The sequence below is a fragment of the Prosopis cineraria genome, unplaced genomic scaffold (genome assembly GCF_029017545.1).
Source record: "Prosopis cineraria cultivar Desert tree isolate PC_DT_omini unplaced genomic scaffold, ASM2901754v1 PC1, whole genome shotgun sequence".
Taxonomy (NCBI): domain Eukaryota; kingdom Viridiplantae; phylum Streptophyta; class Magnoliopsida; order Fabales; family Fabaceae; genus Prosopis; species Prosopis cineraria.
Window position 1 is genome coordinate 48,963,734 of NW_026555332.1, and position 129,603 is coordinate 49,093,336.

Sequence of the window (129,603 nt, forward strand, 5' to 3'; positions counted from 1 at the left end):
TCTCAAAATTTCAACATCAATCAAGTTCAACTCATTAAACCTCAACAACAACAAAAATCAAATCAAATTCCTTAACATTATAAAAATTTTTGTAATATAATCCTAAGTTATTTCTAAACAAATAACAATTCTTCTCAAATTTCAAACAATTTCCAAACTTACGTAATCTTATCAATTTATAAACACACAACAATTCAAAAGAAAGAAACACAATATAAATTTAAGAATTGTCAATAGTTAAATTATAGAATAAAATAGTCTCCTTAGTTGAAGTATATTATTTCTTAATTTGTAAAGTAGGAGATCTCAAAATTTCAACAATCACAATATGAAAACCATAACAAAATTCACTTAACAACAATCATATTTAGTTTTTTATTTGTACAAATTAAAAAAAAAATTGGCAGAGTTCCTCCTTAAATTATGACACCACAAAATTTCAACAATCACGAAATGAAACCATGACAAAATTAAATTAGCTACAATCACAACATTAGAGATATAATAATTTTTCTACTCTTAACAACTTAATGAAAAAAATAAAAGAATTAATGAATATCCTAAACTCTAAACTATTACTTGAATAGCATCATAAATTTTAAACTTTTAAAATAAGTAAAAACTTTTTTAAATTTGTAAATTTCAAACAAATTAACCCCCATATGCAAGTTGTGTTTTTCACATTGATTTTCACAGAAACGACGTGAAAAATCATTACTGGTTTCTTTAAAAAATTTTATCAATCCAAGTTGATTTTTCATCACACCAATGTGGATTGCTTTTTGATGTCGGTTTTGAAAGAAACTAATGTGGACAATTGCTGGCTGGTTTTATTTTTATTTTTTTAAAATAACCTTTCAACTTTCCATTTGGTTGCCTTAAAAACAGACATGGAAACTTTTATTCATGTCGGTCAGGTACAAAATCGACGTGGAAAGTGTTTCATAAAATTACAACCATGCTATTACCTTTTTTTTTACATTGATCTTTTGGATAACTGACGTTAAAAGGCTTTGCTAATTCTTATTTGTGCAGTAGTGAAAATTCAATATATACACATACGTATACATACATACATATATCACTAACAATAACAATTTCAATATGTGAATTGAGCTTATAAACTTTACGTTGCATTAATATACATGCTCAAATTTTAAACCCATTAATTAACTACGCCAGAGTAGGTGGAAAAAAATGAAGTGGCTTATGGGTATAATTAAAGGTTCAAACTCTCTTGATATGATATAAAAACTTGCTTTGTTTAGTTCAATACTTTACTCAAATAAATTTTCATAACACTAATTAATATGCAACTTTGACATCAACCCTTATATATATTAACTTAGTTGGAAGTAGAGGTGGCAATAGGCCAAGCCTATAACAGAGGCTTACAGCCTGACCTACCTTAGGCTTAACTTAGCTTACTTATTAAATAGGCTTAAGTCAAGTTTAAACTTTTTATTTAACCTATTTAGTTAAATAGGCCAGGCCTATTTTTTTACTGTCTAGCCCATGAGCCCAACGGGCCGGCCTATTTATATATATATATATATATATTATGTAATATATCACAAACACATCAGTTTCACCATTTAATTTTTAATCAATTTATTTTTTTGTTACTTTTAGTTATCTATTTAATCATATTTGACTTATATATTAATTTTAATGTTATCACTTTATTTGTTATATTGTATTATAGTTGGGAAGTCCTTTCAATTATTATATATTATAATTGATAAATCAAATTATATATTGTATATTATAATAGTCGTAAAGAATATTTGAGATGTTTAAAGCTAAAATAAGAGCCTATTTAAAATGTTTACTTTTAAACAAGCTTTTAGACTATGCCAGGCTCAGACTTGAGTTGTAAAAAAAATCTCATACAGGCTTCAGGCCAAGCTCAGGCATTTAATTTATTATACAAACTTAGGCCTATTTGGCTAAAGTCTAACTTAACCCAACTTATTTTCACCCCTAATTGGGAGGGGTCTATTTTTTGTTCTTAATACTTTTGAGGAGAAAATTTCCTACTGTTGGCAGGATTTACTTTTTGGAATAATAAATCAGCTGAATATACTCTCCATACTTATAAAAAAATTTATGGTTGAATGGCAGGATATATGTAAAAATCATATGAAATAAAATCTTTAATTGTATGGGTGCGTGAAATTCCGAACAGTATTATTGGTATATGTTTTGTATATTTCTGTTTAAAAAATGCAAGGAAGATTAAAAAAATTGCTGTGAATATAAAATATAATATCATTCCCTAAATGAAAGATGTCAAGTTAGGTTAAGGCCGCAGTTTATGCTAAATGGGCCTTACGGTGGGGCCGAGTTAATAGTGGGCCGATTATTTTATGTTTGGGTCATTCCTCCTTGCTTTGAGCATCTCAAGAAGAAGTCGTCAGAAAATTGTGCGCCTTTATGGCGGGTATTGTCTAATTCTAAGCTGGTTCCAGGTAAAGAATTGTTCCGCAGGTACATACATACATACATACATATGATCATGGTGAATATTTTACGCCGTTTATGTGTATATATACGTACCCCACCAAATTAAAGGACTTTCTTTTACGCCAAGTTACCGAAAGATTATTTCTTTTTCGATTTTCCATTTTCACAGATTTTAGTTAATCATTTTGTTCTCAGCAGTGTTCTCTCTGTAAGGAGAATGGGGGGATGACAATTTGAGACCAGAACATGCATTTAATTTCAATTTAAGATCAACAGATTTTGAAACTTCAGTAAGGCACTAAATGTTGTTAATTTTAACACGAATATTCCAAAATTTGGTATTAGGACTTTAAAATTCAACAATGATATTTTAAAAGTTGTGTTATTGTCAAATTTTAGAATATTAATGTTAAATTTCATAATATCAATGATATTTTAAAATTTTATAAATATCTTTGCTGGAAATATTTTTGTCAAAATTTAACAAAAGTACATCTTTCGTGAATGCGTGCTAAATTTTGAATAATAATGTCAAGTTTTAACTCATCAATGTCGAATTATGAAATATTAGTATAAAATTAATTACATATTTAATTTGGTTCTTAATTGAAATATTGTAATCTTCTGGTTTCAGAGTAAAATTAGATCTATCTTTTGGTTTTGACCAGTCATTCTCCCCGGCAAGTACCCTCATCAAGATTCATGTTGGTGTGTGTATGAGGTCGATCCGGTAAGTGAAGGAAGACCCAAGAAAGAAGTAATTACTTGTAAGGTTAATATGTAATTTAAATTTTGAATTATAGATTTAAAGATGATTTAAATTTTAAATTTTAAAAAGATATATTATGAATCCTACATAATTAAAGTTGGAGCAATTTTATTTCTATGATTAACTTTTAATAAATATTTATCAAATTTATTTTAAAAAAATTACACTTTAAGCCTCAATTTAAAAGTTAAAGTTTAAAATTCAAATTGTATTTTTTTAAAAGTTTAAGGTTTAAATTACCCCTGAATTTATAATTCAAGGTTTAAATTATACATTAACCCTTTTATATTTTAAAAAATGTACTCTAATCAATAATAATTCAATGGTAATGAAAAAAAAAGTATATTTTGCATATTATATCAATTTTGAAGGAGTATGTAAGTTTCTTGGTTTGAATTGATTGATGAAGGTGAACATTTATACAATAAAACTAAATGCTTTTATGATAAATAAAAAGACAAAAAAAAAGTATGTGAAGAGAACTTTACTCTGAATTTTTCAATGATAATGCTTTTTTTCATTGATATTATTATGAGGTTTTAATACGCTCAAGAACCAAAAAAAAAAATGAAAGTGTACTCATAGCGAAAGATTATGTTACACTCATATTACTGCCACTAATAGCTTATTAAAATCCTGTCTAATAAGAACAAAAATAGTCAACTCTACACTATCTCATTTATATTCACCATAATCTCTACCAAAAATAGCTTTACTCATTATTACAATCTATAGTCTTCTTTTATATAATTTCATCATCATTTACCTTTTTTATTTTTTCTTCTCGTATTCTGAGAAATTTGTAACATTATCACTTATTAATATGCAATTTGAATTTTAAATTATAGATCCAAAGGCGATTTGAACCCTAAACTTTTATAAAAGTGCATTTTGAACATAAATAATTAAAGTCAGGGTAATTTCATCTTTACTGTTAACTTTCAACAAATATATATCAAATTGAGGCCTAAAGTATAATTTTTTTTCAAATGAATTTGACGGACGTTTGTTAAAAGTTAATGATGGGACCAAAATTGCTTCAACTTTAATTATTTAGAATTTAAAATGTACCTTTTTAAATTTTAGGATTCAAATCATCTCTACAACTATAATTTAAAATTTAAATTACATATTAACCCTTACTTGTACTGGCCAATGTATATACACTTCCAACCTTAACCTCAAATTTTTAATGTTTATTAAAAAACTTTAAACATAAAACAATCGCCCCACCATAAGGCCCATTTAGCATAAACTGCGGCCTTATCCGACTATACCCACCATAAAGGCGCACAATTTTCTGACGACTTCTTCTTGAGATGTTCAAAACAAGGAGGAATGACCCATTTCAATCTCTTCCCAGCTCTGAAATTTGCTTCAGACGGCGTTTATAGTGTCAAGCATTGATAGAACATGTGTAGTTAGTTTAATTTTCTTGACGTCTTATAAAAACGTAGTAAAACTTTTTTTTTTTTGGGCCACAGTAGACTGTTATTAATTTTCTGTATACACTTTGAAAATTCAAATTACCATTGAATATCCGACGATAAAAGTCAAATCAAATAAAACTACTAGCTACTACTTTACAAGTTAACCCGAATTGTAGTACTAACCATAATAAGTTGATCGCAAAAATTGAAGTTGATGAAGTCTTTTGGTGGGCCTTCAATTAAACGATCAAGGTGTACAGATTAAATCCTATAAAATAAAATAACTGTCCCAGAATGTTGTTTATTGGCATATCGTGGGGTGGCTTTTGAGTTAAAAATTGAGTCTTTGACCTCGCGAACATTCTTTTGTTACTGGTCTTCTTCTTCTTGGCCTGACTTTCCACTTTCTCTTACAGTTCAAAGTAAAACAACTCCACGAGTTTTAATTGTTCCTCGTAATCTCTCCTTAAAACAAATTTGAATCGCTCTAAATTGTACGCTTCCAGGCCCTTCCCTTTTGCTATCGATCACTTTACAAAGTTGGTAACTTTTTTGTTTTTAATAACCACCTCCATCTGTTATCGGCACTGTGAAATAATTTGAATTCAAAGCTAAAAATTTTTATTAAGGAGGGCAGAGATGACAAAGTATACATGATAATTAAAAAAAATAAAATATGTATGTATGTATGTTACCGACGTAATATAAACATTTTAATATATATATTTATATTTTAAATTTTGTTTATTAATTTTTTATGGTATAAAAATTATTAGTTATTATCTCTATGATAAATATTTTAGTAATTTTTTTCAATATAAATTATCATTAAATTGGTGAAAATTTTATCACCTCTATAAACACTAAATGATTTGAATATATCATTAAAATATAAAGTTTTATTCAATGTAATAAGCACTATTACTTGCTTATTGAAGTTATTATTTAATTTTTTTAATTGACAATCATAGTAAATAAATGTGTCAACACATTAATAATACTCAGTTGATATCAATGAGATCTAATTATATCAGAATAAAAATCATTCATGTCATAAGTTTCACTAGCTTGATTATTTAAAAAAAAGTATTTTTTTTTTAGAAGAACATCTTCAACAAACCTCTTAACTTTTGGACAAATAATTTTATAATATATATCAAATACATAACATTCAATATATCTTAAAATTTTTATTGCAATGCTTAACAAAGTTTGTCAATAATAATTCTCATAATTTCTTTCATTAAACATAAAATGAAAGCAAAATAAAATGATGTCAATATTTTAAGAGTATGTATAGCATTATCTTAAAAATAAATAGACCCGATAACAATCATATTTTCAAACTACTAAAATCGTTGCTCTATACATATGTAAAAAATTACACATAAAATTAAAATAAAAATTTCATCTAGTGTTTTATAATTTCTATAATGTGCCAACTTAGAGAAGCCGAAAATATATAACTTTTATATTTTACTGAAAAAGATAAAAAGTTAGGGGGAAACATGATCAATCCTGATCCCCCCTCTCTTCTCCCCTGTACATATTTAGTTTGGGATGAAAGAAAAGATCTCTCAATAATCGGGTACGTGAAACTTTTTTTTTTTTGTACGGTAGTTGAATTGGAACTCTCTTGTAAGGAACATTGAATTAATCACTTCTTAATTAATTGTCACCAACTAGCCCTTGTTAACATTATTTTATGACCTTTACTTGAGAAGGCCCTTTTTGACTCGGTAGGGATACTGTTGATCTTTTATTTTTGGGAAAATATCAAGGATCATTAGAGAAAATTTATACAAGTTAAGAATCATTTGTTGTCAAAATTAAAATGAATACTTATTAATTCAAGTTAGTATTTTATCAATAATTATCTATTTGGGTTTTAACAACAATTCATTCTAAATTAACAACAATTTATTCAGTTTTTTTTTCATTTAATTTTTTATAATAACTAGTCATTGACTGGTATAAATTTCTTTTAATGATCATTCATTGCTATTTTTTCTTTATTTTTTGACGAAATGCTGTGTAAAATTAGAAGATAATAGTTTTAAAACTTATGGTAGTTTAACTTGTAATATTCGAACAAAAAAAGGAACTGAATAAACTATCTGGTTTATAAACCTGCGAATGTGTATTTTGTTCCCATGTAAATATCCCCTGTGATTCCTTTTTTTTTTTTCTTTTGCCAACAATATCGCCTGTGATTCACATTATGTGAATGTAATTGTTGGAAGCAGCCTAATTATTCATTCAGCATATGCCAGTTGCTGGAGGCATAATCAATCACATCTAAAGCAAGTCAATAATACTTTAATCTCATTAGTTTCTGACGTAATTATCACATGGATTTCATGTTACCGTTGGGAAGACGATTGACTTGGTAAACCCACTATAAGCGCTCGATGCCACTAATTAATAGGTGAGATTCAAAATTTAATATTATATACGGCTTAGCAAAGAGTTTAATATTATATCAAACTTTCAATCGTCAAGTATGAAAAACTCAACATATCAATATTTATTTGTTAATATAGGACGACTTCTGGTATCAAAATAAAAACTTCTAGACAGCATGAGATTAGAAACGTCAAAAGCTATTTCTATCATTCAAAGTTCAAAATATAGAAGATCTTTTTTTCCCCTCTTATCTTTACATCAAGAGGGTTAGAACCTCGATGTCTACTCATTCTTCGGTTTAAGCTAATCACCTAGACTAAATTTAGGTGATGAAAATCACCGGTTTTATTTATTCACCCTCATCCTTTAATTTGTTTAGCAAACAATATTAATATTCAGACATCATTAATTATTATAAGATTATTTGTTCCCACCGTTCTTATTTTCTAAATGTCCTTTGTTTTAATATTTTCTACCATCTTCAATAACTAGTCACATCCATTGATGTTGGTTAATGGTTATTTTTTCATTCTCTAGCCAAAAAAAGACAACATTGTTTGATTAATGAATTTTCTCATGGGTTAAGTGGCAATTTGAACCTTAAATTATAAACCTAAAGGCGATTTGAATCCTGAACAATTAAACTTAGGACAATTCCACCTCCACAGTTAAATTGCACTAGACATCTGTTACTTTAAATATAGTGAGGCCCACATTTTCTTTGCCTACACCCTCTCTCTCAATCTAGCTCTCTCCTCCCTCTCTCCCCTCTCTCTCTTCTCTCACTCTAAGACCCTCGCCTGTCCAACTAAGTGTTAAGAGAGGAAGCCATCTTATAATTTGTCCAAGAAGCATCTTAAGAAGCATACACGTTGGTGTACCGATAAAAAACACATCTCACATGTACACACTGCATTCTCTTCAATGGTCTCATATATTTCAATTTTCAACATCCCTCATTGAAGTTGCCAAGTGCAAAGCAATGTTGCTTTTGTTATTCTTAGCCCTAAGCACCTCTTTCATGTCATGACTTAATCCATCTTCAAGCTTGTCTTTCAATGCCATATGGAATCACCACTAATATCATTGTCCTAAGGTTCGCCGAAGTCATAAGCTACAATATCAATAGTTGATTGTTTCATGTTAGAAAACATGTGAGGTCCTCCAACAGTTGTTCTAGAAAGATTCTTAGGATCCACATCTTAAGCCATCATCCTTGACTGAGGATCCATCGGAGTCGAAAAAGGCTGTTGAAACTCAACCATGAGTGTACCTAGGTCACTATGCCTCATGTTTTGGCATAGGCATATCCATCGTTGATAACACTTGCTAAGCTTATGGAGCCACTAACGATGACCTGTGATAACATGACCATGGCTACTGCAATCCACTTCTTGAGTAAAGGGCTGAGGCGTAGAGTCAGAGATAACTCAAAGAGACACAGCAAGCTTGATCAGTGAAGCACATGCCATACTTGCTCAGAATGCCAATACCCAAGTAGCTAAAACGCTTCTGACTCGACAACAACACCGATCATTACCTATAAAGATGTCCAACTTGAAATTCAATTGCATACTACATCGCAAGTGTTCATGAGAAAAGAGGGGTTGAGAGAGAAAGGGGAAAGGGAAGGTAGATTTCAGAATGGGCTCAATACTCAAATGTACGTTTAGTGCAATTTAACGTTAGGGGTGAGATTGCTCAAATTTAATTGTTTAAAGTTCAAAATGTATCATATATGAGTTTAGGATTAAAATCGTCCTTAGATTTATGTTTAAAATTTAAATTTCCATTTAACCCTTTTATTATTGAGGAAAATTTTAATATTTAAATATCGATCATTGATTAAGTTTAATTGGATTTCTTAAATCATATAGAAAGTTAATAGGTTATTATAATGGGATTAAAGGGAGTAGTTTTTAGTTAGTTTATGATGAAATTAAAGAAACAATAATCTTCAATTTTCCTTGCTTTAATTAATATATCTTACGCGGCTACTATATTGGAAAAAGAGGAGGCAATTGCCCTCGTGAAATAAGTAAAAATTACACTTTTTTTTAATTGCACTTACCATAAAAATTCAATTGCCCTAAGGTGGATGTAATATCACCTAATTTACTATACAAAACTTAACCACAATTCTATATATTACCATGATAATTAGGGAATGTCCAATTCAACCTAGCCATTTAGTTTGATGGCTTAGTCTAAAGTCCAATCCAGCTTGGCCATTTAGTTTGGTCTGGTTAGTCTTGCCTTTTGCACAACTTACTTTTAAGTAAGCTTTTAAATAGGTTTATTGGTTGGGTTAGGTTTTAAGTAGGTTTAAGTTTAAATTATTAAAAAAGTTTTATATAAACTTTAGATAATGTTCAGGCTTTTGACTTACCACATAGTTCAGGTTCATCTAGTCAAAGTCTAGAGGGCCTAGCCTATTTTTCCACCCCTAAACCCCATACTCTTGTTAAAATTATCAAGCATAAAAATATATCAAATACAAGTTTATAATTCAAATTACTCTAGAACTTATAGTTTAGGATTCAAATTGCATATTAATCTTAAACAACATCATATTGTTTAGTCTTGTGTTGTTATAAAAATGAGTTTATGATGCACATAAAATTAAGATATATTTTTAAACTTCACATATAATTTATTTGCATATTAATTTAATTAATATTCAGAATTATATTTTTTTAAAAAATATTAATATTTATATATGGTATAAATATTGCCTCCACTACAAAGTTTTTCCTGGGTCCATAATTGATCTTATTCCGTTAAATCACAATCAGCTATTATATATAGCTCGTGTTCCATGGCTCTTTCATAGCTGTGACTTTTCCAGGTACGCCAATCCAGACGGTGTTGGTTAGGCCAGGGTTGGCCGAGGACCATACTTGCCTTCACAAGCTCCTTACTTTTAGTATGCCAGGGGCCCATTTGGTTTTCAATTTTTTTAACATTTGAAAAGTCCTTTTACAAATCCAAAAATAACTCAATCCCCTTTGATTCATTTTCAAGAATTTTAAAAGTGATTTTGTTAGATGTGTCCTGCGTCTGAAAAATAAGCTTTTCATATTTGTACAGTGCTCTTGAAAATTTTCAAATGTCAAATTTTTTTGGTTTTGTTTAAAAATTTCAAAGTCCTTTGAAAAAGTTATGAAATGCATTTTTGAAGAACTTATTAGTTTTCAGTTGCTTTCTCATTTACGTTTTTCATTTTAAAAGTGAAGTAACGGTAATGCCCTTGTAGCTTATTTTCTGATCATACTTATATATTTCAAACAAAATTATTCAATTATATTTATTTAATTTTTCTAAAATCATTTTTCCTCTTGTTTGATATTTCTTATATTATTTTTATATATTTTTAATGAAATGATATTAATTTTTATTTTCTTTGTATACTTTTTTTGAGTGAAATCATTTATTTTTAAAATGTATTTGTTTATAAATTATTTAAATTTAAATAAATCAATATACTTGTAATTTTTTTGGAAGAGTGTGTTATTTATAAATTTTTTGTAAATCAATTTTTTTCAATATATCAAGATTTGCATAACGAAAATCTACCCTCTATTGTAATTAACGTCAGATAGTTAGTGTAGTTCTATAGTAACCATCTGATCTCTTTTTTTTAATATTAATTTTTTAATTATTATATAGTAAATAAAAAATAAAAGATTATAAAAATTTTATAATATAAAAAGGTTGATATGGGACTCACAGGGAAAATGACTTGTGAATATGAAACTAATACTTAAAAAAAAACCCCCTTGGCCAGGGCAAAGCTAGAAAATTTAATGAGGGGGCCAAGATATATATTAATTGAAAAAAATGTTAAATCTATGCATATTACTAACATAACATAATATATATATTTATATTTGATTTTAAAAATTTATAACAAAAATAAATATATACATATTCATTTTTTAAGTTTTGTTTATTGATTTTCCATGGCATAAAAATAATTAATTATTATGTCCACCATAAACTTTCAGCAATTTCCTTCTCAATATAAACTATCATTAAATTGGTAAAAAATTTATCTTTTTCATGAGTATTAAATGATTTAAATGCATCTTTAGGATCTAAAATTTTGTTTAATTTAAGAAGTTCTATTACTTGCTTACTAAATTTATTATTTAATTTTTTTAATTCATAATTGTAGTAAATAAATATATCAACATGGTAATAATATTCAATTATCACAAATTCTTTATGTCAACAAAATCTAATTATATCATAGTAAAAATTATTCATATAATAAATTTTAATAGTTTGGCTATTATAAAAAAACATAAATTTTTTTTTATAGAAGAACATATCTTAACGATAACCTCTTAATTTTTAGATAAGTAATTTGATGATAAATATCAAACACATAGCATTCAATATATCTTGATATTTTTTATTGCAATGTTTGACAAAGTTTGTTAGTAATAATTCTCAAAAAAAATTTCATCAAGTGAAAGCAAAATTAAATAGCATCAATGTTTTAAGAGCAAGCATAACATTATCTTGTTAAAAATAATAAGTAGATCCTATGGTAATTATATTTTTAAACTATTGGAACAGTTGAACTATATATGCATAAAAGACTTTTATAATGTGCTAACTTGATGTGGTTGAAAATATATAACCCCTTACATTTTACTTAAAGTAATTATCGATGCCCTATATTATGGTCCATAGGGAGTAATGTATAAGATATATTTTTACAAAATTATGTATAATAATAAATTTGATTAAATATACTTTACAATTTTATTGTTTTAAAGAAAAAATATAAATTTTAAAAAATCATTAATTTAATATAGTTTTATTTGTGAAACATAAATAGAGAATGAAATATAATAAAAAAATAAAGGTAATATTGAACAAGTATAATCAATAAAACATTAAAGTATTTTATATTTTGGGAGACTAAATTATCTCCAAATGTGTTTTACAAATTAGGATGGAGGGAGTATATATACCACAACTTACTTTTTCTTTTTTATTTTTATACAAAAAAGAAATACTTAATGAAAATTAAAAGATCTCAATTTCAAAGATTTTTTTTTAAAAGATGGTGAATATGAAACTTATAATAAAAAAATGTGCGAAACATGCAACAAAAATCAAATGAAAATTAGATAAATTGTAAAATGGTAGGCATGCAATTATACAACATAATAATAAATTCTATAAAAATAATTTGATGCTTATTTTCAACATGTAAAAGGTAATAAATTGTAAAATAAAATAAATCTGTCTCACTTTGTAAAGGAAATATATCATAAAAAATAAGTTTCTAATTGAAATAACTTCTAATATATATAATCTAAAAACAGGTGGACCTAGTTCTTATGGGCTCATGCTCCTAAAATCTCTCACCGTAAAATTAGCCATTTTGTGAAACCAATATTTATCATACGGGTTTAGGGCCTAGCCTAGAAATTTATTTTTAAAATTTTTATACATTAAGTTTGACTTTGTAATGTTATATATTCATTATTTAAAATATAAATTGTAATGCTTTAAAAACCAAAATAAGTAATATAAATTATCATTTTGAAGTTCAACTCCTTATTCTAATGTTACTCGAGCTTAAACCTATTTTTCCATTACAACTGACAATTGAGAGTTAATATCTCCTGCATTGCATGAGTATAGAAATCCAATTACTTATGATAAGACTCATTCTTTTTAGTAATTACACATCTAGAAAGTACTTTCATTATATATTATTTAAATAACCTTCAGTTTATCAAATTAATTTTTAAAAAGATATATCAAAAAATAAATTTTATTACAATAATTGATTTTTATCAAATTAATTTTTATCAAATAAAAGTTTGATAAGTGAACTTTTGAAAAATGAAAAACCAAACAAGCTCAAAGTATGTAAAGATATTGTATATATGTTGACCCAAATAAAAATATTTAAGTTTAATTTGAGCCAGATTCTGTTTATATACAGGTCCACGCCCATAATGGACAAAAGGCATTGAAATAATTTGATTCCATTCTCCTGAGCAAAAAATTTCTCAAGGAACTGAAACTAAAAATTCATGTGAAGTTTAAATGGCCCTCGAATCTTGAATGTACATTTGATTATTCAATTTTTCTTCGTTCAGCGGTATAAATAATAATATAATAATTTTGATATAACTCGTAGTTACCTTATTCAGAAATTATCATCATTTTTTTAAATTCATGGTTTCTTTAGAGTTTTATGCTATAATTTTCCCTTAATTTCAAAAATACTCCATCTAATTCTAATTCTAAATATATAAACTGATAGTTTACAGGTTTGTATTTTGGTTACAAACATAATCTATCCATATTAATTGGACAGATTACACGCGCGCAATCACCATAATTAGTTTTTAATGTAAATGAATAAAATGAAATATTTTTTGGAAACTAGTGCATATTTATTACAAATAAATAACTTATTAATTACCATCTCGTTGGGAACGTGCAATATTTGCCTGAAATTTTTATATATAAATATTGTATAGCAAGTGGAGCTTATTTATATTTATTGGTTGAGGTAAAAAGGGAGAATTTCAAGGGTTGGAAATGAAAAAGATGGCCCAGGTGAGATGGTGAGATGAGATGAGATGCCCGCGAGAGATGCAGCGCCCACTTGCCTATGGTGTGCTATCCATGCAGCTGCGGCATTTTGAATAATATGCCCACAGATACTGATATTTCGTGACTAATTTATGAATAGTCAGTTATTTCTACATAAAAACCCTAGAACGTTAATTGAAATGACTTTTTAATAGGTCCTTTTTTTCCATGCTTATCCTCCGATCTTACCACTCATACGTGTGTTGTGTAAATATGGGCCTTTTGGTTAATCGACCCTCTTTTCCCTCTTTTTTAACGCTAATAGGAAATAAGTATTCTTATTTAATACTCCCTCCATCTTTATATATAAAAAATCTTATATAATCTTTTTTATCTTTAAATATAAAAAATTATTAGTATTTTTTAATAAATGAATCATTAAAATTTTATTAAACAGGAAATAAAAAAAAATATTCTCATTAATTTACCTTAAAAAAATTTTATTTTTATTTATAATAATTAAAGATAAAATTACAATATTATTATATTTTTAATTAAATAATTAAATTTTATTAATTTGTATGATTCAATTAAAAATATTTTATATATAAGGACGGAAAGAGTAATATTAAATTAAAAAAAATCCTTAAATACCATAATTTTTTAATTGATCTCAAGTTGTTACTGATCGATGAAATGAACATACACCGTTAGATTAATTTAAATGCTTCGTGTTTGAATTATATATAGGAATCAAGGTCAACAAAATATAGCATTGATGAGAGGATGCGGAGTGTTGACTGCGCGTAGGGTCAGGCACGTGAAAGTGATCACGGCCGACATTCCAGTCACATCATTATCATCAATCACCATATATTTATTTTCCTGCCTTCGTCGACACAGATCTCTGTCTCCTTCCTATCTCGTTCCTTCTTTTTCTCGCCTCCCCAGTCCTCCCCTCGTAATTTGTCTTTATTTTGTTTTTCATTTTTCGGGAAAAGGCTTGTTGTCATTGGTCCTTCCTCGCTCATTCAGAATCAGGGGGTACTGGGGTAGCCGTATCAATTATCCACACAACACGCACAACACACCGCCCAACCAGCTCCTGATCATCGCCTCCCCCTGTGTCTGCTTGTCCGATCTTAACTTCTCACACGCGCACTCCGCGTCACGTACGTGCCATCTTATTTGAACGGCTTACAAATTAAATCCAACCAAGCGAAAATTAAAAAGAAGAGGAGGAGGAGGAAAAGAGATATTTAATGTGGTTAATAATTATTATATTCCTACAACATATTATATAATATTTTTAATTAAATTACGTAAATTAATAAAAATTAATTATTTAATTAAAAGTATAGTAACATTTTAATTTTACTTTTAATTATTGTAAAAAAAATTAAACATATTTTTTCAAAGTAAATTAATAAGAATATTAATTTTTTTCTTTCTAATTTAATAAGAGTATAATAGTTCATGCATTAAAAAATATACTAACAACTCCTTATATTTAATGATAAAAAAAATTTTAAAAATTTTTTATATACAGAGACAGAGAAAGTAACATTTTATCTGGACAAAAAGGATTTGGATTCTATATGTGATCAGGTGTCCCAAATCAACTTTGACTCATGTGGTTGTGGGATTTTATTAACAATTAAAAATTTATGCTTGACCGAAAATAGATTTAGATTCGAATTCTATCTACCGCCTGTTCCTCTTTTTTTTTTTTTTTTTTTTTTGTAATCTGGAGCTCGTCTCTATCTTCTCCTGGAGAGTTATCTATCCTCCATAGTCACCATCTGCTTCTCCCTTTTCACCACTTTTCTCTCTAGCATTGACCTTTTTTTCCTTATATCGTGCCGCCTTCTTTTTTTATTGCCTTTTTCCCTTTTTTATTACCGTGTGATCCACTCAAAAATCAATAGCCAACGGTTGGCAAATGTAGCTAAATGTAAATTAAAGTCGATCTCATAAAAAATTACGTACAATGGTGAAGAGGCATATCTCAATTTCATTTAAGTCAAGCAAATTATAATTGAAAGTTTATAAATTTAAAAGGTTAATAATTAAAATGCAAAGGCAACTAATTTCACCAAATAATAATATCATTAAAGGGATGACCCAAGCTGCTACTCCCTGTATTAATTCTTAGACTTTATCTTCATTGAATCACTTATGATTAATATTAATTGGTTAATCTAGAGTCTATGTAGTTGAAATTGTCTTCCAAATCAGTTACAACCTTTTCTTAAAAAAGAATGCTAATTAATTTTAGTATAATTATCAAGGAGGCATAAAAGTTCAATAACACTAATATGATTATATAGTTCCAAGAGGTATATTCATATCCTAATGGCAAATTAGAATATTCTAATCCCATATTACCTAATCTCAAGGTCCATCTAAGATTTTTTTTTTCAAGATAAACTCTAAACACCCAAATCTCAACTCAATGGTGGCCAATCATCAAGCACAACAAAATAAATGAGATTAAATAATGTAAAACTAACATTAATTATAAAGTAATTGGAGAAACTATAGTATATCTAATACATAAACAAGTTTATAGTTGCTTAAGTCATGAATAAAATATAACTATACATTCATAATATCAATCCAATAGTAGCAAAATGAAAGAGCCAAATCAGGAACATTGGAGGAGCAAAAGAAGAGAAGAAGAAGAAGATTAAATTATAAAATCATGAAAAATAGAAGAATTCTCTTCCTCTAAGCTCTTAAATTGGTGCCCAACCTTTCAAATCGCTTCTTATAGTCTAGAATGCTTCCCAAAAAAGTTGAACTATCTGAAACTCCTTGTCCTCTCATGTTTTCTGTATGAAAAATTAAAACTATGCATTTTAGGCTTAAAATTAGCTATGGCCAGCTTTGCTTTTAGTTTAGAATTTGATTTCTTCTTTGAAATCGTCATAATTTTCTTCCTCCACATCTTTCAAACTTTTACAAGGGTTTCTAAAATTATAATGACACAAATTAACAATGAAAATTACTCTAAAAGAAATCAAAACAAAATATTTACGAAACAAGTTAACTAACATCAAAATAAATACTAAACATGAGAAATGTAACCAAAATTGATTAGATGAATCTTTAATTGACCAATGAAACTCCTCAAAATGCATACAAATATGGAGAGTCATCACCATGTTCGGTTTCTTCCTTGCCTCTGCTCTCTTCTCGTCCCCTTTAATTTTCTTTTCCTTTCCTTCTCCTCTATTTTTGGATTCTCAAGAGTTTTATAATTTGGGGTTTATTGCTTGTCGCAATCCTTTTCTCCCTTTGTTTGATAGTTCCTTATGTCTCTCTCCTTTCATCACATCTAGAAAATGGGCAGTGTTATAAATGTGGTTTCCTTGATCCTATAGGCTACTATGCTTATCTAGTTTGTTTACTTCATTTTCATAGTTTTTGGTGTTGGTTGCCCAGAGTAGCTTGCTTCTTGTTTTCTTTGTGTCAAAGATGTTGGCTCCTATGGGGTTCTAGCATATCACTAACTGCTCATTGGCCTCTATGGCTCTCTATTGGAAACCTTTGGTTCTCTTGTTTGTCTTTTTGGCACCAAATCATGTGGAGATGAAGTTATTAGCTACTTGTGTAAGCAGTTGTTGCATTGTTGGATTAAGGATCTCTGTATCATCGTCCATCAAGACAGTAGTGAGTTTCTTCAATCAGTTGGCAATTTAGATTTGTATTTGGATTTTTTTATTTATGTTTTTATGTTCCCTTTGGTATTGTTTGTTTTTGTTTGTGGCCTTATCTGGTTTAGGAATGGATCTTTGTTTGTAAGGGACTAATGGCTGTTAATGAATTGCCCATTTCAAAAAAAGAAAAAAAAGAAGGACAATAATATGATGACGCATTTCAATCATTTTTCTGCAGTCAGATGAACTGTTGGACTAAAGTATGTATATAGCAGAGCAAAAGGTATAGTTATGTGATTTGATCTTTTTTCTGTATCTTGTACTTACATTCTGATCTAACAGCCATACAATTGAATCGACAATCTCTATAACACCATGTAAGACATTTACTAGGTGAAAGGATTTGTAATACTCACTGAATCTATCCCAAAAAATGGGGATAAAAAAAAAAGGGCATAATTATAAGGGACACAAATAAAGGCTATTAGTTTTGAGTTTCTCCATCGCCTTTTAATTTCTTCTCGACTGAAATGTTACCAAGATGTTCTACGACCGTAAGCACGGGTATACTCATCAATAAAATTTAGAGGGGCATTTTCTACATGCATACATAAAATGAAGTCTACTTTGTGTCTGTGTGTCTATATATACCTGATCAGTTAACAGTTCTTTAATGTTACATTCAAAGAAGATTTTACATAATTTACAATTACAAGTATCCAAGTCATGTTTTATTATTATGATATTCTATGAGGGATCACACCGTCGGATTGCTTGTCGTACATTAACCCTCTGCGTGCGTATGTCGGGAAAGTGTAAATGCAGCCCAAGATAACATTTTATATACGACGTGCATAACGTGCACACATTTTCTTTCCGCGCTTTTTTTTTTTTTCGCCGGCTGGAATAAAAATTATAGAATCATAAATTGTTTATCGAGGAACCTGTGGTGCTTTTATTATCATAATTAAGTTTCATTTTCAAATTAGACCTGTCACCGCTTATGTGTATTTTTTTTATCAAGTGACATTATATATTCCTTACACATTACAATATAAGTTATTATTAATTAATTTATATTTATAAAAAGACGGTTAAAATCTATATGTTTTAAAAAAATTTTACATCTTTCTAATCATGTTCTTAATGTAATAAATATAACATTTGAGTTATTGACAGACACCGAAAAATTTGTTAGTGGGGCCAACATTTATACTAAATATAAACATTATAATATTACAAATATTAATTAAATTAAAGTAATATACAAAAAAATTATATGAGAAGTTTAAAGATATATATTAATTTTATTTTCATCATAAATTTACTTTTATAATAAATAAAAGAGTAAATTGCTAGTATTTTTAAACATTCATGTTTGATAATTATAAACAGAGTATGGGGCCATTGATTGTTTTTTTGTGGGATGCAATTGCAATTTTTAAGGAAGGCAAGTGTAATTTTAACAAGAAAGTATGCCAAATTTTTGTTAAATTTAGTAGGTGCAACCGTGGTTATTTGATTTTTTTCAAAACATTTTCATTAATTACTTAATAAAGTAAAGATATAATTGAAAAAAATACAAAACTTACCCAATACCCTATATTTTATATTAAGTAAGGCTGAGCAAGATTTATGTACTTAGCCTTATATATTTAATATACTTTGGTCCAATCAAATCAAGACATGTGAATTTTTATGTATTAATCATATTAATAACAAAAAAATTATAGAATAAATAATCCATAAAAGATACATATGTCATGAGTTAATAAAAAATAAGCACCTTAAATAAATAAGATTAAATATATAATTTTTTTTCTAAAAAATGCTTTATATTATATGACAAGGGCGCATGGTTTTTTTTTTTTTTGGCCAAAACCTAAGGGAGTATGGTATTGAAACACTGAAGTGTTCAACAATCACGGAAGCCTATAATTTAATTGTTCAAGTCATATCTCATGCTTGGCTCAAAAAAAAAAAAAGTCATATCTCATGCATATATATATATATCTATATATATATCTATATATATAATTTACACACTCACACACCCAGGAGATATACATCCCCGCTCCGCAATTGGCTGTTCTTATCTTGATTTTCGGGTTTGAATATTTATGCCTGGTCCTGGAACAAAGATAATATCCCCGAAATCCTCCTAAATCCTAATATGAACAAAAATATAAAACAAGGAATCACATTATTAATCAAGCTTGCGAGATGCTCTTACCATGTTCCCTATTTATTTATTTCACATATAAGTCGAAGTCTATCCCCCACTCATTTATAAAAGCCATTTAAGAATACATAAACAATCATAAAGTCAACTTCGCCAAAATATTATTTTACATTGTTTGATTTGAAGTCTATTGCATCAGAAATTTTAGTATTCCATGCTGTATTATATGCAAATAATGCATACATATTGTAAGAAAACAGCTAGACAAATCTCTCCGTATTTTGCTTGAAAATTTAAGATGAATCAAATTATTTATGATAAATTCAAATGAATTTTAGGGAAGATGAAAATTATAAAAACATTAATGGTAATTGAAGATCTTGAATTGTTAAAGTAACATAGAAGTGACTGTAATTTTTATTTGTAATTAAAATACTTCTTATTAAGAATGGGAAACAATCGCATGAAAGTGAGGGATAGCACGAACAGGTAAGAGTGATAGTGAAAAGACACTACATTTTGACTCAAAATCTTATATAACTAGTTTGGTATAATGGAAGAGTTTTTATTAGAATCAAAATCAGAATTAGAATAAAATTAGATTTAAAAATATGTTTAATTAGTATGAAACTAGAATCCTAATATAATTTTAATTAGTATATGTATTTTAACCCTACTGTCATTTTCTCATAATTAAAATTGGATGTGAGATGAAGGGCAAATTGGTACAATGAAAATAATTTCAAGGAGTTGTACCAATTCCATCGTCACTTTGGTGGAGTCCTATTCAAGTAAATTTTCTTGAATCTAGATTATTGAAAATCAAAACTCAAGAGTGCCAAACATGTTTTATCAAATAATCTATTTTCAATTCTAATTCCTTCATCACAATCCTCACATGCCAAACAAGGTCTTAAGATTTAAGCTTATGGATTATTTATGTTTATTTTATATTAGTTATTAAATCTAACTTTACTTAATATAGGACTTTTCACTTTAGCTCAAATCCACTCACACTTGAATAAGATAACTTTTATAATTGAAATAGCTAATAAAAGGTCACTCATAAATTTAAGGAATATCACTTTTAAATTTGTGGAAAGTCAATCATGAATGAATAGATAGTTTCGCTAATCTATACATCATTGATTGAAATTTTAGAAACAATGATTTATGAATTTTAGAAAATGTATTTGTGAATTTATGAAATTTATAAATGATAATTTAGAAATAAGAGAGGGTCCAAATTATTAATTTACAATTAAGACTATTCATATTTACAATTAATGTTTTATATATTTATAAGTGACATTTTTTACATTTACAAATGACAATCTCTAGCTAAATTATTCATTCTATCTTCAAATATAAGACCAACTACTATGTATCTCCTTGTTTTTTATTTACAAGCAAAATTATAAATTTCAAGAAGTATTTATCACATTTTTTTCAAATTGTCCCTTATAAAGTTAATATTTATTTTTACTGAACAAATTTATTTCATTTATTATAAGGATAATTTAGTCTTAATTTTTTAATTTCAAACATAATTATTATACCTAACTAACTTTATTAAATTGTGTAAATTGATTATTTCCACAAAACTATGTATTTTTTTGTAATTGAATTTTTATAAACTCATTAGTAATTTTTCTAAAATTGATAAGTGACCGTTTAAATTCACAAGTGATAATATGTATAATTTCATAAAAATATTTATTGATTTATAACTAACTTTTTATTGATTCACAAGCAATATTTACTAAATATGCAACTAGTTTTTCTTAAACTCATGAGTCACAATTAATCAATTATTTTATTAATTATTTATTTTTAATTGTAATTAAATAAGATCATGGTTCTTTCATGACATTTAATAATTATTTATACTCCCTCATGTAAAAAAATATAAGGCATTTTTTAAGGAATTAGATATTAAAAAATCTAAGGCATTTTTAATCTTTTAGAATATAATTATTACCTTTTTTTAAAAAAGTGCCCTTATTGAATAAATCATTGTATATTTATTTTAGGGTGAAATACCTTATTAAATAAAGGTAAATATAAAAATATATAGTTAGTTTAAAAATAAGTAATAAATTTATTAGGGTGAGATTTAATTAAAAATACTTTGTATTTTTAAATGAAGAAAATATTAATTAATAAATACCTTTACTAAGATTCCTAATTGTCTTCTTTCCTGAATTTGTTCTATATATATTAATATTGATAATAAATACACGTCATCACAACTTGCTCCCTTTGCACTATAATATAAAACATATTTTAAAAGTTTTGTTTGACTTAGAATATATGATATTAGATAATTTTTATAATTATTTTTCAACTATATTACTACTTTATTTATTATCCTTTTAAAAAAAATGATGCATTACAATTTTAACTATTAATATCAAAGCCTTTATATAGGATATTTAATAAAAATAAACTTGAAAAAATGTAAATTTTTTTAAAAAATTAAAGTTTCAATTAATTTTTTTAAAAATAATTAATTAATTATTAATACCTTATATTTTAACCTCAAGAGAGTATTTAGCATTGATCGACGGCATCATACATGTATTTTTGTTTTTGCAAAAGTACAAAATATATAAAACGTGAAAACAAATGGCAAAGAAGATAAATTGGACCAATATAAATTGAATCTGAAACGTACGTTACAAATGCATAAAGAAGAGATGCGGAGAAAGGAAACAATTTACGTGTTTGCAAAACAAACAAAAAAATTGAAAACAAGCATGTCGGTAAAGAGCAACGGCGACGAGCAACAATTCGAGCCCCAAAAAAAAAAAAAAGGGTTACGGTGGCAAGCAATGAGGATGGAAACTGGAAGTGAGGTGGAAGGAGTGTGGAGCCAGGAAGAGAGGGACTCTGACTCTGAACAATGAAATTGCGATGTGTGTTTGGTTGGTCAAAACCTGACACGATACGAACTCCGATTTGGACTTTCCATAAAGGAACCAATGAGCATGAGATTAACATAACCACATGACAAGCACAACTGGGGGGATTCCAGAGAGAGAAAGTCAAAAGGACATGTGCTTTTAATTTATGGCTTGTTTCCCTGCTCCTGAGTATTGATGGTACGTCTGACAAGGTAAAGTTGATCGTCTTTGAGCCCTTCCACTCATCTCCATCATCTCGCTTTGGAAAAGTCATTCCCTCTCTCTCCCCCCCTTCCCTTCCCGTGTTTTGACTTTGAAACACGCTTTCCCCTATAAATAAGAACCCCCCTCCCTCTCCCATTTTCGCATCAACTCTTACCTCGCCCAGCCTTCAATTGATTGCAGCCATCTTCTTCTACTCCTTCGACTACTTCGTCTGATTTCAACGTTCTTTCCGGCACCAACCTTCATTAATTTCTTCTTTCACGCCTCGGCCATGGATGAGACTATTGAAGTTCCTCCCTTCTTTTTGTGCCCCATCTCCTTGGAAATCATGAAGGATCCCATCACCGTCTCCTCCGGGATCACCTACGACAGAGAGAGCATCGAGAAATGGCTCTTCTCGGGCAAAAACAAGTCATGCCCCGTCACCAAACAGCAGCTCTCAGTATCGGACTCCTCCGACCTTACTCCCAACCACACCCTTCGTCGTCTGATTCAATCCTGGTGTACCATGAACGCTTCTCACGGCATCCAAAGGATTCCGACGCCTAAACCTCCCATCACCAAAACCCAAGTCGCCAAGATCATTAGAGACGCTTCTCAGTCTTCTCATTCGCCTGTTAAATGCCTCCAAACACTCAAATCCATTGCTTCCGAAAGCGACGCTAATAAACGTAGCATAGAAGCTGCCGGCGCAGTTGAATTCTTGGCATCGATTGTCCTCCGCAACACAGATTTCTCGTATACACCTGAAGAGGACGGTGACGTGTTTGAATTGAAAACGAGCGGAGGTGATGAAGCCTTGAGCATCCTCCACAGCCTCCACCTTTCCGAGGCTGGCTTGAAGACTCTCTTAACCCTCGAAAACCGATCATTCATTGATTGCTTGACCAGAATCATGCAGAGAGGATTCTATGAATCACGGGCTTATGCGGTCTTATTGTTAAAATCGATGTTTGAAGTGGCTGATCCCACGGTTTTATCCCATTTAAAACCTGAAATGTTCGTTGAACTAGTACAACTATTGAAAGACCAGATATCCCAGCAAGCCTCCAAGGCTACTCTAAGAACACTGATCCAAATATGTCCATGGGGCAGAAACAGGTTAAGAGCAGTGGAAGCAGGAGGCGTATCGGTATTGATAGAGCTTCTTCTAGATTGCAAGGACAGGAAGCCATGTGAGATGATGCTGGTGTTGTTGGAGATGCTGTGCGGGTGCGCCGAGGGGAGAGCGGAGCTGCTGAGTCATGGGGCGGGAATCGCCATAGTGTCGAAGAAGATTCTGAGGGTGTCGACGATGGCCAATGATAGGGCCGCGAGGATTCTGTTGTCCATTGCCAAGTTCTCAGCAACTCCGATCGTTTTGCAGGAAATGTTGCAGGTGGGTGTGGTGGCCAAGCTGTGTTTGGTGCTTCAAGTGGAGAGTGGGCGAAAGGCTCAGGACAAAGCCAGAGAGATTCTGAGAATGCATTCTCGGGCTTGGAGGAATTCTCCATGCGTACCCAGCAATTTGCTTTCTTCTTACCCGAATTGAATTGAGCGTCAATGAGAGTTTTGACCTTTTATTTTTCTTTTGTATATTTTCCCTCTCTGTTGTTTAAGTCTGGTGTACAGAATTATTTTGAGAGATATGAAGAATAAATACCAGTATGGGCATCAATTACAGCCCATGCGGGGTAGATTGGTTGATCGACACATGGATTATGCTTATAATGGATTGCTGACACAAATGGTGTCATAGACCAATTTCCTCTCTGATCTCGTCCTCTTCGAATTCCATCTTATAATTAAATCGCTCGATAGCACTCAAAAAGTGTAATGAAAAATATAAGAAGATCATCATGTGGCGATCAAATCGCAGTAATGTAATATAGTTCATGTTGGATAATATCTGGCTGTAAATAAACTGGGAAAAAAAGAGTAATCAACCACACACACAAAATGACAACCATTAAAAAGTTGATTATCAACCACACATGACAACCATTAAAAAGTTGATTAATTAACATCATATTACTTGGATTTTTCAGGAAATGGACGTTATGAAGGCAAATGAAAATATATAGTGTCACCGCGTTGTTTTCAGGGACCTTAATCTTTTAATTTCCTCTCCTTGACGATGAGTCAGATGATGTACTGCCGGCCAGCGTTGCTTCGAGACGATGAACTGGGAATCTGTGATCATTATCTGTCAATCGCTAGATCATGAACAAAGAAAATGTGTGAAGGGAATTAATTAGAAAATGGATAAATCAGACGGCACGTAATTTGGCAGCCTAACCTAGTCATGTCCGTAAGAGGAAGCAATAATAATTTGTTAAACAGTCTTAACAAGCTGTTTGAATTCCTCTTGTTTCTTTCTCAGTACTTCTAAAACCGGTGGAATCATAGCCTCATTGGCCCCAACGTATCACGTCTTGATTAGGTAATTAGTTTACTTTCGGTTTTGGACCAAAGCATGTTGGTACCCCAATTGATAGGTAGTAATTAATTGGTCAAATATTGTAAGCTTCCGTTATATGAACGTACAAAACTATTTGATTTTTATTCATGCTATTCATTTGCTCCATTAAAAATAAATTGACCTTCATGAAGTCGAAGAAAGAGCCACTACTGTTAGTTAATTAAGCACGATTAAGTAGAGAATTATTATGTTTCTCCAGCAAAATGAGACTTAATTTTTTTGCATTTCAGAAAACCAGACTCGATCCATAGCATGCAGCATGCCCAATATGATCTTTTACTATAGAAATGGAACAACCTAAATTGGTTTAAAAAGTCTCACCTATCGACCCAGAATCAATCAGCACAGAAATTCTTAAAAACCCAATAAACTGCGAATTATTCAAATCATTTTATAGAATAAATAATAATGGCTGATATATGGGAAGGTACAGCTCGCACACGGTAATGCCACATTGCCAATTCCGTCAACGACTATTTTGCGGCACGAATAACGTCCTCGATGAGCTAGCCATCTCGAAAGATTTATAACTATAATAAAAAATTAAAGTTGACAATATATATGAGGAGTACTTGACAATGCATAAATATTATTTTCTGCTTCTTTAGAAAAGATCATTTGATTGATGACAAGTATTGAATTAGCTATGAATCTTTTAAATTATTGTTGTGATATATGATAATCTTCAATAGTAAATTAAACTACACGCACAAATTTTTATTGTCCCAAAAAAGAAAAGATTATTGGCAATTTCTTGGATCATGGGGTTTCTGGGATCATGTGATGCACAAATTTTTATATGTAGTTTTGTGGCAACGTCCAACTGGAATTACAGTTGAATTACTCTAACATGGAAGCGTCGACAATCCATAATTGACATGAATTTGAGCATGTTTGACTCTGATTGTCTGACCGAATACGAGATATGTGATCAAGTTGGCTGGTACAGTTTCAAAGCCTCCATTGGCATGAAGAACGTTATTAATCCATGCACAATAGTATAAAGGATTTCATCCGAAGAGTTACTGAGAACCACCAATCTAGTGGTTGAGATATAGGAGGACCCTTCTGACCCTTGTACTTGTCAAAGGCTCCTAATTAATTCAAGTCAATATTTCCATGAGAAATTCGCTTTATAAAGATTGTGGTCTCATAACAATTTGGTATGGAGACTTTTAAACTGTGGTTAAATATTATGTGACGTTTTAATTAAAGCTCATTAATTATAATGTTACACTTCATAACATTCTTCTAAACATGCATGGATTTGAGAAAAATATATTTGATTAATTTTCTCCTGTTTAGATCCTCCTTGAAAGTTGAAACCTACCTCCATAGAAACAAGGGCGGACCTAAGTAGTGTTTAAGGGGGGCCCTACCCCCCCCCCCCCCCCCCCCCGCCGGCCCATCAATCTTTAACCACCCTATTTCCATCATGCATTTTTTACTCCCTAGTTCCTATGCCAAGCATGCATTCTATGCTTTTTAGTTTTTACACTTATTCATGTGTAGCTTTTTCACTTCTAAAGTAGAGAGATGAGTGTTTTTTATTCTATTTATAAATTAAAGCATTAAATTTTTATTACAAATATTTTTCTTTTATCCTCTGTTAAATTTTGGAGAGATAAAATATATTATTAAAGTATATACATTTAATAGGGTTGAAATTGAAAACTTATTAAATTTTTAAACATAGTTAATAAGTTTTAAATTTTTTTTTGTTCCAATAAAATATATTAAAAATGAATTATAAATAAAATAAAAAAAGTATCTTTATAAGTAATGGTTTTTAAGTCTTTTATAAATGATTTGTTATCTTGTAAATTTTCTCAATTCCATTGTAAAATCATTTTTAATTATTAATAAAAAATTAAATAACTTGGTCTATACATAGTTATATGTTATAAAATTGGCCCCTCGACCTTTATAAGTCTGGCTCCGCCCCTGCATAGGAACATGTGTCAATTTGGAGGATACTTCTAGCCGTTGGAGCTAATTTGATCAATAACATGGTAGTACAAGTCCATCTTTAATTTAAATAATAAATAATTTTCCCCTATAAATAGTAATATCATGAGTATTTCTTTCCGACATCTTCTATCTCATACATATCAAGACAATTAAAGATCCTTCGACCCAAAAAAAAAAAAGAGGCAAATTAAAGATCCAGTTTGGCTTCATCCAGTGCATTGTTCTCTGAAATATATTTAGGGCAGGTTTGTCGTTAGGATGGCTTCCATCCTGGTGACGTTAAGAATGTGGTAGGAGTAGTAAAAATTACAAATAGTTTCAAGCTAAGAGAATTCAAATATTTCTTCAACGTAAAGAAAAAAATGTTGCAGGTAATTAATTCTTATCACCTTGACTGTATATATAATCCTTGGATAAACGTTATTGTTCCAGTATATATATCTCCTGAATATTCCTTGGAACCATAAGGCGTATGTATTTTCAGAAGCTTCTACTAATATTGTTTGTCAGGTTGAAGGAAAGATGAACGTCAAATATGAATAGCATTTTCTGAATTTTTTTGAGAGGGGCTTGTCTATTTTTCTTCAATTTACAGAAGAATTTTAGAGCATCTCCTTCAAAACAAGACTGTTTCCAAGCTATTTAGGCTGGACTACAATACAGATCAACCTTTATTTTTAGAAGAATAATTCCCATGAAATGTGCAATCACCCCTTGTAGTTTGCCTTAAAAAAAATGGGGGTTCATCATTCATGCAAGCGGAAGAGAACTAAACAACGAAAGCTAGAGGCCATAAAATTTACTAAAAAAAGTGTAAAAAACAAAGGCACAACGTTGAGATGTTAAATGTGAGTGGACTTAATTTGGTTTGAGTAGAAGTGCCACATCAAATATACTGAAAAAAGACATACTCCCTCCGCTCGAAAATGTAAGACATTTTTTAAAAAATTAAATGTTAAAAAATATAAGGCATTTTTAGTTTTTTAAGGTATAATTATTGCTTTTTTTTAAAAGTTTTTTTATTAATAATAACTTTATATTTATTGTAGGGTGTTTAATAGGGGTAAATATGAAAAGATATGATTAATTTAAAAGTAATTAACTATTTTATTGGGAGTGAAATTCAATTAAAAATGCCTTATATTTTTTAACTGAGGGAGTATATATATATATAAGTGGTGAAAAAGAATCATAAACTATTTATATGTTTTTTGACAAAAAAGAACTATTTAATCATAAACTATTTATATGTTTTTTGACAAAAAAGAACTATTTAGAAGTTTCTTCTTGAAATCGTCTATCCCAACTGTGTTCTATCCCTTTGTAACAAGGAAGTTTGCAGAACTAAAACTTCCGTTTATGATTTATAAAAATCTTGGTAGCATGAACAAACCGTGACCTGGCAAAACCATAACTGAAACCCCAGTGTAATTATAATGATCATAGCCATACAACGAGAGTTAAAATTGTTTACATATATAATATAGTTATTCAGTAATATGGATTCATTCTTAGTGAACATGAAGCAGGGCAAGAATGAAGAGACACAAGTGCAATCAAGGGCTGGGAAAAGAAACATTCGTCGGGTAACGAAAAGGTCCCCAGTTACAATAAACATGAGGTTCACTTCCATGTGTCGCCTGGTTTACGACCATCGTCTCGTCATTAGAATCGGACCACATCATCATATCATACTGCGAGGCTACGTCTTCACCAGGTAATGGCGGTAGTTCAAAATCGCTACTAGTACCAATTATTCTGTCCTCCTTATGATCCTGCATGGAGTTAAATAACCCACCGAGAAGATGACTCTCGACATCAAAATGCGATTCTATCGTGGATGGTTGCGAGAGACCCCAAACTATGTCGGACAGACTGGAATACTCTACGCAAGGATCAAAACCCAGTGTTTTCATGAGTTGATGATGATGTGGCTCCTGATGACTTGAATCTGGGTTTTGATTGAGAAAATTCGCATAAATCAGTGCCAGATCAATATGGGGAGCATGATCAGATGGCAGTGATGAGGAGCTAGAAGGCGAAACAGCAGAGGGATGGCGATTAGCAGCATGTGGCGAAGGCAAGGCGGAGTGTCTGAGTAAAGTCTTGCAAGCATGGCGCCTGGTTTTCCGGCAGCCACCACCAACGGGGACGTTGCGGAGGGATCCTCCTTTGGTCCAGTACCTTCTGCAGCCCTTGCAAAAGTAGCGAGGCTGAGTTAAGCTGTAGTTATTGTAATAGCAGAACTTGGTGTTACATGACCCACACCTTGGGCAATTAGGTGACACTGATATCTCCGTATTATGCTTCCACGCTCTCTCCATCTTCTCTCGTGCCCTCTCTACCCGTCATCGATCTGACACTTGAGACAGAGAGAGAGAGAGATATCAACAAATATATATATGTAAATTGCTTGGTATGGAGTCGATAGGTTTTCAGATATATATATATATACACACACAAGGGTGGATGGAGTGCACGAGGATGAGAGGGAATGCGCCTCGAGGGCGTGCACATGAGAGCGCATGCATGGGTGTAGGCAGTCTAGGTAGTGCTTCACAATTCCGTAGGCTAATTACATGGTGTCGGTGTTTGCTCTTACGTTGCTTCATGATATGAGGGTTAGTGAGGAAGCAAACTCCTCGGTATTATACCATTTCACGTTCCTTACAAACGCCTATGCAACCTCATTTTCCCATGGATATGGATTCCTTAGCTTCTAGTGCTTTATATTGTGCAAATGCTCAAGTGATGTGTAAAAGTAACACTTTATGATATTTGATCATATAATCATTTTTTTTTTAAGTTCTAATAGATTTATCATTTTTCTAACCCTTGAGCACTGCACAGAAAAAGCATGGAAGAGTTCCAAATCAATTTATATAACATCTTAAACCAATCCCACTCTCTGCAAAGAAAGTTTTACTATAATGAGCCTAGCTTGTAGATTTTGCAGCAGTGACATAGTCATTAACATCGTGTTCTTTTCCTTTTTTCTTTTTGGGCCAAAAATGGTCATATATAGTGTTCCGTTCCCACTTATTTCTGTCTAATAAGCTCAGAGGAATGAAAGACGTTCGATACCGGGCACTATGTATAACGTCATTAATCATTAGTTAAATCGGATACTCGTCATCTTTTCTGATTTGTTAACGCGGTCAGACCTAAAAGATTGTTAACCCAGAAGTTGAAGTTCTACTTTTGCTTCGCTGCTCTCTGAGAATGTAGTAGCCACTCTGATAAGCAAATTATTTGCTTCACTAGGTGTCTTTTGGTCATGTGGGAAGAGCAAGCATTTTAGGAAGGAATGTCTCTCTCACGGTGATCATATAAACGTCAATCGTTGACTCCTATTTCTTGGATCATGGGCATCTCGGATGTTGCTCCCATAATTCTCATCAAAAGTCACTTAGTTTTGTCGCAAAATGCCCACGAAACATGCGAAAATCGATGCCAAAGGGTAATCGCTTAATCTCTCTATCCTTATTCACAAAGATGCTTGCCCGAGAAACAGCTCAAAAAATTGCCAAACAAAGTAAATTAATAGACAATGCTTGAAATTGAGATGACATGATTATGAGAGTCCTTCAAAGCAGACTTTTAAATTTTTGCAAATACGATGTCGCACGTGGATTTAAAGATCTTTGCTTACGCACCAAGATAGGAGAGAATTAAAATTTCCCACACCCGGAGAAAAAAAAAAAAAACTGTCATAAGTAATTCGTTGTGTATCTTACAAAATATAAGATTACCAAGCAGCCAGCACATATGCTTCTGTGTTTGAAAGATCTTGTAAGCAGAAACTCACCACTAAGTTAGCTATCACCCGAGGAAACAACAGAACTCACATCGGCAGCAAAATATCTCGTGCGAACTTCTGAACAGATGTCATTCAGGTTCTTTCATATGTTTCTTTGTTTCATGACTCTACTTTCTTCAACAGTCAACCACTATAGGGCCCAATCGTTGTACTTTTTTTTTATATAGTAGCTTTTTTTCTTCTATTTTTTATTTTTTAAATGAGTTTACATGAATACACAGACACACACGTGTGTGTGACAAAAAGGTTGTGACACAATAATATCATACAAAGCTATTACATCTCGAAAGAACTTGAAAAGGGTTTAAGGTATATAAATGAGTGCACTGCACATCCCATTGAACTAACTTTTTAATAAGAGAGTAGTGGTTACATGACAAAATATATCAAAGCCAAATCCAAGTTTGCCCCTTCAGTGGATCACCTGTGATGAAAGCGTCACGAATTAGTCAGAAGAGTTCTTTCGTCCCACTTCATAAGGAGTTGGGAAGAGTTTAAGATATATAAGTGGTTGTGCTGAACATCTCATTGAACTAATTTTTTGGAGAAAAAGTAATGATCCCATGACAAGAAGCACTAAAACCAATCCAAAATGTCCAACACTAGGCTGGACATTAACCAATGTAATGAAGAGTGTTTAGAAGAGAAGAATAAGAATATGATCCTAAATTAAAGATAAATCGGGTTGCTTCTAGATGATACCAAGGTTTCTCGAAGGGAGTGGGCGTAAAATAACCATTCAAGAAAGAGCAGATGATTAAAGCCACGACAACTATTGGCTTTCCAACAAGGTTTATGATTCGATGAGTGTGATCTGTTGCACAAACCCTCTCTCTAGCGCGAGGCTTGGCACGGGTTGAAAATGAGTGGGTTCAATTCAACAGTGCGTGCGTCCTGGTATTTAGCATTTTAGCGTCGTGATACCGAATTTGACAATCCTAGTAGGTTCAGCCTGTGAATCATAGCTAGAGAGTTGTCCTGCTGACTCGTAAAAACAGAAACTTTGTTTTCCTCTTGAAATCGAGCCCCAACACCTGGGTTGCCTTGGATGGAAAGCAGATGCACTGAAGACGTATGACGGGCGGTTCCCCCACACTCCAATTACATAATTTTCACTGCCACCGTAAATTATCAAATTAAAGAACACAATTTTTTCGTTAAATTTTATGGTAACATGTTTCTTTGTTTCATTTTGCATATCAATCAAACTTACCATTATTAGTACCCTCAGTCAATTACAACGCACAAGTACAATCTAGCAAGGACAAATCGAGCATATAAATTATGGTGAGACGACAATGCTACTTACATTTGAATAGTCCTAATTAATATCTGGGGAGGGCTTAAGCAAAATATAGGGTTGCTTCCTTATGGAGGGAGGCCACGTGAGGCCTGCACACAGATGCAATGCAATCCCACTGTAGCCCGAGCAAACAATATGGCGCACCAACTCAAACTGGATGCCGTCAGCCCCGGAAAAACGATCATCTTGTATTCTGACTATGCAGTAGCTCCACGGCAGCAGCAACCACTCCCTTTCCTCCAGCAGAAATGTCCAATCCTGGTTCTTCAATCTTTCTGTTTAATAGTTTGTCAAGCTCCCCGCGCAATTTCTGCCAATCTCATTACCATGAGATATTTTGTGTATGCATGGCTCAAGCGAATATTCAAGGCTGTAGTAGAGAGAGAGAGAGAAACAAACAATAACACGAGAGGGGGGAAGATTAAGAGAAATTACCCTTATTAGCTCAACGACACTCTTTGAAGCAGAGAAATGAAGGTAACCTCCCAGCATCTCTATGCCCTCCCCACTTTTACTAGGGTTAAGATTACCACCAAATAGAAGTAGAGCATAATCTGATATGTTGGTTGAGTCTCTGATATAAATACTGGTCGTTTTAACCTTTTCACTGTACACCATGTAGGGCAGAGGGAAGAGATGAATCCCCGCATTGACAGATGCAGGATGGATATCAACCTTCCCAACTTCTTTAGTGTAGAAAACTGTCCGTTTTCCTCTTCTTTTGCACTGCACAACATTTGGGTAGAGCCCAGCACAAAGAATCGCGCAAATCATCTCCAAATCATGGCTGTACTGGTTGTAAGCCTGAATAGATGAGTCAATAGGATATCTGTTAACCAAAACACGTTCAAGAGAGAGGAAAACAAATTTTGAAGAAGCTATGGGAAAAGACATTTCAATTAATATATAAATTTGAGACCAATATCTTACACTAGCGCCCCTGGACTTGTCAACAAATCCAATGTCTGATAATAAATTGAGAAACTGCATTCTCATATCATCAATCATCTGCAAGGTTACCGAAGAAAGAAAATTATCCCAGCAGAATTGCCTGTCCTGTCCTCTACGTTTTGCATCCTTCCATTCTTCAAATGCTTTCAGAAGGGCTATGTGATCACTGAATCAAATATACATCTTGAATTTCAATATTCAAAGACAAGCACAGTCAAAATTGTAAAATCCATTGTAACACTGTCAGAGACGAGCACAGTGCCTGGCTATATAACCAACCTGCAAGAATCACCAGCAAAAGATCGCTTTGCCTCATCAGCTTCCTCTTTTCTGTTTATGGGTAAGACAAATGGGTCCCGATATGCAAGAGCAGCAGCTATAGTCAAGGCAGGATTGAGACATTGAAAAATAGAACCCATCAGCAGCATCTTCCCTATATTTGGGTCCAAGGGCATGGTGCAAAGATGCCGACCTATTAGATGAAAATCAATTCAGATAACATCCAAAGCCAATGCTCACAAATGGAGATAATAATATACAGCATAATATACCCAGTGGAGTAAGCTCCTCCTTATCATCTAATGCCCCAATTGTTTTCAGAAGTTCAATAGCATTCTCCACAGCAAGAGGATCTGGGGGTTGAAGTGCTTTTGCTAGAAATGATCCTACAGTTCCAAGCTGCAAGCTTTTGATGTGCAGGCACAACTCTTGCAATGGTGTCCGGAGAATCTCAGGCAACTGATACTGAGGCATTGCATCGTGGATCACTTTTGGATACAACCTAAAACAAACTCCAGGCTGCACACGACCAGCACGCCCTCGTCTCTGACACATTCTCTCCCATTAGTAAATAAAAACTATAGTGACTAAGAAATTCAGCAATCATTACAAGCTCGATCAGTCAGCCACAGCAGTGTGAGATGTTCCCCAACATAAAAACTACCCATGTGTCAATACCTGATGAGCGGAAGCCTTTGAAATCCATGATGGTAACAGACAGGCAAGCTTGTTTAAGGCATCATAACTAGTCTCCTTTGCTTTTCCACAGTCTATGACATATAATACATCGTCTATGGTGATGCTACTCTCAGCAATATTTGTAGCGATTACAATTTTTCTACATTGGCAGAGTAACATTAATCAAAACCAGAAGAGGTAAAATGACAAGATATTAAGATACATGACAACAACACAATCACATCATATCATTTTATGACAAGAATTAATCTAAACAACACTGTGAAGTGTAGATCAACAAGGTTGATGCACTGTAACACCACTAACAGAATAAAAGGCAGATGTGACAAGAAAATCATATATCATTTTATGAAATTCTAAAAGTATCAACAACAGCATAACGAACAAATAACCAAAAAAAGGACCATGTCAACCCCACAATACAGGTAGATTTTCCAAAAGTTTGTACTGACCAGGACAGAATATATATATATATATATATTATCAGATGAAAGAAAGCAGAAGGGCATAGGCTTAAATCTTGTATATGGAATATGATGATGCTCTTGTGAGCTAATAGAACATTAAAGGAGGCAGCGCTGTGCATGGAAGGCAGCAACAGCAAAACAAGATTGAATGATTTTAGTTAAAGTGTCACCCAAATAGCACCCATTTGCTTGAACCAATTAATCTATGGTAATCTAACAATTGGCCAAAATGCCATGATTATTTCAGTTGACTGCAACAGATGCAGCTTCTGCCATAATTTCCAGAATGCATCCTTTTAGCTCTTACATAACTCATAAATCAAAGGTTCAATTGTACGCATCAACTAACATGAACAATAATATCCAGTGCATAAATAAATACTAAATAAACTGAAAATGGTAGCTTTATATTGAATTAGTGACTTTTCCACAAGTAAAACCCACCCCATAATGTTTTGTTAACTATAGCACAATTAGAAAAAAATATTAATGATGAGAAGAGAAACAAAGAGGAAAAGAAATCTTCACCAAAATCAGAAACAAAAGGGGGAAAACCTGGCTCTAACTCAAAAGAACCCTCCAATCCTTTTGAAGATGTAAAAGAAACAATCCCTAAAGAAACTGTTGGCAGAAACCCACGAAGAGGACATAAAAACTGCTCAAACTTTTCATAGCTTACTTCCCAAGCAGAAATGTTTCAAATAAGATCAGCAAAAGAAAAGGGCTTACCTCTTGTTAGGAGGAGGACGGTCAAATATTTCACGTTGGTTGATGGTAGGCATTGAACCATGTAAAGGAAGAATCAGAAACTTGCTAGGATCTCCAAGAAAGTTATTTCCTTTAAGTTTGTCAAATAGTTTGGAAATATCATCCCAGCCAGTAAGAAATACAAGAATTGCTCCATCACCCTCATTTCGACATATATATTCAATTGTTGCCTCTACCTGAAACATCATAATAAATAAAATGGAATAAGAGAAGTTGAGTACTGTTTGAAAAAGGACTCACCTAGATCAAGTGACGAACAGCACATTTGAACAAAAGCATAGACCACATACCAAACCCAAATCAACCTTCAAACCAGACCAAGCTTCAAGAGACTTTCTAGCATGTAAACTGTAATTTTTGTAGTGATTGTCTACATCAATATCCTGCAATAAACAAACGTAAAACATTATACATGCAATTGCATCACAAACACTATATATTAAAATACAGGCCAATCTACAGTAAGAAGCTTTCAAAAGGAAACAAAGCTTACCATATAACCAATGACATGAAAAGCCTAAAGAAAATCCTAGTCAACAAATTTCCAGAAAAATCACCCAAAAAAGAAAAACTGAAAAAAGTCATTGGCGCCTCAAATAGAAGCATTACAAGGAAAGAGAAGCATCTTACATTCAATTCTTCACAGGGAGCAAAGTACAAGTTCTTTCACAAACTAAAAGGCACTATATCTTACAAGCAGAAACTACATTCCAAACCAAGCATAAGTCTACGTCCCAACACCTAAAGCCATTTAAGACAGTGTCTAGATTCACCTAACTACCACAAAGCAATTACAGTCTCAAATTACTAAACCACTGATCATATTGCTAACACACATTTCACCAGCATGCCCAGATAAGTTCTCCAAGGTGAAAAAATTGAATCCATTGATGATGTCATCACAAAAAGAGCATCCCTTCTGGGACTTCATTGCAATCTGCCTTTCAACAAAAAGTTATAATTGCTTCCATTAGGAAGTTGCCACCTGATCCTCCAAGAAACAATCTAATCTAATAATTTCTGAACTCCTTGATATTCAAACAATCATTCTAGAACTTTATAGCCATAGATCATTTTTTTGAAGACTCCAGTTATAAAAATACCAAAAATAAAACTCCACTTGAACTCCTCCTTTCCTCGAAAAACAAAAAAGACAGTAAAGACATAACACCAAAGTCGCCTTCGAACATGAATGCAACCCAAGAAGACAAAACAGAGTTCATGGCATCTCTATACATCACGTAAACTCCCTACACTGTATGATAGGTCAAATATACATGCCTCAAACAATTCAGTCAGAGGATCCTTCTTAGGAGCTTCTTGTTTTCTCCTCCTCCTTGAATTCCCCTCAAAATTGTCAAACTCTGACTTGATGCTGTATCGAGTTTTCTCCAGTGCATCTTCTAGGAAGAGCTCCACAACAGGAAAAGTAAATCCCTGGCACATGATACGCAAAAACAATTACTACATATGTGGGGAAAAACGAACTGAAACCTACAGAATATGCGATACCGGTATGTGCATTGTTGGGGCATTGGTGAAGTACTTAGAGAATAGGTCAGCATTAATGGTGGCACTCATTAGAATGAGGCGCAGATCTGGACGGCGAGGCAGAAGGTCATGCAAAATTATGATCAAAAAGTCTTCATTCATCCCTCTTTCATGGATTTCATCTACCATCAAATGACTAATCCCAGTTAACTCAGGGTCTTGAACCTGAATAAACAGGAAAGAAAAGTAAATGCCACAAGTTGCAGGCAAGAATTTATGAATATCCTACGTGCAGGTACTAGTCAGAGGCCTTTTTTTGCCCAAAAAATAATGATACACAACACAGAATGTCCAGTGACCTTACTAAACTTGTGACCTGAAATTTTGTCACCTTTATATATACTTTCTACACAAACACAACTTAAATCTCAAGGGATGACACTCTATAGTCAAGGAAAAGAAACTAAAATTCAAACAATGCAGGAACGGAGTATTAAAAACAGGAATTGTTTGAAATGGAAAAAATTCAAATTACCAGCCGACGAAGCAATACGCCAGTGGTGCAAAATAAGAGGCGTGTTTGAGCTGAGCGTTTTGCTTCAAGTCGAATTTGGTAACCAATTGTTTCACCAAGACTCTCCCCCCTTTCAGCTGATACTCGAGCTGCAACAGAAATTGCAGATATACGACGAGGTTGAGTACAAATTATATTGCAACTAGCTCCACGTAAACATGATATCTCCTCTTCTAGAATGAACTGTGGCAGCTGAGTTGTTTTGCCACAACCTGTCTCTCCTGAAACTACCAATACCTGCACTTTTCGTGAGTCAAACTTTACTTTTTGATATGAAATCATCATTTTAATCTTTAAACTACTGCAACTGGTGATAATTAAGGAATAATTATAAGCAAAACTTTAAATGAGATCCTATCCTACGAGGCGGATGTTAAACGCATGAAACCCTCCTTAATAGATATTCATATAATCTATTATCTATCACATTCCAAGAAATAGGAAGTCATAGAAATTTTAAAACTCCTTCATTTTGTTTCAATCATTTAATATCTAATAAAGAAAAAAAAAAGTGAAAGCTGCACATACCGAGGCTGGTGAATCAACTATATTATATAAGGCATAATGTTGAGTTATGGATAGACAATTTGCCCACCTGATTTTCTTGAACTGCTTTCAGAAACTCGGACTTCATTTTAAATGCGGGAAGATTTTCCCTAAATGACTTCATTGTTTTCAAACTATCACTCGCCTGCACATAAACACATAAAATTTAACTCTGACAGCAGTTTTAAGAGGCAACATATAAGTAAAGAAATTATAACAAAATTAATATGAAAAATGATATTACGTTGACATTTAGATGTCAAAAAAGACTATGCACCTGCATGTTCTCCTGTCTTTCTTTGAGTTCAACACTAAGTTTCTCGTTGGAAGAATCAGTCTGCTCGGCAGAAAGAAGTTTTATAGTAGTTATTGTTTGCTTTTGCTTCTCATTGGTTGTTGTGGAAGGCACATTAACTGATCCTGCCCCACGGGGTTGGGTATTATTCAAAAGAGATCCTACCCTCCTTTCGATGTCTGAGGACATTTTAATCTGCAGAAAGCTCACAACCATGAATGGATTTACAAAATTTTTCTGGCAAAAAATGGTTATTCGTCATATAAATAATGATATACTAGACCTCCTTCTGTGTGGATCCATGACGTTCATCAAGATCAGCACGATAATCAGGCAACAGAATTTTGCTAACGACGAGAGTTTTCCCTTTGTTATATGCATGGCTTCCTTTGCCCAAGCACAAAATCACGTGAAGTAAATGTCAGACAGGATAAAAATGTCAGAATTATCAAAGTATCGAATTAAATGTTTCTATTTCCACACGTATATACATGGTAGATGGCTATCCCAGTAAATTCAATCACAGCTGAGCATTAGGTAAAGCACATAGTAAAGTATCCCTTAATCCAAGGTGACGCCATAAGACTGCTGGTAGAGAGCACATATAAGCACACAACGGCATTGATATAACATCAGGTTAAAGGATCAAAATTCAGGGAGGGGAGGAACCAAAGATAAGGAGTGAAAATGGAAGAATATCGGAGAAAGTAGAGCATCTATTCCCCCAGCCGCCGGCTGATGAGTGCGCAGTTGCATATTGTCTGCAATAATTAAAACGGACAGCCTACAGTTCAACCCCAGGTAACATGGGCAGCACGTTAAACTTCTTCCCCTTTCTTTCAATTAAGCTTGTTTGGAGAAACATGGTAAAATGTTGCCTCAGACGTGCCATCCCACTTCAGTTTTTTGTGGAATGACAGACTAAAAAAGTATATAATGGACTTACAAGTACAGCCCAAGTTCATAAGCCATGTCAGCGAGGGTTTGCTGGTCTTCACGACTATAATTACGCTTAATGATCATCTCTTGCTCTCCTCCTCTTTTCATCTTCTCAATCTTATCCCACCATTCTTTCTCGTCAAAGACTTCCTTCTGCATCTCACAAAAATAAATAAATAAAACCCCAGTTAACAAAGGAATATTTCGATTTCTAGACGCCGTTCGTTGAAACAACATTAAGCTGTCATTATCAATCATTTTGCATGCCTTTGTCGTCAGAGAGACCGGCAAAAAATTTTAGCTTTTAGTTTTGCAAACCGATTTGCCAATTAAAAACTATGCAACTCAATCCCCTTGTCACGCAAAACATCTCAGAGACAAGCATTAAAAACAAAATAACATCGGGCCCAATATATCTTAATATTATTTGCTCAGCAAATAAGGAATTAACATGGGAGTATAATTTGATCCGTGATATTACCTCGCCCTGCATTTGTCTCAGGCGCTCGGCTCGCCATACAGGGTCCCACCACCTTTGCCCTCCGCCTCCACGCCCGCCGCCGCCGCCGCCGCGCCCGGAAGATGTGGCGCCACCCCTTCGTCCACCTCGGTAATTGGGTCGGTAAGACATGTTCGATGTCGAGACTCGTGGCCGGCCCGGAAGCTTCGGAACGTGAGGGTGTTTTGCGAAGAAATGCCAAGGCCTAGAACAGATGGACATTTATAACGCCGCAATTCGGTGGCTGCCGAGTGGTAAACATGCTAACTGCACTGGGGTTTGGTTTTTGGACAGTTGGGCTGAGCCTTGCTAGCGGCGCGCATTTTGTATTCTTCCAGCTTCATTTGCCCATGTTCAGAGTTTGTCTAGGACCTTGATCTTAAATTATTTATTACTTTTTAAGAACAATGATTTACAGTTAGCCATGATTTCATTAACTTAAATTAATGTTTTTCAATAATATTAATACATTTATGGGTCATGTTTTCTGCCCCTAAAAGGGGTGCAACACTTTAGGAAACATTATAAAAAAAAAACCTAATATTTTAATTCTTTGAGTTTTAACTCAATCACGACTCAATCTTTTAACACAGCTTAATTCTTCAATTTTTATATGTTCAGAATTTTAGTCTTGTTTATTGGTAAATGATTTTTATTTTTTCTTGAATAATTTGATGTGACACAAATAATTCTTGATAAAAATAAAATTACCTCAACTCAGCTTCATATTAAATTCTAAATTCTGCATTAGAATAATGTTTTTTTTCCTGAAAGGGGAGCAACGCTTTAGGAAAAAATTTAGAAAAAACTAATGTGTTAGTTCTTTGAGTTTTAATTCAATCAAGACTCAATTTTCAGATGTTCAGAATTTTAATCTTGTTGTTTAGTGAATGATATGTATTTTTTTTCAATAATTTGACATGGCACAAATAATTCTTAATGAAATAAAAATTATCCCAACTCAACTTCATGTTAGACTCTAAACTCCACATTAGAATTAAACAAAAATGCATGGAGTTGGATATTTTCCAAAAAAGTATAACGCAAAGATGAGATGGATGGGAATGACTTGGAGCAAGAAAGTGAGTAAGATGGGTGAGGAGACAAACGAGATCGGCCACAAGCAATCGATAAGCTGGGGATCTCCACCATTTATGGTGAACCTTCTATTCCATTTTTTATCAATCACCTTTTATGGTTCTTCCCTGTTAGAAACCACAATCATCAATGACAAGCGAAAGATAAATGGCAAATCAATATATAACAAATCGATATGGCTCATTTGAAAGCTTTATTTTCTTATTCTTCTTCTTCTTTTTTTAGATCGGTTTGTTTTTCATTAAATTTGTAAGAGATTTGGGTTAGTCTTCTTTATTGGTTTGAGTTTCATTCTTCATTGATCTCATTCGTCATTCCAATAATGGGTTTCCTTCTTTGTCAAACTGGGTTGTCATTCATGAGTTCATTCCGATTCCTTTTCACCATTCAAGTGTCCTTCTGCTCTTCTTTTTTTCTCTGTCAATCCTTTTTTTTAATCATTCCCTTCAATCTATTTTATGCATTTATGTTATTCCTTATTAAAGACCGTCTCAATCTTTCTTTCAATTAGTGACTTTGCTAATTAGTCATAACGATGGCTAAGTAGTAAGTGATTAATGCTTCCACATTCAAGATACTGCACCATCACCTCAAGCTTCCCTAGCCTTCCTCTTCTTTCATCATCTACACCAACAACACTAACATTTTTTCCCAATTTTATAAAAAAAGCCTCACATAGCTTAGTTGGAAGCTAACGTGAACAACTTTAACAACATTATTAATGATCTTTGCCACAAAGGATAACATAGAGGTGAGTTTAAATTGTTAGGAACAAAAGTATAAAACGATAAAAAATTTGATGATTAAATTGTAAACAAGTCTAAAATTTAAGAATTGAGTCATAATGAGTTGTATTTGAGAAATTAAATTGTAGTTAAATTAAAATTTAAAGGATTGAAATATAATTTTTCTCAAACTAATGAACAGAAAATATAAATTAATTTTGTAATTTTACACCCCTAACTAAATAAAAATATTTGAATTAAAAAATTTATTAAATATGTAATATTTTAATAATTGAGACATGATAAAACAACACATTCACCTAAATTGCCATGTCAATTTGTTTACTATAATTTTTTAAATGATAACTTTATTTGTATTATTATAATCATAGTTATAGAATTTAATTGTTATTTTTTTTGAAAAAATATTTATTTTTCAATTGAATTATCAAGCAACTGCTTTTCCGTTGAAGCATGCCACCACTTCAAATTCAATTCAGGGCCCGCTTGTCTGAGATAAAAGTTAAGTAATTTTTAAGTAGTTTAAAAATTTTATTAAAATAAATTTATTTTATAGAAATTTTATAAAAAGAAAATATTATTTTGTGTTTAGTTAAAATAATAAAAAATAATTATTAGTAAAAATGATTATTAGTTAGTTATTTTTAAATTTTATAATACCCTCCTTGATTTTTAACTTATAAAAATAATTTATTATTTTTAATTTTTATGATATATTTGTATATTCTATCTTTTTAAAATATTCTCTCTCGCCTGTTATATTATATTATTTTCAGAAGCTACTCAAAGTAATTTTTTAAAATAATTTTTTTTAAATTTTGATTATTTTTAAAAGTTTAAACAAATATAATAAAAACTCATGAAATAATTTTTTTTAAAATAAGTGATTTTCTTATAAAATAAGTTAAAATAAACGGATTCTTAATTTATAAGTCACCTCTCCAATTCATAACTATTATTTCTGGTCCAACGCCCACCCAATTTATGTTAGTGTATTAAAATTAATATTTGATTAATTTGATTTATTCATCAACATATAAGGTAAAATTTAAACACTAAATAAAAATGATGAGCATGAAAATATATTTTACCTTTTTCTGGATGTCTTGTGTATTTGTTTGTGGTTGCATTATGTCAGAAAAGGCAGTAAATTTTGTTATTCGGAGTAATGTAGAAAGAAAAAAAACCATAGATTAGTCAAATGAATATCGGATCATGGCATGACGAAGGGTAGCTTGGCTTCTTCTCATCTTAATTGTTGAATTTATTTTTAAATGGTTAAAATTTATGAAAAGTGAATAAATAAATTTAAACTTAATATGTAACTATTTTTATTTAAACTATCATTATAATTAAAAAATAACAAAAATTAATTTTATGTAATGTTAAATCTAAACTATTCAAAAATGAACTTAGAAGTTGAAATGAAAAATAGAGATAAAATGAAAAGAGAAAAAAATCAAAGACCAGCCTATTTAGATAGCATAATAATTGATTATTTGAGCCAAAAAAATCATTTGTAACAAAAATTATCCAAACAGTTAATTTTTGTGATAATTAATTATTGAGTTAGAATCATGTTTTAAATTAAATTTTAGAAGATTGCTTATACATTTAATTTTATTATTAAATAATATATTTTACTTCTTAAATAAAGTTTAACAAATTTGATAATATTAAATACAAGTTCATCAATAATTTAAGAACTGTTTGAAATTATTTTTATTTTATGATTCTGAAAATTAACATTTTATAGAACATACTTTAAGAATAAAAAATAATAAGAATATGTATTTTTCTCATTCTTTTTTATTCTCCAGAATACCAATCTTGAACACGTAAAAATTATTTTTATTTTTTTATTCTTCAAAATAATATTTTATTTTTTGTTTTTCAAAATATTTTTTAAAACACATTATTAAATGGATTTTTCAATTTCCTTATTCTAGAAAATAGAAAATTATTTTTAGAACAAGTTTTCAAACATACCCTTAATTTTAAAAAATAATATCTTTTATGATAATTTATACAGTTAAAATTAATTTTAATATTTAAATAAATTATATTATAATATAATTAATTATAATTAAAATCAATCATATTAATTAATTATTTTTATAATTAATTATATTCAATTAAAATACAAACGACTCGTAATCAGGTACCACCGGAGGGTTGCATCTCGAAACCTCCGCAAATCGTGTGAAAAAGAAAGAGTGGGATAGAACGAGGACGACGTCGTTCACTAAATCGTTCCGTCCTCCTGTTGCCCGCAGACCCTCCTTTCCGATCCCAGTGAGCGGCCAAACTTCCTAGGAAACCATTTCCACAGCGGGTCGCATCTGACCCAGCCAGTGGTGCCCGTTGAAAGCGAATTGCCAGCGTCCGGTGAAATATCTGATCATGGATCCGGCGAAGACTCCGCTTGGCCAGATGCTACTGGACGAGATCACTCCGGTTGTGATGGTACTTTCTACTCCTAATGTCGAAGAGGCTTGTCTCAAGAATGGCCTTAGCTTCCTTCAGATGCTGACCCCATTCTGCTCCTTTAACAACATCGACGGTAATCCTTCAATTCCTGACAATGCCCGCATTCTCGTGCTTGATATTAAGGGTCGTGACAAGTTCCATCGGTTTGTATGTTGCAGTGCCGGTAAGGACTGTCAGTGACCAGCCCTATAGGCTTCAGAAGTTCAAATTGCGATTATATTATGCTTCAGATGTCAGGAAGCCAGATTTGGAGGTAATTATCCGCCGGGTCATGTCATCGATGCATTGCTCGGTTATGGTTCGGTTGGTAACATTGCTCGAATTAACGTATGACAATTTATTCGTAGACTTATAGACATCCAAACGGCTGAAGACGGAATTTGAATTAAGTTCATCTTACATGGAATTCAGTAATAAAGGCTTAAACAACTTTAATTGAACTTCTTTCTTTGCTTATTCGTGTGAAGTCAATTTTCAGCAATATTTTGTCGTGGGAAACTGAGAATGGTCGGCATTCTGGCTTGTATTTCAAAACTACCAATGTGTAACTATTTTTTCACTTATAATTAATCATCTGGTTCCATTTGTGTCCTCACCCTTGACTAGGTAGCTAAAGAGCATTTAAAGCAAGTTATCACAGAGGCAGGGGAGAAAGAGTTCAGCGAGCTGAGCTTGGATGCGCCAGAAATTAATCACGTACTCGAGAGTAAGTGAGGTTATTCATAATTTTTGTTGTTTCATGCTGCTGCTACTGTTTTGACGTTAGCTGTGCTGTGTCTAATTTAATTAGTTTGTGCGCGCGCTTGTGTGTTTTGTTTTTTGTGGACATTAGAATTTTCATTTCCTCGGGTATTTGGGATTCGTATTTGTCTTATAATGGGGTTGACTAACAACTGCTTTTCTAGATTCTCAATCCGGAAATGCACCATCCTGGCTTCAGTTTTTTAACAAAGAGCTTATCCGTGTGGTCTCCTTTTCAGACCATGAAGCTTTTGATCATCCAGTGGCATGTAAGTTTTTAGAACTAGTCAGAATTCTTATATCTTGTTTCTAATTGTCTTGAAATGTATAGTAGATTTTGTACACAAAATAAACCCTCATGAAAATCTCCTCATTCTAAGGTTTTTTATTGATTGAATATCCCCCCTTCCCCTCACCTTTAAGTAACTTGCAGGTCTTTTGGTTGTTTCTTCTAAGGATGAACAACCAATTAACAGATTTGTTGACCTATTTAACACCAACAAGCTGCCTTCCCTTCTTAATGATGGCGTGATGGATCCAAAGATTTTGAAGCATTATCTTTTGGTGCATGATAATCAAGATGGCTCTTCTGACAGGTATATATGGTATTTCCTTGTTAGCTTCTTGTTCATAGAGATTTGTTACTTTATACTTGTAGTCATTACTGCTGACACGTAGAGTCCCAACTTCCTTCTTCATGTGAAAAGAAGATTTTTGAGATTAATGCTTTTTTGAATCGAAGTATTCTTTTTCATGATTGGGATGGAGTGGCTGTGTTCCTATTATAGCATAGATTGCTTGGAGTGGAGTCCTTCAACTTTTGATGTTTTTTGGACCCCTGTTGATTCTTCTCTTTTTCTATCTTTTAAGTGTTGGTGGATATTAGATGATCTTTTTGGTTCAGAGGTGTGAAAATGGTTTATCTTTATAAGTAACATTCATATGAAAGAAGGCACAGGGGCATGACATTACTGCCCAAGGTGTAGACAATAGAAGAAGAAAAAATAAACTAATAACAAATATATATATAACTCTAGAGGCTAGATTTCAGAACCTAGCTCATCCTGAATATTTTCAAGGAATCCACTGGAGAAATCAATTATGAATTGACTACCTTAAAATTATGGTTTGCAGAGAACTCTCTTTCCAAAGTACTTACTTTATACTACCAAAGTTTTATTAGGGGTCTCTCTTGCAGGGGAATTGTTTTGAATAGATTTTTACATGCCGGCCTTTGTTTTTTTTGCAGGGCAACTAAAATATTGACAGATATGAAGGGTACATTTGGTACTAGTGACTGTGCATTGCTATGTATCAATTCTTCTACTGATGCCTCAATCAAACGTGAAGAGAACTTTTGGGCTTCATATGTAAGGCTCCCCCTCCCTGTTTTAATAGGCCTTTTTATGTGAGTTTGTTTTGAGTGCTTAATTGAACATGATTCTTAGTTTTTGGTTCAACTCTCAGACATGGATTACTTGGGCCTCTGTTTTCTGTGGTATTTTTTTTTTTTCATATAAACGTTGTTTGATGTAATTTGTGGTAGAATTCTGATGTTCCTCCTGGTCAAGATCTTGGTTGCTTTCTTAACACTGATGATATCACTATGGTAAGTTCCTTCTGCCATCACAGACATTTTTTAGATTTTTTACATAGCATTGGTTATCTGTGGATGAATTTTACTATCCTGTTTCTTGACCTGAGTACAGATTAAAGATCTAATGCAAGATTTATCATCCAAGCACGTCATTCCAAGCATGGAGCAAAAGATTCGTGTGCTCAACCAACAAGTATTTTATATTCAGCATTTTTCTTTCTTTCTTTTGATGAGTGTTTTTTACATCTTCTGTTGTTTTGAAGATTCTCATTACTCTTTCCTTTCATGTTAGGTTTCTGCAACACGGAAAGGCTTTAGAAACCAACTTAAAAATTTATGGTGGAGAAAAGGGAAAGAAGATAGCACAGATTCTGTCAATGGTCCTATGTATGCTCTTAAGATTCCAGTGCTTCTGATTTCCTTTTGACTGTTCTTTAATAGAGTCTTTGTTTTCTTGGTTAAAGGTATGCCTTTAGCTCCACCGAATCCCAAATTCGAGTTTTGGGTGATTATGCTTTCATGTTAAGGGATTATGAACTTGCCTTGTCAAATTATCGCCTAATTTCCACGGATTACAAACTTGATAAAGCTTGGAAACGCTATGCTGGTGTACAGGTAATTCCATGTTTTATCAATGTATAACAACATTTAAAACTCATTTCTCAGACCCTATGAAATGCATGGTAAAAATGTGCTTATTTTGTAGTTAGATCCCTGTGTTACTATTCTTTTGTTATTTTGAAGTCCATATTACTATTATATGCTACTCGATTGTTGTAAGGTCTTCCTTACTAATTCATAATTAATCCCCAAGATTAGGGTAATCATAGGAATAATCTAAATCAATTATTAAGTTTGTAAAATTTATATAAATGGAATCCCAAGTTTTCAAAACTTATAATGCTATAAAATCATATAAAAATCATTTTAAAAAAATAAAATTAGAGCAAAACATATATATGGAAACATGGATATCTTACAAGATAAGATAACATCAAAATAGGGTCAAAATAGCAAAAAGCTAATTCTAGCACAATTATGCAGCAGCATCAGTATAAACAGTAGAATTTGTGACAGCAACAAGCTATTATGGCAGATTTTTTGGTCGAACTTCCGACACGCATCAAATTTTCGTCCAACATCTGATCGAGATGATCTAAGTGTCTACAGAAAGCTTTCTCCGAGCTTTAGCTAATGACACTGGTTTTACATTCAAATCATTTCTCAATCAATAATTGGACATCAAAATGCAAACTTATTCATTTATGCTTTCAAAACACAATTAGGGTGTCTAAAACTCAATGCAAGTGCCAAAAGCCCATACCAACCCTTAAACCACACTCAATAGACTTGGGACAACTTATGCAACATATCATAACAACTAGATATCACATATTTCACAATTTTAACCCATAATCCCTTGATTTATGAAAAAATAGGGGGAGGCATTTTGACTTTAACATTCAACATAATCCAATACAACCATGCATATAGTCAAATTTATATTGCATTAGTATTTTGACCTTGCTCATATATCTCAATTAAAAAGATATTACACGTACTAGGCCCAAAATACACTTTTCAATACTCAATATTCAATAGTGCAAGTAATAACAAAATATGATCATCCTAGTAGCAATATCAATTAATTACACATAAGCAACTAAAATTATGAGAGACTTACAGTAGGAAACTGAGTTTCCAAGCCTTTGGTCTTTCCCTTTGTCTTGCTCAGAACTAATGCCTGTAAAATGTTAAATAGAGGGGTGAGTACAACCACTCAGTAATCAAGTTTCATCTAATCTATACAGTTGCATATCAATCGAAAACGGATGCAATTGGCAATAAACACACGGATCAAGTATGCATGGCAACGTATAGCCTCGGCTACAACAATAACAACCATGTGACTGGGCTTCAAACACATAATCATATATATATATATATATATATATCAATAATGCACAACCTAGGGTCGCAATAATACTAATCATGCGCCTCTAACTGCATCGGACCACAATATTAAGAACCATGTGGCTGGGACTAAATGTATGATCATATGCCAACCTTATACCTTCCTGATTACCTCCGACATGAAACCGGTGGCTATTCGGTGTCTACGTCCTTCACGGATTAACCCAGCCTTCTACTTGTGAGGAGCTATTGGGCCAGGGTCAACTCACTCACTTGTGTAATTTGGTTTTCCCAATACTAATAACCATGAGGTGTCGTACCCCTAATTTAGCTTCCTCATGAATCGGTGAAGACTAATTAAGTTCGAGTCCCTCATTGAACAAGAGGGACAGTCTCAAATCAACCATGAGATAAGGGTTACCTCCAGATTTCAACGGTTGGTGCCAAGGCAAGTTCCCGATTCTAACAAATACTGTCAATATTACGTGGATTTACCAATCTACTCCTCTCCCTAGGCGAACTCTCACCAATGATCATACTATGCGCGTATACCATATATTCATGCATCTCAATCATCAATCACATAACATGGATTCTGATGAGTAGAATAGGAAAGAACAGAGAAGAATAGGAGAGAGACGAGAGAGATAGAAGGAAAGAGAGAGAATTTCTGAATGATACTCAGGAATTATTATTTCAAAATATACTGATGAATTACATGGAGTTTGTTTATATAGGTTCCCCTAGGATAGGCTTAACGGTCTAATAGTAACTAACCGTAACTGAATTAATTATCCTTTAATTATCTATTTACACATCAATACTCCCCTTCAAGAACCCTTGACCTCAAGGGTTAGAATTGACAAAACTAGGGTGCTGTTTCTGTAATTGAAACAAAGAAATCTAGCTAGCCTCTTCATTTGGAAGGTTCTTCCATTTCACTAGAAATTTTGTAATAATCCTGCCTTTTCTTCTACCCCTCCGTTCATTCAATATTTTCTTTGGAATCAATCTGAAGGAGATTCTGGCCAATCAATAGGGGGTGCCGCTGCTTTACTGAAGGATCAGGGCATAATTTGAGCAATGAGACATGAAAAGTGGAGTGAACCCTTGACTCAGGAGGTAATTCCAGCTTATATGCTACTAGTCCTATCTTCTTACAGATTCTATAGGGCCCAAAATATCTTGGGGCTAATTTTTGAGAGCTTCTCAAGGCTGTAGAAATCTAATGATAAGGCTGTAATTTCAGAAATACCCATTGTCCTACCTCAAACTCTCTATTACTTCTGTGCAAATCTGCTTTCCGCTTCATTCTATTCACAACCCTATTGAGATGATATTTCACCATTGCTAAAGTCTCTTCTCTTGCTGAAAAAGTTCTGTCAATAGCTTCTACTACCACATCTCTGGGCAAATATGGAATATGCATAGGAGGAACCTATCCATATAAGAGTTCATAAGGAGTAGTTTTTGTCGAAGTGTGATAGGATGTGTTATACTACCACTCCGCTAAAGAAAGTCATTTGTGCCACTCCTTAGGTCTTTCCCAACACATACACCTTAGATAATTTTCCAAACAATGATTAAGCACCTCTGATTGTCTATCCGTTTATGGGTGATGCGAGGAGGTAAATTTCTGTTCCACTCCCAAAACCTTTAAAAATTCCCTCCAAAAATTACTGATAAAGAGGGGACCTCTATCGCTAATAATTTCGACCGGCGACCCATGCAATTTGTACACTTAGTCTAAAAATTGTTGTGCCAATGTGGATGCTGTGAAAGGATGAGATAAAGACAAAAAATGTGCATATTTACTAAAACGATCAATGATCACCCAAGTAGTGTCTTTCCTATTTGATTTGGGCAACCTTTCTATAAAATCCATAGTCACACTCTCCTAAACTCGACTTGGAATAGGTAAAGGCTGTAGCAACCTTGGATTAGCCACTAATTGAGACTTACATCTTTCACAAGTATCACAGTGCTTTACGAACTCCTTGATGTCATCAAATAATTTTTGCCACCAAAACAACCTTTTGACTCTTTGATAAGTAGCTTGTATGCCTGAATGTCCTCCTTGCGGACTTGCATGAAGCCATTCCAATATTTTCTGCCTTACACTAGGAATATTTCCCACCACTAATCTGCCATTCCTTCTTAAATGCTGACCATCCCAAGAATAATTCCTTTTACACCTCCCTTCTGTTGCAAATGAGCTTTTAAAGCTTGCAAATCAACATCCTCATCCCAGCTCTTTTGGATTTCTAGAAAAAGGAAATCTGAACAAGTCTGCAAAGATACTTGGGAAAACTTACTTTTTAGCATCCTTGAAAGAGCATCAGCTGCATTATTATCGCTGCCCTTTCTATAATATATTTCATAATTGTACCCCATAAGTTTGGTCACCCAATACATTTGAAATGCAGTTTTAAGCTTCTGATCTAACAAGTATTTAAGACTTTGCTGATCAGTTTTAATGATAAACCACCTTCCTTCAAGATATTGATGCCAATGTTCCACAGCTTGTACTACCCCCAACAATTCCTTCTCATAGATAGAGAGATTCAAATGTCTAGGAGCCAAAGCCTTGCTGAAAAAGGCAATAGGTTGACACTTTTGTATCAGAACAGCACCAATGCCCGAGCTACAAGCATCTGTCTCAACCACAAACACTTGCGAAAAATTTGGAAGAGCAAGAACAAGGGCTGCCACTAGTGTTTCTTTCAACTTTTTGAATGTAACAGCAGCCAATTCCAACCACCGAAATTATTCTTCTTGAGCAGTTTAGTTAGGGGCTTAGTTAAGGAACCATAACCCCTAATAAACCTCCTATAATAACCCACAAGTCCCAAAAATGATCTTAATTGTTTTACTGTAGTTGGTTCAGGCCAATCCATGACTGCTTTGATCTTCTTGGGATCGGTTGAGACAACTCCTCCACTTATGTGTCCCAAATATTCTACTTGTATTGCAGCAAAAGTACACTTGCTTTCCTTTACAAAAAAGCAATTTTTCCTTAGAACTTTCAAAACCAACCGCAAGTGTCATGTGTGAGATTCTAAACAGGGACTATAAATCAAAATATCATCACAAAAAACTAAGACAAATTTTCGTAAATACTCCTTGAATATGCTATTTATGGCCCCCTGAAAAGTCGCGGGTGCATTAATGAGCCCAAAAGGCATGATTAACCACTCATAGTGACCCAAGTGAGTACGAAAGGCTGTTTTATAGATGTCTGTAGGCTCCATTCGAATCTGATGATAACTAGCCCTTAGATCCAGCTTAGTAAACCATTTAGCAGCCCTTAATTCATCCAAAAGCTCTTCCACAAGCAGAATAGGGTGTTTATTCTTGACCATCTTCTTGTTAAGTTCTCTATAATCGATGCACATGCGCCATGACCCATCTTTCTTTTTCACCAACATAATTGGTGAAGAAAATGGTGAGCTACTTTCTTGAATGTTTTGAGATTGTAGCAGCTCCTTCACCATGTCTTCAATGGCGTTCTTTTGAGTTGCTACCTGCTGGATATCGATAAGGCCTTAAATTGACTGGATTAGAACCTTCTTGTAGAATAGGATGGTTGTGGCCCTTTCTCAAAGGGGGAAGAGATTTAGGCTCCTTGAATACATCTGAAAATTCCAATAACAATCCTTAAAGAGCTTTTTCAGAACCATTCTCCCCCTGTAACTGAAAGTAACACAGCTCTTCATCCTCCTTTTCCACTAATTGCAGCATAAACACTTGTCCTCCCCCTTTTAATTCATTTTCAATCTTTTTAAATTCAACAATTTTACACCCTATAGATCCTTGAGACTGCAATTTACATATTTTCCCATTATACCAGAAGGTCATGGACAATTTGTCATAATCCCAATGAGCCTGATGGATGGTTTTAAGCCAAGATAAACCTAAAACTATGTCATAGGTCTTGACTTCCATTATCTGAAAGTCCCCTTCAAACTCTTCACCTTACATCTTCCACTTCACCCCTTTTAAAATCCTATATACTTTCAATTTTCCACCCCCTACCACTTCCACTTCTGCCATAGGTTTGAAATCGCCTTCCACCCAAGGTTCCTAGCCAAGCCATAGTCCATGTAAGCGTGAGATTATCTATGAGAATTTATACTTGCCTTTGACCCACATGTCTTGGAATTCTCATAGCCGAGGGTCCTACACTTCCTTGTATGGCATGTAGTGAAATTTGCAAACATTTAGAGTGCTCTAGTGCGTATTTGAATTTTTCTGGTGCTTCAACTTATGGATTCATGTCCTCGTTAGATTCCTTGAGCCCCTCCTCTTCCAATTCAATGAGTTGCAATTGCATTCTGAGTTTGAGAACATATATGGTCATCGAAAAAAGGTTGCCGACAATAAAAACATAAATTTTTGGCCCGTAATTCCTTTACTTTTTCCGGGGTCAGTGTTTGTGTTACTGGCATTTATTCTTGAAGACCCAGCACCTGCGTGAGAAGAAGCAGAGGCAAAAGAAGCTGTCTTGGGTGTGAAAGAAAGAGAATTAGAAGACTGGACCATTTTACCCTTACTAAAAGAAAACCTAACACTGCCAGATGGAGTCTTTGCATCTCTCCACCTAGCCGATCCCTTCTGTTTAGTTGGATAAGTATCCAAGACACCCCCTTGTAGTCTTGACTTTGAGTTTCGACCCCACTGAATCAGACGCTGTCCTAAATCTGTGCCATGCATCTTTGTTTATGCTTTCTGATGATTTACCTCGTGCATATGTACTATATTTCATGCTTCTCGTAACATTCTTGGCTTAAACATCTGAACTTGAGCTGTAAATTCTTCCTCCAAGCTTGCTGTATACATTTGAACAAGATAATCTTTGAAAAGTCTGATCTTACAGGCTATGGCGTCAAACTCATCATCTAATTCCTTAAGAGAACTTATTTGTTGAAGCTTCACGAGATCTTCCATGAGAGCCTCATAGGTGGGTCCGAACCTTTGCTTTAGTTCTTCCACATATTTCTCCTAAGTCCATTGGCCACCTTCGTCTGACGCAGTGCGTCCTTGATGCCATTACCATGCCTTCTCATCAAGGTGTAAACTTGCTATAAGCACCTTCCAATCTTCAGGTGTGTTATTTATTTGAAATAGAATTCACACTTCAAGATCCATCCTAAAATATCACTTCTTTGGAATCTGGGAAACTCCATTTTTGTAAAATGCATGCGATGCTGGTACTTATTGTTTTCTAGTCTTGGTCGTCCTCTGCGCTGGTTATGACTAGGCCTTCCTTCATCGGATGTATTGGTACGATCACGTGCTATCTGAGCAACCTAGTTGGTAAGAGCTTGGACGCCACTTGGGAGATTAGCCAGATTGGCAAAGGCGTCTTCTAGTGCACGAAGTCTGTCCTCACTGTTATCTACCATGGTATGTTGCAATCTTTGTGATCTTGTTTTAGGCATACAGGTTGAGCACCGCCAGCTCTGAAACCACTGATGAGTAGAATAGGAAAGAATAGAGAAGAATGGGAGAGAGACGAGAGAGATAGAAGGAAAGAGAGAGAACTTCTGAATAGTACTCAGGAATTATTATTTCAAAACATATTGATGAATTACATAGAGTTTGTTTATATAGGTTCCCCTAGGATAGGCTTAATGGTCTAACGGTAACTAACCATAACTGAATTAATTATCCTCTAATTATCTATTTACAAATCAGATTCACATATCTATACTCAGATAATCCACTCCAAATACTAAATACCACATAACAATTAGTACATACTCACATAATCTCAATCATCATCATTGTTTATATGTAAGTGAACACAACACTTCAACAATATCACATTCTCAAATATGCCAATTGCGTATCAAGAGTTTAAAATAGCAAACATGTTTCAAATCTATTTCAATAAGAATCCATTAATATTCAACTATAAAAATTAGATTTTCACCGGTTATCTTAAGTGTTTGAGAGGTCAAAGGTTATCCCTCAATCATAACTTGCTTTCTGAATTAAATTCAAGTTCATCGGTGCTTCGTAAGGTTAGTCTACAATTACATTAACACCTATCACTATTAATCTTTAAAATCACCACTTCCAACATCTAATTTCATACTTTAATAACCAAATTTCTCAACTATAAAATCACTCTCACATCCAATAAGTTCTTTAACTCTCATTAATTTCAGTTAGCTCTCAACAACTTAAATAATTGCTAATATATAATCCAACAACTCAAAATCATCATCAATGTCACAAATTACTAACTTCCATCTCTCAAATTTCAACTCTTTAATAACCCAAAACTCTCAACTATTGAGTTTAGTCACGATTAGGTTTATTAACTCTCATTAGCTCCAACTAACACTAACAAAATCCTTAATCAACATTAATGGCAGCCATCTACCTTAAGCACTGCCATTTATGGTACTTTAGGACATACTTTCGTCTATAATTGAGAGCCCACTCTCATGGATGCATCAAACAACTATATCTAGGTTTAGATAACTCAAATAACTCCTATTAATCCCATTTAGACTAATGGATTCAGACCTATAGCCTTAAGTCCGAAAATCATCATCTTTCAACTTCAAATCTCACTTTTAAAACCTGTAAAGAGAAGAAGAAGAGATAAGGAAGACATGCTTAGGTGAAATCAAGCTTCAATCACCTTTAAAATGCCCAAGAGTTGATGCTTTAGCAGAGAAACAACTCTCTTCGTTGCCCTCCCTCTGTTTCAGACTCATTTCAACTTGTTTCGGACATTTTTGCATTTTTTAAAGAAAATTGATTTTGTAATTTATGTTGCAGCATAATTCACTAGGCTAAAACTCTGATTTCTTTTCTCTTCAATTTGAGCTTGGTCCAAAAGCTAAAACCACACCCAATAGCCATCTCTAACTATTTTGAAATCCATTTATATTTAAATTTACAAATTCACCCTTTATTAGCCTAATTAATCAAGGGAATAATTTTTTTGGGATGTTACAATTGTAAAATGATTAATACGTTCATTTTTGGCTTGCATGCCCTGCTGTTTCAGGAAATGATGGGACTTACATACTTCATGTTGGACCAATCAAGAAAGGAAGCTGAATATTGCATGGAAAATGCCTTTAACACTTATTTAGTATGTATGGTTTATTTTGAGATGATAATTGTTGATTAGATGATAGGCTTTTTCTTGGACGTTGCTCTGTTACTGCTTTATTCCTTTGCTGTCATGTTGGTTTACAATGATTTTATGTCCAGAAACTTGGTTCGTCTGGGCAGCAAAATGCCACGCGATGTGGTCTCTGGTGGATAGAAATGTTGAAGACACAAAATCTATGCAAGGAGGCGGCTCCAATTTATTTCCGCATTTGTGGTGAGGTAGTGCATTTTTTTTTTTTGGGGGCTCTAAAAAGAGTAATTTGGGAAACATTTCTTCTGCTGCTGACAACATTCTTTTGTATTAGGATATCCTACATTCTGCTGTGATGCTTGAACAAGCGTCCTACTGCTACTTGTTGTCCAAACCTTCAATGTTACGTAAATTTGGGTTTCATCTTGTGCTTTCTGGGGATCGTTATAACAAGTGTGATCAGGTATTGGTCTGTCAATGTTCTGTAGAAACATTATTCCTTGTGATGTGGTCCTTTCTCTTCCTAATTTTCATAATTGGTCTCGAACAGATCAAGCATGCAATTCGAACATACAGAAGTGCTCTTTCTGTTTTTAGGGGAACTACATGGAGTTATATCAAAGATCATGTTCATTTCCATATAGGACAGTAAGTTAGACCCTGTTCAGCAATAGTACATGGATTTTCATCAAAATAAACTTTGGTATCTACGTTCTCCAAACTTTTTGTTGTTTTTAAGAAAAGATGATTGTTTTAGGTGGTATGCTTCTATTGGGATGTGTGATGTGGCTGTCAAGCATATGTTGGAAATTTTGGCTTGTGGTCACCAGTCCAAGACAACACAGGAGTTATTTTTGGGCGACTTTCTTCAAATAGTTCAGGTGATAGTGGCTTTTCAAATGTATAGAACCTGTCAGTTTGTTCTTTTCAATCTCATCTGCTTGCAGTATTGCATTTCAAAACCTGATTATATTTTTAGATAGTGCTTGTGTAAATAAGTTTACTTGCATTATATGTGTGATATATTTGGCAATTACTCAAATCATTTTGTGGCATCTTGTTTTGGTTCTGGAATGTCTTTTGGAAGCTGAGTTAGACAAGAGCTAATTAATTTAACACTTGTCTTAAATTTTCCTTTATATGATAGAAAACAGGACGAACATTTGAAGTATCAAGACTTCAGTTGCCTGTAATCAACTTTTCTTCTCTCAAGGTCATCTTTGAAGACCACCGAACTTTTGGATCGCCTTCAGCTGTAAGTTGAACCACTTTTGGTGCTTGTTTTTTCTGGTGTAAATTGTCGTGTTTTAATTCTCAAAATGTTCTCCCCCTCCCTTTTTATTTAGCCCTTGTTGATGATTACTGTTGAGCAGATTTAAAATTTGTTAGAAAATAGGGATGGGGCTTATATAAATAAATCTGAGATGCAGTGGCATCTTGTTGGCATGTTATCTTGGGTGATGTTATTCTCTTTCACCCTTAATTTTGGTCTTTTTCCCTGGAGACGCCTGTCATGGTTTCTGTTCAGTCTAAATTTCTATTTAACCTACATAATGCATATCTTGCCTTGTGTGTAAAGGGATACTTGGTTATATCCCTTAATCTTTTCATCATGCAATGAAAGAATTGTTATACGAGATTCTCCTAATGTCAAATCATTCACTACCAACCAAAACTTGTATTTTATACTGGCTGCAAAGCATCAGATTTTACTAGTCAACCAGCTGGTCAAGCCTTACCACTGCGAAGTGGATTGGAAGGTGATGTGACCGTGAGATATGGTCAGACTTATAAGAGGAGATCAAGGGGGCAGTTGGGTGTAGAAAGGAAATACCCATTGGGTTAGGATTAATATCCTGAGGGTCCAGAAAAGAAGGATTATGCCATGATGTTTTGGTAGGGTGGCTTAGATTTAGTCTCGATATTGAAGTCACCTTTTTGCTTGCTTTATTTGGCTGTATTATTTTTGTTGGCACTCAAGGATGTTTTAGAGAAGTTAGGCAGAAGTGAGGAGAGTGCTGGTCTCTCGAACACCAGTGAGAGACCTTTTCTTGTTGCTGTGTTCTTCCATTTAGTTTGTAATTTCAGTTGTTGGGAATAGGGTTTTGGCTAGAATCAGTGAGTTTCTCTTGTAACACTGATTCAGTTCATATGCATTAATATCAAAAACCTCAGAATTTCCCTCATTTATTTCTCTTTACATTGAAAGCTTGGTTCTATTAGTTACTTTAGAGCAGAGCTCTAACAATTGGCATCAGAGCCATGCAATCCTCGGACCTTCTGATAAGCGCAAGAGAGATGGCCGAAAGAGTGCAGTACTCCAATCCCGAGGTACAAGAGTTGAAAGAATCTGTTGGAGGACTATCGAAAGAAATGATCATGATGAAGGAGATGATGCAGACGATGCAAGATAAATTAGAGCAAATAGCAGAGAAACAGAAAAGTGCAGACCAACCTCTTGAACAAGATCAACCCAGCCATGAAGAGACTACAGGAAGCACCGGAGATCATGAAAAAGAAGTAGGGAAGTACACGAAGCTGGAGTTACCAATATTTGATGGAGAAGACCCTATCGGGTGGCTTTTCAGAGTGGAAAGGTATTTTCGAATCAATGCTGTGGCTGAAATGGAGAGACTGGAAGCAGCCATCATGTGCCTCGAAGGTAAGGCTCTTAACTGGTATCAATGGGTGGAAACTCGAGCACCTATCCGAGAATGGTCAGAGTTCAAGCAAGAACTTCTGCGTCGATTTCATCCCTCACAGCTTGGGGATGAATATGAGATGATGTTTGCAGTCAAACAGGAGCGTTCTGTGCGCGAGTATGTGGAGGAGTTCGAACGCGTATCAGCTATGGTGGGAGACGCATCAGAATCGTGTGTGGTTGGAGCATTTCGTGTAGGACTAAAACCAGAGATAAGGGCTGAATTAAAGCTCACGGCCGCCAGTACCCTTAGAGAAATTATGGAGATGTCTATTAGGGTGGATGAGAGGAATCAGGTAATAGAGAAGGCCAAAGACTCACGGTTTCTGCGAGGCCAGCGTTTTCAAAGTGGGCTTAAAAATGAATCAGCCCAAACTCCTTTCACACGGATCACTCATGTGGCTGAGCCCAGTAAAAGCATGCATGCCTCTTCAATACACTCGGGACTCCAGAAACGGGCTGAGACAAAAACGGCAGACTCAAAAGTAGCGAGCAACACGACAGGAACAGCGTCGTCACGTCCAGGGGGACGAACCCAGCGACTGTCAGATGTGGAATTAACTCGTCGACGAGAGCTTGGTTTGTGTTTCAAATGTGCAGATAAATTCGGACCTAATCACATCTGCAAAAATAAAAATCTGCAAGTGATGTTGCTGGAGCTAGAGCCCGAGAAGGGAACCGAAGGCCATGAACCAATATGCACTGAAGATAGTGAAGAAGCCGAAGAAGATGAAACTCGAATGGAGTTATCACTAAACTCCATAGTTGGGTTTGGAGGGAATCACACTATGAAGGTACGTGGGAGACTAGAGAAAGCTGAGATTGTGATTTTGATTGATAGTGGGGCTACCCACAACTTCATAGCTGAGGAATTAGTCACCAAAATAAAAATTCCAGTGGAGGACATTGCCGTCTATTCTATCACTGTTGGGGATGGGTTTAGTATTAAAGGGAAGCAACGCTGCAAAGACCTCAAGTTATAGGTACAAGGCCTGGACATTATTCAAACTTTCTACCCCTTTCCACTCAGTGGCGTGGATGTTGTACTAGGAGTGGAATGGTTAAAATCTTTAGGAGAAGTGAAGGTTAACTGGGGGCAACTGACCATGAAGATTGGTAAGAAAGGAAACAAGGTGTGTTTACAAGGTGATCCTGCTCTAACCAAGGCCTTGGTTTCCCTCAAGTCATTTATTCAATCCGTACAGAAGAGAGGGGAGGGGTACATGATCGAATATAATGGGATGAATAATGAAGAAACGACAGCTGAAACTATACAATTGGCGCCTGAAATTCAGAACCTCCTAGACCAATTCTCTATAGTTTGTCGACCTTTTGAAGGGTTACCACCAACTCGTTCTCATGATCATGCAATAGCAACCAAACCAGGCGAACAGCCTCCTAACATACGGCCGTATCGGTACCCTCATGTTCAAAAAAATGAAATTGAGAAGATGGTGAAAGATATGTTGAGAGCAGGTATCATTCAGCCCAGTCAAAGTCCTTATTCAAGTCCAGTTTTGTTGGTTAAGAAAAAAGATGGAAGCTGGAGATTCTGTGTGGACTATAGAGCCTTGAACAAAATCACGGTGCCTGACAAGTTTCCCATACCAGCTATAGATGAGTTGTTGGATGAGTTAAAAGGAGCCGCCATCTTCACCAAGCTGGATTTGAAGTCCGGATACCATCAGATCAGAATCATGGTTGGAGATGAACATAAAACAGCATTTAGAACCCACGAGGGACATTATGAATTTAAGGTAATGCCCTTTGGTTTAACCAATGCTCCTTCCACATTCCAATCTTTAATGAATGAGATATTCCGAGAGCATCTTCGGAAATTTGTGCTTGTATTTTTTGATGACATACTTATTTATAGCCATGATTTATCATCTCACTTGAAACATTTGAAAGCTGTTTTGTCTATCCTGAAAGAGAACCAGCTAGTGATCAACCTTAAGAAGTGCACTTTCGCCCAATCAAAAATTGAATATCTTGGGCATATCATTTCCAAGGAGGGAGTGCAAGCGGATCCCAGCAAAATTGAGAGTATGGTGCAGTGGCCTAAACCCAAGAATGTGAAATCCTTAAGAGGGTTCCTAGGGTTGACAGGGTATTATAGAAGATTTGTCAAGAATTATGGAAAAATCGCTAGTCCTCTCACCAATTTACTTAAGAAAGATGCCTTTAAATGGACCCCAAAAGCTGAAGAAGCCTTCCAAAGTCTCAAGACAGCCATGACTTCTCTCCCAGTACTAGCTATGCCTGATTTTTCCATCCCGTTTGAGTTGGAAACAGACGCTTCCGGGTCTGGAATAGGAGCAGTGCTGATGCAGAATGGCCGTCCAGTGGCATATTTCAGCCAAAAGCTCTCTAACCGCGCTCAACAATGTTCCATTTATGAGAGGGAACTTATGGCAATTGTTATGGCGGTCAAGAAATGGCGACACTACTTATGGGGGGAGAAATTTGTCATCCGGACAGATCAGAAAGCTTTGAAGTTTCTGCTGGAACAGAGAATTGTAGAAGAAAGTCAACAGCACTGGATCACTAAATTAATGGGGTTCAAGTTTGAAATAGCTTACAAACCGGGCAAGGAAAATCGTGCAGCGGATGCACTTTCAAGGAAAGAAGAAAATCTGGAGATACATGGTTTTTCTTTATGGCAGCAAGGTGACCTTGAAGAATGGGAGAAAGAAGTACATGCTGATCCTAAGTTAAATGATATACTGCAAAAAGTCATTACCAAGCAAGGAAATTTGGAGGGATACAGCCTTGTGAAGGGTTGTCTACACTATAAAGGACGATTGATGCTACCAAAGAAGTCTACCAGAATTCAATTGCTCATGAAGGAATTTCATGATTCACCAACCGGAGGCCATTCGGGTTATTTGCGCACTTACAAGAGGCTTTCTACTGTTGTATATTGGGAAGGCATGAAAAAAGACATCCAACAATATGTGTCACAGTGCGACGTGTGCCAAAAGAACAAATATCAAGCATTAACTCCAGCTAGGCTGTTACAACCCTTGCCGATTCCTCAACAAATTTGGGAAGATATTAGCATGGATTTCATTACAGGACTTCCAAAATCCAAAAGACATGACGTCATACTTGTTGTTGTTGATAGGTTGACAAAATATGCCCACTTCTTGGCTTTGACCCACCCATTTACAGCAAAAGAAGTTGCTGAAAGATTCATTAATGACATTGTTAAATTGCATGGGTTTCCAAAAACAATTGTGTCAGATAGGGATAGGGTGTTTGTAAGTCAGTTTTGGAAGGAATTATTTAAGCAAGCAGGCACTCAGCTTTGTCTTAGCTCTGCTTACCACCCGGAATCTGATGGCCAAACCGAGGTCTTGAACAGGAGCTTAGAAACTTACCTGCGTTGTTTCACCAGTGAGAAACCAACCCAATGGGCGCAATGGTTACCTTGGGCTGAATATTGGTACAACACAACTCATCATGGGGCTGCTGGAATGACACCCTTTAAGGCGGTGTACGGATGGGACCCTCCTACTTTTTTTAAGTTGAATGGGGAACCGTCAGGCATTGAAGCTGTCAATGAACAGATTCAGTCCCGGAATTCCATTATTGCCATTTTAAAGGAAAACCTCACTGTGGCGCAAGAAAGAATGAAGAAGCAAGCTGACAAACATAGGCGAGAGATACAGCTGGACATTGGAGATTTAGTCTATGTCAAAATCAGACCCTACAAGCTGAAATCTTTAGCTAAAAGACTTAATGAGAAACTCAGCCCTCGTTTCTATGGCCCCTTCAAGATCATAGAGCAGATTGGACAGGTCGCATACAAGCTGGAACTTCCTTCCACAGCTCGCATTCACCCAGTCTTTCACATTTCTCAACTCAAAAAATCAGTTTGTTTAGCTATTGTCACTCCTACTATACCACCAGCACTTTCTGCAGAATTGGAGCTACAGGTACAGCCTCAAGACATATGCAAGGTTCGGAAACTTATGACAGGCCAGCTGGAGGTTTTAGTGAAATGGAGAGATTTACCCGAGTTTGAGAATTCATGGGAGACAGCTGACACCGTTTCTCTCCAATTTCCAGATTTTCCCCTTGAGGACAAGGTGAGACTCTTAGAGGCGGGAAATGATGTGACCGTGAGATATGGTCAGACTTATAAGAGGAGATCAAGGGGGCAGTTGGGTATAGAAAGGAAATACCCATTGGGTTAGGATTAATATCCTGAGGGTCCAGAAAAGAAGGATTATGCCATGATGTTTTGGTAGGGTGGCTTAGATTTAGTCTCGATATTGAAGTCACCTTTTTGCTTGCTTTATTTGGCTGTATTATTTTTGTTGGCACTCAAGGATGTTTTAGAGAAGTTAGGCAGAAGTGAGGAGAGTGCTGGTCTCTCGAACACCAATGAGAGACCTTTTCTTGTTGCTGTGTTCTTCCATTTAGTTTGTAATTTCAGTTGTTGGGAATAGGGTTTTGGCTAGAATCAGTGAGTTTCTCTTGTAACACTGATTCAGTTCATATGCATTAATATCAAAAACCTCAGAATTTCCCTCATTTATTTCTCTTTACATTGAAAGCTTGGTTCTATTAGTTACTTTAGAGCAGAGCTCTAACAGAAGGCTTAATGTATCTTGAGTCCTTGACCCTTATAAATAGCCATATGTTCGCATTCCTTCAACCTTTGCGTAAATCTGTTAATTTTATACCTTGTTAAAGAATCTTTTCATGGTGCACTGAATCAATTTATTCAGAGAAGGTGATGTTCCTATTTGACTCTTTAAGCTGAATTCAGAGTTAGCAACTAGCATCTATGCGCTTCTTGATATTGGCCGTATGAAAAATCAAATGATGTCTATGTATGTGTGTTTTCTCTTCATATTTGTGTTTAAATGTTCAGGGGTTTATCAATATAGTCTCACAGCTTAAGGTGTTGCTCATAATAAAATTTTCAGGCTAACACTAGAGAAAGCTTGTGGCGTTCCTTGGAGGAAGAAATGATACCAGCTTTCTCTACTACCAAGAGTAATTGGCTGGAGTTGCAATCAAAGCTTATTCCAAAGAAATACAGAGAATCAAATGTTTGTATTGCAGGAGGTATTAACATGATAGGACTTCATTCAGAGTTACTAAATTGAATAATTAACTATATCATTTCTCTTCTTGAACTTTTCTTTCCAATATTATTTTTAATCCTGGGATAAGTAATGATCTTTTTCTGCTCTTGAGCTACATTCTGACAAATGGGTGGACTGTTTTGGCTCTTGAGTGGACTTGCAAAGTTCTCTTGAGCTGAGGTCCTTTAGTTTAGGCTTTGCATTTAGCTATAGGAAGATTCATCGTCCTTCATGGTTGTACTACTTTTCTTTTATCTCAATGAATATTTTGTATTTAAAAAAAGAGGCATGAAAGGAAAAGCCCAAGAGTAAAAGTTTGAATTTGTAATTACTAAGGTTATTGAAACATATGTTTGCATTAGGTGCAGGCTGCTGGTAGTTCTAGTGAAAACTGCTAGAACAAAAAGGCTTATTTTGCCTGACCATCCACAAAATATTAGAAATAATCTTATTTGGATTGCTTTGTAGTTCTAATCATACTGCTTGAAAGGACTCCCATGAAGTGGAAGGAAGACTGATCTGACCGCGATTAACACAGTAGAAATAAGAAACCATGCCCTCCTAGTCTATCCAATTTGGAGGACATCCAAAAGCTTGAGCTAGGGCATAAGAGATCACTCTGGCTCCCAAAAAATTGGAGTTCTCATGGAAGATTGGGACATTGAACACTACATAACAAACTTGTGAGGGTTTGGGTGAGGTTGCAAAATGGTGATGGCCAGGACCTTTCAAGTTTCAACTAAACCTTGGGAGCAGTAATTCAGCATGAGTAATAATCTCCTATGTCTTGAAAAATCAAGCAATCATATTTGGACGTTTATGAAAAAATCAGATGGCCTGTGGTCTTATACTAATTTTGTTAATATTCGTAAGAGCACAAACTTGAACTGTAATTGGGCTAATTTTGATCTCACCAAGTATACTATCTTTTCTTTGGTTTCTCATTTTGCTTGTTCTTGTGAAGTTTATGTATTGTTTCACTAACCTGTTACAGAAGCTGTGAAGTTGAATGTCGAATTCAAAAACCCTCTGCAAATACCAATTCCTGTGTCTGGAGTTACCCTTATATGCAAGCATTCTCCCAGTACTGTTGAAGGAAGACCTGGTAAGCTTTGAGTTTTCATTGACATTGTCATTTATGTGTTAAGATTCTCTATCTTTTTAAAATTTATCTATCAAACTTTCATATTTTTAGCCTTTCTTCTTGATGCTAATTGTTTGTCAATTGTTGTACAGATGAAAATATTTCAAGGATGGAAAATGATAATGCGGGTAAATGTGAAGAATTGACAGTCTGCATGTAGGCATCTCAACATGTTAGTTTCATTTATACTTTGTTCTTGTATTCCAGAGATGAATTTATCTCTTTGTTACATCGCTGCAGGCACATGAACTCTGAGAATTCTTCTTTTTCGGTGTTGGAGGTTGACTTCTTATTAAGAGGTGGTGAAACAACCATGGTGAGTTTATAGCACCCTAGAATTCCTTTCTCATCTCAGTTCCTCCTCGCTGGAGCTATCATGGTTATAAAAGCAGGGCAGCATTTTAGGTGAAATGGTATTGCTTTGACTGAAACCATATGAATTGTTTTTGTTGTCAGAAATAGGATCTTCCATGTTTCATATTTATGTGCTTATGTTCAATAAATTAAAACTCATGTAAAATAACCCTAGACCTCAGTTTTTAGAGCTTGAAATAATTGGTCTTTCTGGAAAAATGCTATCTGAATAGAAGTCCAAATATGATATCTCTATTGTCCAGGTCATCTGCATTTTGAACAAGGCAGGCTATCATGGTAAAATTGAAATTATAGGCTATGTTTGGTATGGAGGAATGAGGAAGTGGGACTGGGACTGGGATTGGGACTGACTCTGACTAATCCCAAGTTTTGTTTGGTACTGGGAATGTAGATTTTAATCTCAATCTCAATCCCACTTAGGTGGGATTACTCAGTACCACCCCCTTGATATTGCAAAATCAATCCTACGATTGATTTTGGTAAAGACCAAAATGCCGTTACCCCTACCTCTCATGCACTTCATCTTCTTCTTTCACCAGTTCGAGAGTGTCTAGATCCAATATCATGTTCTTTCACTGGTTTGACAACTCGTCCATTTCTTTTGTCTTCATCTTCGAACCCAGTTCATCAGCATCATCAGTGACAATTTGAAATCCAGATTTCATCATCATCTTCCTCAGTTAGTTTGGATTTGGGAACAAGTCATTGGATAAGGTTCACTGCTGCATTTACTCCCAGATCCGCTGCCACTTTCTTCAGTTCAAGAGATTCCAAATCTGGTTCCAAGTCATCGGACGATCTCAGTTGCTGTGTTTGCTCTTAGATCGTGAGTCCATGACAAAGATCGTTGGGTTTGTTCCAAGTAATCGATGGCAGGGGGAGTGAGGTGGGGTTCAATAGTGAGTCATGACTGAGAAAATGGGTTTTAGCCTTTCAAGGCAAATTTTTTTATTAATTATAAGGGTATTATAATTTTTTCATAAATTATGTGTAATTGTAAAATAAAATATAGTAAAGTATTCCTGCAATTATTACTCCATACTAAACATAATTTTAAAGTCCCAATCCCACTCCCAATGCCACTCCCAATTCCAATCCCAATCCCTCTAAATTCAAGCTTGTGTACTAAATAGGGTCATAAGTTATAGCTTCTCCTATTTTCTTTTCTGTTTAAAGCTATCATTAGTTTGGAAGGTTAATTAATGTTTGTTTAGAGATGAAAAGTTTTCTTTCTTTTGGATGGCTTTTCATTCTTCTTGGCCTAGTGAAGGAGATGAGTCATTGATGACTTCACTTGGGGTGCCGGAATGATCCTTGGAATATCTGGGAACCATTGCAGTATATTGCTGTAATTTTAAAACAACTTTCTTTTTTTCACCTGTTTTGAGGTGAGATTACGTGTCTGTTTTCTTTATTGTGCTTTTGATTCGGTATGACAATGTCAAAATCTCCCTTGCTATGCTAATTACTTTTAGATACATCTTCTCATTGAGATGCAGTAAAATGTTTGATATCTATATTTTTCCATTATTGTTGCCAAATTTACAAGATTCACTTTGTCAATTTAGGTGCAACTATCAGTTACTCCAAGAGAAGAAGGTACTTTGGAAGTTCTGGGTGTTAGGTGGAAGTTGTTGGGTTTCATAGTCGGCTTTCATGACTTTGACTTTAATCATGTAAAGAAGAACAATTTAAAAGGAAAGAGGAAAGAGAAGCGCTCAACTAATGAAAACTTCAAGTTTTTAGTGATTAAGGTGTTTGCTGCTATTCTAACCTTTTTATCATTATTCTTACAAGCTTACTTCAACTGAGTCTTCTTGTAATCTCAAGATTAGACTAAATGAACATTCTTTCTCTCCTAAAATCACAGAGCATACCAAAGCTTCAAGGGTCCATTCACCCTTTCCCTGACAAGGCATATGTGGGAGATCTACGGCACCTTGTTTTGGAGTTGAGAAACCCATCAGAGTTTCCTGTTAAGGTATCTGTTTGAATTTAATTCCTATAAATTGTTATTACTTTCTGTTTATAACTATTTCTTGAATTCTTTTTTGTATATCAAACCACCTAGGTATGGTGGTTAACCTTTGAATGTCAGGAATTGTTATTGTTGGTCTGCTGTAGCTTTGAGGGGGAGGGGTTAGAGCTTCATTTGTTGTCATGGTACCAATTAGACCAGCTTACAATTACACAAGGCACATAACTTCACTAAAAGACACATGTAGCCAGGCTTCCCTCTGCCATGACTAAACCGGCTTTTCTTCTGCTCTTTCATATATATATATATATATTGTCTCCATGTTCATTCAATTTGGATTTTGGCAGAATCTGAAGATGAAGATAAGTCATCCTAGATTTCTGAATATTGGAAATCAGGAAAGCATGAAGTCAAAGCTTCCTGCTTGCTTAATGAAGAAGGTAGATTCAGTACCAAGTGGTGCAAACGCTGATCCATTTAACATGTCTGACACAGCCTCTCTGTTTCCCGAGGTTGGCATGGAATGCTTTTCATTTAAGTTCTGTAATACAAGTCTGATCTGAAATGGCTACAATTCACGTTATGGTCTCATGAATTACTCTTTCAGGAAACGTCAGTTCAGGGTGCTATGCCCTTCTCATGGCCTCTTTGGTTTAGGGCAGCTGTTCCTGGTGACATTTCTCTATATATAAGCATATATTATGAAATTGGAGATATATCAAGTGTCATCAAATACCGTATTCTTCGGTTACAATACAATCTACAGGTTTGATATAATAGATATTTGAAGTGAAAAATATATGATGTGATTTGCTTTGTTTTTCTTTCTTCATACTGTTTATGTGTCTTTGCTGTCACGGCAATGGAAATTTATAGAATAATTACGTTTTTTGCTTTTTTTTTTCGGCTGCCTCTATAGGATCTAGAGGTTCTGTTTACCAGTTATAAATTTAATTAACTGTTAGTTCTAATATTTTACTTCCACAGGTAATGCCATCATTGGACGTGTCTTTTCAAATTAGTCCTTCTCCTTTGAGATTACAAGAGTTCCTTGTTCAAATGGATGTTGTTAACAAGACAGCCTCAGAAGATTTCCAAGTTAACCATCTGTCCTCTATTGGGAGCAACTGGGAAATATCATTGCTTCAGCCTGCTGATACTATTTTTCCTTCACAATCATTGAAGGCTGGTCAAGCAATTTCATGTTTCTTAATGCTAAAGGTTTGTATTCAAGGCTTTAATTTTGTGATCTATCTCCAAATCATGCTTTCTATGATGGCATGGGTGAGACTTCATTTTAAGGGGTGATAGCAAGATGTCAAAAGATTAATAAGCATAGCAGTTAAGTATTGCTAAAGTGATTGTTTAGGTTAGACTGACAGTTATTTAGTACCTGATGGAGAACAAAATGTGCATATTAGTGGAAAAGTAAGCAATTAAATTGCTTTGCCTGTTTCTCATGGCATATTATTGGGATTAGGAACATGTGATCACTCTATTAATAGCAGATGACTTGATGCAAAAGGTCGAGCTGTGTGATTGAGTAAAGTGGTTATGTTGATATAAACGTTTTGTTTTTTTTTTTTTGGGGGGGGGGGAGTGGTATTGTTTATGGATCATCTCCCACATCTGTAAAATAGTAACTGGATCGTTTGCATGTGTAAGCCAGTAGGTGGTATTGTCTTGTCCAATTATATCGAGAATGTAGATAATGCAAGCTTCTTGCTATTATCTGATTGGTTGTACTCCCTCTAGTTCTATATATAAGTCATCTTTTAGAAGGGATTGATGGACCTTTTTATAAGTCACTTTGCATCAAAAAGTGAATCATTAATTACTCTTTTCCAATTTTACCCTTTTACAATTTTCGATGAGTAGAGTAAAAGGTTACATGTGAGAGAAAATGTTTATAAAGATGATGCATTTAATAAGGGTAAATTAGGAAATTTTTTTTTGTAATATCAATTATTTAACTTCATCTCTTTGATTCTGGTGAGGTAGTTAGAAGTTGCTTATATATAAGACTGGAGGGAATAGTTATATGCTATGATGATTTTTAATTCTTATTTTTTTTCACCTTAACATATATAGATTTGTCCTCCTGAAAGAATTAAAGATTGTGACATTTTTTTAAAAAAAAAAAGGAGGAAAGAAAAGAAAGGAATGTGTAATGATTGAAAATAAGCATTTAAAGAAAAATTAACTATATAAGCTGAGAAGTTATAGTAAAGAAATGTAGAAAGAGTCTGCATCCATAATATGTAATGGTGTTGTGCAATCTATACATTAACTTCACCTAGCAGGATAAAGCTTATTGTTGTTGTTTTGGTCCATTGCTATGCTCAATTATTAGAACTAGTGTGCTTTCCCTTGATTTTGTTACCTGTTCTGTCCTGTGTCTTTTTTCTATGTATGCCTTTTTCTGTGAAAAAACTGGCAATCTAGATTTTATGGAAAAGTATGCGTGTCTTAATGTGTGATTCTTTCAGTTGGCTGAATTAGATTAGTGTTTGCCATCAGAATTGCAGGAGCCTATTGACTGCTAAGGACAATATATCTTTGGTTCCTAAGCCTATCAAAAATGATATCAAATTGGTGCATCAAGGTAGCGAGGATTCAGTTTACGATATGAGTAGGGAGCCTTTGGTCAATTTTCACCATTATGAAAGATTGCAGCAGGAATTACTGCATGAGGTAGGCATTTATCTTTTGTATCAAGCCCATCACTATATATATTGGTATTAGAATTAGAATTTGTTGTCATTATTTAATATGTTCATTATCCTTAGGCGAGACATGTAAGTAAGAACAGTGATCTGATGACTTCCTTCTTCAAGAGTGAGAAAGCAGTTGAAAATTTCATCCGTAATGAGGAATGAGCATGGATAGGGTACTTACTCACCCAAGACTGGACAGGACCCATATAAAATGACCATACCGGGCCATTCTCTGAACTGGACGTGGGCGATGACAAATCATAGAACCAGTCAGGTTGCACCATCCTTGATCAATCCTCAAATCTCCGTGCTTGCATACTCAAAAGTAATTTCAATATGTTGCCTCTCCCATATCGCTGGCCTCCTTGGCTGCATCTAACCCCACACCTTGCGATATATGCCTCCTCTTCACTCTCACACCTCACACCCCTTGCTAGTCAGCCTTGACAGATAAATCCTTGTTTCATAAATGTTAGAATTTGGTCCCTCTAGTTCAAAGCAAGCAATATTGCCACAATGTTTTAGAACTATATAATTTTGCTGATCTGTCATATTTCCATAAACAATTTAATAGTCTATTGACTTGGAGGCCAACTTTGAGTTTGTTATTGGTGCCAGATAAATATTGTCCTAGTCAGCAAATAATTAATTTGATATTAATTTTTTCTATGAATCATATGGTGAAGGGTAAAAACTTGGACATTGTCAGAAAAATAGGAATGTTACACTTTTTAAAGTAGGGGTACCAAATTGAGATTTTTATGAAGCTACTGGGGCTGAAAGTATATTGAAGCCCAATAGATTTAACCCAAAGATATTTTTTGTTTTTACAATTATCGTAGTGAAAGTTTCTACTCGAATTATCATCATCATCATCATCATCTACTGACTAGCTAATGACAAGAAATTGGTATGTTCAATCATTAATGAATGCCATGTATAGATTGCTCCGACAGCAATAAGTCTAAAGACAACTCTGAATAAAAATGAAAACTTTGAGGATTAACTCGGCTAATGTTGTTGACATTGAGTTAGAATCTTGTTGAATTGTATATTGCCTAGTCCTTACACTTTGGACTATTTTCCATCTCGTTGCAGGTGCAGGGAGACCTGAACACTGTTGATTTTGTATTGATCTCTCGGCCACTGCAGAGTAACAGTAGTGCTGGGTTTGCTGACACTCCTCTTGTCATGTCTCATTATGCATGCCATTGCAGGCAAGTTCCATTCCAAACCTACCAAAGGCTTCTGGTTGACGTTCTGAAAGATTTCAGCCATTCATTTGTTCCTTGTTTACTTGCTTTTTTCTGAGTTTATTTTAATGTCTTGTTTTCTCTCTTGACAGTACTGCAAGCACAGGCCCTATTTCGTGGTTATTGGATGGCCCTCGAACCTTACATCATAATTTCTCGGCATCCTTTTGTGAAATAAATCTGAAGATGCATCTTCACAATTCCTCTGATGTCACTGCTTTTGTGCGCATTTCCACCTCAGATTCTGCTGTCAATGGTGGACATCTGAACATCCTAAACATGGTTCAGTCATCTTCTCCTTCTGATGATCGAGGAGGGTGGCATCATGTCACCCCAGTGAATGAAGTAAAAGTCACATCAAACGTTAGCGGGACACAACCGGAAGAGTCTCTATCATTAGGAAGTGTCTCCCCGTACATTTGGTCTGGATCAAGCTCGACCAATATCCACCTAGAGTCTATGTCCTCAGCTGAAATTCCTCTTCAGATCTGTGTGTTCTCTCCTGGTATATATGATCTGTCAAATTACGCATTGCATTGGAATCTTCTCCTGGCCGAAGGTCGGGGAGATCAAGATGAAACGAGGCAGCGGTCAGGAAAGTGCGTTGGATATACATACTACCTAACTGTGCTCCAATCCACTTGAGAAGTTGGCAAAAATGTTGTATTACTCACAGATGCTTGAATTCCATATCTGATTTGTTAATGTGGGTTGTATATTATGTTTCAGTGTATTGATAAATATGAATAGGATCAGATCAAGGGATTGTGATACGTAGGGAGAGGAAAGGGATCAAAATATTCATTCTTTGTTCAAAGAATAATTGCGGAAATATATATTTCATTGAACCGAATGATGCAGTTGGACCGATTCAATTTGATAGAACAAGTTTTGGAGTGTTCTTACTGAGACAATATTACTGCTGACATGACTCTCTCTATTAGGTTGGGCCTTGGGGTGAGGATAACTGCCAAAAATATGGCCGATTCTTTTGTTTTATTGGCATCTGGGACGCGCTTTAGACGCTTGCAATCGTAACATTTGGTTATTGGAGGGAAAGAAATCGGATTTGGATATCATGCATTCATAAAAATAAAATTAAATGTAAAAGAAGATGTAAATACATGGATAGAATTAGATAGAGGAGATATTTGGATCCTGCTTTCTAACTAATTGTACTTCGGTAAAATCAAAACCTAGCAGACTTGTTTCTCGTTTTAGTTTAAACTAACCAAAAAAAAAATCCTTCATATATTAAATTTAATGTATAAATTTGATTAATAAGTGTAGTTTCTACTTAGTATCAAAAACTTTAATTTAACCTTGATCTTCATTGAACCAGAAGCTGATAATAAGGGAGTATTTAGAAATTATTTCCCTGGTCTTCGGTCATCACCTTTATACAAGCGTGCCATAGCCCTTTTTCTTTTATTTTGAAAGGAAAAATTCTTAGATATATGTAACGTTGGCGGGAACGGCTTTCTAAAGAACAAAAGTAGATATGAAAAGAAAATTGTGCATATCATCTTCAAGGCATAAGCAATACTTTCCTTAAAGTTTAATTCATCCCCATCTATTTTAGTCTTTAAATGTAAGTTGAGTTGATGATGAATTTTTTTCAAGATATAATGAAAATCCTTGAATATCATTTGCATTATTAGGACTCAAGTCAATGAACAATAATTTTTATAAAATAATAATTTGACTTTATCTATGATGCACTTAAAGAATAAAAACAATTAATTTCAATAGTTGGATATTGTTGGATATTTCAAATTAGTGATGTGAGAAGTATTTATAAATATTGAAATGGTACTTTATAGTGGTACCTTTTTAAGTAATAATTTTTTTTTAAAAGTTATAATCGATATTGATTCATATGAACAATCTTATGTTAATTGACACACATAACTATGTTGGTTCATGAACCCATAATTTAATAATTAATATTAATCAATGATTATTTATACTAACTTTTCATATAAAGAAACATCTTTTTAATATATACGGTTTTTTTTAGAATACAATTTTTTTTATCAAGTGATACCTTTTAATTTTATAACCTTCTAAAGGTGCTTTTAAAAATTAGAGAGACATGACATTAGTGACTAAAATTCACTGTATAAACTTCCATAAAAATTTATTAATTTATGAGGACATGACTTTTCAAAAACGCATCTCTTCATTTTAGAAAATATTCCCACATGTAATTCCTATTTTCTTGGGTGGACTGTTGATTTCTTGGGTGGATTGTTGAACCACTTCCTTTAATGTCACTTCCCTATTTCAATTTATAAAATACTTTAAAATAAAATTATACATATTAATAAATCTCATTAAATATATTTTATAACCTATTTTTTAAAATAAAAATATAAACTTTTAAAAACATATTTTACCATTTTATTTGTGAAAAAATATTAAAAAAAGAATATAATGAGAAGAATAATATTTAAAAAATATTATTGATAAAATTTTATTTTTATCAAAATATTTTATATTTTATAAAGGTGCTCCTACGAAAATGTTTTATAATTTAATACTGAAGTTGTATTAACCAAGCTTGCAACAAACGAAGAATATGGCAACGTTGAAGTCCCGTATATAGATGGGGTCTCTCCATTACTTCTCATCTACATTTCCTCACTTTCCATCTCTGCCACCTTTAACTAAAATTTCAACCGTTCAAATTTAATATATTATACAACTATTATAATTTTCATTGATATACATATAAACTTTGAAATTTTGTGCAAACAGTTTAATAATAAAAATGGGGACTAAAGAGAAAAAGAAATAGAGAGAATTCACGTGAAATACAGACTTTTGTTCAAAACTCCATTAAAGTTCAAAAAATCAAATGCTAAGATCGCTATAAATTTTTTTGTTATAGAAAAGGATATACACTGTTAAAGTTGCCACCTAATACACCGCTGAACTTAAACGACCGTTTTATTTTTTTAAAAAAATTGATTTAATGAAATATAAATAAAATAGAATTTTGATGGTAAAAATAAAATTATATTTTCATCCAACAAATACCGTTGTCTCTTGTAAGCTGCAATTTTGAAATCGGTGCTCTCCTTGAAGCCGCGTGAGGAAAATTCCGGCGTATCAGGATCCATTTCCTGGAAACCAGACCTTTCAAATTATAATTTGGCGTAACAAGTTAACAGACCCACCTCTACGCGCTTTCTTCAATCTCTCTTCGCTCCCTCTGAGCAGGTATTTTCATTTGCCACGGCGTCCCGTACCTCCATTGACTTTGTTTTCCATGAACCCACCTTCCCATATCCATAAATGCTCTCTTTTCCTCCTCCTCCCTCCACTGACAGTTTCAGATCCATACCTTAGTCTTGAAGCTCTCTCCCTCGTTTTTCCTTTCTTCTGAAGATGAATGACTTGTTCTCTGGCTCCTTCTCTCGCTTCCGTGGCGTGGAATCTTCGCCGGACCATCACCAGCAGCACCATGTCATCGAGATGGGTTCCGTCGAGGTCTCCTCTGAAGGCGGCGACCTCCACAAGTTCTTCCAAGACGTAGAATCTATAAAGGACGAGCTGAAAGAGCTCCAAAGACTGAACCGGAATCTGCAGAGCTCTCACGAGCAGAACAAGACCCTTCACAATGCCAAGGCCGTCAAGGACCTTCGCTCTCAAATGGACAGCGACGTCGCTCTTGCTCTAAAGAAGGCGAAGCTCGTCAAGGTCAAATTGGAGGCACTGGAGCGATCCAACGCCGCCAGCCGGAGCCTTCCCGATTGCGGACCCGGGTCGTCGTCCGACCGGACTCGGACGTCCGTGGTGAACGGTTTGAGGAAGAACCTGAAGGACTCCATGGACAGTTTCAATGAACTCAGGCAGCGGATCTCCTCCGAGTACCGGGAGACCGTGCAACGCAGGTATTTCACGGTTACCGGCGAGAATCCCGACGACAAGACCATCGACCTCCTGATTTCTACAGGTGACATCACCTGTATTCTTTTGTTGTCGTTTGTTATAGTTCTGTACCAAAACATTGACAAAACAATTTTGGAAATGGTTATAGCACCAGTTACTTCCCTTTATAAAACCATCATTCCTTGAATCACCAACTTTTTAAATCGAAATACGCCAGAATTTGCAAAATCAATTAAATGGAGAGGTGCTTTAACTTTTTGCAGATTCTTGAAGTTACGAGCCACTTACCCATTATCTCTAATTTAACCCAAACTTTGGAGATTCTATGTAATCGACCTCAACTCGAGTTGTTACACTTGCTGTATGCAGGTGAGAGCGAGACATTCCTTCGGAAAGCCATCCAGGAGCAAGGCAGGGGAAGAATTCTGGACACCATTAATGAAATTCAAGAGAGGCACGATGCGGTGAAAGATTTGGAGAAGAATCTGCAGGAGTTGCATCAAGTGTTCGTGGACATGGCAGTACTGGTGCAGTCCCAAGGAGAGCAATTGGATGATATTGAGAGCCACGTGGCGAGAGCGAGCTCGTTTGTGAAAAGTGGGGCCCAGCAGTTACAGACAGCAAGGAAGCACCAGAAAAACACCAGGAAATGGACCTGTTACGTAATCACGCTTCTGCTCGTGATTATCTTGCTCGTGGTGCTCTTCACTGTGAGGCCATGGCAAAATAATAGCAGTAGTTCGTCAGCATCACCGCAAACACCTGCACCACCACCACCTCCTCCTGCTGCTTGAACTTACAAATTTATTAAGAGTCTATTATTAGTAATCTAGATTCCGATGCTTGTGGGATTCATTTATTTTTCCGTGAAACCAGAGTTTTTATTCTCTGGCTAGGATCGATCTGGTTGATGAGGTGGGGCTGGTAGGTAGGGTGACCTTCAACAGTTTAATTTCAATTCGAGCTAAGATAGGAGGAAGTTTAGGTGGATATGTATGGCTCTATTGATGGGTAGCTCATGGTTTTGGGTATTACATTCTTTTCCTGTAATTAACTTTATATGCAAGAGGATCAGTTGCCTGTTTATTGGCGGCTTCATGTGTATTCTCTTGGGGATGTTATTTACGCAATCTACGTTGAGTTTGAGCATGCTATATACATACTTTTTTCTTATGCTTAACGTCTCTTTCCTAAATATTGTGAGCCTAATGGCATGTGGCAAATGGTGATATATAGCAAGACTTGAGTCCATTTTCTCAGTTCTCCTTTAACGCTTCGTTTCGGTGTTAGCAGTGGTGATAGCAAGACTGAATATATATATATATATATTTTTTATCTCAATCATCACGTAACAGATAACACCCACTTCAGTAAAAGTGACGTTGTGCTGTGTTATTAGTTCATGTATTTTTTTAAGGGATCTTGACATAATAATTAAAGACAGGCTTTAAACAAAGGTGGAAAGAAAAAATAAGTTCTTTTTTTTTTTTTGATGATATGCATATAATTAATGGATGAATGTAGGAACAAATTAATTAATTGTTTTCTGGACCAAGGAGCAAATTAAACAATTGCTATATATACACAGACATAGTCCACGCGCAATGTCATTGATATCCTCCAGGAAAAAAAAAGCGAGAGTCGTCTCTTTTAGAAAGACCACTTCCTCTGAAAAAGTAATATTTCAAGCTTTCAAACATCATTTTAGGTGGAAAATACGCAAATTTCCAATTAGACGGTGTTTTCCTCAATCGAACTGTGTTCTGAATCTAGAATAGCCAAGCGAGACGTTAAAATAGTAATTTCATTTAATTTAAGATGGGATAATGTTTGGTTCAATAAAAAAAAAATGATGATGATGGTTGAGATGCCTCAAGAATAAACAAAATAAGCAACTACTATAATTGCATGCTAATGGCCAATCCATGGCTCTAAAGACACCGTCGAGTTTCAACTGAAAAGGACCCTCGAGGTTCAGTTTCAGTCCCGTTTTCTTCTGCTCGAGCGACAATTCAAGACTTCGGCAGATCTTTCGCTTTCTCCTTCAGGCAACTGAAATTATCAGCTGCATGGAAGGACAAGGATATGGTACTTGCACATACGTACCAATAGATATCATCAATCAATTACCTCGCTCCTTTTAGCCCCACATGACCATAGGAAGCTTCCTCAGCTGTTACGACAAAAAACTCCGCACCACACTGTTCATGATTTCTCCAACTTCTATTTGACTATTTCGGAGGGAGGCGCTAGCCCAGAAAACAACATTTAAATAAAGAAGGAAATTTCCTATGTACCCATTTGTCCCGTCTCTGTTTTCCGACCTTGTAAACTTGACCTGTTAATGCCCTCTCTCTTGCCTCTTGTCTCTTGCAGCATTTGAACTTGAACCGGCCTTCCATTTGACTCGTCCCCACTATTCCCACCATTTTTTAAACCCAAAGCTTAAACCAGCCTTTAAAGTCGCCCCTCCCCCACCCATTACTCCGTTCAATTTACGCTCATTCAGATTCTCTCTTCTCAACTGATCTCTTCCAAAGTTCTGCCTAATGAACGACCTGTTCTCCGGCTCCTTCTCCCGCTTCCGCGGTGAACAGGTCTCGCCGGACAACCAGCACCACGTCATCCAGATGACGGACACATCGCCGTCGAGGGACGGAGTCAACCTCGACAAATTCTTCTCGGAAGTGGAGTCCGTCAAGGAGGAGCTCAAGGAGTTGGAGAGGCTCAACCAGAGCCTCCGTGGATCCCACGAACAGAGCAAGACCCTCCACACAGCCGACACCGTCAAGGAGCTTCGGTCTCGCATGGACACCGACGTGGCCCTCGCTCTCAAGAAAGCTAAGGTCATCAAGGTCCGCCTGGAAGCACTGGACCGCTCCAACGAAGCCAACCGGATCTTGCCGGGCTGCGGACCCGGCTCTTCGTCCGACCGGACTCGGACATCCGTCGTGAGCGGGCTGAGAAAAAAGCTGAAAGACTCCATGGACAGCTTCAACAACCTGAGAGAAAAGATATCGTCGGAGTACAGGGAAACCGTGCAGCGTAGGTACTTCACAGTCACCGGCGAGAATCCCGACGACAGAACCATCGACCTGCTCATCTCGACTGGTGAGCGGTGGCCAGTGGCCACCATGCCTGCGTCTTCATTCTCAAGCTTGTGGGCATTCCAATTCTAATTATGAAATTATTAATCTGAATTATGATTTATGAAGGTGAGAGCGAAACATTCTTGAAGAAGGCGATACAAGAGCAGGGGAGGGCGAGCATAGTGGAGACGATAAAGGAGATTCAAGAGAGGAATGACGCGGTGAGGGAGATAGAAAGGAACCTGAAGGAACTGCACCAAGTGTTCATGGACATGGCGGTGTTGGTGCAGTCGCAAGGGGAACAATTGGAAGATATAGAGAGCCACATGGCTCGAGCTAATTCCTTCGTGAGGAGTGGAGTTCGCCAGCTCCATGTTGCTAAGCAGCACCAGAAAAAGTCCCGCAAATGGACTTGTTTTGCCATCTTACTGCTCCTCATTATCGTCTTAATTATACTTCTCCCCATTCTTCTCAGAAACTGACGCCGCCTTCACCTTCGCAAGTATATCAAGAGATTAGAGAGACTCTGTTCTGGTCGTGTGCATATTTTGGTTTTATCCAACTGTCGTCATTATGGTGATTTTGCTCCTTCCTTGTTTTTGTTTTTTTTTTTTAGCTGTGTTTTCTTCTTGATCAACCGCTGCATGCTCTTTTCTTCGATTTCTTCCTTTGCGAACAGAACGTTTGTTGAATATACGATCCATCATCCATGGTTCGGAGCAATAACCATACACGATACTTGAGAGTGGTAATGTACCTCTTTGAACGCGGTTGGGACTAATATCAATAGACAATCATCAGGATCAATCAATGTTTCGCGATCGTCGTTATGCTCCCTCTCGTACTTAAGAATTGTTTTGATCCTATAAATAATTTATATCATTAAATTTTTATCATAATTTTTTTTATCTTTCATTAAATATTAGAAAAAAAATATGTTATTAAAATATATATATTTAATAAGAGTAAAGTTGAGAATTTATTAAATTTTAATATAGAATTAATGAGTTTTAAGAATTTTTTAATACTGATAAAATATGTTAAAAGTAACTTATAAATATGATTAGAGAAATACCTTTTAATGTCTCCTTAACTTTATATAATCATATCCTCCATTTAATTTTTTTTATTTAATTTAATGAACATTCATTTTTCCATTTTTATTATTAATTAAATATTTTTAAAAATAAGATAATGCTTTTTTATGGCAGTGATTAAATTAATAATATATTTATTTTAAAAAAGAAACTTATGTACTTAATTTTATGCATTTAAGTGTTAAATACATTAAAGGCATTTGTCCCAATCAAGCCAATATATTGTAGAATATTTATAAATGATTTATTCTAGAATGGTTTTTTTTATTAATATTGTTAACACTCTAAAATTCATTTATTTTTATTTAATTTGATATAAAATTATATTAAATGCACGAGATTAATTAAATATAAAACCATTCCTCGTGGTTTAACATTAAACTAGTATACTTCCAAATAATATCATCATCGACGCTCTAATTAATTTGATAGAGTGAGCATGGAAACTTAAGGCTGAATTAGATAGCATAAAGACAAGGGAATTCGTCCTTTCAAATTAAAAATCTTTAAATTTTATGAAGTTTATATTTTTAATAAAGAAATAGAAGATTTTTTTTTATTTATAAAAACTTGTGTGTGTGTGTGAGGAAAACTTCAAGACAGTTCATGAATATTAACTTTAGGGATTCGCTCCCTAAAGAAAAATATATTTAACAATTTTTATGTGAATATAATTTAACAAATTTGTATGGCTCACTCCGTTTTATATAATATTTTTTTAATGTCTATTGTAAAGATTTTTCAATTAGCTTACTAGAATTAATGAATGATAATTAATTCATTAAATAGGTTTTAAAATAATTTTTTTAACTTTACTCTTATTAAAAATATAAAAAAAAAAAAGAGATCCAAATGATACGACGAGTCCTAAAATCAAATTTATAAATAAAATTAAAAAATATAATAAATAATTTTACATATATTTTATATTAATTATTAAAAAATCCTTCTACAAAATGTAAGCACAGAAGGAAGTGCCTACCATATAGTATTCTTGCATTAGCTAACTGATCTTGAGAAGTCATTCAAATAGTTTCCAATGTCACTGCCAAATTAAATAAAAAGCACATTTCCTTCCTTCCTTCCTTCTTTCTTTCCTAGAATAAAAGGCACATTTCTATTAATTCTGTAATTATTAAAGGGAAACACTTGGTCAACAAATATCGGTAAAAATGCGATTCAGACCCAAATTTCATTGCTGATGTGAGGGATTTATGAATACATAATCAATTTACAAATATTAACAAAAAAAAAAAAGAACCAATTTTAGACGTCTGCGTGTGTTGGTGTTACCGGTGAAGGGGTAGTTAACCGGTAGCAGGACAATATAAAGCAGGCGTAGCGAAGCAAAATGGACTTCTTGGCATTCCATTGCGAGAAAATCGTAAGCTCAGGGGAGGCATGGCGACTATTCGAATGATAGGTAAGTCGCTACGTAAACTAATTGATTTGCAGATTCACTTGTCACGATTAATCCTCAGAGTTTTAACTAATCCTCTCTCGTACAACCGATGCAGATATAGCTGTCAACTTCACAGGTCTGGCATTTTATCAAATAGTTGTTGGGCGTTTTTAGTACACTCCGTGTTTGTTACCCATAGTCTAGTTTAGTCATTTTAAACATCAAGATTCTCCAACAGATGGAATGTTTAAAGGAATCTACAATGGCAAGCAATGTCACGTCTCAGATATTGCAACGGTTTTAAACAGAGCTTGGAGTGCAGGGGTCGACCGAATTATAGTACACCATATCCTGATTCTCATCCTTTATCTCCAATTTATGCGGATTAATCCAATATTAGCTTTAACTTTGTGTCTAATTTGTTTACTAAGTTGTGAGATGCAAAAGGATGTAACTTTAGCTGGTAGACAAGGCTGGGCAAGTTAAGCAAAGAGATGAAACCCTGAATTTAGAAAGTAGATTTTCTTTTAAGGTTCGATTAGGAATCTTTGTTGCCGATATCTTCTTCGTTTGGAGGATTATTTAGCCTTGAATTGGGATATTTGTGAATCCCAGAAATAGTTAAGCTTTAAGTTTAAGCGATCTTTCGTCTTTGGGGATCCATTAAAGCATGAATTTTGACTTCTGAGACATTGAGATGCTTAAGGCTTTCAAAGCTATAACCACAGATTCAAATGCTGTAATTGAAAAGGGGGAGGAAGAGAGTTTCTGTTGTAAATTATTATATGTTTGTCGAAAATCCCTCAAATGTGTGAATTCCTTGCACAGTGACAGATTATTATGGACTCACTTCCTAGCACCAATGAGAATTCCTCAAAAATGAAACCTACAAACATGGAAAATTGACACGGATAAGGATAAGAAAACTGGTGGAAAAGAAGTTTGAAGAATTCTTCATTCTAGTCTCTCTGAATGTTTCCACCAGCTAAAGTTATATTATTTGCTTTGAGTCAAATTTTCCAGTATCAGCCTCAATGCAGGAAACCTTAATGCAATTGACTAAGTAGAATCTCACGTTCCTTTTGACGACACTCTATACCAACAAATCCCGACAGAGGAAAAATGTCAGAAGTCCCTAAAAAGCAAACAAGAGGAATGTGATCGCTATTGATATGTTATTCTTGCATATGATATGTTTAATGGACATAAATTTGATCTGATAAAATGTAACCCGTTTTAGTGTGTGGACTTGGTTTATTGCAGGTAACTGGTGGATCCCTTGAGGAATCAAGAGAAGCTCTTGCAATTGCAGAAACAGATGGTTTGTTTATATTACCTTACTTTCTCGTCCATATAGACTTTAAAATGCAAGATTTGCCTCTTCAGCCATTTAATGATTAATTAGTTTAATATAGGACGGCTTTTCTGCACAGTTGGTGTGCATCCAACACGCTGTAAGGTTGGTTTCCTCCTTCAGAAAATTTCTCTGGATGGGTGCTTTGAGTTGAAGTGTTTTTAAATGGCTTGGTGTTTTGGTTCAGGAATTTGAGGAGAGCGGAGATCCAGAAAAGCATTTTCGGGCTCTTTTGTCACTGGCTAAAGAAGGAATTCAGAAAGGGAAGGTATGCTTGTAATCTGAAGATAAAACACATTATTTCCTGCCATGACTTTTTCCTAAATAATAATAACGGTTTCTTCTTTTGTAAGGTGGTTGCAGTTGGAGAATGTGGATTAGACTATGATAGGCTTCACTTTTGTCCGGCAGAGATTCAAAAGAAGTATGCAATCGTAGCATAACTCTTTTGGATAGATTGGTTCTTTTATCTTCGTATTGTTTACTTATCAATAGCATCCATCTTATTGATTATTTTCTTTATTGTGAAAACTAGGTATTTCGAGAAGCAGTTTGAATTAGCACATATAACAAAACTGCCAATGTTCTTGCACATGCGAGCAGCCGCTGCAGATTTCTGTGAATTAGTTGAGAGAAATAGGGAAAGGTGTCATTGCCAGGGCATGCTATTTTATAGTCAGATAACCAAGCGATAAAGTTTTAATGTGTATATTGTTTGAGTTATATATTCTTTTAGTTGCTCGAAAAGATAGGACCTTTTTTCTTCAACGTAAAAGAAAATGATGGAGAATTACATAGGAATTACGTTGCCAGCATATGAAAAAAACATCACACTCATTTTCATTACTAGCCACATATTATAAAAATCCACACATGAAATTTTAACATAAAAATTGAATGTGTCTCAACTGTTTGTAGTTGTTAGCATCAAGACTTGAGGAATTTAAATGGACTTTATCAATGCCATTTATATGACAGGTTCGCTGCTGGAGTGATTCATTCATTTACTGGTAGTGCCGAAGATTGTGTTAAACTTCTCTCATTTGATAATATGTACATAGGTAAATCACTCCGTTCAACATCAGAAGCTTTTATTTTATCTGGCAGGTTACCAGAAAATGAGTTATCTCAAGAATATATGTAATATATGAAAATACAAAATTAAAAGCAAAAGCGAGTGAAACCAATATTTAGGCTTGCTTCATAGTTGAACTGATTGAACTGGTTGGTGCCATCCATTTTTAAGAACAATGACAGTTAGCGGATCTTGGTTGCAGCTGCTGGCAATGGCTTTTCCTTTGTGCATATACTGCTCTAAAAATCAACTGATGTGTTGCCTATCTTATTTTTGTCTTTTTTTTTTTGGGGGGGGGGGTGGGGGTGGGGGGCAGGTTTCTTAGCTAATTGACATGCCTAAATTTGTTATTTCAGATCTAGGACTACCATAACTAACTGCTAACAGTCTAGTTGTCTCTCGCTAATGGTGTGGTATGCTTGTGGTACTATGACAGGCATAAATGGCTGTTCGTTGAAGACGGCTGAGAACCTTCATGTAGTAAAGGGTATTCCTGTTGAGAGAATGATGATTGAAACAGACTCACCATACTGTGAAATCAAGAACACGCATGCAGGGATTGGGTTTGTTAAATCTACATGGCCTTCTAAACAGAAAGAGAAGTATGATCAAGAATGCATTGTCAAAGGCCGGAATGAACCCTGTTCAGTTAGGTAATTGAAATGATTTTGCTCATGCTGAATTGATGTCAACCTCTAAATTGATTGACTGGTGCATGGTAAATGTAGTTGAGGATATTGGAGCCTTCTAATTTTTAAACCAACGATTGGATATTACCCGACAAGTTTGGTCTCAGCTTTTGCAATTATTATCTACCTTAGACTTATGTGTGTTTAAAATTACGTACGGATTTACCTTTTTCTTTGAACAATGTGGTTATAATATGCCAGGCAAGTTCTTGAGGTGGTTGCTGGCTGTAAAGGCATCAACGACTTGGGTAAACTTGGTGAAACAGTGTACCACAACACATGCAGGTAACGCAGTTTCCATCTTGAGCTTGTCCATTGTTGATGGAAATTTTCAGCGGTCAATTGTGAAAGCAGATCCTAAATTAAATTTTATATTAATGGATGAGCACGTCTTTCGAAGTAAAGAATGTATTTACATCGGGAGAATTATGTAAATAGCATGTAGGGGGGATGGAAAAACGGCAAACTCGGTTAAACCGGGTCTGCCTTGATTGAATTTCTCTGACACAAACCCACAGCGTCACATGTTAGAACCGAACTATGTTGTGCGGACGTTATGAATCAGTTACAGTCAAATGTGAGTGTACATAGGAAAATGGATTCTGTTAGGAACTCTGCTGCACGCTTGATATAATTCAATACCGTTATTTTTATCGAATATGTATCTATTTTATTTTCTTTATGCACTTAAGTTAAAGACCAGAAGGCATGCAACTCCCTTAAACAGTCTATTCGTATAGGATATAGTCATAATTGGACGGCTGCTTTGAATGGGTTAACACAGAATCTGGAAAATTTACAAGTTTATTCGATTTGCAGGGTGTTTTTCCCCCATGACCTGGATTCAGCGGCCGATGCTCTCCTGGCCGACGGTGATACGTCATAGACAAACTTCTAGCCAACTTTACTCCTATTGATTCCTGTACTTGCCTTTTTGGTTCTCTAATCCTTCATTTTTTGTCATAACATTTTTTGAGTTGTTCTTCAAGTGCAAGTGGACTTCAAGTATCGTCCCTTCTGTCACAACGTTACTGTTACACACACCAAGAAGCGATTACCCAGAAAGCAGTCTCATGAACGACAGATTAGTATTACTGTTCAGGGTCACTATGATCGTTTTGCTTTTCATGGTGCAATGCAAATCAATCTGTTCCCCACCCCCCGTTTATTGTCATGAGCAATGATAATTGTCTCCCTTATTACTGGCAATAAATTAAAAAGATTACTACGCTGCAAACCTGTACATGGCTTCGCAGTTTTGTGCTGTTACTTCTTTGTTCTATGTTTGTCTTAAGTTTTACCTCGTGCATATCACTATCTCCGTTCTTTACAGACAAAACCCAGAGGATTTTCTAATGAGTTGGAACGTGGTTAAAGGAGGTAACGTGATATAACTGAACCAACTACGAATACACATTTGAATACATACATGCATGCATGCATGCATGCATACATACATATATGATGGCATTGCATAGAATTCAAGCGTTATCATTACCCCGTGATGTTTCAAAACCTCACCACAAGTGACATAAAATCCTTGTCGAACTTCCATGACTATGATACTATGAATTGAAAATCCTTATTCAAACGCGCTTTTTAACTTTGTCTTGAGAGGAGTGAATAAAAGATCTAACTGATTCGCACATCAAACCTACCACATGACTCTATTATTAGGATTCTTAACAGACCAGTGATGAAGTGTTGGGACCCTTGGCATGCTGACATGTTTTGGTATTAATTTTTGCATGGTTTTTTGATGGCCTTGTATTGTATTAAAAATCTCAAGAAAAAGAAACCATGCATTTAATTTAACATGAATTTCTTGATAAATATATTGAGCAGCCGTTCTAAACATACACCCCACAACCGCCGGGTCGTGTAGTTAGTATTATACCAATTTGACCAATAAATAACTGGAAACGGAGGACCAGAAGGGGAAAAATCCTCATGTGCTGACGCTAGACACCAATTCCGAGCTATCAACATTACCTTGTGCAGTTTCATCCATTGATGGAGGAGATACACTTGTCCTATCTGCAGCCAAATTCAGTCTCAAAGCCCTGCCTTGAACCTCCTGAAAAACATTACATTGGCAAACAAAGTGGTTATACTAACCAGAAGATTTGGCAGCAAAACCAACCAAGCCACCATGATTGTTCTTACCACACCATTCATAGCGTTCAAAGCAGCCTCAACGTCCTCAGCAGTTTCAAAAGAGACAAACCCAAAGCCTCGAGATCTTCCGGTGTCCCTTTCATAGATGACCTTGGCACTCAAAAAGCCTGGCTGACCAGCAAATGCATCTCTCAGACCCTGTGAAGTCAATCCCCAACCAAGGTTTCCAGCATATATCTTGTGAGGACTGTCCACGAAGCCTCTGTAGTTATTCCTCACTTTTGGCCCCATCACTAGTCTTTCGCCTCCTCTTGGCACTTCTGGGAAGTTTACCTTCACCGTCCTACCTCCAACTTGCTGCACATCACCACAGTCACATCCATTCAAATTTGCATTAAACTTTGCGTTAACACATGTAAGACTTGAACAAAGAGAAGAAAATGAATACATTATGGATGATTATGACTGAAAATTACGAGAAAAATCCTTCACTTGAAGGATACACAACAAACCCCCAATATATTTTGAGGTGAAACACATGAAGTGAGGACTTTTGTTAACCTCCCTCTTTAGATAAGATTCTAACTCTTTACCACTAGCATAACGTGATACCTTTTATATAGATTTTAGGGTCACAACTAACTAAGATTAACAATAATCACCTTGATTCATCCAACACTTTGAACACTTGTAAACTTAACATAATTACAAGGAAACCTTTTTTTATCGTGGTCTTCATAAGCCCTTTGATGAACAGTTCTCAGGTCTAGATGATATTTCAAATTGCTCATTCAACATACACTTCCAATTGAAGCTTATGTCAATAGTTCATTTAAGATCTGTACGTATTGAATTCGGTACGAGTAAGTGCGTGTGAAACTTACGGAGCCATCAAACATCCGAATGGCTTCTTTAGCATCCTCAGCACTTCCCATTGTGACAAATGCAAATCCTCTGCTTCTATCCGTGACGCGATCGTATACTATCTATAGAATTCAATAATACAAAATAAGGGGAATCCATACGTTGACTACTATATACATTTAAATAACACAATAGCTTGGAATTTTGAAATCAAACAGGAAATGTAGAGCAGGCATTATTGAAAGAAAGGAGGGAATAAATTGCAAACCTCTACAGACACCACATTGCCAGCCTCTTGAAAAATCTCAGACAAATGGGAAGAAGTCATTGAAAAGGGCAAATTTCCCACATAGAGCCTCCCAGCTTCGTTCGAGTCTGATACCTTTTGGTCATCCTCGTCTTGTTCTGATTTTTCAGAGGGTTCTGGTTCTTCCTGCTCAGCGCCTGTGCTGTCTTCAGCGACTTCGAATCCGTCGAAGGCAGCGGAAGCCAAACGAAGATGATAGAGCGAGAGAGTAGAGGAATTGAGGAGGTGGGGTTTGAGATTGAGGGTGGGAGGTTTATGAGAAAAGGGTCTGAAAGGGAATTTGAGGGTGATTGAGAAGGAAGAGGGAGTGACGTAGAGGCTATGGAGTCGATTGCAGACGGAAGAGGAAGCAGTGGCTGCAGCAGCCATGGAGGGGGGGGGAGAGAGGGGGAGAGAGAGAGAGGAAATGGCTGAAACTGTGAAGAAGTGAAATGGCAGAGAGAGTAGAGATTAAAAGTCAGGCATAGGAATTGAACAAGGCACACAAATGAAGGAGAAGCAGCGTTGAGGCTTTCCAATTGAGCGGGGAGAAGGATAAGGTAGCTCGCTTTCGGATTTTTTTTCTCTCTCATTACCTCCTCTCTCTCTCTCAGAAAATTTTGACCTGATAAATTCTACTGGACGTCCGGACCCACATCATATATCTCCCCCCCCCCCCCCCCCAAAAAAAAAAATCCCACTCATTGCCACTATGGAAGGATGTAATCATGTTCTTGAATCCAATGTGGAAAGTCATGCGTTTAACCTAAGCCAGGAAAATGGATCAGCATCCGATGGGCTGACCCGTTCAGAGTTCAGACCGTAAAAATATGAGAACCAGATCTCAAAAATGCCATATTTTGAAGTGTTCGGACTTTTGGGCTCGATCCTACAAGGCCTTAAAAAAATATAAATAAAAAGATCACCTTGCATGGTGTTAGAACTCAATTGGAATTAGGAGGGGAAGGGATCACAATTTCACAGGCCGCATGGTTCTTCGGGAGATTCTTAATAGGATAAAAAATAAAAATACTCACAAAGTGATCAATAAAAATATCAATATTTTAAAATTAAAAAAATGATAAAAAATTTCATAACGTTACATAAATGAGTGTAAAAATGATCAAACCGTTAACTTTGATATAATACTATTAATTTTGACCGTTTAAATACTGATTATGCATGCCACGTGTCAGTTTTTGTTGATATAGACCAATATGAGAGCAAAAATATTCATAAAGTCATCGATCAAAAGCAAAAATACCCATAACGTTATCAGAATTCGTACAAAAGTGATCAATCCAACAAACTCTTTAAATGTTGACCATTTAGTTGACACTTAAACAGAAGTTAACAATTTTTTTGTTGTTGATGTAGACAAAATATTCTTAAATGAATTTCTACAAATATTCATCGATCATCGCATGAGTATCTATAATGTTGCTCTAGTAAATGCAATAGTGACCAATCCATTAAAATTCATACCATGTGATTTCTTTCCACCGTCACGTACTTCACCCCAATCCTTCCTTCCTTCTTCTTCACTCATTTTTCTTGTCTACAAAATCTCAAATCCAACATAGTGAGATAAATTGTACACAATCGAAGATCGAGACTAAGTACACCTCCTATGCTACCCTACCTTAAAAATATTGTCACAACCTTAAATAATTTCATTCATAATAAGTTGAAAATTTTTAAATGTTCGCCACTGCTGTAATAAAACAAGCAATTTAATTTGATATTTGGTGAAAATGACAATTTTTTCACATAATATTCATACAATGATCAATTAACTTCTAGAGAATTTCGTCTGAAAATATTTTTTCCATGTTAGCAAAAAAATGATCAACTTCTGCTTAGGTGTTAATTAAACGATTTACATTTAAAAAATTTAATGGATTGGTTACTTTTGCACCAACTCTGATAACGTTATGAGTATTGTTGCTCTTAGCTAATGATTTCGTAGATATTTTTGCCCCTTTATTAGTCCATGTAAGCAAAAACTAACGCATGACATGCATGGTCAGCATTTAACAGTCAAAGTTAATGGTTTAGTTACTTTTACACCCACTCATATAACATTATGGGTATTTTTTTTCTCACTTTATGATATTGGATGCCCCTGACTAATTATTTTGTAAGTATTTTTGTTTTTTTTACCTTTAAGTGGAACTGGGAAGTTAAAATTCAATCTGTATGTAGAGTCCAATGATAGGCAAGCTGGCTAAAGAAGTAGAGAAGGCCTTTATTATTCCTCCTTGTTTGAGGCGGCTCTTAATTTCTTGAGGAGTTTAGTATCCTCTGATAATTTAGAATTCCAATCCCCAAGGTATAATTTATCTTTGATATACTGAGATTAGCCCTCTTATTTATTTAAAAAAAAAAACTCAATTCGAGTTAACACGTCAAACTAATTAATTAGTAAACTAGTCCTTTAGCTAGTTTGATTAAGAGTTTTGGACAATGTCACTCGGTTTGAATTTTATTTTTATTCTTTTCCCTCCTTGTTGAACTTGAAACAACATTGTATTGAATTTTTAAAAATAGCTGTCTGTCATATTTGTGATTTAGTAACCATCTTTTTTGCCAGATTATGTATGATTTATACATGATTATTTGATTTACTCATGAGTTAATAATTTTTATTTAATATTACTCTTCTTTTGGTATGACAGATTCTATATTTTTAATTAGATTATATTATTTTAATTATGAATGCATTGATCTCGATTCAATTATGATTGGACCATCTACTCTAAACCAGTATCTTGACTAGTTAAATGACTGATTTGATTTTTAATACCTTGTCATCCTATTTTATTTTTTAAAATTGTTTTCTTTTATATTTGATATTTAAGAAAAAGTAGAGCAAAACAATGACTTCAGAATTTTGTCACAAACACTTTGTTCTCACTTTCGTTTTTCTTCTCCCTGAAATCACATCCTGCACCAACACAATAAGCACAAAAAATAACGCAAGCGGACAAATTCTTAAATAAATGTGATACATCAAATTATCCGGATCCATCCAATAAAAATTAAAATTCAATCAAAAAAAATTATATGCTATTATTTTTAATGACTTTATTTTTCCTAATAAAATGAATATTTAAATTTTTATTTTTCTCTCTACAATTATTAATATCAAAATCAACTTACATTTAATTCATATAAATATTACATTTTTATTAGATAGATCATGAATTATATGGTGCACCAAATTTGCCTAAAAATTTCTCACCACAAGAATTTGCTAGAGAAAGTTTTCCTTCTAGAAAGAATAAAGTCGTCACCATTATAAGATATTATCTAAATCTGTTTATAGTAATAAAAATTTACTTTTAAGAAATCAAAAAAATGAAAAATAAAACTATTTTAAAGGCACTTTTTAGATAGAGTCGCAGCACATTGTCCTCAAAAGCGGAGTTGCTAATTCTAGAGAAACGATACAATGATACATATCGGGAGTCCGGGCAAATGTTTTATTTTGAAACAAACACCAAAGGTCAAGTTGTATGATACATGGATTCACAAAGTCAGGTCCGGACGAATAAAACACCACCACGCTTACATAATTAAGTTCCAAAGCACACGTGCAAACTAGAGTCATGAACACATTTTAAACAAACACACCCGCATAAAAGCTTACCCCCTTCCAGGATATCAAGTCATTAGCATGCGATGTGTAAACACGCCAAAGACGGTCAGGCCTGAGGGGAAAGGCAGACAGTAGTTCTATAGATAATAATAATGAGCCAAGGACGATTTGCCGTTAATTTTCATGAGCCAAGAATGATTTGCCTTCAAACCAGATGTCGGAGAGAGCCTCACAAACGAAACTCGCCACAGTAACCACAAAGGAAAACGCGACAAAGCTTCTCCATCTGGCTGGGGCAAGGATGGGGATTTGGTACAACGTTAGTGCACCAACCCCATTGTGTTTCCTTGCCAAATCAAACTTCAAGGCTGCAGCATTTACCTGGTGCTGCAACCCATTTGGCGGGCATAACTATGCCGCCACTGCCACTCTGATTATTCATCATGCCTGCAAGAGTGTGATGAACAGCTGGTCCAAGATAGTTGAACGTAAAGCCATGGTCAAGACCTCCCCTTGTATACATGCTAGTCACCTCTGACCCAGACATGTGCGGACTGCTTCCACTTGTTTCCTTTGATGATTGCAGCACTTCAGAGCTCTGAGAACCAGTAGACTGCAATTGACCATCCCCAGTTTTATTCCCTTCACTTCCAAATTTTGCATCGCTGTCATTCAAGTTCTTTGTGTTCAAGAAACGACCACCGCATCCTCTTGGTCGGCGCATTGCATGGAGATGGCGTGATTCATGCATATAAGGCTGCAAGACAAGGACGGCCATCAGGTGAAGACGAAAGGCATGTGATGCTTGATGATTAATATCAAGCAAATCCAAATCACTGTAACTATTTCTTGGTGATCAACTCATTGCTCAGCAACCTAACCATTCATGATTTGGTGAGACCATTCCACCCCGGCTATAGTGTTTCAAGGTCAAATTATGATAGTATAAGAGATTATACCTTACGACGTTTGGTCATTTTATTCTCCAGCACAGCCTTTGCTCGGGACTGCCGACGTCGGATGATTCCATGGTACTGCTTAGCATTAACATAAATCGGTCCATCATCAGATGCCATGTTAAGTGGCAGCATCATACGGCCCTGAATCATTACAGGTATATAAAACTTCGACTCAGGATTCAGAATTTAGCAGAAATCGTACATAGCACATTACCAAGAGGTAATTGAAAGCAAAAGAATAATGCAATATAAACTACAGTTTTTATGAGGATGAGCAAAATTACTACATTCTATTATATCTATTGAATTTACCCGCCTAGGCCTGGACAGTATGATAGCGCACCTCCCCCAACCCCACCCCAAAAAAAAAAAAAAAAAAAAAAGCGCGCGCGCGCGAAAAAAATAGAAGCAGAATCCAAGATCACAGTATATTTATATTAATACACAGTACATGCTAACCTTTGATCGATACAATATATTTGAAAAAAAAATAAAAATTACCATTTGAAGGACATTATATGAATTTTGAATACATACATTTTATTACTTGTGGGTGTGGAGATTTTATATAAATAAAATTCATGTAGATGGGCTTCCGCTTCAGAAAACTTGTTCATTATGATTTTTTTTGGGTAAATGGTCCGTGACAAGGGATTAAAGGATTTAAGAGGGGCGGATAAATTTTACTCATTAAATGAGTCCGGAGGTGGGAACTATATTGGCCCACCCATGATCATCCTTAATTCATATGAATGTCACTCAACTGAAAATCACGGCATTTCCTTTTTCCATTATTATCTTACTTTAGGTCAATAGTAATGAAAAAACATGCACTCAACTACACTTTTTTCGTTCAAAAAAAAAAAAAACTACACCTTTTTTGCCATGCACAGTCAAAATAGATATACTTCAGAGAATTATAAGAAAATGTACTCTCTCATTTATGGGTTGCCCAGTCAAACTAGATTATACTTTTGAGAATTACAAGGAAAATTGGCTCTCTCATATATGGCTACATCATGTTACTATGAATTGATAAAACAAATTTACCACGCAAGCATGTTAAAAGAATAGCATGGCTTATACAGATTAAGATGCTGATGGAGTAAGGACTGACCGGAATTTGAGGTCCATAAGTTGAGACGATCCCATAAAAATGATCCATATAAGGATACTTTGCGCAGATCTACAATGTAAAAGAGTGGCAAAGAAATGGAAAATCTGGCCAGAAATTAAAATAATAAAGCATCAAAGGGGTCATTTTGTGAGGAATTTTACCACAGGCTGATTGATTCCTAGCTCAACATGAGCGCGCGGATCAGGAATTGATGACTGAAGTGATATGCCAGTCTGAGACTTCTGATCACCTGACATTTTACAATCATCTAAAGAAAAATATTTGACTAGTTAATCACAGGTGGACTTAAGTGACAAGGCAAGAATTCTCACTTGATAATTTAGAAAAAGAATTGCCACTCTCTGAAATAGGTTGAAGCAACCAAAAACTCAATTGGAGCATAATTCTAGATTCCAACCTTACGCCCATAATCATTAAGAAAGATCTTATCCACTATGTTTGCAGTCAGCAGGTGGAAATAAAAGAATACTCCTGTTTGATCTGCTCATTGAGAGCTAATAAATAGAACTTCCTGATGACTAGATTACCAGAACCTTGTCTTTATGCGACTTTCAAGTCAGTAAAAGATAGAGGCAGGGGCGAGGAAGAGGGAGATTACAATATTTATTCTCTCTTTTTGCAGAGTTCAAGTCCAATGAAAGTATCCAATTGATACAAGCCTCTTTCCCAAAAACGTCTCAATCATTACACTCTTTCAACCCATCTGTAAACAATATAGATACACTCATGCATCAAATTAGTTTCACCTAACGCTCTGTCAATGTGTTAAATAATAAGGATTCAACGGGACTTGAATTTCATTTAAGGCAGAGAGAATCCTAAAACAAATATGCCTTTCCTTAGTTGAAGTGATGCTACTAAATGCATTTACTTCCTCCCGAAGCATATCAGCAACTGAAGACCATGATAAAGGAAACCTCCTATGAGGTAACAGCAGAAGAACGTTTCCTCAAGTACTTAAATCAAGTCTCCGACTATTGCAATGCTCAAATCAGCACTGCCATGTGGCCCTGGTAAAGAGCCAATCATTCTAAACAAGCTTCGCTGTAATCATGTCGTTCTTTCTAGAATGCTTGTGTTTCGTTTTAATTTGGGAGGAAAGGGGGGTGGGAGATTGCCCAGGCGCATTAAGAGAAGGCATTTGCTATTAAACTGGCGTTAAGACCTCAAATTTACTTTTTTTGTAAGCTAACTCGGCAATTCAAAGTGGGCAGGTAGGACTGTAAGAAATGGGAAGTATATCAGAACAAAAAATGAGATCTGGCGAAACAGAGTGCTACTTCTGTATGGAGGACGATAAGCCATGACCCATCACACGCCTCATCTTTTATGGAATTTAACTCAATAAATAGGAAGACAATATTAAGTAATCGATAAGGAGTAGGCCAACCCCATCTCCAGCGGGCTATTAAAAATTTCTGAGACAAACAAAGTGCACCATATACGTCTTATCTACCCTAGGCAACCTCACATGAAATTTACTATATCAGAAAATTTCGGCAGGAGGATGAATGGGAACTTGCTGGTCATGTCCTTTTTTTGAAGTCACAAAGCTCCTAAAATTCAGTCACACACTGGGAGATAGGTCCAAATTTTGAATTAAAGTAGAAGATTACCTGAAAAGATAGCGAGCTCAGTGGTGTTTCCTTTATCAAACACTTGTTCAGCTCCTCTTCCCGCTTGCTTAGTGGCAACAAGTTGGTCTACATGGCTGGGAATCTCCAGCGAAAAAGCTTTCATTTGGCCACAAGACTCGCCAAAAATTGTTTGGGACCCTAACGTACTCCACCACGGGGCCGAAGTTACAGATGACATATGCCCAGCGGAATTGTGGGTAGCTCCTTGAGCTTCTTTGAAATAAACAGTTTGCATGGTCAAATACACACCCCAATATGATCCAGATGACGATTTATCTTATTTCTGGAAACTATTTCCTGCAAGAAAAGATTTAACTCTAAAAACCACCAGTATATTTGAGCAAGTGAAAATATGCAGGGAAACTCGTTAAATAATTTTCACAAATGAATCCAAAAAGAACAATTAAAGAGGGGGAAGGGGAGAAGGAAGTGGAACTTCAACAAAGGGAGGGGGGGAGCACGCACACACTGTTTGACCTTGGGAATATCTAGTCTTCAACAGTAGCGTCCGTTCAAGCCTAACTGAATCAAAAAGCGATACATTAGAACAGAAAATCTACAGTTTATTAATCTAGAGAATGATGTTCGCAGAAGGCTACAACAAGAAACAGTTCAGAACTTAAAAATGGAAGAGAAGCAGCAGAAAACAGCGGATGCGGCCGCAAGAGACCATAAATCACAGGTGAAGAAATACAGAGAAGCACGAAGAAGAAGAAGAAAACCTCGGAAGTGTGAGATGGATAAGAGCCATAAATCGAAAGAAGAGGGAAGAAGAGAAGACTCACATGCGAGACAGAGCATGAAAATCAAGAGAAAAGAAGAGTTACCCCATTAGGTTGGAACCATGTCGGTAGAATGAGAAGCAGAAGCACACGAGCTCCGAAAAAGAAGCGTTGGAATCGAAGGAAGACGGCCGATAAAAGCGTCCCAGTCTAGCGGAAGTAGACGCCAACCCCCAATGGTCTTCAGTGTCAATGAACGCTCTTCCTTATGACTGCGCCACCCTCGCTCTCTCCTTATTTATGTTCCATTTATCATTTCTGTCCTCACTCCTCAGTCGTGACTCCCAACTTTCTCTCACTTCGTTTCTCGCTCCCACTTTCAATAATCCAAAATTTTTTGTATCCAACTAAATAATCCAAAAGTTTCCGCTACTTTTTCATTTCTTAACCATACCATGTACTATTATATTTATATATTTCAGATACTATAATGAAAATATATTTTATCTGATTTTAAATTTTAAATACTATTCTTTATGTTTTGTAATTTTATTGTTGATGCAATAATAATAAAAAATTAGCATAAAATTATCACTTTATTTTTTATGCAATAATAAAATCATGAGCAGTTTTGAAATGCTAATATTATATAGAAGATTATATTTTTACGGGTAAAATAAATTGAACGTGGGTAATAAAAAATATGAAATGAAATTTAATAAGACCTGGCACTGGTTTATGTGTTTTGGCTTCATACCCAAAAGAATCGTATACAGATACAAGATGTTTCGACATTATAATTAGCAGAGCAGCAGCCCGCAGAGGAGCCAACTACATACACTACATGGCACTGTATGGAGGTATCTTTATTTGTAGGTAATATGTCTGTTAGCTGCTTACTTAATAAAATGTTTAAATAAATAATTGTTAGTGGGTTTTATATATCTGCGAATTTCATTATATATATATATATATATATAATTGGTCACCATATTTACATCATGCTTTTGAAAATCGAGTCAGCATGATGAGTTTAGTCATTAAATTATTAAATTAGTATCTTAAACAATTCAATTGAATATTTTGTTCATGATCGATCAAACCATTTTTTATCCTTACAACCGTTGGACTACTTTCTTGATCATGTTTAGTTTTCAATATCTTAGTTTGACTTAAATATCATATCAATGTAGACGTGGTATTGTTGGATTTTATATTAATAAAAGGATACGGTTTATAATATGGAATTGAATAATGAATGCAATGGGTGAGTGGAATATATTCTTTAGGAATTGGAATTTTTTCTGCATACCACACCTAATATCTTGAACTTGTCTTGCATCTAGCTAATGAGACTTTAACAAGATTCATAATAATTCAAATTGAGCTGGGTCGAGCTCTTTTTTATGGAAACTCTATCACTATTGCCGATACATTTCTGGAAATTAAACTCAATGTCTCTCATAAACCGGCATGAATCACTTATTAGTTAAGCGTGGGTTGCTTAGGAATTGGATTTTACTAGTGTTCACACAGTCTTAGGCTGAGCTGGCACGGCTCATCTTCTCGTGAGAGAGGTGGATAAGATCATAAGAATGCCCCCACAGATAATAATATATAATAACACTATTGAAGTGGGCTACTTGCATTTGAGCCAAGTCTGAAATAATTAACATAATATCGTTCACACCACAAAACTAGTGTACCCCTCTTTTTTTCAATGCATTTTTATATTAATATACATTGGTAACATGCATTCCGATTCCGCCTCTAACTAATCCATTCCTTCTGTTTTAAAATACAAGCAACTTGCTTCAAAGTTAACTGCTTTGCTCCCATTGAAGAAAAGCACTTGTTTCTATCTATCTCTTAAATTAAGCCTTTGGCGCCCTTTGATTAGAAAATTAACCCACTTGATGTCATCTATGGAATCAGCCCTGGGACTCATTTTTAGTTTGCTTTGCAGTACCCCTCGCCCAAGGATTTTATTTATAGTGTGCCCAATAATTAATACTTTTGTAGTGATTTTTTCATGTTTATTGAAATTTTTCATTTTAACTCCGCCTATATTTACAGCTATCCCAAGCTCGGATAAAGAAAAAAGGTTATGATAAGCCTTCAATAATAAATGTAGAACTTTATTAAATCTTACATCAATATGGACAATAGACACTTTTGCGCTAATGCTATGTTGTTTCTCATAAGTAACACACTACATGGCTCAAATACAGTGGCAAGTAAGTTAGAGTCGCTGCATTGGCATCTTGATGTAGTGTTAAAAAATAAGGGCTATTGTGTTATCTTGAACGAGCATGACTAAAAAATGTAGTCTATGTAAGTAAAATCAAATTTTGTACTTGGAATGTTGGAACCTTGAATCATAAATCTATGGAGGTGATAATAGTTATTATTCATAGAAAAATTAATACATTACACCTACATAAAACTAAATGACCATGTGAACAATCAAGAAATATTCAAGATTTCAAACTTTGGTATATAGGGAAAACAGACACATGCAATGGGATGGGTATTATTGTTGATAAGGAGTGGAAGAAGTCAAAATAATTGGAGACAAAATTATTTCCTTAAAAATAATTGTTGGACACGAGACTATCAATATTATTAACACTTATATATTTCAAGTCAAAGGCAGAAGCCGATATTAAGGAAATGTTTTGGGAAGACTTGGAGGGTTAACTTGACGCATACCATAAAGTGAAAAGAAATTATTAGAAGAGACTTTAATACATGTGTCAGAAGAGAGGAAGGTCATTGTGCGATGGTGCATGGTCATTTTAGTTTTGGGAAGCTAGACAATGGAGGACAATTTGTTCTTGTTTTATCCTTGGCATATGATTTCAAGTCAACACTTGTTTCAAGAAGAGGGATGAACATCACATCACTTATAAAAGTGGAGCCTTGAGGTCAAACATTCATTTATTTTTTGTAAGAAAGACTAATAAAAGACTTTATAAAAATTATAAAGTGATTTCTAGGGATGCCACAATGACACAACACAGGGTCCTTATTCTTGATGTGCTTATAATGAGTAAAAATAAAAAACATCAACAAGTGATAACTATGAGGATTAGGTGGTGACAGTTAAAAGATGAGAAGCAACAAATTTTCAAGCAAAATCTTTTGGCTAAAAGACTTTGAAAGTCTTGAGGAGGTGCTTGCATCTTGTGGGAGGATATGGCTAAAAGGTAAGAAAGGCTACTAAAGAAGTTTTGCGAGAATCAAAAAGTGTTGGTCTGAAAGATAAATAATCTTGATAACGGAATAATAATATAAAAGAAAAAATCAAACATAAGAAGGGGTATTTTAAAGCAATTAATTTGTGCAATAATGATGAAACTTAGGAAAGATATCTCATGGCTAAGAATGAAGCTAAGAAAGCTGTGAGTGAGATCATTTTTGAAGCATTTGAAAAGTCTTACAATGATTTTGAGATAAAAGATAGGGGATGAAAAATTTATAAAATTGCTAAGAATAGGGAAAGAAAATTAAGAGATATAGAATAGGTAAAGTGCATGAAGGATGAAGAGGAAAAGGTTTTGGTTACAATGGTGATATTAAAGACATGTAAGAGACCTACTTTTTTAAACTTTTCAATGACATATAGGATTTTTTTAGTAACTTGGAGGATTTAGTAACTTGTGAAGGAAAACAAAATTTGTCATTTTATTGAGAGATACGCAATAGTGAGGCAAAGGAAGCCCTTTAAAAATGATAAATAGTAGAGCCAATGGACATAACCATAACCCTATTGAAGTGTGAAAATGTTTAGATGAAAAAGGAATGTAGTGAATAACTAAATTATTTAATGAGATGTTATTCTCCAAGAAAATGCTTGACAATTGAAGGAGGAGAACCTTAATTCTATTCACATAAATAAAGGAGATATTTAAAATTGTGCTGATTATATAGGGATTAAACTTATGACTTATACAATGAAATTGTGAGAAAGAATGACTGAGCATATGTTGAGACTAGGGATCAATGTTTTTGACAATCAGTCTTGCCTTGTGCTAAGTAAGGTGACTACATAATTGATTTATCTACTAAGAGGATTATTGAAAAAGTATTGATGCAAGATAAAAATTTACACATAGTTTTCATTAATTCAAAAAAAGCTTATGATAGTATATTGAGAGAAGTACTTTGAAAAGCCTTGAAAAAGAATGAAATATGGGATGCTTATGTTAGAGTTATACAAAATATGTATGAGAAGGCAATAACTAACATAATAACGTCTCACATTGAAACAAAGGACTTTCCTATACGCATTGTACTACATCAGAGATCATCGTTAAGTTCTTAGTTTTTTGACCTAATCCTATATGTTTTAATTGAGCATATTCAAGAAAAAACTTCCAGGTGCATGCTTTTTAATGATGATATAATTTTTATTGTGGAGATAAGAGAAGAAATAAATTGTAAACTTAGGTCATGGAGGAAGACATTAGAGTTAAAAAGTTTTTACCTGAGTAGGAGTATTATAATTTTGATAACAAGTTAGTCAACAATAACTTGAAAGTGAAATTGGAAGATTGGATTGTACCTTAAGTGAAAATGTTTATACATTTGAAAGTTATTATTCAACATAATGGAAAAATTGACAAGAACATTGCATGTAAGATACAAGCTAGGTGGTCTAAATAGAGAGATGCTAAAAATAGTTATTTGAGATTATAAGGTATCTAATTAGCTTAAATGGATGTTTTATCAAATTATTATAGAACCAACTATGCTATATAGTAATAAATGTTAGGTGTTAATGGAACAATAAGAGCATAAAGTTAGAGTATCAGATATGAGAATGTTGATATGAATGTGCAGGCATACGCGTAAAAATAAAATTTGAAATGAGCACATGTGAGAAAAAGTGAGTGTAACACTTATTGAGAGAAAAATGGTAGAAAATTATTTGAGATGATTTGGACATGTATAAAGAAGACTAATAAATGCACTAGCAAGCAGAATAAAAAGAAAATTTTTAACCCTGTTAAGAAGAGTGTAGGCAAATTAAAGAACATTTATGGAAGTTATGACCAAAACTTCTTAATTAAGAATATTTATAAAAACTTGATAAATAATATAATACAATGATATTATATAATTTATATAGTTGATTCTATTTAATAAAATAAAGTTTCTTGTTGTTGTATAGGAATTTTTCTTTTGTTGGGCTACAAAAAGGGTATTTTCGTTTTCGACTTCATTGAATTTGTAATTCCGTTCCTTTGAATCTACCTAGAAAATGGTACTACAGTATTTTCCGGAGCGGAACAAGCAGAATTTAATTTTAACTAATTTGAAGGCCTATCCTTCCCTGACAAAGAAGTACTAGGATTAAGTTCAAACGGAATTCGGTATCCGGAAAAAAGAAAGTCACACTGAACTGAATTAACGATTAAAAAAAAAAAGATGTCACTCTTTTGAATGCTCGTAACTTGGATGTTGGAAGTACTCTCTGGGATAATAAAATTAGTGTCCTTTCGTACTTGTTAACTGGGAGGAGGTGGCTTCTCAGTTACGAGTCTCAACATTCAATGCTTTGACCATGGAAACATCTTAATGGCTAAAATTCTTAATAATAATTAACAATATTTATTACTCTTTTTATCTTTAATATAAGACGAAGTCTTAAAAAGAAAAGAAAATAAAATAAAATTTATCCTGAATTTAGTAAAGCATCCGACCAGGATGGATGGCGCATGTTCAAAGAATTTTGGGATGCCAATGAGGCTGCAAGCATGCTTGCTAAAATGGCTCCATCTTGTATTGCTGGTTTCCATCCTTTGTTCTTCCCTTCCCTATGTAGTTTTGGAACATAACAAAGTTTTAGTTCTCTTTCCCTTGTTGGCAAAAAAAAACAGAAACAAAAACAAACAAACAAAGAAAATACGACACACGGGATGCCTTTTAAGGGGGCAATGCGTAAGGTAAGATTAAGGAGCGGCAACGTCTCACGGTCTTAATTGGTGGCGAAATCATTGTCAATCAAAAACGCAGACGGAGGACACGTGACAAATGTACGAGAACTATAAGCAGTAACTACATGGACTAGTCACTAGTCCATCTTAATTATTTAATTTGGTCAACAGTCTTAATTTGACTAATTAAGATTGATTGCACTTAATTTCCAGACAATAAACCCAAATAACACAGTAGCCCGTGTCTCGTTTATTACAATGTTGGTAAGATTAAGCATCTGTTTCCCCGTTTTATCTTCACACCTAAGTAACTAGCGCCTCGTCTAATATTGCGTTGCTCATTGCTCATGCAAAATCATTCAAAATATACTCTTGTCAATTATTATTTTTTATAAAACTAGGACTAAAATCAAAGTTAATTTTTTTGAAATTACATATGATCGACAATTGTCAATTTCGCATAATAGCAAGTTAAAAATAAATTTTAAATTTTTAAAAGAGATTAAAAAATTTTAATGATAAGAAATGTCCAAACCCGTCATAAAAATAATAGATAACTCCAAATTTAAAAACAATACTATAAAATAAATATTGTTTACCAAAAAAAATAAAAATGACATATTTGTGTTGGGTTAACCCCTTCCCAATGCTCAATTTGAGGTGCTTGAATGGCTCGAGCAGAGTTGGATTGAGTGAGCTCCCAGACAATATGAACAGCCTTAACTTGACATATACTAATCTGCTAGTCAAATTTTGGTTTTCTTATTGTTTTATTTTTTTAACAATATTGATAACCTTTGTTTAAAAAACAATCTTGATTTCCTATTTTCATTTAGCTTTGGAATAATATATGTAGTGTAGTAGTAGATGTCTGGTTGACAGGGTGGGGATGTAAGAGGCCGGTCACTTTCAACATCTTTCACCGATACTAAATTTTTTTTTTAAATTTATTAACTTTATTTAAAAATTTAATAAATTTTTAACTTTATTATATTAAATATACATACTTTAATAACTTATTTTTTCTCTGCGACAATCAATAAATGGTAAAAAAATAAAATTTATTGTGAAAATTTAATTATATGACTTATAAACAAGATTACAAGTATTTTATCTCTTTATTCTATAAATAAAATTAAAGAGAACATATATTTAAGAAAAAAAATAGAATTGCGAATCAGAACAAGTAAAAAAAAAAAAAAGATAACACCTTATGGTAACCCCGACCTTTTAGTTTTATCTCTTTTTAATATTTATTCCGTTTTTTTTTTTGTTTTTTGTTTTTTTTTATCGTTTTGAATCGTTACCTAACATTCTTTTCATTTCAAAATATATGTTTTCCAGAGAATTTTTTTTATTTCATTTTTATGTTGTTTTAGAAGTTCAAAGGAATATTATTAACATTTTTCGTAATACACCCTTATTTATTATAATAATTACAAAGAGTATTTATTAAATAGGAACAAATTTGATAATATAATCAATATTCCTATATAATAATTGCATGCCTTGATCAATGTGCAGAAATTTAAAATTTTATGTATTTTAAAAGTAGAGAAAGTAATTGATATTGTATGTTGAGTTAAGGGTTATTTTTTTCATCAACTTTACTTAAAGAATCGTTGGACACTTTAAATTCAACTACAAATTAATTTTATCTTTTAATATTAAAAATTCTTTTCGACCTTAACTTGCCATTACTTTACTATTAGTTGCCCCTATATTACATTTTTTATATTTTTATTACACAATATTTTAATTCAAAGCGCCTACTAACCCATTAAAATAAAATTAAAGGGAAAAAATAAATTTTAACCTAATACTATATAATAAAAATATTAAAAAATATAATGTGGGAGCCACAAACAATTCAAACAATGGCAAGTTAATGTTAAGATGGTGAGGGAGGAAGTCCCTAATTTAAAAAAATATAATTAATTTATAATTAAATTTATGATATTCAATGACCTTTTAAATAAAATTGAGATATAAATGAAGCTTAATTTTTAAATAATTGGCCATGCCATAACTATTTTAACCAACAGCTCGAAGATATGGAATAAATAAAAAGGTTAACTCAGGATAAGAAGGACCCCTTTGCTCAAAAAAAAAAAAAAAAGATAAGAAAGACCCCACATATTGATGCCAATGAGTTATGTACTTGTGTTCGTCGTTACTTGATTTTTATAAGCCGCCCTTTGCCTCGCCTTTAACATTTTTAAGTTTTGTTCCGCAGAGGACCGTCTTCAATTACTTTCCCGCTCTAGTTTCCTTACGTATACTCTACTATTTTATTAATGGCGCGGTTATTTGCGTGTGTATTGTTAGGTTTCAAATCTTCTCATCAGTTCAATTACATCATTGTTGTCAAATTTTTAAATTGTCACTCTAAATTTTTAAATTTATTATTTTTATATTTTTAACTTATAAAATTATATTATCTCATTTATTAACTCGGACTAAATGTAAATATAGCCGAGTTTGATAAATACTATGCATAATTTAATTTATAAAAATGGTAGGACCTTGATGAAAAAAAAAATCAAAAAGCAAATATGATATTAATAAATAAGAAAATCTGGAAATACCAAAATGTATATATTGAGTGTGATGATCTATCAATATGAATGAATTTAATTTCAATAATTTACATTTAAAATATATTTAAATTAAATTATGATTGTATTTTATATTTTTAGAATTTCACTTCCACTTTTATTTCTCCCATCCCGATTCCACTTTACCAAACAAACCAATAGAGCAGATGAAGTGAAAATGCCTTGACACTTTTTAGACGAAGTTTTATATTCTAAGAATATTTTGAACATTAAAGAAAATGAAAAAAACTTATATATTTAGTTTTATATATTTAATGTGTTTGTTTTTAATTAAATAAAGATATGCAAATTTTTTTATAGATTGTTTGTATTATAATAAATTCTCATTATTAATTTAATTAAGATATTAATATCTACTTGTTACGACTGACCAGGGGTAGATTTAAGGGGACAATCCATGTTACAATTTTTTTAAATAATGCTCTGTTTTTATTTGCAAAAATAGAAGAAGCTAAAACTAATTTTTTTTCCTCCCACTATTAAATACTTTTGTTTTTTGGCCCCATGGAAAATATATTAAGTATGTAAATTGTAAAGTTAAGCATCTAAATCTTATCCGAAGAAAATTATCTCGCGTCCTCGGGTACGCTACTAATTTAGGAAGGGAAAATACTCAAATTTAAATTGGCGCAACACTAAGAGAATGTTCGTGTGCGAACATTCAAATCCGATATCATTGGAGTAATTTTTTTTACTTATTTTTTATTACCGAAGACATCAGTTTGACCCAGTAATTAGGGAATTGTTTGACCAAGTTAAATGAAAACAGTACATTGAGCTAGCACGAGATCTTCTATATATGGTCTTAATTATTTAATTAATTTCTACACGTGACTCTCATGCACACTCGATCTCGTGTAATTGATTGAAACAGAATTTAGCACGGAACTTGGTAAATCGTACGAAACAATTAAAGTGAGCCAATGGCTAAATCGTACCTAACTCTGGAATTAAGTATAAATAATCTTCTTAAAATTCAGATAATAAACACTCCGATCGAATTTTTAAGATTTTTAATATATTTACACGTAATTTTATTCCCATCCCTTTAATATGGTTCTGTACCTTTGAATCAATCAATTTAAAATATTAGAAGGTAAGCATGAGTTTCAAAATATTTTAAGGAATCAGATCTTTTCCTCCTCTGGCCTTGGTGAAACAAATAGTACCTAGTTTGGATCTTCAGAAAAAGAGTGTCGTTTAGTTCGAGGTTCGGTGGTAATTTCTGTCGCACACGCATGATTCCTAGATTGTCTCATATTAGGTAGGTCAAGGCTTGATTTGACTCACTGAATAAAATATAAAACCCCACCCCCTCCTTATCCACAGAACGCAAGACCTACAGTTCGGTTTATTTTTTATTTTTTACCATAAATTAATACAATGCACCAGTAAATACTAAATACGTACAAATACACAATTATATAACACTGAGGAAAAGGCATAAGAAAACACAAATATAACTACATAGGACCCGTTCAGTTTTCTTACTTTTCACGTTCAAAAATTAAAATTTTATTTTTAAAAAGCTGCAAGTTGTTTGGGTAAATTATTTAACAAAAAAATACATTCTAAAAATACATTTAAATAATAATTAAAAGTAAATTTTCAAAACGTAACTATTTAAAATTTTTAAAAAATAAATTTAAAAAGTAAGATATTATTTGATCATATTATTTTAAATTTAATCTCTTATTTTTATTTAAAAATATTTAATTTATTAAAAATATAATTATTATTTCAATATAATAATTAGATATTAAGTTTTTAGCATTTTAAATTGAACAATTAATCATGTTAATTTTTTATATTAATATATAATAAAAATTATAAATTTTTATCATATTCTCTAAAATGACAAATTAAAAAAATACAAATAATAAGATATCAATTTTTTAGCTTTATAAGTCAAAATTTATGTTATTTAAAATTTTTATAACATTTTTTAAATATTTCAAATATATTACATTTGTATGATAAAAATTATAAATTATCATAAATCAATATCCTTTTTTATAATTATATATTCAAAAGCACATTTCATTATCACAAATCAAATAACTTTTAGTATACTAAATTAAATTTTGAAAAAATATATTCAAACACGAATTCCTATTATAACAACTGACTTTTACTAAATTGACTTTTATTAAATAAATTTTTGACAAATTAAAATCCAAACATACACACATAATCATTTCATTTTAGTTGTTTAGAAGGATGACAAATAAAAATCTTATAAGCAAATTAACATCATATTAAGATCTCATCGTAACTTAAGTTTTCAAATTCAGTACACATGCATCTTTTTAAGTTAATCTTCACCCAAAAAAAATTAACCTGGTATTAATCCTCTTGGAAAATTCTTAGACATGTCACTTTCCTCGGCTTGTGTTTCCCGTCGAGTAGCTCATCTTATGTTTCGAAAGTGTAAATGGGCAGGGTTACACGCTAATAATTACTTGGCAGGTAAATGGGTGGGCTCCACTCCACCCCGAGTCTCACTAATTTAATTAACTGCCACACTGATCCAACGTCCAGGAGCTAATCTGGAAGGTTACCCGTTACAGATGACTTGACCGACATCATGAATCTTTATATGTTGCTATAGCATATGGATTGGCAAGTGACGAGAGAGGCGAATATCCATTTGAGATTCCTGTAAATCTTGCTTCCTCGCTAAGGCTATAAAGATTAAAGGGGACAAGTTTTTATTTATAGTTAAACTTACACAGATAAACAAGGCAAGAGAGAATAGAGAACTTCCCTTTCCGGCTTTACCCAGTCTCAACAAAATCAACATCTTTTCTTAGAATTCAGTTGTCCCATATCAGGAAAAGGACATGCAGTGTGCCAGTTTCTAAAACAGTACATGTTCTGGTATCATGGGGCCCAATATATACCTCCTCTTTAAGAAACCTCATCACAGTAAAGCCCCCCTTTTTTTCTTTTTCTTTTTTTTTTGCCTTTAAGCTGTTCATTTTTAGTGTTTTTCCCCATTCAATAAAATAATGAAGAAAACCAAATCTGTATGCACCTTTTGTTCTCGATGAATTAGCTAGCTACGTGCACTTAATTCAGCACAAATAACCACAGGTTTGGATACATCGATAGATCTCTGCTAGTCTATTTGTTTTTTTTTTCCCTCTTTTATGTAATCATGAATGGACAAATTTTTTTTTTTCCTTGTACAAAAACCCGAGACAACTAAACTAATATCCAAATGAAAACAAATGAATGAATTGTTGAGGGCATTAGCGAGTGACGCGTGGAGGTGGAAAAGGAGGAGGAAGATCCAAGTGGGAATCTACCGTAAGGGCACGTACTAAAAAAAAAAAAAAGGCCAAGATTATTCGGGAGTTCCATTTGCAATCCATATCGACTGAGGACAAGATCCTCTCCTTTTTCTCTCATAATAACCCCATTAATTACTTAGCAGACCGCACCACCACCACTAGCTAGCACCACCATTCAGATAAATATATACATGCATACATACACGTGTATGTGAAGAGGGCTTTTTTACCTGTTTCCTTTTTGTGGGCTTTTTTATAAGCAGATATAGAGAGAGAGAGAGAGAGAGAGAGAGAGAAGCAGGTAGTGGTGGGTGGGGTGTGAACAGTGATGGAAAGAGACGTCCACGTTCAATAAATAAAGTTGGAGTAATTGCATCACCCTGTGAGTCTGTGGGACGCATCACTTTTAATTTGTTTCTGCACGCTTCAACGTCCCAAGTCCCCTGCAAAAATCTTCCTTTCTATGTATATCTTTATAAATTAGCTAACTAAAGATGGTAATCTAATCTGGATATATTTATATTTCTAAAAGTGTCGTCCTACAGCCAGCTACATGACTTCGTTTGTTAATGTTTTCAAGATAATTATAAATAATGGATCATAGAGATTGGCAACTCAATTAGCTAATCAAAGATGGTCATCTAACTGAATATATTATGTTAGATACATGGATCAGATCAACTAACTAGAGCACTTGGCGTGCGTGTTGGTAAAAGTAAAAACTCACAAGAGCTCCATAATCGTGATCCCAGCTAGTAGTACTGTCCGTCCGTACGTTATATGATAAGTAAATATTAAACCGTATTGTTCTTGGTTAATTAAACTAATGAGTTAAACAGTGAAAGTGAAAAGACTTTCCACTTGCAAACACATGAATATTCACCGCGAGCAGTCAGCGATGACACGTATTACGGCGACGATAAAGGTGGTATTGGTGATAGATCGAGGATGAGGACCGAGAGGAATTAGCTCCGTTGATTAATGTTTCACCGATTCTAAACACACAAACACACATCACTGTGAGTGATGATGTGTATCAACCAAGCAAGTCAACACAGTTGATTGTAACTCTCTCTCTCTCTCCCCCCCCCCCAAATCCGACTCTAACCCTCGAGATCTTGATCCTATTTTTTTAAATTTTTTTAATTTAAAATTATAAAAAATATATTTATAATCATAAAAAATTTATTATATATAAAATTAAGTTTAAGAAAATAAATTTAAATTAATTTACACTACAATAATAAAAAAAACTTAAACATTTAAGTTTAATATCAAATAGCAATATCAAAGTTAATACCAATAAAAATTAAACTTAGCTAACATTATCAGTTAAATCTTAATAAATGAATGAGGGATGGATGAATGTGTTTAATATGTTTATTTCTTTAAGTTATATATTCAATCTTTTATTTTTTTTATATTACAATTTAAAAATAATAATAAAAAGGCTGCCCGAATTATTGTTTTTCTTTTCAAAATAGCGGCTCGGCCCTAGTTATTTTTGAATTTAAAAAAACTGACCCAACAAGTTCAATCCTAATTGACAGCTCTATTAAGAACCTAGACTACTAACAATGTTGATCTAACCTATATATCAATTTAAACTACAAAATATATAACAAATTGTGAACTCAATTCGCTTGATCTTGAGATGCAATGCCGTCCTATAAACAATTTTTTTCCTCTTTTTTTATTTGTATAGATTTATTTATTCGCACGAGCCTCTCAGTGAATAGCGATCGGCCTTGATACATTACCTTATGCGAGTTTTCTTATTCATAAAATAAGCGTTTCAGTGTGACATAAACCGGAAAAAAATAAAATAACATTAATATTGTAGGCATGATTAACCTTTCGCCAAACGCAAAGCTTCTGCCATCGATGATTTAATAGGCGAGAAAGACAAATATTTCTTTTCACTTCCGATTGAAAAGCACATGCTATTTTTAATTTTTGCCCAGGATCCAGTGGAGTAGTCTAGAGTGCTCGTTAGTCTCTAGATTTCAAGATCTAAATCATTGAAGAATATACTGATATAAATCCTACAAGTAAGGCCCTTTTTGTAACTAGTGTATATTTTTAATCATTTAATTTTATATAAAATTTTAATTAAGTTTATTAATTTTATAATTTTTTTATTTTTTTAATCCTAATCCTGTTATGATTAAGGCTTCTTCTTGTTGTTGTTGTTTAACTCTAACAATGTTAGTTTTATGAATAAAAAATTTTAAATATTGACAAAACATTATTGACACATTAAATTTAATTTTTTAAAATAATAATAATAATTGACATATTATAAAATTAAGGAACTAAAATGAAATTTTATGTAATGTTAAAGGACTAAAAGTACACTTTAGTTATTTTTTTACTACTTATAGATATTCTTCTATTCAAAGCATGATTTAGAATAAAATAGGCTCTTCTTTTCATGAGAACTTGAATATTGGTTTACCATGTTGTTGGAGACTAATCTTTTTTGCTATATCCAATCTTTATTGATATTTAAAAGATTCTTCCGTCTAACAAATTAAATGTTTAGGATGAACTAATAGGATGCATTGTTATGAGCATGCATCAAGAAGTTTTAAAATTAAAGACAAATTTTATAAATTTAAATGACCCTCTCACCCAATATGCTGGTAATTATGTTGCACAGAAAATGTAGCTTTTAATTAAGCCTAGGGAATTAACATGAGGTGCAACTGCAGAGCTAGTGCAATGAATTGGAGTTTGGACTGGTTATCTCATAATTAATAAGCTTCAAATTAACAAAATTAACAAAACCAACAAAAAGTCAAATCAACTTTAACTTGGACACCAAAAATGCTATATAGTGGAAGCTTGTCGAAGCAAATGGAGTACATAACAAAACGCACTAGAAAATTCATAAAATGACACAGGGCAAAGGTGAGCGTGAAGAATTCATCTATTTGCTTCTACACTAAGCAACAAAGAAACGAGTTATTATAGATAAACATAACATATCAAAAACAGTAGTGAACTCTACTAATGCAAAAGTGAAAGATACAAAATTACACGGGGAAGCAAATCAATTAATAATAATCAAGAATCAATGGTTGTGCTTAAAGATGGTATTGACGACTATATATATATATATATATGGACAGATCAAAATGAAAATTTATTGGGGAAGATTCATGAAGATCCAAGGAAGGTGAAGGTGAAGTGAGTGAGGGTACGGAGTGATGAACACAAAAGAAGAAAAGGGAAGCATGCGTCCAAAATCACATCTTTAATCACAAGAAAAGGTGGTGGACATTATGACAAATCAACATCTTATAAACTCTCTGGCAACAATTGAGCTTCAGAGTTCAGACAAATCTACGTACAGCACCATCTCTTGAAAATTACTAATTATTAGGGTTTATGGAATTCAAGATAGATATCATTTGGTAGGATCGAGACAAATTTGAAAAATCAATATTTAAGTGGTTTTCTTGTTAGTTTCTGGAGTTGTTTTGCGTATCGATTCTTTTAGTAAGCGAACTTTATGTGGTCATGATATAGATAGGTAATGTTTCACATTATTGAAAATAGCCTTCCTTCGGTTCTCAAGTTTAGTCCTACCATAATTAATTAATCAAGGTTGGTTTGATAGCATTTTCGTTGCGAGAATTTTACTATTTAAAACTATTATTAAGAATGCATTAATTGTGATGTTTGGAGTTTGGAAAAAAAATAATTGAAATGCATTAATTCTTATATTTTCAAAAATAATTTATATTTTTTAATGAACAAAATAGTGTATATTCATGTATGAAAAAAATACATGGAAGTTTGTCATGGATATTGTGTATCTAGAGTTGCAAATTGGTTTATATCATTATATGTATCTAAACTGTGAGGCTACTAAAGTTTTATTTTATTTGAACAACTGTATGTATACGAAATACTTTTTTTGTTTTTTGGCCGACCATGCAAAATACTTTAGATCGTGTTAGGTACACAAAATTGAATATTACGAAGATGAAAAAGGAATGGTGACTGGGATGAAATTGCAATAAAAATAATCATTGGTGTAGCTTAAAATGGAAAGGTCAGATAGTTTAATGCTGTGATCATAAATACAGGGTAATTAAAATTATAATTCTAGTTGATTACCAAAAAAATACTACTTTCATTTTTTATTATTAGAAAAATTATCATTTTTTACTTTTTTTTATATAAGCAAAATCACCCATTTTAATAAACAGTTATTACACATTTCTAAATCACTCATTATAATTTACATTAATAAAAAATAATTAATACACACTTATGTTAATTAACATAAGGCATTTGAGTCTAATTTTTTTTATTTTTGAGACACAATTATTATAATTAATTAATTTTCTTAAACTGTGTGATATATATTTTTCCTTTTATATATAAAAATGGAGGGAGTATAGTTCTAATCAAGATACATTTTAAGAAAATCACTGAAAATTTTCCCTAAAATATACAAATGACAATGAAGTCCTACAAAATGTCATAATTCTTCTCAAGTTTATAGAGACATTTTTGAGATTAATGATTTTTGGTGCAATGATAAAAAATCTCCAAGTTAAAATAAAAAAATAGCTCTAGCTCTAAAAAAGTAAATATTAGTGATTAAATTAATTTAAATACCGAGTGAAATGAAACAAGCAATTTCCACGATGAAAATTTTTGATTTACTAAAATACAAGTGTTGTAAATATATACAACTACTTTAATTTAAGTAATAACTTCTTTTGTTTTGGTAATACTTGGAATGAGATGAGTAATTATATTTTTTTGTGTAAATTTTTTATTCAATGAAATTCAGTGAGGTAAATATCAGCTACTATTTTAGTTTAAACAACAATCACTTTTCTTCCATCAAAAACATGTAATTATAATTGTTCCTATACAATTTTGTACTTCACTGCAGTTAAATTATTGTAAATATTTATAACTATTTTAATTTAAATAATGACTACTTTTTTTCTAACAATAACTACAATGAAACAAATAATTACAATTTTCTTAATGCAATTTTTTGCTTCATTGAAGAAATTTGCATAGAGAAAGTTTTAATTAGTTGTTCCATTATAGTCATTGCTAAAAAAAAAATCATTGTTTAAACTAAAATAATTGTTATTATTTATTTTTTGAAGCCATAGCTGTTATCTTTTTTATTTTAAGCTAGGAATATTTTAATAATTGCACCAAAAATCATAAATCTCAAAAATATTTTAGAGATTTGAAAAAAATTATAACAATTATAAGACTTTATTATTATATGTATATTTTAAGAGAGTTTTTTTTTTGGTCATTTTTCCATACATTTTTGTCCCGAAAAAATTTCAAAAAAAGTTATGGGTGGGGAGAGTACTTTTGTCGACATAGAGTTGACTGTCATGGAAAAAACAATATCCCACCACTTTCCAGTGATTGTGTATTATATTATTTCATGATTTTTTTCAAGGTGCCATAATTCTTCTGCAAATACTTTTGGGACGAAGACACACTTTAACCGGTTACAGAAAAGGCCAAGCTACATTAATCAAACTTCCTATTATTGTAAACACAAAATAATTAGGGCCTGATTGTCAATCTATTCTTTTTACCATCCCACCGCTGGAAACGAAAGAGCTAACCAAACAAGCCAAGCAACTTCAGCAGATGGATTCTTATCAATTTGTAAACTTTCAAACAGAGCTTAAATCACCCGGCCAAAATCAAATAATTACATCCAGGTTAATCATGCCGCATTTTTAAAACTTTTTTCCTCATCTGTGGCAGAGTGAATCATAAAAAGTGCGATAGGTTTGGAAGTGGGGTAACAACAAAGCGTCAAACAAGTGGATAGCGTTTCGATATCCATGTCATTTCCATCCAGGGCTAATTTGACTTTATACAATCTGTTTGTCAAGCTATTACAAACAATTGTTCTTTTAATCTTCTTCGGATTATTACAAATTGAAAATTCTGGTCAACAATGTTCTGCAACTATATCTTCATAACTTAAATTCTTTGTGATGGAGGCACCACTGGAGCAAAAGTGGGATGTTTTATCATTGCGCGCTCACGAACTATATATAACTAATATGGTAAGACACTAAGAACAATTATTTAATATCAATGCGCATCTATTGTGGGTTAGGCAACCTTTTTTTAATTATAAGTTTCATGTGTTAGTGGAGATACATCAAACAAGTATATACTTGAATACCAAACTTGAAACAAAATTGAGATTTTAAGGGGAAGTTGACAATCTAGATAAGGCATTTACTAAATTAGTCTTGCACTCAGTTTACTAATCTTTAGATTTTTTAAAAAAAGAAAAATTTAATCTAGAGTAAACATTTCAAAAAAAAAATTGACCAAAATGTGACCATTTCAAAATTGAAGTGATCAAAATAAACTGGGCCTCACATTAAGCTCACATCCACAATTCGGCCCTAAAATCAAAACAACGACACAAATTAATTTGACTCCAAAAAGCAAAGGGCAGAGAGAATCTGACATGATTGAGAATGTTGCATCTACAAAAGCGAGCTTCCAGAAAAGGCAGGCAAGCAGGGAAGTTGAAGCAGGGGAAGGAGCTTAACATCCTGTGTGACGTGGAGACAAGTGCGATGATCATCCATGTTGAAGAAAAAGCAGAGGCGTGGCCCTCCACGAATGAAGCTAGAGAAATACTTGTGAGGTTACAGAATAGGAGAGATGAAACGATGCAGGAGGATGGCGAACTGAGAATTTATATGAAGGCGCGCACTAAAAAAATTCAATAAAAATCACTCAGCATCAAATAAGGGCAAAGTAAATATCTATCATACCCTCATGCACCATATCTTTCGAGACGGCAAATGAAATGGTTTTGGCCGGTTATGTGAATGAGCAAGTGAGGGAGGCTCTCAATAACAGGAGGCAAAAGGGCATTGATACGGTGCCTCAAGCCAGTTGGGAAGGAAACAATGATGGAAGTGCAGGAAGTTTTTTTCCACCCGGGAGCTCGAGAATTTAGGTTGGAGGAGATATCCCATCCCCAAAAATAAGTTCGAGAAGCCAATATGAAGCCGGCTTGCGCCGATTTCCAAACATTAATGGAATTATGGAAGCAATGGCGGAAGCTTTGCAAGTTGAGGTGGAGGAAGTAAAAACGTGTTGCCACCAGCAGGTACAGGACTATGGGAATTATGGCGGTGAAGATGATTGTGGTGCCACTTAGCCAGTTGTTGCCCAAAAAATGCCCTAAATCTTTTATCTGGTCAATAACTGATGTTTAGTAATTTTGTGTGCGTACCACAGGCATCCGCCAGACAGTCAAGAATTAATTCTTTTCAAAGCATAGAGATCACAGACGCACGTCTTGCCTCTCCCAACATAATCTTTTCCATACACATACCCATGAATCAACCCCCTGCCAAGAAATTTAAAGAACCATCTGCCTTGTTTGTTTAATATTTATCCTTTACATGATATACATTATTTAATGAACTCAGTTGCTCTTTCAAAACAATTGAGTTTTAACATGATTAATGTACGTGTGAAACAATGTTATCACAATGGCTGCCTATTTATCAAGTCATCAGTCATCTTCAATGCAAGTACCAATGTAAATATGCTTTAATATACAAATTTACAAACCAGGGTTCTCAGTTATCACAACCATATTTCGAATAGATTGGTGCATAATTATAAAAGCCAAAAATGGATGGTGCAAACAAACACATGAATCGCACCATAACAGCATAAATGAAATATACAGATCACTTAGAGAGTATCAAAGAAACTTGTTATACTGGCTAGTGAGGGAATCCCTCAGATTCGAATAAAGCGCATATAGTGAATATTGGCGAAGGTTTTCTACTTCATACCAGGAGTTGAGAACTGAAAGATGTTTATCTGTACCAGAGAACGCCGTTTGTATCCCAAGGCTGCAATCCACGGATCCTCCATGGCTCATGCAACTGGTAGTCTTCAGTGCACAATCTTGATTCCTGAGACAGACAAAGTCGGAAACTCCAGAGCATTTAGCACAACCATCTCTTTTCCAATATAAATTTTCCAGCCTGCCCTTTTTAAACTCAAGGACCTGCAACGCCACATTTCAATTGCTTCAAAATAAGGATAATGGTCTTCAAAAATCATATCGAAAGAAAAAAGACTGAAACGAAATTTTAATATCTCCTTACAAGAGTAAAACTAGTTACAGTATACGTGCTGTTTGCAACAAAAGCAGGAGGAGACCTTGCCGCATATTTTCTACCAGCAAACGCAACCATATAGCCATAGGAGTCCTGGCCACGTCAAAAACTTAAATGAATGCCCAGAGAGACAGAAAAATAGCCATATATAGGCTAATCCACAGAAGAAAGCTGACAGCCCAAAGAGTTCATCAAATAGAAAATATTAGAAGGGTACCGCACCCTACTTATGTAATAAAAAAACTAATCTATCAATAATGTTTGCAAGGAAAGTATAGGCAGCTGGATCAATGCCGTCGATGAGGGCAGGTACAAACATCATTAGTTTTATTGCCGTTAAAGGCCGGATGCGCAAGGTTGCATACTTGCACAAAACACCATAATCAAAGTTCTTTATTGATATCGCCAATAAAGAAGTCGCCATCGATTTCCAAATAACTCGCCTCAGCATCTGTAATCTTACAAAGGCAACAGCAACAACGGCAAATAGCAACGCTGAAAAACTCTACAAAACCCTAAGAAGTAAAATACCGCACTAATTTTCTTCAATCGAATTCAGTCCTGTAAACCTCCAGAGATTTTACTTACAAATTTAGAGAGAGAAAGAGAAGGAACGAACCGCAGTGAAAGAAGAGGAATTGACAGTAAGGAGTGAAATCTCATCGACCTTGGGCCTGAACACAGAGATCTGAGAGTTGGAAGACGAGAGGGCAAGCCTACTATCGCAAGGGGACAACTGAACAGTGTTGTTGTAGAAGAAATTTTCCTTCGATGCGAAAGCAATTCCAAAGCTGAATCCATCAGATCGCTCCACCGTAGAGTCCATGCAAGGAGAATACACTCCATTCGTGTCGCCTGCGTCCACGAACGCCGCCACCATCACGATTATCAACGACGTCGCTATCGCTCTGAGAACCGCCATGGTTTGCAAGGAAGTTGATTAGGCCAAGGGCTGTCACGGCAGAGAGGTCACACGACGCTGAATCGGTTGGCTTGTGCGGGAGGCATTGCCTTCCTTCCCTCCGTTTTTTTTTTTGGGCCTAAATTTGGGCCATGCTGTTCAATCGGTATCAAAGCCGATGTCGTTTATTCCTTTTAGGTCCCACTGCATTGAGCAAACACGTTATGAGTCAGCCCGTAAGCCAGTTTGTGCATAGAACTGAAAATATGAGTCGAATTTTGTAAATTAGCCAATAATCAATCATTAGGGTAAGGTTGGATTGAAAAAAAATTATTCAAATCAAAATAAATTTTTTCTGACTCAGACCATATAACCCATGAACCATATGAGTTAACTCTAATGAGTTAAGGATAGCCCGTTTAACTTATATAAACTATATTAAGCATGATATACTTAATTGTATCAATTTATATATTTTATACAAACATCATAAATTAATATTTTAATATACTTAGAATGAATCATAAAAAATATCAAATTAAAACTTATTGTTTAAGTACATTTTTAAAAAATTCATAAAAATAAAATAAAAAATAAAAAAAATGGGTTGGCGGGTTGGCTCATTTAGCCCGCCAACCCTTAAGGGTTGAGTTAGATTGAGATTTTTTCAACTCATATAAAATCGAGCTGAACCCAACTCAACTCAACTCATATTTCTCTCGATTCATATGGGTTGGGTTGATCCATATTTTCACCTCTACCTGCGAGAATTAACATTTTTGCAGGTTGGGTTGGGCCAACCCGTCAAATAAAACAAGTGAAAAAATCCAATCCAACCCATTTTCTGGTTGGCTGGCCTGCAAAAATTCACTAAAATTTTTCATTTAACAATTTAAAATTTATATAATATAAATGTATACATTTATTTCACATTTTAAGAAAAATTAGCAATTAAAAAACTTGTAAATAAATAAAATAAATATAAAATTCTATCAAGCAAATTCATTTTGCTAGATTTTTACTATTAATCATCTTCTCGTATAGGTGTGTTATCTTTCTTATTGAAAAAAAATTTAAATATAAACCCATAGTATTTTTCTCAATGAATTCATATTTATGATTTCAATCAATAAATTTTATGAGATTAATAAATAATATATATTCAAGATATTTCTACAAAAACTAATAAATCATTGACTTACAAACTATAAGAAAAATTACATTTGCAAAGATTAAGAAAGATTTACAATATCTTTCAAACATAAAGAATATATTTGGGAGTCATAAGTTATATATTTAAAAAATATTATCATTATTGTATATTTATAAAAAAAATAATGTGATTAAAAAATAAAAAAATATTTAAAAAATATGCTAGCCCGCGGGCTAGCCCATAAATTTTGCAAGTTGGACTAACCCAGCTTATTTTAAAAAATGAGTTAATTTGTTTAACTCAACCTGTTAAATTTGATAAGTTAAATGGGTTAACTCATGGACTTAACACATTTCTCAACTTTACTTTGTGCTGGCATTTTGGGGAACTAAATGCTTCAATGCTTTTTTTTTTTTTGTGAAAGCTTTTTTTATTTAAGGTAAAAGGACAAAATATTTATGAAATCATTGGCCAAGAGCATCTGGTAGCTTAAAGTGAGAAAAGGAATAAAAATACACATAACGTTACATAAATTCATGCAAGAGTAACTAATCTGTTAAATCCATCAAATGTATACCACTTAATTGACACTTAGTTGATGTTGACTATTCTTTTCACTAACGTGGACTACAAAAAGAGAAAAAATATCCATAAAATCGTTGGCCAGATGCACCCAGTAACCTGAGTAAGAAAAAGGGTATGAATACCCATAATGTTACTTTAATATGTGCAATAGTGGCCAATCTATCAAAATGGGGGAAGCAATGGTCTAAGGGTAAATGAAATGATTTTTGGTCAAGTCACTTCTCATGATTGGTAAGCATGGATCGCTTAAACATAGCCCTATTTTAACTATAGCCTACGATTTTAATCATAAAGTATAAGGAGGATTAATAAGGATGGTTGGATTGTGTTCTTTTATCCAACGTGTCACATGGTTATTAAGTTTGTGATAAATTGTAATATTTGCTTTTATTATTTTCACATAATTGTTATTATTATGGCAATGTGCATTGTCAAATGATGTGAAAAATGATAATGTAATTGTCTTGTGTATTGAGAAAATTGTATGTTTATGAATATTGATCATGTTATATTGTCAATTAATAAGCAAATACAAAAGATAGACATACTCTGATTACCAAGTGGCTGCACCCGCTCTTCTCTTTTAACATTTTACAAGTTTTTGCTTAGGTATTAACCAAAGGAAAGCTTTCGAGGCTTAGGGATTGACATTCCCACTGTATAGCGTTATTTTAATTAAGTTAATGCGTTATTTAAGATTATATTTGCCAACTAGAATTGCATTCATTTTACTATACTTGCACTAAGTGTTGATAGTGTTAAATTAGCATATTTTAGGTTCTATGTTTTACATATAATGATTGAAATGTTTATACATGGCCAAAATATTAGTGCAAGTAGAATATGCATGATTTGATTCATAGTAAAGCACATTAATGACTTCTAATGTTAATTATCTCCCTTTTTTGTTTGTAAGAATCGAGAGGTTGAGAAGTGAATTTGAGAAATATGTGTTATATGCTTGTGGCGGTGTGTTGCATAGGTAGTCTTGAGTCCACTTAGCATGATCTAGGTGCATTGTAGGCTTTTGGCACTTGGTTGGGGATTCAGATACCCATATTAGAGTTTTAAGTGTGAAATGTGTAGTTTTACAAATGAGTGTCTATCTCTTAATTAAGTAATAAATTAGGACTCAAACCAGTGCTATTGGCTAGAATTTGAAAAGATCTTTATGTAGATACTTAGATAGCTTTGATTGGACGTTAGATGGGGAATTGGGTAAAGCCGAAAGTTGGCCCCAATAGTAGCCATGCTGCAGAATGCATGCAACATGCTGCAACAAGTGGCACAACGAGGCCACATCGCAGCGTGTCTCTCATTATTGAGTTTATTGGTTTTTCAATTGTTTTTATTATTTTGAACCCATAGATTATATCTCATGCTTCCTTAACTCTTTCAAATGTCAAAATAAGTTTGATTAAGCTTCTTCTATCTTGTCTTCATATTAAAAACTTGGAATTTCAATTGTATAAATTTTACAAATTGAATTTTAAAAGATTCTTAGTTGGATAACATAATTGGTTTATCCTGTGAATTATCTATGAGATTATGGTTAAGAGTTGAATTAGTCAGGGCAATCTTACATATTATATCTTAAATGATTGTGCGAATAGTACCGTGGATATTGAACTCCTTAAATGTGTAAAAAAATATATTTAATTTCTAAATTCTAAACACCTAAAATCCCGTCATTAAGTTGAGGAAAACAATCATTATTTTTAAAAGTTAATATGAGTGTCATATCAGCATGTGACTGAGCCCTACAACTATAAAAGTAATAGCCGTTTCCTCCAATTTATTTATTTGTTTTTTATTATAAAAGGCAGTTGTCAACACAATAATAAGTACTAATGTTACAATGTTATTATTTATTTGTTTTTAGTTATTTACTTTACTTTTGTTGCATCACATAAGAGCTTAACTCAAGAGGTGTCAGCAAGTACTTTTATTGTTGATGAGGATATCTTAAAAAAGATATTAGAAAATACTGACCATCTCAATCATGTTCAAGGCATCAGTTTTAGCGTCACGAGGAAAGAATAATTTGGAGAGGGGTTAAAGCACAATAAAAGACTATTTCTTCTACCAAGGTTCAAGAATTAAGGTAAGAGCTAGCAAAATAGAAGTAATAGATACAAATACAATCACAATAAATACGAGAACAATCTGTACTCATTGATATGCTGCTGAATTGGTAAAGATTTGGGCTTCCATTAGGTGACACTAGCCCTAGTGTGAATGATAGCTATACAATCCTATATTAACTCCTACTTGAGGTAATGTTATTTATTTTACTAGCATTATTCATTTTAATGTTATTCATATTATACAATATTTTTTTCTTTTTTTAAGATGAGGTCGATGTTGATTGTTTAGAAGAAGACGATAGTATGATTATATTGGGACCTATGCATAAAGAAGTTATGCAAATTATGCTTCATAATGAGCCTATCCCTGAAAGGACAGTGAATGTTTGTTTGAAAATGGTTAAGAAGCCTTATTATAATCTGACTCACCCTACTAAAAATGCAAAGATGGTAATAGATGCAATTAGAAGCTTTATAGCATGGCCGGTTTGTCTCGTATGTAGTTTAACGCTATCTCCAAAGTTATAGTAATTAAATTCATAACAGAAATTTAACTTTCCTCTTGCATGCATTTATAGTTGATCTCTAATTACCTATATGTGAAAAAACTAGCACATAGGAAAGAAAGCACTAAAGGCTAAGAAAGTATCGGAGCCCATGAAAGCATAAATGAATAAGTAAAAAAAGGAAAATGATAAGAACTCTGCCAATAAATTTAAGGAGTCCATCATATTTCCCTATAAGGCACCAAAGGTCTCCTTTAAGATCATTCGCCTAAAGCCTATCAATCAACACCTAAGCGTGTATTAGTCACACCCGACATGTATTAGGAGTTGTTTATGACTTATGCCAAGATACAAGAAGGAACAATGCTCCCATTTCCTATGGAGATGTACGCAGATCCAGAGTATGTCTGTAAGGTCTCTCTTATAAATCCACAATTAACTCCATAATTGAGGTAATTATGGAACCAATCTAAGTAAATTATCAAGTTTGTAAAATTACATAAATGGGACCTAACCTTTTAAAATTTAAAATGCTATAAAATTATTTAAAATTATTTAAAAAAATAAAATCAGAACAAAATATATATACAAAAGTATGGATATCTTACAAGATAAGATAATATCAAATTAGGTCAACATAGTAAAAAAGGGATTTTGTGACAATTATGCTACAACATAAACTTCAGAATCCATGACAGTAAAAAGTTGTCATGGCAGATTTCTTACTCGGACTTTCGATGTGTATCAAATCTCTGTTTGACGTTTGATTGATGTGATCTATGTATCTATAGAAAGCTTTCTTCGAGTTTTAGCTAATGATACTAGTTTCACATTCAAATCATTTCTTAATCAAAAGTTAGACACCAAATTGCAAACTTACCCATTTATGCTTTCAAAACATAACAAGGATATCCAAAATCACAACCAAGTGTCATAAGCTCGTAACCACCCCTAGATCATACTCAACAAACTTTATAAAACTCATGCAATACACCATACTCAACTAAAAACACAAGCATCACAAATTCATTACTCAACCCTATAACACATAAAATACACGGGGAAAGAATTTCTTGTACAAAACAATCATTTTCACTCCAAGCTAGTCAAAATATATATATTCCTACTTGCATGAGTATTTTAGCCATATACTAAGATTTACAATCAAAACTCATTCACTCAGGGTACAAAATACATAAGTATGATACAATATAGTGCAAGTAGCACCAAAAATACTCATGCGATTTTTAGTTGGCAAGTTAACAATCTTAATACACATAAAACAACATAGAGAGGCACACAAAAGATTACTCTACAATCCTATGCCCCAGCTCGTTTTCCTCAGTCTTGACCCAATGAGCTAGGCCATGAAAATATTAAAAATTGAGGGATGAGTACAATCACTCAATAATCAAGTTTCACCTAATTTATACAGTTGTATATCAATCAAAAATAGATGCAATTGACAATAAACACACACTTGAACATGTAAGATGACGTATAGTCTCAGCCACAATAATAACAACTATGTGACTGGACTTCAAACAAATAATCATATATATATATATATATATATAATAATGCATAACTTGAGGTCACAATAATACTAACCATATGCCCCTTAACTGCACCAGACCATAATACTAACAATGATGTGACCAGGACTAAATACATGATCATATACCAACCTTATACTCTCTTGATTACCTCCGACATGAAATTAGTGGTTGTACCTTTCACGGGCTAACTCAACCTTCTACTTGTGATGAGCTATCTGGGCAGAGTCAACTCACTTACTTGTGTAATTTAATTTCCTCCAATATTAATAATCACGAAGTATCATACCCCCAATCTAGCCTCCTCATGAACCGATGGAGACTAGTTAGGTTCGAGTTCCTCATAAAACAAGTAGGACAGTCCTAAATCAACTATGAGACAAGTGTTACCTCTCGATTCCAACGGTCGGTGCCAAGGCAAACTCCCGATTCCAACGATTATTGCTAATACCATGTGCGTTTGGTCAACTACTCCTTTTCTTAGGCGAATTCTCGCTAATGATCATGCTATATACGTATATCATATATGTTTAGACATTTTCATTAACTATTCATACCATGAATCTACATATCCATACTTACACCCAACTCACTTCACACATCAATTAGTATATAATCACAATTTCTCATTCATTATCACTATTAATATGTGTATGAACTTACATATAATTTGCAACAATAATGTATCACCAACCATGCCAAATTTACATCATGAGTTTAAAAATACTAAACATGTTTCAAATCAACCATTTCAACAAATAATCAATTAATATTCAACTATAAAAAATTAGGTTTTTCCTGATTACCTCAAACCTTTGAGAGGTCAAAGGTTTATCCCTCAATAAAATTTCTTCACAAACTATATCAAAACTTAAATGATGCACAAGATAATTGATCTATAATTAATTATACCAATAATCATAAACACTCTTCCAACTTTCATATCAACACTTTAATTACCTAAAATTTCAATCTCCTGCACTTAAGCATAACTATTAGGTTTATTAATTTCTATTAACTCCATTTAGCTTTTATTAATTTAAATAATCACTAATATAACTTTAGAGGTTTAGGGTTCGTCTAAAATGGATGCCAAGTTTACAATCCTGTAAAAAATTTTTAAACTATATGTAGAACTTAAACAACTCCCATTAGTCCTATTTAGACCAGTGAGTTCAGATCAATAGCCTTAAATTTAAAAATCATCATTTTTCAACCTTGAATCTCACTTTCAAAATGTGTAGAGAGAAGAAGAATAAATAAAGAAGGCATACATAAGTGAAACTAAGCTTTAAACAGCTCTAATATATCCAACGGTTGATGCCCTTACAGAGAAAACACTCTCTTAATCGCCTTCTCTGTGTTTCAAGTATCACACTTCATTTTTCAAATTGATTTTCACATTTTAAAAATTGGTTCAGGAAATTATGCTGCGACATAAATTTTCATGTCGTAGCATAACACGCTGTGAGCTAAAAATCTAATTTCTCTTTACAATTTAAGTTCAAGTGACCTAATTCACTTCCGAACCTAATCCAAAAGCTAAAGCCAAACCCAATAGACATATCTAACTATCCTCAAACCCAATTATACTTAAACTTTTATAATTATCTTTTATTAAATTATAAATCATGGAAAAATTTTTAGGATGTTACAATGTTGACCAAGTCAACAAAAAGGTATTGATGGACCAATTCAATCATGCACAAGCTACTACTACCTTATGTAACTTATATATAAGGCATATTTCTAAAATTTTACATTAAATGTTCTGCTATATATATACTTTAGTCATTTATTAATCCACTTATTTTGGCATTTAAGAAACATGTACACCATCATGCTTGCTGGGGAGATGTAGTGCAGATGGTTATACTTGTCAATCTCCATCTAGTCTGTCTTTATGGCTGTGAGACAATAAGTCCTAAGCAAACATTGAAGTTGCTTAGAAGCTTTCTAAGTACTTCAAGCAATGTGGCACCAATAAGAACATAATATCTATAATGCCTTATTTAAAGAATAAGTTATTTTACGATACTTCATTTAAAAAACAAAGAAATTATGACACTTCCTAATTATAATCATTGTCATAAGGGCACTGGATATTACTTGTGATTGATTCAACCATAGAGAGAGTATGGTATCTTGACCATATTAATGGTGGCAATCCAAACACTAAGCTGCATATAGTAGATATGATTGGTCAGTAAGTTCACAAGTTTTATGCATATATCTATGTAATTCATTCTTTCTGTATGCATATATGTATGTAATTTATTCAGTACTATGAGGACACATATTGTGATATATATAATGAGGCTCAAACAGAAGAAATCATTGAAGAGCTAGCACGTAGTAGTTTTCAAGTGTCATTTAGCTATAACAACCAACAACAATGAATAAATACATCATATAAGTTTATATTTAAAGCTGACATATATATATGTATACTTGGCCAATTTTAGGGATTTGGAGCTTTATTTTAGCCATTAATTGGTTTAAGTTAAGCAACATTAAATTGTATATAGCTTGTGTAGGAATTCATGATATAAATTTCATGCATATGATTATTGTTGACTTCAAAGACTGTTCTGAGTGCTAGAATTGTATTTTATAAATGTTTATTATATGGGAATTGCTAGAAATATAGCCCTCAATTTAAACAAAATAAAATGGATACAATATTAAACAGGTTTGTTTAATATTGTGACTAAATCTATGGTGCAAGCATATTCAACGATTATTTGCTTTAAGCTGTTCAATATTCTGTAAATATTAAACAGTTATTTCACCAAAACCATTTAATATTGACAAAATATGCAACGGTTATAGGCAGAGGGCTGTTGAATATTTTGTTTCCCAATCAACAACGTTTAGACTTGAAATAAATGTTGAACAGTTTTTACCAAATAATTGTTAAATATTGTTAAAATATTTAATTGTTAAAAATCGTTGAATATATGCTTATAAAATATTCAGTGTTAAATTACTTAACAGTTCATGATTGTGTAATATTAACAAAAAAATAAGCATTTTATATACTTTTTTGTAGTAATGAAAATATTCATACCATAAATTTATTTAGATTTTGACCCAGTAAAGGTAGAAAAACTATCTCAGTCTCACTTTAGACTCGAAAGCCTTATCAAGTTAAACTATCTCAAACTTAAACAAATGTTATTTTTAATTTTTTATTATTGAAAGGCCCGATTCATGACAACCCGTTTTCGGTATGATACTGGAGAGGCAGCATATTTTAAGATTTTTATTGTTCTTCTTTTTCCGCCCGGCTTGGAAATGGGAATAAAATGTTTTACGAATCTTAATCGCATAAAAGCAGATATTGTTAGATCTTTGTATCTCAATTCATATAAATAAATAAAGTGATATATACGTACCTAAAAAATTCATAAATACTTGAAAAATCTCGATTATCTTGAGTGTAGACAGGTACACAACCCATAGGTCTTTAGAGCCTTCGGAGAGTTCAGAGATAATAGAGCAGAAGAAAATGAGTCGTGTGTCTTGCGGTTATCGACTAATTGTTTTATATAAATTAGATCGGTAACTGTCTTATTAAATAATAAATAATTATATATTTCATTATTTCTAACTCAGTTAGTTAAGAGATAAGAAATAAATGACAGCTATTGGGTTGTGGGTTGGGCCTCTGTTCATTATATATTAGTTATCGACTAATGGTCCTCTTATTACTGTCCACACAAGATCATAAATACCAATCTGTTTGGGCTTATTAATTAATGTTGATTCATAAATAAATAAATATTTCAACAGATATTATATATATATATATATATATATTAGAGAAAGACACGTTATGGACCCTTAATCGAACTAATGTTACTTTTATTATTGAAAGGCCTGATTGATGTCAGTTGTCATGCAACTCGTTTTCCGTATGATACTGGAGAGGCTGCATATTTTAAGATTTTTATTGTTCTTTTTTATTTTTTGGGTTGCCCTCGGCTGGAAATAAAATGTTTTAAGGATCTTAATCTCATAAAAACAGAGATTATATATTAGAGAAAGACACATTATGCACCCTTAATCCCATGACCATCCACTGCTTCCAAGAGCTTATCTTCTGGAACTGTGGTCCGGCCCACAAACACGTGCGTTTTGCCGCAGAGCCCCCAAAACAAGCATTAAGCACCATCACAAGTTTAATGACAATAAGTCATCTAGCTGGTTTTGCCTTATGTGTGCGCTTTGATCGCTATATGATTTAATCTGAACTTTCTTTATTTGCATATTCACTCGTGTGTGTGTGTGTGTGTGTGTCATGAAAACAAAGTTCATAGAAAACCATGTAGAAGACCCGCTTTTTGTTTCCATGCTTATTATTTCTTTCTTTTCATATCTTTATTGATACCCTTACATGTTCAGTACTGTGTGAATACAATTGAGGCATTTAGATAATACAAAAACTAAAATAAAATTATTCAATATAAGAATAAAATGAAATAGAAAATATCATATAATATAATGAATTAATGACCAGGGATGAACCACTCGGTGGCTAGGGGAGGCAATCGCTGCCCTGCAAAAATTTTTCATTTTTATTGTTTTTCAATTATTTAATACATGATGTGTGTATTTCTGGCAAAAAAAATTTACACGATATATATATTAAATACTACTATCATTTAATATATAATATTTCCACTCATGCCCGCATGTTTGTGTGTGTAAATGTTGCCTCATATCCTAAAATTTCTGTATTTGTCGCTGGTAATATAGCTAAGAAATCCCGTGTAATCAAAATCCAATAATTTAAAAATTTAAAATAAGCAAACATAAATGCATGCATGCATATGGGGCATACATCTTTTAAAATTAGACAAATCAAATTTAATCTCATCTTCAGCAATCAAATAGTTATTGGTTTTTTAGGTATAAATATATTTTTATTAAAAACAATCCTGTTAAAAGTAAAATCAGTCATTAAATGTGACCATTTTTTTCCAGCAGATCAAATGTAAACCTTTATTCATCCTGTTAAGCATAGTATCAAACCTTTTGTGGGAGACCGAAAATTAGAAAGCAGCGTGGGTCATGAATGCAGGGGCCAGGCTAGAAGAATAGATAAAGACTTGTTTGGAAAGCAGACACGAGAGTCAAATCAATTACCAATGATATGATCGCGGCAACGACGGGGTGACCTTGGCAAAACTCGATTGTGGCTGTTAGCACGCAACTATCATCTAAATTCCAATGCTGAGAAAAGCAAAGCACGTTCACAAGCAATCAAATCCCTCGTCGTGTCTCAGTTCCCTCCAACCAAATAATTTTATTACATATGTATCTGGCTTCGCCCCGGCCCTCCTTTCTATTCTTACCCCACCTTACTCCCAAATGCATCTTCTTCTTCTCCATCTCCCTCGCCGACATAGCTTCCTCTGAGTTCAATGTGTAGATGATGAGCGACGCCACAGGTTCGTCTGGGTTCATATCATCAGGGTTTTGGTATTTCGTTGGGGTTTCTATTGGGGTTCTGGTTATCATCACCGCTCTCACCATTGCTTCCTACTTGTGCGCTCGCTCACGCCTTCCCATTCCTCTGCCCCCACACAGGATTAATGCTCTCCATCACTCGCAGCCTCATCTTTCCGCAGTTGAAGTGCAAGGGATTGACGAGGCCACCATTCTGGGTTACCCCAAGCTGCTATTTTGTGAAGCCAATAAGCTCAAGGACTCTGACGGCCACGGACCCAACGCTGCCACTTGTTGCTCCATATGCCTGTCGGATTACAATGACACGGATACGGTTCGGGTACTGCCCGAATGTGACCACCTCTTCCACCTCCCCTGCGTAGATCCTTGGCTTAGAATGCATCCCACATATCCTAACTGCCGAACATCTCCCCTGTCAACCCCTCCGGCTCAGGTGGTTTACTCCACTGCTGACTCTGCTTCTTAGCTGTGGCTAAATTTGCATCTTGTTAAGTGTTTGAAAGAGAGATAGAGTTTGAAAGAGCTATACTATAAATAAGGCATTAGATCTCATCTCCGCATATGTGGGTTCTGCACTTCTGCTGTATGTTCCCTTTTCATCCCTTTCTAACTTCATCATCAAGCGCCGATCACTTAAATCATCTCTTTCCCTTGGCCACAACCGCTGCTTCCTAGGATTCTCTCAAGCACTTCATGGAAATAATGTCAGAGAAATACATGGATGTACCTTGCTAGAGTATTGTTCAATTTAATGTTTTGAACAAGTAGAGAGTATTGGGTGATTGCTGGTATACATTACAGAGAAGCGTTTTACCCTGTGGACTTGAACTCTGTTTGCTTACTCTTGTCTCGTGTTGTGATTTTTCTTCCAATATCTAGACCCTTCGTGTGAAGTTATCTCAAGGGGCAAAAACCCTTGTCATCAATAGTTCAATACATAGAACATTTTGACTTGGCATCTTCTGGGATTTGGTTACCACTTATCAACTTCTCTTAGGGGGGAAAATGCAGCGCCTCATAGTCTTTTTTTTTTAGAGGAAGCAGCTATCATTATCTGTTCCACACAAAAAAATCTTGAATTGCACAAGAACAGCTAAAATGACCTGAATTTATGAATTAATTTTGCTGAGTCCACCAATTTCATATATTGCACTGGTTCATCAATTTAAGGTGTGTTTGGTAAGTTTACTTTTCACATCCCAAATGTAGTTTTTAACTTTTGGAATGTGAGATGTTATTTGGAATATATTTTTAAAATGAAATGTGCTTTTCAAAAAGGCTTTTAAATGGGTATGAAACTAAGAAAATAGGAAGCTACTTTTGGGAGCTTTTCAAACGCAAATCATACATATTGAGCATTAATGATTGGTACCTAATATTATAAAAGATCATGATGTCCTCATTTTCTCCTTCTTCACGTGCACCAACAATGGCCTCTCTTTCATTCAGTATGTTCTCTTGCTCGCTCGCTCACTCACTGGTCAATCATTCATCCCTCGTTTGTCACTCCGTCGTCACTCCTCCATCTCTCCTTTGCCGTCTAGTCACAGATCCCAAGCTCCTCATCTCCAACGTCTAGGCACTAGTGGTGGCCCTCTCATAAGTCGCCTTTACTTGCTCCACGGCGGCAAATGTGTCTGGCTCTCTAGCTGGCTTGAAATTGGTGGATTCCCTGTCTGCCTCCTTTCCCTATTCATCTCTCTCATTTGTAGCCACCTCTCCCAACAAGCCAAGCCCCTTCATCTTCATCGATGCGCGCCTGTTCCTTTCAGCCTTAATCATTGGTGTTCTCACCTGCCTTGACGATTAGCTCGCCTCCTCGTCTTCACATCTACTTTGATCATTGTTGCCTAGCTAGCTTTCACCGCCGCCTTCCTTCTCGTCAGGCAAAAGTTCACCCTTTTCTCCATAAATGCCGTCATCTTGCTCACTACTGGAGTTGGTGTGTTGGCTCTTCATTCATCTAAAGATCGCCCCTGAGGCAAGTCCACCAAGCAACAAGTGTCACCGTTTGTGTTAACGCCGACAGCGATAGCCTTGTACAGTTTTTTGTTGCCTGAAGATAGAGCTTATGTATGGCAAGAGCAAGTAGAGAGCGATCATTGTTAATATAATAAATTTTATGACATAATTTTTTCCAAAATGAAATTTTATATTTTTTTTATTATTTAACATTTTAAATTTTATGTGATTTTAAATTTGTTTCAAATTTTTTAAACATCACTAATATATTATATTTGTATAATAAAAATTATAAATTATTATGAATTAATGTCCTTTTTGATCATTAAATGTTAAAAAATACATTTTAAAAGAATAAATTTTTATTAATTTAAATAATTTTTAGTTTATCAAACTGACTTTTAAAAAAATGTATTCAAATATAAATTTCATTACAAAAACTGACTTTCACTAAATTAATTTTTGCCAAATAAACTTTTATCAAACTGACTTTTAACAAACTAAAAACCAAACACACACTTAATCCTCAGCCAATAAATTAACCTGGAAGTACATGTATATTTTAAAAAGTTATCATCTTCAATTCTCAATCCATATTAGATTTGAAATTGTATTTTTTTTTGTTTTCTTTTATCTTTTGATGAAGTCAAATCCATAATTCATGTGAGATTCGATGAGATTTTATATTAATTGTCAAGAGTCTAATGTAATTTCTTTTTTCTTTATCTGATATTGGACTATAAAATATAAGCGCAAGCAATAGAGTTCAAT

At 33.9% G+C, this 129,603-nt stretch overlaps 11 protein-coding genes across 24 annotated transcripts; 6 read left to right on the top strand and 5 right to left on the bottom strand.

The window, feature by feature from the left end:
• Positions 1 to 22,738: 22,738 nt before the first annotated feature.
• Positions 22,739 to 24,359, top strand: LOC129285246 (E3 ubiquitin-protein ligase PUB23-like). Its single transcript, XM_054920838.1, has one exon. The coding sequence runs from the start codon at positions 22,888 to 22,890 to the stop codon at positions 24,145 to 24,147; it is 1,260 nt and encodes a 419-aa protein (XP_054776813.1). The 5' UTR covers positions 22,739 to 22,887; the 3' UTR covers positions 24,148 to 24,359.
• A 4,122-nt stretch (positions 24,360 to 28,481) lies between these two features.
• LOC129303526 (dof zinc finger protein DOF3.5) lies at positions 28,482 to 29,427 on the bottom strand. Its single transcript, XM_054942903.1, has 2 exons — positions 29,317 to 29,427; positions 28,482 to 29,235 (listed from the first exon to the last, which is right to left on the bottom strand). Exons 1-2 carry the CDS (start codon positions 29,370 to 29,372, stop codon positions 28,605 to 28,607), a joined length of 687 nt encoding a protein of 228 aa, XP_054798878.1. The 5' UTR covers positions 29,373 to 29,427; the 3' UTR covers positions 28,482 to 28,604.
• A 2,640-nt stretch (positions 29,428 to 32,067) lies between these two features.
• Positions 32,068 to 39,999, bottom strand: LOC129319876 (DExH-box ATP-dependent RNA helicase DExH1). 4 transcript variants are annotated; one of them, XM_054964975.1, is made up of 16 exons: positions 39,662 to 39,999; positions 39,188 to 39,333; positions 38,525 to 38,624; positions 38,224 to 38,436; positions 37,996 to 38,091; positions 37,362 to 37,637; positions 36,848 to 37,051; positions 36,617 to 36,772; positions 35,626 to 35,718; positions 35,297 to 35,511; positions 34,080 to 34,239; positions 33,674 to 33,947; positions 33,402 to 33,594; positions 33,102 to 33,288; positions 32,607 to 32,975; positions 32,068 to 32,481 (listed from the first exon to the last, which is right to left on the bottom strand). In XM_054964975.1, exons 1-16 carry the CDS (start codon positions 39,899 to 39,901, stop codon positions 32,353 to 32,355), a joined length of 3,051 nt encoding a protein of 1,016 aa, XP_054820950.1. In that variant the 5' UTR covers positions 39,902 to 39,999; the 3' UTR covers positions 32,068 to 32,352. The 4 variants fall into 4 exon arrangements, with proteins under 4 accessions (XP_054820950.1, XP_054820971.1, XP_054820957.1 ...); XM_054964996.1 differs by lacking the exon at positions 39,662 to 39,999 and having other exon boundaries at positions 38,525 to 38,628; positions 39,188 to 39,327; XM_054964982.1 differs by lacking the exon at positions 39,662 to 39,999 and having other exon boundaries at positions 38,525 to 39,025; positions 39,188 to 39,327.
• A 3,740-nt stretch (positions 40,000 to 43,739) lies between these two features.
• LOC129296258 (uncharacterized) lies at positions 43,740 to 71,496 on the top strand. 2 transcript variants are annotated; one of them, XR_008589736.1, is made up of 28 exons: positions 43,740 to 44,086; positions 44,172 to 44,266; positions 44,620 to 44,719; positions 44,919 to 45,023; positions 45,188 to 45,350; positions 46,004 to 46,124; positions 46,301 to 46,363; positions 46,464 to 46,544; positions 46,644 to 46,738; positions 46,816 to 46,966; positions 55,293 to 55,379; positions 55,502 to 55,621; positions 55,708 to 55,836; positions 55,924 to 56,021; positions 56,131 to 56,254; positions 56,521 to 56,628; positions 63,015 to 63,156; positions 64,171 to 64,281; positions 64,413 to 64,476; positions 64,561 to 64,636; positions 66,264 to 66,449; positions 66,566 to 66,676; positions 67,021 to 67,185; positions 67,281 to 67,439; positions 67,661 to 67,894; positions 69,194 to 69,367; positions 69,463 to 69,664; positions 70,489 to 70,607. XR_008589736.1 is itself a non-coding variant. In XM_054934850.1 (28 exons), the coding sequence occupies exons 1-28, from the start codon at positions 43,927 to 43,929 to the stop codon at positions 71,286 to 71,288; spliced, it is 3,894 nt and encodes a 1,297-aa protein (XP_054790825.1). In that variant the 5' UTR covers positions 43,745 to 43,926; the 3' UTR covers positions 71,289 to 71,496. The 2 variants fall into 2 exon arrangements, 1 of the variants encoding a protein (XP_054790825.1); XM_054934850.1 differs by lacking the exon at positions 69,463 to 69,664 and adding an exon at positions 70,736 to 71,496 and having other exon boundaries at positions 43,745 to 44,086.
• A 2,239-nt stretch (positions 71,497 to 73,735) lies between these two features.
• On the top strand, positions 73,736 to 75,713 carry LOC129285712 (syntaxin-121-like). The gene is made up of 2 exons (XM_054921537.1): positions 73,736 to 74,604; positions 74,910 to 75,713. The coding sequence occupies exons 1-2, from the start codon at positions 74,037 to 74,039 to the stop codon at positions 75,332 to 75,334; spliced, it is 993 nt and encodes a 330-aa protein (XP_054777512.1). The 5' UTR covers positions 73,736 to 74,036; the 3' UTR covers positions 75,335 to 75,713.
• A 1,174-nt stretch (positions 75,714 to 76,887) lies between these two features.
• LOC129289235 (syntaxin-121-like) lies at positions 76,888 to 78,217 on the top strand. The gene is made up of 2 exons (XM_054926029.1): positions 76,888 to 77,651; positions 77,756 to 78,217. The coding sequence occupies exons 1-2, from the start codon at positions 77,090 to 77,092 to the stop codon at positions 78,109 to 78,111; spliced, it is 918 nt and encodes a 305-aa protein (XP_054782004.1). The 5' UTR covers positions 76,888 to 77,089; the 3' UTR covers positions 78,112 to 78,217.
• A 1,800-nt stretch (positions 78,218 to 80,017) lies between these two features.
• Positions 80,018 to 84,515, top strand: LOC129312926 (uncharacterized). Of its 5 annotated transcripts, none has more exons than XM_054955720.1 (12): positions 80,018 to 80,149; positions 80,244 to 80,264; positions 80,367 to 80,467; positions 81,392 to 81,449; positions 81,544 to 81,587; positions 81,670 to 81,750; positions 81,836 to 81,906; positions 82,018 to 82,128; positions 82,461 to 82,543; positions 82,994 to 83,210; positions 83,448 to 83,531; positions 84,066 to 84,515. In XM_054955720.1, exons 1-12 carry the CDS (start codon positions 80,128 to 80,130, stop codon positions 84,130 to 84,132), a joined length of 960 nt encoding a protein of 319 aa, XP_054811695.1. In that variant the 5' UTR covers positions 80,018 to 80,127; the 3' UTR covers positions 84,133 to 84,515. The 5 variants fall into 5 exon arrangements, with proteins under 5 accessions (XP_054811695.1, XP_054811704.1, XP_054811711.1 ...); XM_054955736.1 differs by having other exon boundaries at positions 80,122 to 80,149; positions 80,367 to 81,118; XM_054955729.1 differs by lacking the exon at positions 82,018 to 82,128.
• A 536-nt stretch (positions 84,516 to 85,051) lies between these two features.
• Positions 85,052 to 87,126, bottom strand: LOC129312953 (33 kDa ribonucleoprotein, chloroplastic). Of its 2 annotated transcripts, XM_054955758.1 has the most exons (4): positions 86,497 to 87,124; positions 86,249 to 86,350; positions 85,413 to 85,721; positions 85,052 to 85,323 (listed from the first exon to the last, which is right to left on the bottom strand). In XM_054955758.1, the coding sequence occupies exons 1-4, from the start codon at positions 86,902 to 86,904 to the stop codon at positions 85,195 to 85,197; spliced, it is 948 nt and encodes a 315-aa protein (XP_054811733.1). In that variant the 5' UTR covers positions 86,905 to 87,124; the 3' UTR covers positions 85,052 to 85,194. The 2 variants fall into 2 exon arrangements, with proteins under 2 accessions (XP_054811733.1, XP_054811737.1); XM_054955762.1 differs by lacking the exon at positions 86,249 to 86,350 and having other exon boundaries at positions 86,497 to 87,126.
• Positions 87,127 to 89,976: 2,850 nt separating this feature from the next.
• On the bottom strand, positions 89,977 to 94,931 carry LOC129285410 (nuclear transcription factor Y subunit A-10-like). Of its 5 annotated transcripts, none has more exons than XM_054921136.1 (7): positions 94,677 to 94,931; positions 94,327 to 94,367; positions 93,829 to 94,146; positions 92,353 to 92,459; positions 92,192 to 92,260; positions 91,075 to 91,215; positions 89,977 to 90,872 (listed from the first exon to the last, which is right to left on the bottom strand). In XM_054921136.1, the coding sequence occupies exons 3-7, from the start codon at positions 94,082 to 94,084 to the stop codon at positions 90,471 to 90,473; spliced, it is 975 nt and encodes a 324-aa protein (XP_054777111.1). In that variant the 5' UTR covers positions 94,085 to 94,146; positions 94,327 to 94,367; positions 94,677 to 94,931; the 3' UTR covers positions 89,977 to 90,470. The 5 variants fall into 5 exon arrangements, with proteins under 5 accessions (XP_054777111.1, XP_054777096.1, XP_054777089.1 ...); XM_054921121.1 differs by having other exon boundaries at positions 94,315 to 94,367; XM_054921114.1 differs by having other exon boundaries at positions 94,327 to 94,371.
• A 19,064-nt stretch (positions 94,932 to 113,995) lies between these two features.
• Positions 113,996 to 115,635, bottom strand: LOC129323206 (uncharacterized). The gene is made up of 3 exons (XM_054969815.1): positions 115,227 to 115,635; positions 114,596 to 114,700; positions 113,996 to 114,495 (listed from the first exon to the last, which is right to left on the bottom strand). The coding sequence occupies exons 1-3, from the start codon at positions 115,527 to 115,529 to the stop codon at positions 114,184 to 114,186; spliced, it is 720 nt and encodes a 239-aa protein (XP_054825790.1). The 5' UTR covers positions 115,530 to 115,635; the 3' UTR covers positions 113,996 to 114,183.
• An 11,140-nt stretch (positions 115,636 to 126,775) lies between these two features.
• LOC129307912 (RING-H2 finger protein ATL70-like) lies at positions 126,776 to 127,560 on the top strand. Its single transcript, XM_054948869.1, has one exon. It carries the CDS (start codon positions 126,833 to 126,835, stop codon positions 127,334 to 127,336), a length of 504 nt encoding a protein of 167 aa, XP_054804844.1. The 5' UTR covers positions 126,776 to 126,832; the 3' UTR covers positions 127,337 to 127,560.
• The last annotated feature ends 2,043 nt before the right edge of the window (positions 127,561 to 129,603 follow it).

Coding starts and splice junctions, on each gene's coding strand:
- LOC129289235 (XM_054926029.1), top strand. CDS start 77,090: ATGAACGACCTGTTCTCCGGCTCCTTCTCCCGCTTCCGCGGTGAACAG. Junction 77,652..77,755: donor CGACCTGCTCATCTCGACTG/GTGAGCGGTGGC, acceptor TGATTTATGAAG/GTGAGAGCGAAACATTCTTG.
- LOC129285712 (XM_054921537.1), top strand. CDS start 74,037: ATGAATGACTTGTTCTCTGGCTCCTTCTCTCGCTTCCGTGGCGTGGAA. Junction 74,605..74,909: donor CGACCTCCTGATTTCTACAG/GTGACATCACCT, acceptor TGCTGTATGCAG/GTGAGAGCGAGACATTCCTT.
- LOC129319876 (XM_054964975.1), bottom strand. CDS start 39,901: ATGTCCATCTGTTCTAGGCCTTGGCATTTCTTCGCAAAACACCCTCAC. Junction 38,092..38,223: donor AAAGACAGGAGAACATGCAG/GTGCATAGTCTT, acceptor GTTTATGTGCAG/GCGAGTGATAGTTTGAAAAC. Junction 36,773..36,847: donor CCCCAACAATGCACATACCG/GTATCGCATATT, acceptor ATCATGTGCCAG/GGATTTACTTTTCCTGTTGT.
- LOC129303526 (XM_054942903.1), bottom strand. CDS start 29,372: ATGGAGAGAGCGTGGAAGCATAATACGGAGATATCAGTGTCACCTAAT. Junction 29,236..29,316: donor GTGTCACCTAATTGCCCAAG/GTGTGGGTCATG, acceptor CAAGGGCTGCAG/AAGGTACTGGACCAAAGGAG.
- LOC129285410 (XM_054921131.1), bottom strand. CDS start 94,084: ATGCAAACTGTTTATTTCAAAGAAGCTCAAGGAGCTACCCACAATTCC. Junction 92,261..92,352: donor TAGGAATCAATCAGCCTGTG/GTAAAATTCCTC, acceptor TTTACATTGTAG/ATCTGCGCAAAGTATCCTTA. Junction 90,873..91,074: donor AAATGACCAAACGTCGTAAG/GTATAATCTCTT, acceptor CTTGTCTTGCAG/CCTTATATGCATGAATCACG.
- LOC129323206 (XM_054969815.1), bottom strand. CDS start 115,529: ATGGCGGTTCTCAGAGCGATAGCGACGTCGTTGATAATCGTGATGGTG. Junction 114,701..115,226: donor ATTCCTCTTCTTTCACTGCG/GTTCGTTCCTTC, acceptor TGACGTGGCCAG/GACTCCTATGGCTATATGGT. Junction 114,496..114,595: donor CTGTAACTAGTTTTACTCTT/GTAAGGAGATAT, acceptor GTGGCGTTGCAG/GTCCTTGAGTTTAAAAAGGG.
- LOC129312926 (XM_054955720.1), top strand. CDS start 80,128: ATGGCGACTATTCGAATGATAG. Junction 80,265..80,366: donor TATAGCTGTCAACTTCACAG/GTCTGGCATTTT, acceptor ATTCTCCAACAG/ATGGAATGTTTAAAGGAATC. Junction 83,211..83,447: donor AATGAACCCTGTTCAGTTAG/GTAATTGAAATG, acceptor ATAATATGCCAG/GCAAGTTCTTGAGGTGGTTG.
- LOC129307912 (XM_054948869.1), top strand. CDS start 126,833: ATGATGAGCGACGCCACAGGTTCGTCTGGGTTCATATCATCAGGGTTT.
- LOC129312953 (XM_054955758.1), bottom strand. CDS start 86,904: ATGGCTGCTGCAGCCACTGCTTCCTCTTCCGTCTGCAATCGACTCCAT. Junction 86,351..86,496: donor GCAATGTGGTGTCTGTAGAG/GTTTGCAATTTA, acceptor TGAATTCTATAG/ATAGTATACGATCGCGTCAC. Junction 85,722..86,248: donor TTCGGATGTTTGATGGCTCC/GTAAGTTTCACA, acceptor GGTGATGTGCAG/CAAGTTGGAGGTAGGACGGT.
- LOC129296258 (XM_054934850.1), top strand. CDS start 43,927: ATGGATCCGGCGAAGACTCCGCTTGGCCAGATGCTACTGGACGAGATC. Junction 46,967..55,292: donor AACGCTATGCTGGTGTACAG/GTAATTCCATGT, acceptor CTGCTGTTTCAG/GAAATGATGGGACTTACATA. Junction 56,629..63,014: donor CTTTTGGATCGCCTTCAGCT/GTAAGTTGAACC, acceptor TAAAATTTTCAG/GCTAACACTAGAGAAAGCTT.
- LOC129285246 (XM_054920838.1), top strand. CDS start 22,888: ATGGATGAGACTATTGAAGTTCCTCCCTTCTTTTTGTGCCCCATCTCC.